At 37.8% G+C, this 144,179-nt stretch overlaps 2 protein-coding genes and 2 long non-coding RNA genes across 9 annotated transcripts; 2 read left to right on the forward strand and 2 right to left on the reverse strand.

Annotated features, from left to right (window-relative positions):
• Positions 1-6,989: 6,989 nt before the first annotated feature.
• UPP1 (uridine phosphorylase 1) lies at positions 6,990-18,629 on the reverse strand. The gene is made up of 8 exons (XM_014058817.2): positions 18,389-18,629; positions 17,706-17,771; positions 17,054-17,171; positions 12,522-12,680; positions 11,204-11,318; positions 10,889-11,098; positions 9,590-9,736; positions 6,990-8,874 (listed from the first exon to the last, which is right to left on the reverse strand). Exons 2-8 carry the CDS (start codon positions 17,753-17,755, stop codon positions 8,735-8,737), a joined length of 939 nt encoding a protein of 312 aa, XP_013914292.1. The 5' UTR covers positions 17,756-17,771; positions 18,389-18,629; the 3' UTR covers positions 6,990-8,734.
• A 4,419-nt stretch (positions 18,630-23,048) lies between these two features.
• On the reverse strand, positions 23,049-73,847 carry CUNH7orf57 (chromosome unknown C7orf57 homolog). Of its 6 annotated transcripts, none has more exons than XM_087713163.1 (9): positions 73,622-73,847; positions 72,666-72,722; positions 60,196-60,393; positions 55,955-56,060; positions 55,638-55,794; positions 34,306-34,406; positions 28,547-28,662; positions 26,698-26,715; positions 23,049-23,665 (listed from the first exon to the last, which is right to left on the reverse strand). In XM_087713163.1, exons 1-9 carry the CDS (start codon positions 73,659-73,661, stop codon positions 23,619-23,621), a joined length of 840 nt encoding a protein of 279 aa, XP_087569289.1. In that variant the 5' UTR covers positions 73,662-73,847; the 3' UTR covers positions 23,049-23,618. The 6 variants fall into 6 exon arrangements, with proteins under 6 accessions (XP_087569289.1, XP_087569288.1, XP_087569287.1 ...); XM_087713162.1 differs by lacking the exon at positions 73,622-73,847 and adding an exon at positions 73,357-73,555 and having other exon boundaries at positions 23,050-23,665; positions 26,565-26,715; XM_087713161.1 differs by lacking the exon at positions 73,622-73,847 and adding an exon at positions 73,068-73,110 and having other exon boundaries at positions 23,050-23,665; positions 26,565-26,715.
• A 1,857-nt stretch (positions 73,848-75,704) lies between these two features.
• On the forward strand, positions 75,705-77,257 carry LOC148045933 (uncharacterized). Its single transcript, XR_015696255.1, has 3 exons — positions 75,705-75,785; positions 75,889-76,085; positions 76,644-77,257. It is a non-coding gene; the product is annotated as an uncharacterized LOC148045933 (long non-coding RNA).
• A 20,097-nt stretch (positions 77,258-97,354) lies between these two features.
• LOC148045934 (uncharacterized) lies at positions 97,355-101,904 on the forward strand. Its single transcript, XR_015696256.1, has 3 exons — positions 97,355-97,449; positions 98,674-98,750; positions 101,407-101,904. It is a non-coding gene; the product is annotated as an uncharacterized LOC148045934 (long non-coding RNA).
• The last annotated feature ends 42,275 nt before the right edge of the window (positions 101,905-144,179 follow it).

A 144,179-nucleotide genomic window follows, 5' to 3' on the forward strand; every position in this document is an offset into this window, starting at 1 on the left:
AGCTGGGATACTTTGGCTGCCCCCGCTTGATCTCTGCCCACAGATTCCCTTAAAGTGGTAAAAAGAAAGAGAAGGGCCCACGGCTCTTTCGTTTCCCATAGACTCCCATTCTCTTTTCAGCTGGCCAGATCTGTTTCAGGTGGCAGCTGAAAAGAGAATGCGAGTGCATGGTGGGAGGAGGCTTGACAGGTGTCAGAGTGGCAGCGAGTGCTTGGCAGCTCCTGAGGGGGCTGAGCCCTTCCCGCTCGGAATGCCCAGAGTGTATCGCTGGCAGCTGCTTCCCGCAGCTCAGGAGGTCTGTGCTCTCCTCATTGCTGTTGCTGCTTGGCCACCTCAAAGCACGTAGGCAGGAGGCAGCAGAGGCCATGACATGGGTTTCCTTTGCTGCCTCCACACTCCGGGTGGCCAACAGCCAAGTTAATTAAGCCAAGTCAATTAACCGGCTGCCTCTGATCTGCCTGCCCTATGTCTGTGCCCAGCTCCTGCGCCCTTGCCCGACTGTGCTTCTCACTTTTCTCCCTGCCTCCCCAGACCGACGGTGCTGGCCAGGAGAAAACAAAAGGAGACTCTGTAGAGAGGAGGAGGCTGCGTGGCTCTGCAATGTGCACCAGGGAACTGGGAAGGAAAGCATATTCAGGTGGCAGCATGTGCTGGAACTGCCTGTCACCTGAAACACAATGCACTTTTTTGGCCTCTGCATGCACCCTTTTTGGAATCAGGGAGGGGATCGTGGCACTACAACTCAAGAATGCTTTCATTGAAAAGGCTTTGAACGCAATTCCCCAGGTTGCTTTGGGAATCAGGCTCCATGTGAAAGTGAGGATCCCCAACGCATGGAACCACTTGACAATGTGACCCATGGAGCGGGTGGGTGGAGCTACATTTGGAGTATAAGATGCCCCCAGATTTTCATCCTCTTTTTGGGGGGGAAAAGGTGCATCTTATACTCTGAAAAATATGGTAACTGTTCCATTGGTTGATTATTCTCACTGTCCAAAAATTTCTCCTTATTTCTAGGTTGAATCTCTCCTTAATCAGTTTCCATGGATTATTCTTTGTCTGGCCTTCAGATGCTTTGGGAAATAGGTTACCCCGTCCTCAATGACAACCCCTCAGATACTGGAACACTGCTATCATGTCTCTCCTGCTCCTTCCATTCACTAGACTAGCTATGTCCAGTTCCTGTAACGTTCTTCACATGATTTAGCCTCCGGTTCCCTAATCATCTTGATCTTCTCTGCACTCTTTCTAGAGTTTCAACATCTTTTTTATATTGTGGTGACCAACACTGGATGGATTATTCTTGGTGTGGTCTTACTAAGGCTTTAGAGAGTGGTATTAGTACCTCAAATGATCTTGATTGAATCCTTCTGTTTATGTAATTTAGGATTACATTGGCTTTTTTGTCTGCCGCTGCATACTATTGGCTCATGTTTAATTGGTTGTCCACTAAGACTCCAAGATCCTTCTCACATTTACTGCTATTAAACCTGGTTTCACCCAGTCTATATATGTACTTTTGGTTTTTCTTGCCTGTGAAAGTCTTTACTTTTCCCTATATTAAATTTCATTTTGTTAATTAGGGCCCTGTGTTCAAATCTGTTGAGATCGATCTGGATCTTGAGCCTACCATTTAGGGTGTTTGCTATTCCTGCCAGCTTGATATCATCTGCAAATTTGATAAGTTCCCTTTCTATTCCCTCATCTAAGTCATTTATGAAGATATTGAAGAGTATTGGACCTAAGATGGAACTTTGTGGTACCCACTGTTTACTTCCCTCCATGCAGATGTAGTAACGTTGAGGACTATTCATTGAGTATGCTTTGTCAGCCAGTTACAAATCCATCTGATGGTGATGCTATCTATCCCACTTTTTTCTAGCTGACCAAGTAGTATTGGTTGGATTTTATTCTATTGCTTCTGTTTGTATTATATTGAATTCTAATATGACGTGACTGTTGGCCAAAGTTTTGGCAATTTCAACTCTACCATTTATCTATTAGTAAGAATCAGGTCCAGTATAGCTTTTTCTCTAGTTCCCTCCTAAAGGTATTGGTATTGGATGACAAGATTCTCAGTGAGGTTAGTTAGGAATCTGTTTAATCTCTCACTTGCTGCAGAGTTTGTCTCCCAGTTGATATGAGGGTAAGTTAAAGTCGGTCAGGTTCAGCCATGTTTGACTTTGGCGAGTTTATAGGCAAGTGCTCTCCATGCTACTGTGTCAAGCACAGCTTTTTTTCAATTATTGGATGTTGGATTTTTGTTATCGGCTTTGATGTTATCTAGTTTTTTGCTTGACCCTTCTTCTTGATCCAGTAACCATTCCCAGCATCATTGACACCTCCAATGAATTTGCATGCCTGACGTGGCCAAAGTAAATCAGGCAGTCTTGTAATTTTAGCTTCTAGTGATGGTTCTAGTTTTATACAATTCAGCACCTCTCTGTTGGTTGCTCTGACTGTCCATAGTATAAGCAATAATTTAAAACATTGATTTTTCTTCAACCAGCCATTCTTAGTGTCAAGACCTCATATCCATACATCATTATAGTGAAGAGTATCTTAAATGATCAAAAATGTCAATAAGGTATACATATATACTAGATTGATAATATGAGATTTTATATAAATTGTAAGTGAGGACTATGGAGAGGATGCACAAAAGTTTTGTAACCAACTGACATGCTAGATGTAACTGGAAGATGTTTTTATGTTTTATGTTCTGTTTGTGTATGTTTGTTTTTAAAAATAAAAACTTTTTATATATATAAAAAAAGAATTTCACTCTTAACTAGCTTACTTTTGTGTTTATATCAATGTCTTTACTTTTCCAGATCTTATTCATGTTAATCATTGCAGTGTGGCCTAAGGTTATCCTGCTTGATTTCAGGTGTAGAATGGCCATTGTGAACAATTTTGATCCAAGAAAGATAAATTCTTGAACTAATTCAATTTCTTCATTGTTGATTTTAAACATCTCATGTCCATCTGCAACTGTGTTTTCCTGAAAATTTGACACAATCCTAATTTTTCATTTTCCTCCTTGATTTTTCAGATCAATTTTTCCAGGTCTTCCTTATTTTCAACTATAAAAATATAAGTATAAATAATATAATTTTCTATATCTTACTCCTAATCTTGACATTAAACATGTATGCTTTCATAAATGGAAAAAATATTTTGTCAGTTTTTCTTTTCCCACAGAATATCTTACTTCTAAATCAGAAACAGACCTGGGGTATCTAAAATAGTGTTTAACAACTTTCATGTAGTTTCAACAACTTTGGTTTAGTCTTCATGTTGTGACTTGCCATGACACCAGATGCAATCAACATCCCCTCCCCAACAATACTTTGAGATAGATGAGACCAAAAGAGAGGCTTTCCAAAATAATGCAGTAAATGTCATTAGTAATGGATGTTATTCATCCCAGGCCGTGATGGGAAAGCAAATTAGTCAGTCTGCAAAGGTCAGTGTCCTCCTTCCTCTGATGCAAATCCTTGACCTTTCATATCTGAAGCGTCTACCTTGCCCACTCTTCCAATAGAGAAAGTGAAGTCCTAGACAGTTGAGGGAGAGGATCACAATCCATGCCAAATAAAGTCAGACTTAGGTTCCCATTCAATCACAGGAAGCTTTTTATCCTGGGAATTAATTCTGTAAAAGCTTTTCCATTGTAAATGATACAACCAGCTACAGTGAAGACAGTGCTTTTTCCTAGATACTGGGGCTCAACACTTGCATGAGATGATTGGTGGATGACTGTGGGTTTTACAGGGGCCCTAACAATGGTCTTTATACACAAAGTTCTTTCTGGTTCAAAGGCAGCTGTCATTTGAAGGAAATGCACTTGATCTTGGCTTGGGCACAATCTATTATTCTCCAGTTAGAATTGGAGGGCATCCTCTGGCTCATACAGTTGAATTAGCTGGTCTGGAAAGTTTCAGAAATAACTCATAAATCTCACTGATTGGACTCATACTGTCAGCAACCCAGCTGAATCATTGTAATCCTAAATTCATAGAGGTAGCATGCTGGAAGATGCTTTTATAGGAATAATAAATATCTTCAGTTCAAAGTTAAAGATTATGACAAAGTGGAGCAGGTGTTAGCAAGTAGCAAGCATTGGAGGAAAATCCAGTAATTGGATTATTGTGTCAACAGCCCAGCTGAATCATTGCGATATTGCAGTCACACCTTGCATCTTTTTCTGCTTAAAAGGAGTAATGAACATTGTACTCAGAGTTACACTTAGAGCAACAAGCCAACTACATTTTTTTTTCTTTTTTGACCACTTATAAACTTATAGCTGGTTCCACTGAATATCTTTTAAAGCAGGGTATCAGCAGCTTGGATGAGGAAAGTCTTGGTTGATTGCAGTGAGTATAAAGTGATAATACACTTTATATAAGGGCTAGTTTGCAAAAAGCTAGCAAAGAAGAGAGTGTTCTAGTCCCATCTTTTTCAAAAATAATATAATAGATGATAACAAAATATTGTGTCCTTTTCTAAGGACATAAATGCAAACACTTCCCAAATATGTGTTCCCAATATGTTTCAACTGATATGTCCTATATTGTGAAGAAGGGATACTATTTGAAACCAGGCTGGGATTATTATTATTTTTTTGATGGACTATATCAGGTTGCCAGGTAATTAACATAGAACAGCACTTCTACATTAACTGATGCTGACTTTTTGCTTTCTGAATAGTCTGACTGGATCATCCTCCCACTGCTGCAGGGAGTGTTCCATTATTTTTCCTTTCAGTTGAGAGTCAACGTGCCTGCCAGCATGTACAACTCTGCCTAAAAAACTGCATCTGCAGTTATTTCCTTCAGCTACTCACAGGCGTGGCTTATCCACCCATGTAATGCTGGGAATAAGAAAGTTCTGCACCTACTGCTGGAAATAATTCACAAGAATAAGATAAGGATAGCGGATAGAGGTTAGCAATCTCAATAAATGGCTGGAAGATTATCTGTGAGGAGATCATGTTTTAGATAAGTAAATGCTGGGAGTGGAGAGTGAGGTGTATTGCCACTCTGAAGCCCCTTCCACAAGTCATGAACAAGGAAGCAAAAATTACAGATAAGGAATGTTTTATCTTGTATTAAGGAGGATGTTTTACCTAGAGTATAATAATATAGAAATTGTTTTTCTTAGAGTTTAAAACTGAAAGTTTTAGTAGAACAGATAGATGGGAACCTCAAACTCTAACAGGGCATTTAATTAATTTGTAGAATTTATTTTCCCAGTATATTGCGCTAAATATTCTAAACTGTTGGGAAGCTCCCATTAACATTTGTGTTTGATTAATAAAGGGAGAATATAAGCCTAAACTTAAAGTTTTTACCTGGATGTTAAACCTGTCCAGAAAAAAAATCATGTTTGAGTTAGAAAATAAATATGGAATGGTCAATACATTCAGCTTTCTAAAATATCTATTTATTTAAAACAGTTATTTGTTACTTTCAACCACAGTTCTTAGACCTGCCTAAATCATAACATAAAAATAAAGTTCAAGCAATAGAACAGCAGGAAACTAAATACCATTGTAAAAAGATTGTTACAATAAAAGTCATAAAGAAATATATTAAGTTTTCACTGGTATTTAAATCTAAAATCAAGTTATATTAGACCAATCTCTTGAAAACTTTTATAGTTGGATTTTTGCAAGAAAATAAATTGGCCGATTTATATACAAACCATATAGCAAGGATGAACATTTTTATTAGTTAAAATCATGTACTTTAGTTTCCAATAAAGAAAAATATTTGTAGCTCAGGGTTGAAATGAGGAGTCCTTAGTATGCTCTGAGCTTGGTTATTTTCTTTCAGACATTTCATTATCCTAACTAGGTAATATCATCAATACAAGTAAGGACAGGGTTTTGTTATCAGTTTATATTCTAGTCTAGTGGCTTGCCTTGTCAATGTTGCAAGGCGGCGGGGCCTCACCAGTCTCATGAGGAAAAGGAAAGAATTTTTAAAATAATTAAAAAGGCCAAGGTAGTTGTTGCCAGACTCCAAGTCACAGTGACTCTGAGTCTGCTTAGTGCTAACTGTAGGGGGAGGCAAGAGAACTATGGGCCTCCTTTCCATAAGGAATTTTTCGCCTTTTAAGAGTTAAGCAGGGGTTAAAAAGTGAAAAATTCCTTAAGCAAATGAGGCACGTGATTCTCTCGCATCCTCCTGCAGAGGGCACTTTGTTTAGAGGGTTTTTTAAAACATTTAAGCAGAGTCACCCACGTGGTGACTCTAGCAGCAACTATCCTAGCCTGCCTGGCCCTGGCTAGACAAAATCTTGCATTTTTGACGCAGCTGGAAGGTATGTGGGTCAGAGGGAGGGGGCAGGGGGGAGGAATTCAAAATTATTTGTAATGTAAGTAATTGTAATTTGTTTTTTATTATGTGTGTATGTGTGTGTGTGTGTTTTTACCTGCCTCTGCTGGCGCGCGGGCTGGCACATTTTTTTTATTTTTTATTTTTAATTTTTTTAAAGCCATGCCGCCTCGACCCGCCATAGAGCGAAACATGTCCTGGTTTGTGGCCAGGCGGCACGCTGGCACTTTAAAGTGCATGCCTACCGACCACAAACCAGGACATGGTTCGCTTTATGGCGGGCTGAGGCGGCATGCACTTTAAAGTGCCAGGCCTGAAAGGCATGTGTGCGCTGGAACCCGGAAGAGCAACGAGCAATGGCTGGTGTGCCCGGAGAGGTGGTTCTGTGTGCACTTGGTGCTGAAAAGGTTTGCCAATACTGTCTTAGACCAACAATCAAGTAAATAATATCCCAATCAAGAAATTGCCAGAGAAGCCAAGAGTAAACAGCCCAACCAAAGAACCTCAAAGACCACCAACACTAACAGGGCAAGCTGCTAGAATATAAACTGAGTGCAAACTCTTACTAGCACTGATGATGTTATCTAATTTGGGAAATGAAACATCTGTAAGAAAACAAGCAAGCTCTGAACACCAAGGATCAAACTGAAGAGAAGCAGTAACCTCAAATGCAAATGGAACTTTTTAATTTTGTAACATATTTATTTTAAAAAATAAAATATATATTTTTAAAGTAAGTAATTGTACATTGATTTATAAATGGAATGTTTGAATCAGATTCATACCAGTTAATGCTTGTTAGGAGCATTTTGAGTTACAATGTATATTTTCTTATTCATCACTTTTCTCTATGACTAGCAAAAACATAAGGAATAGAGATTCATTATTCAAATTTATAAAAGATCCAACTTTGCAGACTTTTCCTTTTTGTCATAAATTTTATACATTGAAGATTTTTTATATGTTTTATATAGAGAGTATGCATAAGTATATTCTTCATAATTATCCAGTCAGAATACTGTTTCTGCAGAGTTATTGTGATGCATATCTTCAGTGTAACATTTATGCTCAAAGTTTTCTTTGATAATTGATTGCAAAGTATACAGCATTTCCCTTCCTTTTAGACTAAAAACAATGGGGTAAAACTAATTTGGTGGAAAGAAGATGACACTTAGTCTTAAATCAGTCAAACAGGTCGAAGGTAAAAGCACAGCATTTCAAAACTGCAATATATAGTCTATCCTAGAATGAGTTAAAGTTGAGCATCCATTTGAATGCAATCACTTGTCCTCTCTTAACTCCATAACAAAATCTGAAATCAATTTCTTATTTTTAGGACTTGAAAAATAAAAAAGGAAGGGCCTAAAAAGCATAATCTTATGCAATCCCATGCACAAATAAGTATGAAAATGTTTACAGTCTTAAGACTGTAAGTCATTAAAAAATTAATGGACTAATGACTGCCATGGATTTAATAAATCTTGTCAGCTTCCAAGCTTAATTTACCCAATATTTTGGGCATACATTTTAAGTAGTATTAGAACTTTGCTTTAATGGCAATAGCACTTAGACTTATATACCACTTCACAGTGCTTTACAGTGCTCTCTAAACAGTTTACAGAGTCAGCATATTGCCCTCAACAATATGGATCCTCATTTTACTGACCTTGGAAAGATGGAAGGCTGAGTCAACCTTGAACCGGTGAGATTTGAACTGCCAGTAGTTAGCAGAAGTATAATGCAGTACTGCATTCTAACCATTGTGCCACCATGGCTCTTAATAATAGATTTTATCATGGAAAAAAATAAGAGTCAATTAAAACATTTTCTAATATACTTAATATACTTAACAGCAATGTATATATGAGTGGGTGAACACACACACACACACATACACAGACGTATCCAGGGGTAGGTTCCAGGTGGCACTAATGCCGGTTTGTTCATGTGCGTGCTTTATGTGCGTGTGATAAGCACACATGAGCAATGCAATTGTTCTGAGCATGCGCAGAACTGAAAAACAAGATTGTTGCACCAACTGAGGAACTGGTTCGGGGTGTGTGGCAGGCCTGAGTCGCTGCCTATTCCAGCGACACAGGCCACCAAATCACTAGGAACCCATCACTGTATGTAACTGTATGTATATACATACACATATACATGTGTATGTATGTGTGTGTATACACACATGCAAATTAATAAACTGCTGTTAATTAGGGTATGTACATGTATATGTACATGCAAGCATGAGTACATACATATAATTCAAAAATAGTTCAATTCTTTTTAAAGGAGAAGCGTACATAGGATTGTAGGTTATGATACCAATGAAACATTTTAACAAGAATTCAAGTAAAAGGAAAGTTCCTAGAAATATATAGTACAGAAAGTCACTTTTTCCCAAGATGTTTTTTAATCAGCTGTCCCACCAGCTTCTGTGGTCTTGTCTGATACTCCTTCAAAACATCATGAGGTGTAGAGATCTGATCGCCTTCAAGTCTGTTCAGCAATGTTACACATACTACAGCACCTTAACATTTACAAAACAATATCAATGTTATTTCCTCCCCAAATTGTTGAAAAATAATTTAATAATATATAAAATAATAATCATCATTCACATTTACTGTGGAAAAATATTTATTTTCTTTCTTATTTTTAAGTTTTTATTAAAATTTTATTTTATTACTTCCTATTGGGGAAAAACCATTTAAGGGAGATACAATTCAGTTGACAATAATACGGATCAGAATAAGTCATGGTATGAACTTGTAACAGAACATGGGAAGGTGGAAAGCAATACTAAGTCAGATTGCTTTCCCTGACACTGGTCATCCTCTATCTGTGCAAAACATATGTGCTAGTCCTTCCCAACTCTAGGGGGAGGTGCCAGTGCTGTCCGAAGATGTCTCCGTGGTCTCCGACATGACTAAACGCCGAAGGCGATGAAACAGTGTTACTTTCCCACCAAAGGTAGTCCCTATTTTTTCTACTTGCATTTTTACATGCTTTTGAACTGCTAGGTTAGCGGAAGTTGGGACAAGTAATGGAGCTCACTCCATTATGTGATGCTAGGGATTCAAACCGCCGAACTGCCAATCTTTCTGATCGACAAGCTCAGCATCCTAGCCACTGAGCCACCACCTGACTGTATTATTTTATTACTCTTACATTAAAAAACTCTTCAGTATGTTAAAATTAAAGCTAGTGGATTAAATAACATTATATACGGTACATGCAGTTACCTTTGAGGCCACTAAGATTGCACATAGCTGCAAAAACAGAAGATTCCATCTCAATATTTCTTACTCCAGTTTTGTGAGCTTCCTTCAAATATTGCAGTTTCTCTTCTTCAGTATATGTGCAGATGGCACCATCAAGGCGAGCTTGACCTACAAATGCACGACACATGTCATTAAAGATGTAAAATATACATCTCTGCAATAAGGTCCTGAACAGGTAACTAAAGGTCCACTTAAGATTCACCTTGAGAAGAGGGAAATAATTGCAAGGGGAAACAGGTCAAATCAAAATAATAAATGTATCTGGAATTATTTAGCTAGGAAGATTGAAATTGGAGAGTTGATTTATATATGTGTAAATAGATATGAACAGATATCTATATATTCTAGTAACTTTTAAGCTACAGTAAATCCTAAACAAAGCATATTTGGTAGTTCTGGGAATCTATTTTTTTTTGTACACACATTCACATTAGTCCCAATTTCTGCCCTTTTCCTGAATGATTTTTATATTTAGTTTTCTCTGGATTTGTTTTTTAACCCAGGATTTATTCTTTCTATGCTACTTTTAAGACCAATTAACAGAATACAGAGCTCCTTGCTGACCTCTGCATTCACAAAACCTCTTCCCTCCCACCCTCCCTCATGCATTTTCTATTTTTTCTGCCTCAATCAGATGCTGTCACAATAATTAATAGTGCTTAATCTGCAATGGAAGAATAAAAGGTGACAAAATTTCTCTAATGTGTTATACTGTTCGATTTGAGCGGTTTGGATTCTACAACTAAACTATGTAATTCATATCATGACCTCACGATCTTACGATATCTTAATAATTATTAGTTCGGTGCAGGTCACAATGTGGTACCTGGTGCATGCCTATAGTTCAAATGTTGAATTTGTGGCATCCGTGCAATTAAGAAGAGAAGTCATTTTAAATTCAACCAATCTTACCTATCATCAAAGTAGAAAATTAAAAATAACAAATCAGTTTAGATAGATTAAAAAAGGATCACCTGATCAGAACCAAGAAAATATTACTATGAGGTAAACCAACTTTTGAGGTTTAGAATACACTTGGATGAAATTCCACCCCACCACAAAGTAGATAGGTTCCTTTCAAGTCTTTTCCCATTTTTTGTGCATTTTTGTTCCATTACATCTTGAGTTTACATATGCATTTTTCTTCATGCTTGTTTATTTCTTATTTAATGTTAAGAAAAGTATGTTTTACTTCTTCATGTGCTTATTCATATTGAAATTTTGTTTGCTACGTACAAGATATTATTCAACTAGCGTTACCTTCATAGAAATCCAGAGTGCACAATGTGTTTCCAATAACTGTGTTGAACTGATCAAGTTCCTTGGCACACTCCATAAGGTCTTCATTTAATTTTTCATCTAAGTATGTACTACGAATGACAGACTTCCCCAAAATAATCTGTTCAAACTGTGGCTTGAAGGTAGCATCTACAGCTTGCTTTGTGATCACCACGGAGCCTGGTGTCAAACCTACATTATAAATATAATTTGTATTTGATGATAATATAAATCAATAATAATAAAATATAATAAACTCAATCATGTTTACTTTAAAAGAAATAACAATAGAAATACCTATTCCACCAGATGTGCCAATACGGATAATGGTTACATTGCAGCATTTGGCATGATGCAGCAGCTTGATGAGTTCATGCAACATAATGGCAATTGAAGGGATTCCCATTCCATGCTGAAATTTAAAAAGGGGAAGGGAAAGAATACTATGAATATTTATTTATCATTTCGTATGTTCTGTTTGTGTATGAATGAGTATGCACATTTACAGAGGAGTAAAACAGTATGACAGATTATTCTCCATTACTTATAGAAACTGAACATTTTTGCTGAATAAAGAATAATATATTTATCGTGAACCTCTTAACAACGCACTCTTAAGTAGCCAATGTTCTACAGCAGGGTCTTCTCATCTGGCATTGGCTGAACGGTTTGCAAACTGAATGGCTTTGGGCTTACCTGAAATGTGTGCTAGATACAAACCTTTTGACATGATTTGATGGACATAGCCACTCTCTGGCTTGGAACGCCTTGTGTTTCCTGTTCTCATGATATAGGGCAGTGGCCCCCAACCTTTTGGGCACCAGGGACCAGTTCCATGGAGAAAGGGTTTTCTGTGAACTGGAAGAAGTATGGTTTTGTGTGCTGTTTGCATACTGCGGATGAGGCTTCACGTGTTTGCGCAGCCCAGTTTCTGGTATGCTGTGGGCTGGTGTCAGTCCACGGACCAGGGGTTAGGGATCCCTGATATAGGATATCCTGCTTGATCAGGAAGTTGAACCAAAAGGCCTCCTAGGTCCCTTCCAACTCTATTATTCTATGTTCTTCTGAAACCAACATTGGATAAACATTATTTGCCTCTCCCAGACATCAATCAGCTCTTTTATCTCTGTACCTTCTTTTATCTATTTCTTGGAGCATATATATATATGTGTGTGTTTTTATTTGTGCTGATAAATAAATAAAGGAAGACTAGTATAGATCTATTTCAAGCTATTTAGCTCTCATCAGCTAGCCATATCCTTACTGGGATTCGAACCTTATTTATCAGCACAAATAAAAACACAAATATAACAAAGGCAACAGTAAAAATATTGGGTTTCTGTCTGGATGGACTCTTGTGACGAGCCTAATGACAGAGAGTGGAAGTGTGACCTTCCTCCCACACTTGGGCATACCAGGGGTTGTGACTTTAAGTATAGATAGATAGATAGATAGATAGATAGATAGATAGATAGATAGATAGATAGATAGATAGATAGATAGATAGATAGATAGATAGATAGATAGATAGATAGATATATATATATATATATATATATATATATATATATATATATATATATATATATATATATATATATTATACCATACTTACACTGACTGACAGTACAGGTCCTGCTTTGTACATTGCATACCGATCTGTTCCAGCACATATATTGGGATAGTCATAACCAGGGTTACCAATATCCAGCAGTTCAGCAATGTAGGTAATAAAGGTTTTCATCCGTGAAGGACTTCCTCCAACACATACAAACTAAGCAGAATTAAATAAATAAAACACATTCTTAGAAAAATTTATCCTTTCAATGTACATTCATATTAAAAATGATGGTTTCAAAAACTACTTGAACTAAAATTATTTCTAGATGTTGCCATACTATGCAGCATTAATGTCTTCAAGTGTTTATTATAGGAAAATTTTGTATGTAAGATTAGAATACATACCAGTGGTGGGTTTCAATTTTTTTTAGAACCTATTCTATAGGTGTGGCCTATTTTGTGGGAGTGGCTTTGTGGTCATGTGACTGAGTGGGAGTGACTTGGTGGTCATGTGACTGGGTGGGAGTAGCTTGACAGTCATGTGATTGGGTGGGAGTGGCCAAGTCAATGTCACTGAATTATTTGCCCCAAAGAATGACCTACAAAAAGAAGATATAAAAAAAGGAAATTTATTATTTTGTGCACTTACTACTTAAATAAGAATAAAATAAGTACACAAAACAATAAAACAGCTACTTACAGAGGAAATATGGCTGTCCTTGCTGGTCTTCAACATTACTGACCACCTTACACATACACACACACTTCCAGCCTCTCAGCCTCTTCCCGGATTCACTCGAAGTTAGCCTATGCACAGCATACACTCTTCCAGCCCCTCTCCCATTTCCCTTATTCAGGGATTCACTCAAGACATTTTTAAAACTCACAGCCTGTGCACAGCACACACTTCCAGCCCCTCTGCCTCTTCCTTCTTCCTGAATTCACTCAGATGTTTTTAAAGAAGTGAAAGAGTGTGTGCATGAGCACAGGCTGTGAGTTTTAAAAATGTCTGAGTGAATGCAGGAAGAGGGAAGAGACAGAGGGGCTGGAAGTGTATGCTGTGCACAGGCTGTGAGTTTTAAAAATGTCTGAGTGAATCCAGGAAGAGGGAAGAGGCAGGGGGGCTGGAAGCATGTGTTCCTATAGCATCTTTTTAAAACCCACAGCCTGTGCACACGCACACACTCTTCTCACACATTCTTCTAGTAGCCCTCTGCCTCTTCCCTAACATCCTCCCCACCCCCACCCCAGCCACTCACCAGCTTTTTCTTCTTCTGTTTCTTCTTCTGAGAACCTTTCGGCAGCATGGTGAGGATGGACGGGGCAAGTGAAAAATGAACAAGGGGAGGGAAGAGAGTGTTCCGATACGGGGCCTGTTGACCAACAGGTACGGGAAGGCACACTAAATTTCACCATCCAGTACGGCTGTACCGGTCCATACCGGTTGAAACTCACCCATGATACATACCATATTTTTTTGTGTATGACACTACTTTTTCTTTAAAATATTTACTTGAAAATTGAGGTGTTTCTTATACACAGGAGGCCAGGAAGAAGGCTACACATGCCGGAGGAGCCTCTATCTTATATGCAGCTCTATCATTCCTCTTTATTGTAATTGTTTCCTTTATCACATTACCACTCTAGGCTTCATCTCTATTGTTCCTGTGATGCATTTTCTGTTCTTGTTTTATTATCCACTCTAACAAGATGACTTCTGAATAGTGATGACTTATAGTATTCTTACTACAAGAAACTACATGAAATAAGGAGGCGTCTTATACATGGGGGTGTCTTATACAGAGAAAAATATAGTACTTGGTCAATAGGTTTTCCAAAGTGTGGTTTTCAATCCACATAGAACAGGGAAGTTAGGTAGCAACCTGTGTGTGTCTTTCCCAGATTTTGTAGATAACACCACCTACTATATTTCATCTTTGGCCATGCTGCTCACAGTTGACTACACCATCAGGAGAAATTAGATTTTAAAATTTCTAATCTAGAGGAACTTAAATTTAGATTGAGCCTGATTGCACCAAAGCTCTATACTGCCACATTAATTTATTTAAATGATATTTGGAATATATTGTTGAGAAGGTTGCTCACTGGAAGGATTGGTATTGAAACTGAAACCTAATTATTCTGAATATTTAAGACAAGAATAATTGAGAAGATTCCAACACTTGGAAAAATTAAAGTCAATCAAAAAAGATATGACAATGAATTTACAAAAAACAGTTACTGATAGATAATGCTAGTAAAATTATATCTATTGCATGACAAAAGCAACTGAAAAACTGACTGATTTGATTGATTATGTATTACCAAGTTGTTGCTTTTTATTTCTGGCAACTATATAGGTTTTTCTTCATGACTAAACAATTGAACCAAAATCTAGATTGCTTAGGTCTCTACTCTACTACAGATACCTGATTCTATTTTATGCATTTATTTTTATATGATCAAAAATCAAAGAACAAAGTCAAAATATAAAGCACATTTTATAAAAAAACCATTCATAATAGAAAGTAAATGTATCAGTGAGTTGTTTAATTCAGCAATTTCTAATTCCATAGCATACATTTAAAAAATAAATAAATCCTGCCTTTATTAATTGTATAACTCAAGGTGGCAAGCATTCCTAATATTACTTAATTCCCCTAATTTCCCCACAACAGCTTGTGAAGTGAGTTGGGCTAAGCTTGTGAAGTGAGTTGGGCTGAGCTTGTGAAGTGAGTTGGGCTAAGAGTGTGTGATAGGTCCCAAAACATCCTGCAAATTTTTATACCTAAGCTAAATTCTTGATCTTTCCATTAGGAGATGCCTTCCAATGTTTCAAGCTTTTAAAGTGCCATTTAGTCACTTTTAGATTCTAGAAGCTTAAAATACTGATCTTTTAAATAGGAAACACAGAAATGCTTGAAGAAGTTAATCCCAGTGGTTTATTATTGGATGTGATTTAATTCATTTTCTAAGAACACTACATAGCAAAACAATATATATGTAGCTAATTCTATTTTTCCATTGAGCATATTCATAATGAATTTTGATAGAGATTATTACTATATTTCCCCATCGATACATTGAAAGCAGGCTATCCGGGTATTTCAATGTAAGCATTCTTCAGTAGAAAGGAATAAGAATGTGACAGAAGTATTTGGAAGTAGCAACTGGCAGATGCAGAAGCTTACTGTATAGGTGGTTCTTGACTTAGAACATAAAGGAGCCTGCCCATTACAGTTGCAAGTCATAATGGTCATTAAGAGAAGCACCTATGTGATTATCTCACTTAGTAGTCTCCATCCCTGCTTTCCCCACTACAGTCATTAAGAAAGCACACAGATCATTAAGCAGAGTACAAGGTGCCTCTGGGTGAGGGAAGCCTTAGGAGGTCTAGAAACAGGCAAAGGCTCATACAGCAGCAGCACTCCAGTTGACATATAGCTTGCCCTAGGTCTCCCAAGGCCTCCTGAACCCACTGAGGCATTCCTTGCTGTGCTTCTGACCTCTTAAGGTGGCTGCAGTCCTTGGGTGACTGATCAGTCACTTTTCTTCCACAAGCAGCCATTATGCCGCATGGCCTTCCTACATAATGGAAGCCACGTGGGTCTAAGCAGGCACCAAATTTGGGAGCTGTAATTTATTGAATTCATATTCACTGTGTATGTTGGCTATGCAGTGCAGCAACTGCTCCCAGAAGATCTATAATAAAAGATAAGTCTCTGATTGATAATGGACAACAGGAAGGAGGGAGAGTGACACAATAGAGTGGGAATCAGCCCAAGGGCTGTGAGGTGCTAATGGGAATATGATGTGGGGAAGATAGGTACAGTATCTCTGAGGTCAGTCATAAGGGTGGATGAATTGCATGTGATCCCAGGAATGCTGCAGCAACTGGAATTTCAAATCCATCATAACTTCAAACTGTCTCCAAGTGACCAGTTGTAATTTGAGTACTCTGTGTAAGGAGGGATCCATTTTATTTGCACATCATTTAAAACATCTTTCAATGCGGCTAGTGGCCTCCAGGAAGAAAGTGAAAGACCCCATTAAAAATTAAGTAATGTCTATTATTCCAAGATCATTTTGGCTAACTTAGCATAAGCATTGATGAGGGAAAGAGGAGTTCCAGTTTACCTGTAATTGATGATCACATGTTGTCTTCACCTTGCTAATCTGGTGGCATGCTTATTAGTTGGGGAGGAAGAACACAGAAATAGGGCTGAGACAAAGGGCCAGTCTCTGATTAAGTCTTTAAAGTATTGAATATGGAAACATGGTATCTGTAAATCTCTACATTCTTGGAGAAAGTCCCCGCTCTCCCGGTATCTCTTGGTGAGACTGCTGCTTTGATAGAATGATTGGTGGGACATAAAATATGAATAGTTGAGAACGACTAGCCTCCTCCCCTTGCCACTATTTTTCTGGCTCCAGGTTATTCGGTTTTTGATTCTCTAAACTTTATCCCAAACCATTTCTGATATAATAGCACAAGAAAAAAGAAAGACACTCATAGTAGTTGAATGCGGAATGGAAAGGGAAAACAATTGCTTTTATTTAACAGTCTAGAACCATTTTCTTTCTTACCTTTACATCTCCAAATAAGGCAGGAAAATCATGAGTACTAGTCCCAAGGGCAAAATGATATAAGATGTCATCTTTCATTTTCTTAAGGTGTGGATTAGGGACACAAACTCTGGCATCTCTATCAATAAACAGTTAAATAGATTTGTGATCTCAAAATAGCTATATTCAGCCAAGGCTAGTATAATGTCTAAATTATCTCTTCTTGAAAAAAATATTTCACTGATATCATCATGAATACAATACATCCTTGTATGATCAATTTCCTTATTTACTGTGCCGTGACACTAAACAGATTAAGTTTTAAAAACTCAGTCACATTTTGATGTAATTCTTTTGCAGAAAATTTATTTATGGAAATTGCCCAACCACCTATTGAACTATGGTCCAGCAGTAATTTTATTACATATTAGAGGAAAATTGAATATTTTAGAGTTCTCAAAAATTTGCATTCAAATCAATAAATAAGAATATTGTTATAATAAACACAGTGGTAATTGTCATATATTGCACCCCTATTTTTAAAATAATACCTATTTCTATGATGGATGGTAGATTTAGAGAGAGAAAGAGAGAGAGGGAGGGAGGGAGAGAGATTGTTTCCTCCCATTCCTCATTTTTTAGGTATAATGTCTAAACTCCGTTTAATTCTTACTTTGTACATTCCTTGTCTTCTGTCTTTTTCTTCAGATCGTTAGTAGCCATTCTATTTCCTCAGACTCTGAATGGGGAAATAATGGAAACCAAAAGTTGCACCAAACATTACATAAACTATGCAAATAAGGAACAGGTTTCTGGAAATACACGGTCTCTGTATATGTTTCTTTACGATGCACATTTACTCACAAGAACACATTTTCCCAGAAACCACATAAGATTAGTCACAGTTAATGCAACAGAATTGAGTAACCCAGCGCTATCTGCACGTCAACACCTCCCGTTGCTTTCTCAGCCTGGTTTTTATCCCACGCACACCAGTTTTTCCTCAGCGGATCGGCTTCTTTTGGGTGGGGTGCGGATCGAACAGGGCGGGAGAAAAACAGTCCTACAAGTCGGACATATCCGGGCTTCATAATAGCAGGCCGGCTACCCCTGGTATCAATGGGGCGGGCCGACCAGCCGACCGTGCGACATCATAATGGACATCCGTGGTGGGCGCTGGATCTCGCTCTGTTCTCTCCCGCCGCCGAAATGGCAAGCAAAAGGTTTGGGAGGAAGTGCAGCAGCTAGAAAAGATAATCTTTTACTTTCCTACAAAATGCCCCAGGGGCCCTTGAATAAACAGCCCGCCCGGTCATCCCACCCTTCTTTTGTTGGCCCTCTTCTCAGCATCCTTACCTGAGAAAGCCGGCAAAGAAGTGAAAGGAAAGAAGGAGGCCGCCGGCCAGTAGAGAGCAGCGGGGCAGGTGCGCGTGCGCACGCGTTTCTAAGCCTGTGGAAAAGCGAGAAAAGTTACAGGCGGCTGAAGATTACAGAGCGACTGTGATTGAGCCCTCTGGAAAGTGTCTTCTTTATTCAATGTTGTCGCTAATGCAACGAATCTCACAAAATTTCATCTTAGTCATCCTTACTTCTGACGGACTAGATAGGTCAATTGAGGACACCGGCAACTAGTGTTAAGTCCTTGTGGCTTGCTTTCTTGTCCTCATGTTTTAACAGGGCAAGAGAAAGAAAGCTGTGTTAATTTGGACCTGCTTCACCTTTTTGATCACCATGTTGTCAATTATTTTGGTGATGTCTTTCTGTGGCTGGCCTGCCACATCATACTCTCATTATTTCTTTCTATCATAGTTGTGGAAAAGCCACATTGAGTGGAATCATATCAGCAGTACAAAAATATCAGTTAAACTGCATCAAGCTCCAGATAGCAAAATCTCTTTCCTTCTACTATCATACCTACCTACATATTTTTAAATGGCATAACATAAATTAACAGATCAGAGAATCAGCCACAATACCCAAACAAAATACAAGAGACCCATGTACTACACTGGCCCAATTCAAAAAATATTTGAGTCAAATCAGCAACCAGCCACTACAAATTTCTTACTGATGGCCAACAAAATACAGACAGAAGTGATATTTGATTCCCTGCTCCACCTCCTGTTCAAGCAGGAGATCCTGCACCATTTCAGACAAGTGGCAGTCCAAAACCCCAACTTCTGAAGACAAGCCATTCCACTGGTTGATTGTTCTTACATCAGGAAATTTCTCCATAGTGCTAGATTGCTTCTCTCCTTGATTAATTTCCACCTGTTGCTCTTGTCTTGCCATCTGCTGCTTTGGAAAATAGATTGATGCTCTTTTCTTTGTGGCAGTCCTTCATATATTGGAACACTACTATCATGTCACACCTAGTCCTTTTTTCACTAGATTAGGCATATCGAATTCCTGCAACTGTTCTTCAAATGTTTTGCTCTCTAATATCCAACCCATCATGCACCAGTTCCATGAGAAAGAGAATTAAGCACCACACAATCTTTTAAAGCGTATGTACCAGTTGTTTAAAAAGATAGGGAAAATGTTACAAGATAGATATTCTACAAAAGAATATCTTTTGCATGTACATTAGAGATCTCTGGACTATGGTGAATTGCAAGTGTACTTATAAAAGTATTTATTAATTTAATTTGTTTGCCCCACCCATCTCATCACAAGCTTATGTACTTATAAAATATTTGTAATATCAAATATGTAATATGGTTTAAAGGTATATTTGCAGAACACAATTTATTCTGGTTTTGCAACTTAAACTTATACCAAAATGAAATACTGTTAATGTGGATAAAACAAAAAACATGATATGTAAAGTTGTATACTTCTGTGAACTTTACTTAAGAAATTCAGATAGTCACTTCAGTTATTCCTGAACATTCATTTAAAAAGTGGTAATATCAGAAAATCTGAAATTACACATACCACACAAAATACATTAATGATCAATAATCAAGAAAACATTTTTCAATACTGAATCTCCTATAATTCAAAGAAAATATCTATTACATAAATAGTATGCAACTTAAAATCAAATGAAAATCAATAGAATTATTAGAATCATTATGCAACTGCCTTTATGCAACTTACATAGTGTAAGATTGACTTAGACAAAGGATGTGTGTCGTAATGATTTCAGCATTTAATGTTCTGGCTATGGCAGTACTAGTAAGCTAAGGAAGTTATTATTGTTACATATCACATATATGCATTGCATATATGACAAACTGTATAATGCATGTTAGAGCAAGGTATGAGTATAGTGGGCCTATAGTAAAACTATATCTAGCCTTTTATTGAACCCATTGGAAAACTCATGTTTCTGGAATGTGTGTATCATTGATAACACAAGATCTTGGATGTGTGTATGACTAAATTATTGCTGATGATACCAAGTGGAACATTAGTGGCACAAGGGATGCGGTGGATTGCATTTTTTCATTGAATCATGGAACAGGGAGTAAGAATATGAAGTTTCTGATGTGACTGGGGTATGATGTACCATACACATGAATTCATGAAGCTGGATATAAAGAGAAGACTGTAATGAACCCAGACCGAGACGCAGAAGTGCAAGACAACTCTTGTGAAGCAATATATTGCTTTTTGTCTGAATAATATAAGAATAAAAGAACTATTGGAAAACTCTATCTTGAATGGCAGAACTGTACCAAACATTACAAGAAGTATTAAGTAATGTAATATTTGAACTATTTAATGAATTATTAAGGGAGGCAAAGATGCCAGAAATATGGACGGAGGCATATCTAACTCTTATACCAAAAGAAGAGTCAGATCTGCAACAAATAAAGAACTATACACCCATTTCACTATTAAATGCAGATAAAAATTTTGCATCAATAATGGGAGAAAGAATGAAAAGACTTTTAAATGAATGGACGCATAGACCAAAACAGATTTCTCCCTAAGAGACAGATCAGAGACAATATGTGAATTGTATTGAATACGCTAGAGTACTATGAAGCCCACCCAGAGAAGCAAATGGCATTGTTATTTCTGGACACGCAAAAGGCCTTTGACAATGTGACAATATTTATGATAATGCAATACAAATGATGGGATTTGGTGAGGGATTTATAAATATGATCAAAATGATATATAATAATCCATTGGCAAAGGTAATGGTAAATGGTGATATGACAGGAAAGGTAGCGATTATGAAGAGAACTAGACAAGGATGTCCACTATCACCATTATTGTTTATATTGACACTAGAGATTTTTAATAGAGAAATACGACAAAACAAAGAGGTAAAAGGTATGAGGGTAAAGGAAGAAGAATATAAATTACAAGCATTCGTGAATGATTTGGTGTTTATTATGGAGGATCTAATAGAAATAGGGCCAAAACTAATTGAAATAATAGAAGAATATAAAGAAGTAGTGGGTTTGAAGATTAATAAAGACAAAACAAAAATTTTGGTGAAAAATATGACAGAAAAACAGAGAAGAGAGTTGATGGGGAAACTGGACATACAGGTGGTGAAAAAAGTAAAATATTTGGGTATCTAATTGATATCAAGGTGTGTAACGTTAAAGGAGGATAACTATTATAAGGTGAGAAAATGAATAGAAATAAATCTAGAAAAATGGAAAAACCTACAATTATCATTAATGGGAAGAATAGCCGTAGTAAAAATGAATATATTATCAAGACTGCTATACCTATTCCAAACAATACCAATAAAATTAGAGAAAAAATACTTTGAAAGTATGAATAAAATAGTGGGGAAATACATATGGTAAGGGGGGAAAAAAGCAAGAGTTAATATAAAAATGTTGCAAGACGCAAGAACTCGAGGTGGATTTGGATTACCAAACTGGGAATTGTATTATCAAACAGCGGGACTAACCTGGATGAAAGAATGGATCTTATTGAGAAATACAAGATTTTTAACAATTGAGGGCCATGGTTTGTAACTAGGTTGGCATGCTTTTTTGTGGTATGGTAAAAGTAAGGCACATGGCTATTTTCAAAGACATTGTGTAAGGAATGGATTATTAACAATGTGGGAAAGAGTAAAAGGGAAATATTATTTAGAAATACCAATGTGACTTTCAACAATGGAAGCATTGACACATCCAAGTATTAGTAGTATGAAAAATATTATTAGATTTAAAAATATCTTAACAGAAAGGGGGGAACTAAAACAAAAACAGGAATTAGAAGAACATAATCAAGAAACTATATAGCCATCTATTAAGAACGAGACAAGAAGTGGTTAAAGATACAATGTTAACTTGGGCAAAGAACTTTGGCTACACGATTGAGCTAGAAAAGTGGCAACTACTATGGGAAAGGAACTATAAATTAACCATGTCAATAGCTTACAAAGAAAACTTATACAAAATATTTTATAGATGGCACATGTCACCGGAAAAATTAGCAAAGATGTTTAAAAGACAAGTTAGCAAAATGTTGGAAATGTCAACAAGCAACAGGTTCTTATTATATGTTGTGGACATGTGCAGAAGCAATGAAATATTGGACTAAAATAAGAGTATGGCTAGCGAAAATGTTAGAAGAAGAAATAGAACTTAGATATATATTTTATTAGGTATTATCCCAGAGAAACTTAAGAAAGAGGATACTTATTTTATTATACAGAAGTGAGAATTGTATTTGCCCAGAATTGGAAATTAAATAAGTTAGATATAATAAAAAAAATAATAGATTGTGCAGAGATGAACAAGTTGACACTGAAAATAAAGGATAAAGAGGAATCAGTGTACTTCAAGACATGGGGAAGATTTTATGATTTGCTAGAGAAAGGAAGCTAGAAAATAAAGTAAGGAGAAGATACAGAACCCAGTTGATGCACTATTAAAGGGAAAGGGGGGGGGGAACAGAAAAGAAAAAATTAAAAATACAAAAATTTGCATGCATCTTGTTTAAAATTAAATGGAAACTGTCATTAAATCTTGTATTCTGAACATTTTTGGTTTGGAGGCCCAAATAACTGCTCAATAACATCACATTATTACTTAGAATAGCCATAAATAAAGGACAATTGTTTCAAATTTCTAATGATGTTTATTCAAATAGAATTCAAGCATTCATATAAGTTTATATATAAAGTATAAAGCAGACAAAATATAAATGGTATTTAAAACTACCAGTATAATCCAATATTCTGAAAAATAATTTTCACTTATATTCAATTTATTACATAGAAAATGAAAATAACTAGCTTTTACTTCGAAAAAGATACAAAAATACGGTCAGCACTATAAAACTCAAGTTGGTCTCATTTTTATGTTTTCCTATACTCTTTTCAGTAGTTCAATGTCAAAGCATAGCTTATATTAACAGTGTCCTATGACTGTAGGGCTACTCATCAGCTCTCAAGCAACAGGTATGGCTTTAGAAGAGACTAGGCAAGTCTTAGTAATAGTTTATCAGAAAACTATTGAAGCCTTTTGAAGCCTGACACCTATTATACTTGATTAGCAATTACTATTGGAGCCTGCTTCCTAAGATGTGTAAGTTTCCTGCACATAGTGCTGAATGGAAATAGCACAGAATTGTGAAAATTCTGTGAAGTACCAGCTTTTTAGTCAATGTCTTTTTGTGTCGATTCTGGCTGGAATGTCTCTGAATCTGTAAAACAGAAAGGAGAAGAAAATTAGTAGTCTCATCAAAACAGAGTGTTTCTGCTTTATAAAAGAAAAGAAGTATATAGGGGAGGGAGGGGAAACAGAAGGGCTTCACTATTTTAAAATTACTTTAAAGTGAACAGCATAGAAACAGGGCTATCACTTCTTTAAGCAGGACTATGAGTGCCCAATTTGTCTTCATTTTGATTTTACTTGGCAATATTTAAAACAGGGTAAATATTAAATTTGACTTGCCATGAATTCTTGAAATATTATATAAAAATTATATTGCACATGAAAAGTTTTAGAATAACTATGAATTCAATACAAATTAAACATGTTAGTTTCATTCCCAAAATATTCAAAGTGCTTTTATAAAATATGTAGGATTTCAAAAGTTTAAACTTGGAATTTCATGGCTATATGAAATGTAAAACCACTTACTCCAATTCGCTTAACTAATACTGGCAAAAATATAAACTAATATCAATTGTGAATGACTGAGCTTTGAAAAAAATAATGCAGATTTATTTTTTCTGCTATTAAGTCTATCAATAACTATCTGACATAACTGACCCTTCAGGCATTTGCTGCTGTTAGTAAAGTCGACAGCACCTAGCTTTAACATATTCTCAGATCCATTCATTAATAAAAGATGGACTATGGATATATTTGGAAGTTCATCTTATGTGAGAGACAAAAATATTTTTTATTCTTGCAACCAAGACCAAGTAATCCCAGTTTTGAAACATTGCCCTGCATGACACATGGGAAAACTGTTATTTAAAGCTATTACAGAACATGGGGGTCTTCTAAAGTTTTGATTTTAGATATTTATTTCAAATTAAACTTTAAGCAATTGCCCTGTAATCTCAGAGATTATCTTTTTCTTTTTTTAGTGCATCAATATTAACCAAAAGTGTTCTACAGCTCATGCCACAACTTCACCAAATTCTAGGAGGGCCACTAATAGGTATAATACTTCTCTAAACTGGTTTACAAACTCTGAAATGCTTTTCTTTGACAGAATAATCAACATTGCTTTTAAATATTTTATGCTTGTAAAATATTCAGGCCTGCACTACTTTAAATACCTTCGAAATTGGAAATTATTTTGGAAATGTTCAACTATATTTTTTAGCAAGGAGATATTGTTAGGTTATTTTCTTTTTGATATATACTATTGCGTTCTGTCAAGACACCTAACAACAGAATACAAATTAATTATTTACATAAATAAATGTCTTAATGAAACATCTAGGTGAATTTTATAATGAACTTTGTAATATTATGAACATACAACATTCCTTGGACTTAAGATTCCTTAAAATAATGTAACTACGGCCTTCACATACTTAGTATTGTATTAAAAACCTATTTAGCCAGCAATTATTTCATGTTTTTGTCCATGCAACTTTGCTAAGAAATCATACTAAATTCAATGGGACTTGGTTTTACTGAAGTGTGCAGCCTTGCAATTTGAGGACGTAAATATGATGAAAAAAGAGTTGTTTTTAGGCACTTCATTTCATTCTTCATAGAAGAGACTGGAACATACATATAGTTCTTGACTTACGACCACAATTGAGCCAAAATTTCTGTTGTTAAGCAAGGCAGTTCAATGAGTTTTGTCCCATTTTACAACCCTTCTTGTCACAGTTGTTAAGTAAATCACTACAATATTAAATTAGTAACACATTTGTAAGGTGAATATGGTTTCACCATTGAATTTGCTTGTCAAGAAAAGTCAAGAAAGGTGGTCGCATGACTCTGGGACACTGCAACCTTCATAAATATGAACATATGTCAAGCATCCAAATTTTGACCATGGGAATGCTGCAACAATTGTAAGGGTAAAAAACGGTCAGGTCACTTTTTTCAGTCCCGCTGTAACTTTGAATAATCACTAAATGGTTGTAAGCCAAAGACTACCCATAGTTAAAAAAACAAGAATTCTTCTGACATAAAAGTTCTCTGTTTAATATTTAAGTCCAATTTCCTTTCAAAAACATTCGATTTTGTTTCCAGTATATCATTAATCCATTGGATGCAGGGTTTTTAAATAATCATTTTAGTTTGTAATTTTGTTCTTTTCTTTTATAGCAGAGTACCAATATAGCTCATGCAGTTATTGTAGAGGCCTATGTTTGTATCATTCTTCAAAATATCTCATAAATAAAAATAATGAACTTCCCTATCATAAGAATTATATTCTATTCTGAATTTGATGAATGTTGCCTGAATTCAGATAGTTGGTTTAGAACCAACTCTATATTTTTTTACTGTTACATAAAAGTACTGTTATTGTTATTTCCTAATAAAGGGTATAGATGAAATGTGCAAAAGTGCGACATTAGTATGAGTTGTAGAAATTTCATTTTGCACGTTGCATAACTAACAGCTATTTAAAATTAATAACTAAACAGTTATTTAAAATCATGCATTTTAAAAATTAGTCTGCAAAAGGTTCAGGAAAACTAAACAAGAGCCTTCATATATATTAACCTCCCATTTATTCTGTTCCGAACTGAAGCTATTATGTATAAAGTAGAAATAATTTCTACTTTATTATTTATTTATGCTACTACACAAAATTACTATTTATTTATTTATTTGTTTGTTTGTTTATTTAACTCTGCCTTTAATTTTTGTCAACTCAAGGCCTAATTATTTTCCATTATAAGGAGAAACTTTACTGAATATTCTGGTACTTTCAGAAGGGGAAGAATGTATCATTTAATAGTTGATTAACATTAAAAATATTTTTATTAACCATATGCCTTAATTTCCTAATTATTAAATTTTCTTTTAATAGCAAAGAAAAAAATAACAGCAAAATAGAATTCTTATATCTGGCTATGTCAGAAATGGGCTGTTGGGATAGGATAGATTGGGTGGCATACATTCTGAGCTTGAAGAGTGACTTCTTAGGCTGGGCACCCATTTCAAGTCCAGATTGAGATTTAGATTTTCTTTTGTATGACAATGTATGTTTCCTAGCTTTCTGCCTCTTTTCTATTTTCTTCTGATACTCACTTGGAGGAAGAAGAGAATCTGCAAGAAATAATGGAAAAGGAATTCTTTACTTAAAATGCATTCTGGATATAAGGAGAAGGGAAATCTATGATCCTTCCAAAAGATGTTGAACTGCATCTTATCCCATGGATAATAGAAATTAATCTGGAGGCCTATGGTTTCTCTGTTTCTAAGATAGAATTTAGCCCAATATGTTTTAACAATTGTCCAAAGTACTTGCTTAAAGCAAAGTGATTACAAAAGATGTTCAGATCTATAGTAAACATTTAAATGTAATATAAATTTAGTTCTTTAAAAACAATTAAGATTATGCAAAGCATTCAAAACTGCACTCTGCAAAACCTACAGGACTACTTAAGTCTCTGTGCCTGAATTTATAAAACAATTATGTGTGCAGTAAATGTGTGTGCACATAAATAGATTTTATCCATGGTTACTCATTCCTCGTCACTTTGATTATGCTATTATGATGTGTTCTACATGGGGCTGAATTTGAAGTGCATTTGGAAAGTACATCTGATCCAAAATGCAATAGCTCAAGTAGCCATGGACACTCCTTGTTGCTCCCTTGCCATACATTATTTTTGGAGATGTACTAGATGTACATTGAATGTAATTCTAGAATGGTGGTTACCATCATCTGTCAAAGCCTTTCATGGCTTGGATATTTACAGGATTGTCTTCTTGCAAAAACACCTGTTCACCCGATATTGTCAAATAGAACAAACTCTTTCCATGACCTTTGCTCAGAGAATGCCATCTATAGGTGCTAGCCTATTATGCCTTCTCTAGTCCATTTCTTTGGAACAGCAGTCTCTCAAACCTCAAATGGCCCATTCCCTGTTGGTGTTTAAAAAGGACTTGCCTCACTAACCCTGGGAAGCTGAGCATGATTATGTGTCCTTAAAAAATGGATATTGTTTCAGTGGTGAGAGTATATACAAATGTATCATCTACAATTAGCCTTAGGGCCTTATACAGTGATTTCATGGCCCTAATTTGTTAACTATCATGTTTTGTTTTAATCTGAGATATGGAAGGGGAACTGAATACTACTACTTCTGTGTAACTGGAGTGGACTATAGACTGCATAAAATAAACAAACAAACAATTATGTTCAAACAGCTGCAAAAGCTTTCCATAAAGTGTGACTGTTTTATTGCTTGTAAGAAAGATATTGGGCATGAACCAACATGCCTTGCAAAGTATCTTCTTTAATGCTTTGCAAAATCTTAAAAGCTCTTACTTCTCTGAACATGTCTTCAGATATACTTAAGTATTATTCATAATATAAAATGAATGCTCCACTAGAATATAATCTACAGAGGTATTAGGCCATAATTTTAAATAGTTTCAAGTAGAACATCTTTAATAATGGCAGTTGCTACAAAATAATGTTTATGATTTTTTCTTTATAATGAAGATGTTCTGTTGTTCTAATTATCAGGATAGAACTGAATGCTTTACTCTTTGAAAGCATATTTCACTGAAAAGAATTGGACTTCCTTGAAAAAGTTAATGGAATCACATATCATACTAAGTTTTGTTTTAACTATGGATTGCTGAATAAGCCGTAATTGACAGGATTCACACAAGGTAAGCTGTAAAATAATTTATACAAATAATGGCTGAGGATGTAAAATATTATTTTTTTAAAAAGAAAATACAACTATCATATTGTGATATTTGAATTCAAGTTTGATGAGTTGCAGAATGTGAATACAAATACTTCATTTACTAATGAACCACAATATTTAAAACAGGCTTATAAATTAGAGCAGGGATTATTGAGCAACTTTTTATAGCATATTAAATATGATGTAATATTAAAAAGGTTTTAACACATTACCATTAGACAGAGTATTTTTTTTCTTCCATTGATCACGTTGTTGAAGCCACTCATCACCATAACCACTACTAATCAGTTTGCTGAAGTTTACAGGCTCATTTTTTTTATGAACAGGCCTTCACAGAAAATAAGAAATAATTAAAATTTAAACTTAAATCAAGTCTAATAGATTTTTCATAGTAACAATTATAAGCAAAGAACACTAACTGTATATAATTTCAAAAACAAAGCAAAAAGAAAAATTGAATACCTATTTCCCTATTATGGATAACAATAACAGTAAATTATTTGAGAACACATTCCATTATAAAAAATCCAATACTTAGTGGAACTGAAAAATAAAACGTCAAACTATTTCACAGAAGTCTTTCCAAGTAGGTAAATTGAGCAACAGATGTAAACATCTATTTTGTGGTTTGTATCTACATTCTCTTTGTAATATGCTGATTATTACAACTCTTGTTTTGCTTCTTTCCTTTAGTTGTTTAATTATCAATAATCCTGTGGAGTTTATTTTATTCTAAATAAATAAATTCTGTAAAACTGTATCAAAAAATTTTCTAATACAAAGACACAAGCAATTATCAGCACAGATCTTTGGACAAACGACAAATCCTGTTATTGTATCACTGTTGTTGATTATCCTCCCCCCCTTTTTCAATAGTCAAGGGGAAAACTCTTAAAAAGTTCAGAGAACCCAGATACAATTAATGTAAGTACAGATAGTCCTTGACTTACCATCATAATGGAGCCTGCCTATTACGATCATAAGTTGTGACAGTTACAAAAGAGTCATCATGCAATTGACCCAATTTTACAGACTTTTTTTTGTGGCAGTCATTATCTTCAACAACCATGGTTGTTAAGGGTTGTTAAACAAACCCATTGTTTGTTATGGGATGTTTTTGCTGAAAACCAAAATGCTGGTTTTCACCAAAAAGCCAAAAATTGTGGTCATGTAACTGCAGGACACTGCAAACAGCTGCAAATTCACACTGGTTGCCAAGTGCCTGCAATGTGAAAATGTGATCATATCTCTCCTGCCCATCATACATTTGGAACCGGACTGTAAGTGCCTTTTGGGGGGGTCCACTGTAACATCAGATGCTAAGCAAACAGTTGTAATCACCTCTACAGTCAAACTCATCAAAATAACAAGTCATATTTTTATGTATATTGATTTTGTCATGTTAAATATAATTAAACATAAACATATAATTGATACATAATCTACGTATCAAAAATAAACTAATGTACTCATGAAATATGACAATGGATTTTTAAAATATTGTTGTAAAATATGCAATGGTGAAAAATTAGGGAAGTAAATTAAGGCATAGCAAGCATCAACATTCCACATCTGATCAACCATATATGCCCAGGGAGTTCTCAGTTAATGTCCACTCATTCAGTGGCAAATTAGCAGCAGGGGAGTCATACAATTATAAATCTGAATCAGGAAGGCTCAAGGGAATATTTAGTTGCATCAACTCTGTGAAATTACTCACTGTGAGGCGAACTAGCCTTCTGACCAGAAAACATCCAGTTTGAAAGCAGCAATAGTTCATCTTTGATATTACCAATATTACCAAGTATATTCTACCTTTGATAAGTGCTTGTGTTATTGCAGTTTTATTTTAGAATGTTCAGTGCAACTCTTGTTTTGCAACTGTCTTTCGTTTTACTCTTTTCAAATCTGAATACTTTCCTATCTGTAATCAAATTACTAGTTTAGACGGACAGATTGCCTATCTAGAGTCTGAAATTAGAGGTCCAACCTGTGTGTTATTTTGAGTTGCCTCACTATCAGCACTCTGTACTACAAAGACCCTCCAGTTGAAGGGAAATATGGACAATTGTTGGATCTGGCTGAGTGAGTAAGACCTGTGGACACAAAGCTTTTGGTGTATCCTGTCTTATAGATACAGTGTTCTTACTGAACTTAATTAGGATACTAAGGTGACAGGTTCAGCTGCTTGTAATGAAGATGATGACTCAACTGAACGGGCATTGTAGTCCGTGAGGAAGACGTTTTGGACAAGGGAGGGTATGAATTAGGTATTACAAATCAGTCATGGGAGGTGAGCAAGAAATCTAGAAAGAGAAGCCACTTTCTGGTTGGTGACTCAAAAGTAAGAAATGTCAATTTAGGAAAGGATATGGAGTTTTCGAACAAGGTGAGGTGTCTGCCTGGTTCTACTGACAGCAGAGAAAAGAGACACATTATCAAGATAGTCAAGAATGCTTGTAAGGACTATGATGTTGATGTATATCTTGGCACTAATGACTTATCCAAAGGATTTCCAGAACCTGCAGCAGGAACTTAGCAGAATAGGCTATACCCTTCCTTTTTTAGAGTTATTACCTGTATATGAGGAGCAAAATGGAAACAGCGTTCAATGTGTGTTAAAAGAAAGGTGTAAAACAGAAGATTTGTCAAAAACAGAGGATTCCAGACAAATCTTATTGTATTTTTGGCAATAGTGGATCAGAGAAAGGTTGTGATATGGGTTAGCTGGGCTTCAGTAAAGCTTTTGATAAAGTAAACCACACCCTACTACTTGATAAGACAGAAAAATGGGTTAGACACCATCACCGCCAGATGGATTCATAACTGATTGACAAACCACATTCACTGTGTAGTCCCATGATGAACCATCTATGGCACGGAGCCATATTTGGTGGCATGCCAGCTGTTCAGCTCCAGTGCATACATGCATGCCGGCCAGCTGATTTTTTGCCCTTCTGGAGGGCCAGAGGAGGTCATTTTCTCTCTCTCCAGGATTCAGGAAAGCCTCCGGAGTGTGGAGAGGGCAAAAAATAGCCCCAGTGGGCCAACCAGAAGTTCGGAAGCGATCCATTTCTGGATTCCGGAGTGCCTCTGGTAGAAGCAGTTTTCGCCCTCCCCAGGCTTCAGGAAAGCCTCTGAATCCTGGGGAGAGGTCGTGCACCCACACACAGGGAGGGGCGCATGTGCAGAAGGGGGGTCACGCACACATGCGAAGATGGGCGGGGAGGATTGAGTGGGCACACAGGTGCGCATAATAACACAGGCACGCGCAATGACAATTTTGGCACACCGTAAGAAAAAGGTTTGCCATCACCGGTGTAGTCCTTAATAGAATTGTATCTACATGGAAGGAAGCATGCAATGGGTTACCCCAAGACTCTGGCTTAGGCCCAGTACTCTTCAATATCTTCATCAATGATTTAAAAGAGGGGATAGAAGGGCAACAGGAAAAACTTCAGAAAACAGGCTCAAGTTACAGAAGGATCTCAATAGATTGGAACACTGAGCCCTATTTAATAAAATGAAATATATTGGAGAGAAAAGTAAGCTCTAATTTAGACAAGAAAAACCAAAAGTAATAGCTAGTACATGGCTCAGTAGCAATAGCTGCAAGAGAAATCTTGGACTCCAGTGGACAATCACTTAAATATGAAGCAGAAGTGTGCTGCATGTTCCAAAAGAGGCAAAAACAGTCCTAGGCTGCATTAACAGAGGGACAGACTACCAAACCCCTGCAGTATTAGCACCACTTTGTAATGCCTTGGTAAGACCACAGTTGGGATATTTCATCCAGTTTTGGTCACCATAATACAAAAAAAAGTTGAGGGTCTAGAAAGAGTGCAGAAAAGAGCAGCAAAGATGATTATGGGACTGGAGATTAAAAAACATGAAGAATGGTTACAGTAATTGGGTATGTCTAGTTAATGAAATGAAGGAGTAGGGGTGACATGATAGCAGTATTCCAATACCTAAGGACTGCCACAAAGAAGAGGGGATCAATCTCTAAGAGGCAGGCATGCAGAGATGGGTCTTTCCTGCATAATCTATTTAAAAGCTTAAACTCCCTCCCCCAAACATACACAGAATTGCATGCATAGGGAAAAAAGTGAATAGAAGAAAATATTGGACTTAGAGATAAGAGAAAATCTGGGAATCAAACTTTTATATGGATACAAAAATTATTCTGATGAGTTCTGCTGAGTAGTGCCTTTGTTACACTGAAGTGAGAGGAGACAAGAACAGCACAGCATCTCAGCATGGAGATAATTTTCTCGAAATAGATTGTACTGTTTTCCTTCAATATTGACTGCATAGTTCTTTTTACAGAGATATAATTGCAAAATGAATTAGGTGCAGATAGATCTCTTTGCAAGAGTATTTTTTTTTCTTTCTCTGCATCTTTGTAAGTATTTATAAGAATTACAGTCTTTATTAACTAAAAAAATCATGAATGAACTGAACATGATTTATATATGTATATTGAATGATCCTGAGAAAACTGAGTGATCATTTATACAAAACTGTTTACAATTATCACCTGAAAGATTTTAAACTTTCACTGCCTGGATGGTAAACTTTTATTCCCTTGAGCTTAGTTCCAGTACTCTTCAATATCTTCATAAATGACTTACATAAGGAAATACAAGGGAAACACATCAAATTTGCAGACAACACTAAGCTGACAGGAATAGCCAACTAAGAAGAGAAATTGAAGATCCAAAGAGATCTTGACAGACTTGAACACTGGGCCCTGTCTAACAAAATGAAGTTCAACAGAGATAAAAGTAACATTTTACACTTAAGCAAGAAAAAAACAACAGTACAGGTAGAGACTAGGCGAAACATGGCTTAATGCCAGTAATTGTGAGGGTGCCTAGTGGACAATCACTTAAATGAGCCAACAGAATGTAGTCACAGCCAAAAAAGCCAATTCAATCCTAGGCTGCATTAATACAGGGATAGAATCAACATCATGTGATCACATAATCATGAAGATCACCATTTTACAAAGCCTTAGTAAGATTACATTCAGACTATGCATTCAGCTCTGGTCACCATAATATAAAAAAGATTTAGAGACTCTGGAAAGAGTGCAGAGAAAAGTAACAAAATAATTAGGGGGCTGGAGGCTAAAACATATGACGAATGATTACAGGAATGGGATATGCCTAGTCTAATGAAAAGAAGAGATGATATGATAGCACTGTTCTAATATTAGAGGGGCTCCTAGGAAACCAAGGGGATCAAATTATTTTCTAAAGGACCAAAAGATAAGAAGCAATGGTTGGAAAGTACCCAAGAAGAAAAGCAACCTAAGCTTAAGGAAAATTTCTTAAAGGTGAGAACAATCAACTAATAGTTTGCCCTCAATAGTTTGCCCTCAGAATTTGTGGGTGCTCCATCACTGGAGGCTTTCAAAAAGAGATTGGACAACCATTGTCTGAAATGATATAGGGCAGTATCAAACTCCCAGTCTGCCGGCCAGATGTGTCATGCGCTGGCCACCTCCACCGCCATTTTAGCAAAGAGGAAAAAGTCGCAATACATTATATGACAACAACATGACACCACATGTTTGACACCCCTGGTATAAGGTCTCCTGCTTGAGCAGGGGGTTGGGCTAGAAGACTAGAAGTCCCTTCCAACGCTATTCTATGTTGTATGTTCCATTTTCCAAAGTATATGAAGGCAGGATAAGAAGCAATGGATGGAAACTAATCAAGGAGAGAACCAACTTAGAGCTGAAGATAAATTTCCTGACAGCTAGAACAATTAATCAGTGGAACACCTTATCTCAAAAAGTTGTAGGTGCCCCAACACTGGATGTTTTTAATAAGAGATTGGATAACCAGTTCACTGGAATGCTACAGTATTTCTTACTTCAGCAAGGGGTTGGACCTCCAAAGTCCCTTCCAACTCTATTATTCTAATATTCTTTTAATAGGAATTGCCACTGCAAATTACTTACATTGGAGGAAAATAAAGTCGGTTTCCTCCATGGAATTCTTTAGATGTGATAGCTTGTTGAGTTCTATGTGGGTATCTTGGTATAATAGCAGGAAGTTTTATCTGTGTGGGGAAAAAAATTATTTCGCATAGTATGATTAAATCCAATTTAAGAAATAGCTAAGAGAAAAAAAGTAGTCATAAGAGTTCAGCAGTAGATTTCATCATAGAAAATAAGGAGCTTCTTTGGGAGCAAAATTCCTCGAGGATATTTCTACCAGGACTGCTTGGAAATTACTAAGTGAGGCTAACATTTATAACTGACAATTTTACTAATCCTGCCATTTCAGTTTGCTTTCTTTGTGGGTCTTCCTACGGAGTCCTACCAATGAACTGGACAGGTATCTTCCTTCATAAAAGCTAACAGTATTCTTTTAGATCTTTCTTCAACATCTTAAATAATCCAAATATCCCTGCTATAGTTCAACTGAGAAAGGAAAATGGCAGACTCATAATTCCTAAATCAAAAATACAACCACACACTTGAGTAACCACAGCATTTTTGGCCAGTCTCTTGGAAAAGGAATGGAATAAGGAACTATTTTTTAATGCCCATCTGTTTAAATCAGTTGTAAAGTAACATGTAGTTTTAGTACTTAATGTTAGAGTCATTAAAATTTTACTTTGTAATCCTTGCTGTGCTTCTGGTGGCGTCTGAGGCAAGGTGTCAGGGTTGCAATAGCATCCAAAATTAAATCAGAGTCCAAGGCAAAGTATTGCTCCAAGTTCCAATTTATTAAGAGAGCCATGTTGGCACATCTGGGAAAACCCAAATCTGAAAGCTTTCCAGTTTTCCCCACCCAGTTGAAAATTCACGATCTTGCCCCCACACCCACAAGTCCATCACATGGTCCAATCTTCCACTGCCATGCTGGCAGTTCCACCCATCCAATTCGGTCAGGTGCAGAGGTACAGAGACAAAGGATGACCTTGGCTTTCTAGAAAGGAATTTTATTTTGGCTACATAGAATTTAATTCCATACAACCCCCCCTCCCATTTTCCCACAAAAGAAAAGGCATAGTAGAATAATAGAAAGTGTGGCAGACCAAAGATCCAAAAGGAATATGGCTGCAGGCCCGACAGGCAGCCTCTCCTCAGAAGAAAAGCGTTTTCTGAAAAGAGAATAATATGGGGGGGTTAACATAAGCAGAACTAACCACCTCTCCCCTGCTGGGGAGGGTCTTTTGGCTTATTGGGGAACTTATCATGAAATTGTTTTACTAACTTATCAGTTTTTACATTTCAACTTTTCGCCCAAGTAGTTTCAGACAAAGGGTACACCTTCCAATGCAGTAAATATTGCAAATGGCCTCTGTACAACCTAGAGTCTAAATTTTTTTTCACTTCATAGTGTGTTTCTCCTTCTATCACTACTGGAGGAGGGGGAGGCTGGGTGGACGGTCTTGGGCTGGACCCAATCACTGGCTTCATTAAGCTGCAATGAAAGACTGGGTGAATTTTCTTTAGAATTCTGGGCACACTGAACTGAATCATAACTGGGTTAATTATTTTCACTATTCGGAATGGACCTAGAAATTTTGGGCCTAATTTCTTGCTAGGCATTCTTAACTTTATGTATTTGGTAGACAAGAAAACTATCCCCCACACAGAAGGGAGGTTGGAGCGAGTGGTGTTTATCAGCTTGTTTCTTGTACTCTTCTGCAGCTTCTGTTAGAGCTTTTTTCGTATATTCCCAGCCCTTTTAAAGAATGTCCATCCATTCAGTCAAAGACATAGATGAGTGGGGTTCTCTGGGCAGTTCAGGCATGGGAACAAATTTCATGCCTCTGGTAACTTGAAAAGGAGTTAATCCAGTGCTGCTGTAGACAGCGTTGTTGTATGCGACTTCAGCGAAAGGTAGCAAATCCGACCAGTTGTCTTCCTGGTAATCCACATAACAATGGATGTATTGCTCCACCTTAGCATTGGCTTTTTCTTCTGCCCCATTCATACTCGGATGAAAAACTGAGTTAAGTCCTTGTGTGGACCCAATAGACCTCAGGAACTCTCTCCAGATCTTCACGGTGAACTGAATTTCACGGTCTGAGATGATCCTCCTGGGTACTTCGTGAAGGCGGTAAATGTATTTGACAAACATTTTCACTAGCTTCTTTGCAGATGGTAGTCCTGAGCAAGCAATGAAATGGGCTTGCTTGGAAAATAAGTCAATGACTGTCCAAATTACTTTATTACCGCTGCTGTGTGGGAGCTCGATGATGAAGTCCATTGCGATCTCTTCCCATGGTCGGCTAGGGTTGGCCACCTGTTGCAGTAATTCAGGAGGCTTGCCTGGCTGTATTTTCATGGTTGTGAAAATGACACAGCTTTTTACGTAATCTTCCACTTCAGCTTTCATTTTTGGCCACCAAAATTGATGCCTGGCGAGGTGGAGCATTTTTAGGAATCCAAAGTGGCTTCCTAAATTCACGTTTGTGGCTTCACTGTAGTACTTCCAGCCTTAGGTTTTCAGGAACATACAGTTTGGATCTTTTCCAGGTTACGCCATCTCTCATCATCAGTATGTCCTTGTTGTTGTTGAGTCAGGGGTCTGCTGGCAGTGCCAATTTCATTGCTGTGGTCAGCTTGTCCTGGCTGAGGGTAGGGGGCCAGTTAGTCTCGCCTCTGATAGTGACTTGGGCCGCGTTTTGGTAGGAAGGGGGAAGGATGAGGTGAACCACTTCTTCCTTCTTCCTGTCGTACTGCGGTTTTCTTGACAACACATCCACATACAAGTTCTTTCCTGCAGAGATGTGCTTAAGTTCAAATTTGAACCTTCGGAAGTATTGTGCCCAGTGAACTTGATTTGGAGCGTGACCCGTCAAAACCGCGGATGACAAAAGCGCGCTCGACGAAAGCGCGTACCTGACGTCATCAGCAGCGCGACAAAAAAAAATAAAAAATAAATTAAATTAAAATTAAAATAAAATTAAAGCAAGCCGATTCACATAAAGGTAAGGGTTAGGTTTAGGTTTAGGTTAAGGGTTAGGGTTAGGTTTAGGGTTACGTTAAGCGTTAGGATTAGGTTTAGCGTTAGGTTAAGGGTTAGCGTTAGGTTTAGGATTAGGTTAAGGGTTAGGTTTAGGGTTAGGTTAAGGGTTAGGTTTAGGGTTAGGTTTAGGGTTAGGTTTAGGGTTAGGTTTAGGGTTAGGTTTGGGGGGGTTAGGGTAAGGTTTTCGCTTTAATTTTAAATTTTACGATCACAGCGCGATGTTTTCGTCGCGCTGTGATGACGTCACGTACGCGCTTTCGTCGAGCGCGATTTTGTCATCCGCAGTTTTGTGGTGGAACCGATTTGGAGACAGTTTTCGGGGGCTTTTGAGGGCTTTGATGTTTTTATGGTCAGTCCAGACCTCGAATGGGACATCCCCTCCTTCCAGGAAATGTCTCTAAGTGAGTAGGGCTCACCTGACCGCATATGCTTCTTTCTCCCAAATGGCTCACCTCCTTTTTTGGAGACATAAGCACAAGACAAGAGGTGCCCTTATTTGCTCTTTTGCAAAAGCACTGCCGCTACAGCCACATCACTTGCATCTATTTGGATTATGAATTGCTGTTCTGGGTTAGGGTGTTGCAGTATGGGCTCTTGGGCAAAGAGCTGTTTTAATTTCTCAAATGCTTTTTGACAGTCCATTGTCCATCTAATAGGTTGGTTTGCCTTTGGCTTTGTCGGGGAAGGCCCTGTTTTTAACAGTTAGGTCAATGGCAGGGGCAACTTCGGGATGCCCTGCTGATGTCCCGGCAAAAACTGGGATGAATTGCCTATAGAAGTTGGCAAATCCAAGAAAGCTTTATAGCTGTTTGCAGGTGCTTGGGGGTTTCCAGTCTAACACAGTTTTCCCTTTCCCTTGATCCATCTCTACCCCCTCGCTGGAAATGTGATAGCAAAGGTAATCTAGTGAGATTTTGTGGAATTCACAATTTGATAATTTTGCATATAGCTTGGCAGCTAGAAGTTTTTCCAGGACTTGTTGTACACCCTTCATGTGCTCTTCTAGGGTCTCAGAAAAATGAGGATGTCATCAAGGTAAACAAGCACCTCTTGGTATAGGTGCTGATGTAGCACCTCATTTATTTTATTTATTTATTTTTTTAAAAAATATATTTTATTCATTTTTCACATTCAATTTGCAATCACTTATATACAGGGTATTTGCTATAAGAAAAGAAAAAAAAAGGAAATAAAACGAACAAATAAAAAGGAAACACAACTCATCATTCACAACCCCACCTAACCCTTCCATCCTCCATACACCCCATCTACCCCCTCCAACTTTCCTTTCTCCCTCTAACACTCCCCTCCTACTTCCCTTTCCCCTCAAGCCTTCCTTCTCCCCTTACTCCCCACACACCCTCCTTACATTCCCCTTACTCCTTCCTTACTCCTCCCTCTTCTTTCCCTCTACCTCCCTCCTTGGTGTATGCCTTTATTCGAGTGTTGTTTAATCTGATAAAAGTAAAATGAACCAAGGAAAAAAAAATAAAAGAAAAAAAAGAACCACCGTATATAAATACATTCTTGTTCTTATTAAGACTATGTTAACACCCCCCACCCCCCACCACAAATCCCCATCCCTAATCCTCCCGACTTCCCAGGGCCCACACCTGGCACTACCTTCTGTCTAAAATATCTTGTATACATATGGATTAAAAAATAAAAGTAATATGTCAAAAGAAAGAAAAACAGAAAAAAAGAAGAAAGAAAAGAAAAGAGAAAAGAAAAAAGAAGAAAAAAAAGAAACCACTCTTTGTGTTGATCTCAGCCCCCCATCTTTATCTATGCTTAAATAGTATAAATCATTCTATCTATATTTTATTCTCGTCTCTTACTTCTTTGCTATTTACCCCAACCTTCTGTAGACTCTCCCGTTCCTCTTCCTAAACCTTATGATCCCTTCCGATAAAATTTAAGCAACGTGGTTCATGCCACATATTCAAATATTACTTTACAGAAGAGTAATCAAACTTTCCCTTCTAATTAAATTTAAACAGCGTAAATGATCTTTCTTAACCTCCTTTTCAAACAATAATTCAAAATAATCTAACCAAGCTTCCCCTTCTTAGTAAAGTTTAAGCAGTGTAGATCAAGTATTACTTTACACAGAAATCAATTTCTATCTTAAGATAATTCCAACCGACTTTCTCTTCTAATAGGATTTAAATAACGTAGTTCATTCCACATGCATTTTACCCTCATCCCTTACTTGTCTGATATTTACCACTATCAAATTGATGCTGGCATTTGTTTAAAATCTAACTCAAAGTAATTTCAACCAACTTTCCCTTCTAATAAGAGTTAAATAGCATGGATCATTCCACATATTCAAATAATACTTTCAGCAAGAGTCAGTTAACCTTCTGTTTTAAAGTAGTCCCTTCTAACAAAGTTTAAACAACATAAATCATTCCGCATTCTTTTTACACCTATCTTAAGATAATCCCAACCGGCTTTCTCTTCTAATAACCTTTAAACAACGTAAATCATTCCACATATATTTTACCCTCATCCCTTGCTTGTCTGATGTTTACCACTATCAAATTTATGCTGACATTAATTTAAGATCTAGCTCAAAGTAGTTTCACCCAACTTTCCCTTCTAATAAGAATTAGTCCGCTTTTTCTACCGGAGAGAGGTCTCAAACCCCCATTCAGTCCTCAACTTTGGCGAATATTTTGAAATGTCTAAATTCTCGATCTCCGTTTTTCTGCTTCTCCGAGGGAGGAAAGGCTACCCCCTCCATCTTGCAGCCACATGGCCTGCCGCTTGCCTTCTCCTTCCGCTTGTCTCTCCTCTCTTCCAAGTGAGTCAGGAAGTCCCGCCTTCAAAGTCCTACAATAGAAATCTCGAGCCTCCGAAACAGAGTTAAGACGAAATCTTTGATTCTCAAATGTGACCGTGATGCCGGCAGGGGCCTCCCATCTGTATCGAATCTGTTGACTCCTAAGCTAGTTAAAAAGGTGTAGTCCCTTCTTGCTTTCAACATCTGGAAAGGTATATCTTTGAAGACAATCAGGTCCTGGTCATCAACTCGGAGACTGTTATTATGAAACTTTTGCACAATCGCGTTTCTAGATTCTTTTGTAGAGAAATGTATAATTATGTCCCTCGGGAGCTGTCGCTGTTCCGCTATCAATGAGTTCTGGCGATAGATTTTCCGAATCTGCCAATCAAAGTTAAGTCCCGGGCTTCCCACCGCATGGCTAAAGGCTTCAGCAAAGGTCTGTTGCAGATTCTCTTGCTCCTTTTCACGGAATCCTCTGACTCTTATTGCAAATGCCTTCCTATTAAAATTTATCATCATAAGCTGTTCTTCAGTGTCTCTAATTTTTTGTTGTAAAATTTGAATATTGGTAGTCAAATTAAAATTAGCCTTCTCCAAGCTTTCCAATTTGTTCTCTATTTCAGCAGAATAATCTGACAGGGCAGACACGGCTGCGAACGTATTCGCCTTCATTTGATTAACTTTAGACTTTAAATCATCATATAGTTCCAATACAAATTCCTTAATTTCTTGTTTAAAATCATTAAACATTTTAAAGAGATATTCCTGTGTTAAAAATTCTCCAGTAGAAGGCATAGGAGACAAAGGCTGTGGTTCCAGTAAAAATTCTTTAAATTCTTTAGACACATTTGTAGCAAGGCGCTTCTTTGACCTGGGTGCCATAATAAATAAACAAATAAGCAGCGCTTTGCTCCCCTCTATTTCCAAAGAAGAAGGGTTTATTTTGTTAAGGAGCAGTCTGCAGGAAGGTAAAACCGGCTAAGTACATCCACTATCAATCATCCACGGAGAGAAATCGCCATTTTGAAGTCCGTTTAGACAAAGAAGTCTCTAAGACAAATGGTGCTGGTATTTAAGATAGTAATAAAAGCATAAATCTCACAGGAGTGGGACCCGCCCGTATCAATTCTAGCTTGAAAAAACTTTGTTTTGTCCTGGGGGGGGGGCTAGCCTGTCTGGGGCTGCCAAAAAAAAAAAGGCAGCTGAGAAGAACTGGCTGGAGATAAAAGCTCCGCTCCGGCTGGATCTAATCTCTATCCACAGCCAAAAAAAGAAAAAGGCTGTGGCTTACGAATAGACCCTAGCCTACAGAGCTACTCCCTGCCCCTTTCTTAGCCAAAAAGGGGTGCTATCTATGATCTTATTTAGATATACAGACCAGATCTCTGAGGAGCTCGGTGGAGCCCTCCTCGGCAACAGGCCACGCCCCCAGCGTAGCACCTCATTTATGTAATGCAGGGGCCCCTTGTAGTCCAAATGGCATAAATTTGAATTGGAAACTGCCAAGGAGGCAGTTAAAGGCAGTCTTCCATTCATCTCCCTCCCTGATACCTATGCGATAATACGCCTCTCTCAAGTCCAGTTTGGTGAACACCTTGTCTTTTAGTTAAGTGGTTCAACATATCCTTCATGAGGGGAAGAGGATGGGTGTTCTTTTTTTTTTTTTTTATTAAATGTTTTTTTAGTTTTAGTTTAAAGCTGATACAACATCTTTCTTAATATGTCAATCAATTACAGATAATACAAAAAAAAAAACAAAGACAACAATCAGAGAAACAAAACAAGACACAGGTATCTATTATGAAAAAATAGGAAGTATATCAACTGGTTACAACATGTTCTGGTGCTTCTCTTCGATTGACTCCCATTAATTCAAGTATCTTAACTCGAATATTTGCCATATCAACATCATTATACCTCCGGTTTTAATTATTGTAATTATTTAAACATCCTTCATCCTTAGTTATGCTAAGGAATTAGTCCATAACACATGCTGGCAGTTCATTTACTTATTTGTAAAATCCTCTATTATCATCAAATCCTCATATTCTATTTTAACTAGACATCCATAATATTCAATTATATCATATATCCTAACATTTTCCCAATATTGATTAACATTTAATTATATGGATTTTATTTAATTTTTTAATAGTGCTAATTATTATAATTAATACTCTTTATGTATACCCTAAAGGTATTTTCTCATATCCAATTGTTAGTTATCATATCGACTCCACATTATATACATTACTATTAATATCAATTATTATTCAGCAATATCTGTTACACAAAAAAACAATTAGATTTAGCTAATTTTCAATTATATTCATCAATCTATCAACCAATTCCAAATTATATATATTGCTATCTATATCAATCATTATTCAGCTATATCTATTACAAATTGAAGTGATCCAATCTAGATTCTATTTTAGCTAAACATCCATAATATTCAATTATATCATATATCATAACATTTTCCCAGTATTAATTAACATTAGATTGTATGGATTCTATTTAGTTTTTTAATAGTGCTAATTATTATAGTTAATACTCTTTATGTGTAATCTAAAAGTATTTTCTCATATCCCATTGTTAATTATCATGTCAACTCCACATTATATACATTGCTATCAATATCAATTATTATTCAACAATATTTGTTACACAGAAAAGCAATTAGGTTTAACTAGTTTTCAATTGTATTCAACAATCTATCAGCCAGTTCCAGATTATATATATTGCTATCCATATCAGTCATTATTCAGCTATATCTATTACAAATTAAGTAATTCGATCTAGCTAATTTTAGTTTTTATTGTCCATCTGTCAGCCTGTGTCCCTCCAGCCACAAGGTTTTCTCCGTCCAGTAGCCATTCGTTGAATGAATTTACCAAATGTTTCCATAAGCAAGTCCAAACAAAAGTATTTCGGCACCTTTGGATTCTGAATATCAGTGATGAAGTAATAAAGTTGTTCTTGGTTTATAAAGCTTCCCAATTTAACTTTAATTCTCAAGGGTGGATTCTCCATTCCTTCTGCACACTGTCCCTTTAAATGAGCCGTCTTTATGGCTTCCCCCTTCTTCTCTTCCTCTGAGATGGACCAGACACCATTTCTCACATTTTCCATTTGTGTTTCAGGAACATTTAAGCATTCAACGTTCTCAGTTTTAGCTTCATATTTTAGAATAAATTGATCCATTTTTCTTTCCAATCTTTGGTAAGAATGAAAAAGTTCTCTACACGCAGAGAAAAGAGTCTGAAATGAAGTCTTTGAAATATCTTGGGACGCCATGATGTGTCGTAGTTAAAATAAAGGCTCTCTCTTTTTTTTTTTTTTTCCCCCGGAGGCTTCAAAGCACTTTTTAACTTTTTTTTTTTTTTAATTCTCTTACCAGCTGTCAATCTTATCTAATTGTAAACAGAGCTGGATAGTAAAGTAATAAAAATGTCGAATCGTAGCGGGCTAGTTAGTAGAAAATAAGTTTTACGATCCACTTAGGAAGATTCAGAGGGGGGAGAATATCGCGGAGTTTCTTGAAGCATTTAAGAGGTAGAGTAACCACCAGTCATAAAACCATTAGAAAAGCTAATTCGCCGCTGATCTTCTGTTGTTTGGTTTTCAGTTAGCTTAATTTTTAACAGGAACAATCTCTCTTGGATAATAAAATCAGCTTACCAGATGATATCACTTCTTCCATTCTTAGGGACGACCTGCAGCTTCAGTTAGCACATAGCTAATCCAAAAAGGAATTGGCACGGGGAGTTAATACCCTCCCCCAGAGATTTGCGATTATCTCTGGGGTCCTGGGTCCCTCCCCACCTCCACTGTCGTCTCCGGGACAGCTGGGGTTCAAAGAACCCGTCCAAAAAATCCTTTGGTATAGAGGAATTTCAGGAGTAGCCTAAAACTCCATCTTCTCACTGCTAAGCCCCGCCTTCTTCCCGGGGATGGGTGTTCTTTACGCATACTCAGTTTATCCCTCGCAGGTCAATACATAGCCTCACCCCGGTGTCTTTCTTCTCTTTGAAGAGCATGGGGGCTGCTATTTCTGACTTAGCTGGTTCAATAAAGCCCCGCTTCAAATTGATGTCAATGTACTTTCTTAATTCTACCATCTCTTTAGGAGTCATGGAGTACATTTTCGGCTTTGGTAGGGTGGCTCCAGGCAAGACCTCTATCGATGGGCTGATGGGGGGTAGAAAGTTACAATCTTCCTCACTGAAAACCCCTGCCAGGTCTCAGTACTCTTTTGGCACTTGCTGGATGTCTGGGGGTTTTGTGTCTGCTGCAGGAACTGCAGATCTGGGCTGTGTGCTTACTTGGACTTAATCTTCGTAAATGTCAACGTCCATAAGGCAGTGACCGTTGCATTGTGAAGGCCAGGGGCAGGACGTCACGGATTACAGCACGCCATTGATTCCGATTTAGGGCGGCTTGTTGGGCATCGGTTATTGAAAAATGGAGTGGTTGAAGATTGTGAGCCACTTGGGATATCCACGTTTTCTTTGGGGCATTTCGTGCGATTTTCCACCCATCCGGTCGCAGCGAGTTAATCGATCGGTAAGGTAATCGGCTATTGTCCATACGGCAAACGTGTCCAAACCACCTAAGTCGTTGTCTTCTTAGGTAAAGTTCTATTGTAGTTTGGTTTTTACACAGCTGCAATACCATTTCGTTTTTCCACCGGTCCCGTAGAGTTATGTGCAGAATGTTGCGCAGGCATCTTAGCTGGAATCGCTCTAATAGGTTCAGGTCGCTTTTAAGTAAAGTCCACGATTCCGAGCCGTACAGTAAGATTGTGCGGATGGAAGCATTAAATATCCTCATCTTAGTCGCAATCGTCATGTCATTTTGGCTCCACAGGCACTTCCTTAAAGAGGCGAATGCGGCTGTAGCATTGCCAATGCGGCTTTTGATGTCATTTGTAGCCACTACACGTTGGCTGTCGATGATTGACCCCAAATATTTAAACGTGTCTACTCTTTCGATAGGGTTGCCTTCGAGGTGCAGTTGAGCTGGTTGAGTGCCCGTGAAAATGAATTTGGTTTTTTCACCATTTATCACCAGGCCGAGCTTGTTAGCATTTGCTTGCAATGCATCCAGGGTATTTTGGGTGGTTTGGGCTGTTTCAGCAAAGAAGACGATGTCATCAGCATACACCAAGTCTGTGAGAGACAGCTGAGCCCCGATTTGAACGCCTGGTGTGTCTTTAAAAGTTTGTCTGAGGATCCAATCCATGGTTATATTGAAGAGCATTGGTGAAATAATACAGCCTGGTTTGATGCCGGTAGTTATTGAGAATGGTGGGGACACATTTCCCAGGTATTTTGTCCGGCTGATTCCACCTTCGTAAAAAGCTTTAAGCACGTTGAGTGTAGTATAGGGGATTGATTCAGCTTTAAGGGCGCACCACAACGATGAATGATCTATGCTATTGAAGGCGCATGAAAAATCCACAAATACTAGAAAAGTGTCCTTTTTGTAACGCAGGCGTGATTCGGCTAGTTGTCTCAGGGTAAATATTTGGTGTGTGCAACCTCTTCCTGGTCTGAAACCGGCTTGCTCTTCCCTGCAATTAGATTCTCTGACTTTCAGTAGTCTGGATCGGATTATAGAGGTTAAGAGCTTGCCGGATGTTGATAGCAAACTTATTCCTCTATAGTTTTTGCAATTGGCTGGGTCTCCCTTTTTGTGGATTGGTACAACAATCGAGTCTTTGAAGTCTTGAGGCACGGCTCTTTGGTCCCAGATGGCAGAGTATATGCATTTCAGTTGTTTTATTATCGGTTCTCCTCCCGCTTTCAAAGCTTCAGCAGGGATATTGTCTACCCCAGGTGCCTTCCGGTTCTTAAGTCTTTTAATTGCAGCACGGATTTCCTCCTCTGTCGGAGGGTGGTCGTTAATTGCGCTTGGTAATTGTAAGTCCGCATTCTCCATCAGACGTTGGTCTAGGCTAGTGGGGTGGGGGCGATTCAGTAATTGGTGAAAGTGTTCTTTCCACCTATCCAGTTTACCCATTAGTGATTTTATGGGGTTTCCGAGATGATCTTTGAGGTTTGAGCTCGTTGCTTTAAATTTTCCATTGCAGCTTCGCAGGATGCTGTAGAGTAAGCGTGAGTCGTGGTTTTTGCTGGCCAGTTCCATTTCTTGGGCTTTTGCATTCCACCAGGCCTCCTTATCCGCCTTAAGCTGCATTTTAATTTGCCTGTTAAGGTAAAGGTATAGTTTGTGGTCAATGTTCTTTATTTTTGCGCGTTGTTCAACAAGATTTAGGGTATTAGTCGAAATCCAAGGTTTTATTTTCCGTCGTTTTTTTGGGCAGATTTCATTAAGTGAATCAAGGATGGAGTTTTTTGTTGAGTTCCAGTTTTCGTCAATGTTGTCCGCTAACAGAGGAAAAGCTTCACGCGTGGTAGCGGCCCCAAGCTAATGATCAATTTTCGAACGCCATCTTCCCACTTTATGGTAGGTGTCCACTTATCCAGCCACACAAGTCCTAAGATAATCGATTCATGCATTTTTGGAGCTACGATGAATCTAAGGAATTCATCTGAGGAGCCCTATCTGCAACTTTACCAAATCAGTAATTACTTTGGCAGGGCCATCTCCAATTAGCGTCCCATCCACTTGCTCAACCCAAATGGGATTGGCTAGGGCAGTGTTTTTCAACCTTTTTTGTGCAAAGGCACACCTTTTTCATGAAAAAAATCACGAGGCACACCACCATTAGAAAATGTTAAAAAATTTTAACTCTGTGCCTATATTGACTATATATAAAGTGTTTTTCCCACGGCACACCTTACACTATGTCACGGCACACTAGTGTGCTGCGGCACAGTGGTTGAAAAACACTGGGCTAGGGGTCTTGTGCGTATGCCTAGCTGCTCCACCATAGACATACTGATTAAGCATTGGGTGCAGCCTGTGTCCACGATTGCCTCAACTTCCCCTTCTACCCCCGTCTCAGGCACTATGAGTTTGGCTTTGATGGCAAAAGGGCGGATGGGTGCCCTTACCACTGGGTTGTCATCTCCACTGCTTCCTTCATCATGGCTTGGCAAGGGCCTGTCAGCTGGGCCTCCAGTGATTCCTGGGGAAAGGGTTTGCATGTCTGAGGCTTTGCTGGCAAATTTAGCAGCCTGCCTTTTCCCAGGCAGCTTCATTTGCCTCTCTGCTAGTTGAGGTCCCTGGGGGAGCTGTCCCTTCAGCAATTTTCCCTATCTTGCTACTGGCAGGGAATCATCTTTGGAAGGGGAAGCTTTTCCCTCTCCAAGCTTCCCAAGCTTTCCCCCACTCCACTGCTTTGTGAAAGGGGGCAGAGATGCTGTGCCTGATGCTGGTTTTGTGCCAGCGTGAATGGGGGTGGGGAAAGGGGTGGCTCAGCTGTTGTTCCCAGGTCTTCTGGTTCTCCTTGTTGGGGCATTGCACTGGGGCTGGAACAGGTTGGAGGTTCAGTCCCTGGGATTGCCCTGGGCCAGTTATCTGAAATGGTGCCATTTGCTGAGGAGGGGAAGATGTCCATGGGTATTGTGCGCATGCCTGGGAAGAAAATCTACTCCGGTGGGGCTTGATTCCCAGGCTGCAGCCCAAACGTTGGTGGCTGGCTAGGAGAAGAATCCCCCAGCCCCTCTGCTGCTGGCTGGATTGGCTTTTCCATTCTGGTTGAGGGGCCATCTGCACCTAAGGGAGGAGGGGCGCTGTCGTTGGTCTTGCTTCAGCAGCAAGGTATTGGGCTGACCTGCTTGTCACTGTATGGAAGAAGCATAAATCCCCCTCCAGTGTGTTGCGGAGTCTCTAGGAAGGCGAATCTGGGCTGGGCCATAGTTCACCTGGGAAGTTCAGAGATAAGGCAAGGGTTGATTCCACTCATTTTCAGTGGTCTGAACTGGTTTGGGAGGCCGGACAGAGACTGACTGTGTGAGGGTGGCTGGGATCCCCAATCATCGGAGCGGCCAGTTGGCGTTTGCTTTGGTCCCCTCCAGTTGTGGGTTGAGGCTGCCCTTGCACCCCCTTTGGACTCCAAAAGCAACTCCTTACAGGCGATAAATCCCGAGGCTTCATCTTGCAGATTTAGTTCCGATTGCAAGGGAGGCCTATGGGACAGCTCTTTACGCCTGGCTCCCAGCTGGCGTTTCCTCTCCATGGCCTTTGCAGCTTCCACCACAGCTTTGGAAGGCACATAGATGGTCTCGACATAAGATAGGTGATCCGTCATCTGCTGCTTTCCTGTGGCTTTCTCCTCCTCCTCCATCTTCACTGAGTTTCTGCACTGCCCAAGCTTGGGTCGGTTCCAATTAGTTCCAATTTATTTATTCCAATTTATTAAGAGAGCCATGTTGGCACATCTGGGAAAACCCAAATCTGAAAACTTTCCAGTTTTCCCCACCCAGTTGAAAATTCATGATCTTGCCCCCACACCCACAAGTCCATCACATGGACATGCTGGCAGTTCCACCCATCAAGTTTGGTCAGGTGCAGAGGTACAGAGACAAAGGATGACCTTGGCTTTCTAGAAATGAATGTTATTTTGGCTACATAGCATTTAACTCCGTACAATCCCCCCCTCCCATTTTCCCACAAAAGAAAAGGCATAGTAGAATAATAGAAAGTGTGGCAGGCCAAAGATCCAAAAGGAATATGGCTGCAGGCCTGACACAAGGACTGTGAGTTCTGCGGCCTCGCTCCAAGCTCTCCATGTCGGAGGGCTCCAAAAGGAGCCATAGCCACCCTGTAGGGATGGTGAAGTAAAGGGGTCGACTTATAGGTCAAGGAGAGCCCTGAATTGGAGAATCCCGCTCTTTGAAGAGCAGTGGTAGTCAACATGGCTGCCATGAAGCTGGGGACAGCCAGAACACGTAAGAAAGTGCAGGAGCAAAGAAAACAGTGAAAAGATATTGTTTCTAGGTGAAATGATTCTTCTACTTAAAAATTAACCCTAAGGAAAACAAAAAAATCTGATAAGAGACTCTAAAAAGAGAATTGTTTTAAGCTGTGAAAATAAGCACTTCCAAGGTCTATGTTGAAAAGTAAGTCAAGAGCAGAATCTATGTATGAATGGAAGAATGACTCCTAGACTCCTGGAAATTTACAGAGGAAAAAAGGAACATCTGATATGTGATAGCTGTAACTTTTAACTTATGACTTTTATGCTTATCAGAGGTGGAAATAAGAACGATGTTTTATAAAAATGTCTGGGAAGCTAGAATAAAAGACTAAAACCACAGAGAAGACTTAAAGAACTTGGAAAATACCTTGGATTATCAAAGTACTGAGTAAAGGCTGGAACTAGCTTATTTAAATAACTGACTTTGTTTTGAACGAAATTGATTTTGAGTGAAATAAATACCTGCTGGAAAAAAGGCTGCATGGAAATTTGAGAGGAGAGCCCCATTTATTAATAATTGGAAATTTGGACTCTTTCTGAACTAGTTTGCGGTTTTATTGTTTATTTCACCTTTATTGCTATTATGACTGGAGTTGAAGGAACAGCTGTGGAAATGAGTGGACTTTTTAATGAGATGACTTTGTTGTTCCAAAATATTATGGATTCAATTGATAGTAAAGGTGAGAAAATGGAAAACATTTTGCAAAGAACAATGAACAAAGATCAAACTGCCCATGAACTGGTGGAAGCAACAGAAAGTCTAGATGAAATGGATTGCTCAAGCCATAAAATTGAATACAAACAGGAATAAAATATGGATTGGAAAAACCAGCAAATGAAGTATCAGCTTGATGAAGAGGAAAACCAGATAAATGGCAAGTAAAAGGAGTGGAGAGAGCAGATGAATTGGCTACATTAACAAATAAATTAAGGACTGGAGCAAAAAAATAGGACTGAGAAACCAGGTAAGAGATAAAGGGAGAAAGTCAGAAGAAAATGAAACAGACAAATCAACAACTTGAGAGACAGGAAGATACCTTTGATAAGGAGATTGGGACACGAGCAGACATCTGGGAGAATTGGCAGTATAAGATTGTACTGGGAGAAAGGTTTAGATTGAACAATAAAGATATAAAGGAAGCTAGAGAAAGATGAGGAGTGTGGGAAGCAAATAAAAAAAAATGGATAAGAATTGAAGCACTAAAGAGAAGAGATGATGGTTGGAAAGAATTTCCCTTTAAATATTAAAGTAGCCTGAATTTAAGGTGAAAGAGGAATAAAATTAGATAGGGGAAATATTAGAATATAAATTTTTATAGAATGAATAAAAATAGATTAGAAGTTTACACATATTAGACATTTTTAATGTATGTTTAAATAATATGAGGATTACTTAAATTTGATAAATGTGCTAGAGATTGCTAACACTGTTAGCATGAATTGGATTAATATGAATGATACCCAGAAAGAACTTTGTCTATATATATTAGAAAAAAGTTTAGATTGAACAAAAAAGATATAGATGAAGATAGAGATAAAGATGAGTTAGGCATTTTTGTTTATTTACGTTTAAACAATATAATGAGGATTACTTAAATTTGATAAATGTGGTAGATTACTAATTATTACTGTGAATTGGATTAATATGAATAATACCCAGAACCAACTCTGTCCACACACAAAATGGATGTATATTAAAAAAATAAGTTAAAAGAAGATTTTACTTTGTACTTAACATAGATTTTCCCTAAATTAAAATTAAAGGGAGTAGATTTCCTTCTCCTCCTTCTTAGAAGAAATGTGTCATCTAATATGCTTGCATTTGAAGAAGACTTCAAGTGATGCCAACTGAGAAAAATAATCGGGTTATACATCATGCTACATTATTTTCTGCAACATACTTTATTCAAAAACATATAATTCATTAGACTCATATATTTTAAGATGTCAGTTACAAATGATAAACCAATAGATTTTCTAATTTGGGTACTAAGCCAAAACCAGATAATTATATTATACAGTAATACTGAAGTAATCAAGTAAGAAATACATTTGTAACAATTTAAATTTATTTATTTTACCCAGAGTTATTCTGTATTACAATTTGAAACTACTGAGTTAGGTTTTGTTTAACCCTTAACCACAAACCTGAGGTCATGACCGCAACAGTTTTCCGAAATGTTTGGAACACTCCTATTTTTAGAAATGCACCATTCCAGTTGTGAATAGAATTTATAAAATTTGTTAATTTGTAACTATACAAAGTAAATTTAACAACATATCTCACCTATTATTTTCATAGATTAAGAAAATTGTATGAGTGGTCATTATGACCGCATGCCTCTAATAGAGTAGCCAAAATAGTACGTCTGTGGTTAAGGGTTACATAAATTACGATTATGCATGAATTCGTGCTGGAAACAACAAAGATTTTGTTAACATTTAAGAAATTTAAGAAAATTGTATTTTTGGAAGAATTTGTTCTCATTTTATTAGTCTTCTTTCAACACCTGTTAAATGATTTTTTAAAATACTTCATTTGATTCTTTTTCTTTTAGCAAGAACGGATCTAAGGAGCAAGATGATCAGATCAAGGATATGACAATTAGCCAATTTCAGGACTTGGATGATTTGGGATAGACCCTTGTCTGTCACGGTGGTCATGAACTCCTGAGCCACCTTAGACCCCCACTCACAGAGGGTTCACCGACAAATGCACGCTTGACAAAAGCGCACCAACAAAAGCATGGCGAGAAAATAGCGAAGTCTAAATCGCGCCCACAGAAGCGCGCCGATAAATGCGCGCAGACGAAAGCGCGTTATCAACAAACCACGTGAAAACAAGGTAATAACCCTAACCCTAAGGTGATTTAGACCCTAAGGTGATTTAGTTGGTGAGTTAGACTCTTTTCTCGCCGCGGTTTTGTCGCTGCGGTTTTGTTGGGTGTGCATTTGATGGGTCACACTCACAGAGAAGGCAGATTAAAGTCTCCCAGGACCATAAGCCTGGAGAATTTCACTGCCAACCCTGAGAATGAGTTGAGCAACTAAGGCAAGGAGGTTGCTTCATACCAGGGACCCTAGTATAGAAACAAGAATCCTGGAACTGATATAAGGAATAGAGTCTCAAATTCAGCAACTTGTGGAACAATGCCTCTGAAAGCAGTAAGATACTCCTAAAAGTTATCCCTCCATATCCCTATCTCTTTGGTACACTCAGAACCTGGCTTGCCACATTTCAAAAAGGAACACATACACCACCACCCACGACTGAACCAAGTCTCAATAATTCACATCAAGTTGGCTTTGTTATCTGTAATTAAATCACAAGCAAAAAAGGCCTTATAACAGACAGCTTGCATAAGAAAAGAATCCAGGGGAATCTGCAGGAAACAAGACAAAAAAGGCCTTATTAAAGACTGCTTGCATAAGAAGATAATCCATGGCAATCTTCAGGAAATAATACTCCAAAATAAACACAATTTTGGTAAAGGTACATTCACAATTCAGATATACATTCCAGAAACTGAAAACTACTGTATTTTTCGGACTATAAAACACTCCAGACTATAACACACACCCAGTTTTGGGTAGGGAAACAAGAAAAATAAATCTGCAACTGCCTCCCAGCAATTTGCCTCCTTGCAGCAAACAGCCTGGTCAACTTCAGCACAGCCTGATTTAGCACAAGCAGCTGATTAGTGGTTGGATCACCGTCCCAGAATACCTCCAATCAGCTATTCCAGGCTGCAGGGATCGCCGCTGCCCATTGCCGCCACTGTGCACTCCATTCTTGGCCTCTACTCATCCCATTTTTGCCCCGTTCCAAGTGGCGGGGATTGCCATTGCCGCCTATTGCCACCACCTGGAATGGGCCAAAAATATGTGGAGGCAGAAAATGGGGGATGTAGAGGTGGTGATAGGTGGCGGCACTGATGGCTGGAGCCGATTAGCAGCGGCAATCCCCACAGGTTGGAACGGCTGATTAGAGGTATTCAGGGAGGTAGATCCAACCACCAATCAGATACTTGTGCTAAATCAGGCTGTGCTGAAGCTGACCAGGCTATTTGCTGCAAGGAGGCAAATTGCTGGGAGGCAGAGACCGAAGGCGGATGGTTGGGGCTTCAGCAACATTCACTCTATAAGATGCACAGACATTTCCACACAGTTGGGGGAGGGGAGTGCATCGTATAGTCCGAAAAATACCATAATCCATAATGTATTAAATAACCTAATCTAGATTCCCCTAGGTATTACATGCTTTTAACTAATCTGATTGGAACCTATTGGGATTATAGTGTTTTTACATTATGAAACTTCCTTTTGGGTCATTTCTATAGCTGCACCAAATTCATTTCTCACAACAAACTAAGCAACAACACAATTTTAACTACTGTTTTTTTTAAAAAAAAATACTGATAATATAAGCCCCAACTAGGTAGCTATATTCAAAGTACTTTAAATGGATAAAATGAAAAATAATTTTAAAATCCATACTAAAGTGAAATTTAATCTTTTGAATTTTACAGTAATTAATTATCAAGTTTAGCCATACAAGTTGGAAAAGCCAGCAATAATGTGCATGAGTAGAAGAACAACAGGTATTCTATCCACATAATGTTAATTTAATTAAGTTGAGATACAGAAATTGTAAGCATAAATTATAGCATTTAGAGTTCTAAATACTACGGCTAGATTACAGTAGATTATTTCAACAATATATAAATGGAACCTGTTAATGACTTCGTTCACATGATGTACTAAACCAAGTTGTGATTTGGTTCATAGTTCTCGACTTACAATTGTAATTGAGTCCAAAATTATAGTCATAAATTGCTGGACTTGTTAAGCAGATCACTATGTGATATACACAATTTTATGACCTGCTTTGTGGCAGTTATTAAGCAACTGCTGGGGTCTTTAAGCAAATCCCTTTTAGCCAATGAATATTTTTTTTCAGAATCCAGAATCAAACCCTGGAAATTTAAAAAAAGTGCTGAGAATCATGGTCATGTGACAGTGGGAATTACAAAAAGCTATAAATGTGAGCCTAATATCATATATATGTGTGCAGCTGTCAGAACTTCAAAATTGGATTATAGGCTATGGGAGTCTGTCATAAATTTGATTATTAATCGTCTGGTCATTAAGCGAGAACTATTTGTATAGGATATCCAAATTACAATGTAACACTTCTTTTTATCTGCAATTAGTAACTATGTTTTTTGTTAATTTACTTTAATCTAGTCTTTAAACAGCTATTATTCCTGCAGGAAAATAGGCTTGCTTAAAGTAGCATTCATTCACAAGCAGACTAATTCTTACATTGCTCAGACGATTCCATTGTTTTTTCAAACACTGAGGTTGATTTTTCAAAGCAAGAAGTGAGGAAAAGAATGTGCCTTCCTCAAACTCAAAGAGGTTGTTATTAGCCAAAATAGAAAAGAAGAGCTTCCAATTAACCAGGATTACAAAAGTATTAGGAAAAGAGACTTATGCTTGGCTTATGTTTTCTATGGAAACTGGCAAGAGACCAGTACGTTTCTTAAACATGTTTAAAACTAAAGGGTTAATATGAAATAGAATACTATTCTATATATAAGGCCTGATTTAGTATTATATACATAAGATTGGATCAATCTTTAATCTAAGTATTCTAGATCTTTAATTTATACACATTTTAGTAAGCAAAATAGCAAATTAGTAGAACCTGCCATCACAAACAATTTTGTTGTATTAAAGGTAGGCAAAATGTTTTCAATATGGAAAAGCACATTTTGAATTCAAAATATCTATATTTAATGTATGGGATATATTGGAATGTTTCAAGCATTCTGGAAAACTTCCATATCAACAATTTCATATTCAAAACAATTGTTCTGAATTCAAGATATCTTCCACACTAGACATAGACCTTTGAGCTCAAATAATTGGTTGAGGGATGCATAAAGCCTTAAGTTTTTCTGTTTGGTTTTGGCTAAGCATAATGTATAAATCCATTCCCTACAGTTTGTAAATTCTGATTTATTAATAAGCGCTATATAAGAACCCTGTGATTGAGATTTATTTGAATAAGCATACATAATATGCTTACATAAGTATGCACAGGAAAGCCCTTAGAGCTCTTTAAAGACTAATCCCTAATCACTAGCACTGATGATGTTATCTAGTTTGGGTATGGTCTGCAAGAAAACAACCAAGCTCAGAGCACCAAAGACCCTTCAAGGACCCTGAACTACAGATATTCTCCTTTATTAAATACTAACCCATAATACGTAGTATAGTTAGTTAAAACGATGTATTGCTACCTATTATTTTCTAATAGATTTTTTACAATATTTATGTTTTATGTTTCATACATACAATTTTCAGACTAAAATTCTTAAACTACTAGTAAAAAACACTAGTTCCAGTGGAATATGCCTCCAAGTATACATATTTAAGACTGTATTGCAAGCATATTGCAACAAAAAGTTCTCCACATGCATAACTAATCTTGTTTTGAATAGCCTAAAAACAGTAAATCTATTTTCATATTTAATTTTTTAAAAATCTAACTGAAATACTAGCATCATTTTAAAAAATAAGCAATAGAACAGCTAGGAATAGCACAATCCTACCTCTCTTTTCTCTTTGTTCTCTTTGTCTTCAGCATCCCTTTGCCAAACACTTTTCATATCAAAATCAAAAGGACCCTTTTTAGGTTCATAGCTGGCTGGTTGATCCGATTTAAATTCTTCATGAATCATGTAGTCTGGAATTGCTGGGGAATGAGATCTGGAGGCACAAATGTTACCATTATTCAATATAGTTTTTCCCATCAAAGTGCAAGACATAAACAAGCGATGGAACATTTTTTAAAAATTTCAACATTCAACAAAACCATTCCCTCATTGTAAAATTAAATTAACACTTCTCATGAAGACAGAATACTTACTTAGAGTCATTGGCTGCTTTTTTGCTATGATGTGAGTACCATTCAGGTGCACCATAAGGCCCCAGGGATACTTTTTGTGGAGTAGGGGGTAAATGTCTCAGTAAATCTTAAAGATATTTAAAAATATAAAATATATTTAAACAACTGCAGATTTTTAAAAAAGATAATCAAATAAATTATGTTTCCTGCATACTGTTAGAGCAAGTAAAAATATTAAAATACTTTTATATGAATCCACTAAAGGAGAACAATATCTAAATATAAAAGAGATTTTGATGCAATCTCCTCTTTTTTTACATTTTGCTTTTAAAATCTATTGATGGCTGTATTTGAAGTAGGAATAACATGATGTGGAAGACAGTGTTTAACTGTTTCATATTATGCTACTGTAGATCCTTTAAAAAAATTACTTTACAATGATATTTGAAAAACAAATTATTCACCTTTCAGGAAAATAAGAGAAATATTTAATATTTAAAAGAAATCAAAATGTCATATAAAAGCCATATCTCCAGAATAATTTATTTTGCTTTCCCTTCATTTCGTTTCTTCTCTGCTATATGTACTCTAAGACATTGAACATTCAAGAGAATCACAATCTTAATTCTTTTTTTTAAATTAAAAAATATTATGCTCCTGCAAACCTCAGGATTCTTCCACGCTTGCTGATCACTCCCACTTGTACATGCCCCTTGCCAATTTGATTATATTAGCTACCAGAGATTTCCCTGAATATTGAAAATAACATATATGACAATAATTTATAAACTGAAGAGTATTCGGAAATTGATTGATTTTAAAATGTAGAAGTTATTTTACAGTTTTGGATAAATTTAATATTTCAATTTGATATTTCAGGGACTCTGCTCCAAGATAGCCAGATGTGAGGTATTGTAATTGAGATTCAGTATAAGGGAACAGTTGGGATTGTTGGTGTTATCACCCACCTTGCTACCTGATTCTGTTGCTGGATTGACAATAGAGTCCTAAAGGCTGTTGATCTTTGGGGGTTCAATTTGCTATTGGGTAACTGAATCTGGGGAGGCTCAGAAGAGTGTGGCTTCTGAGATCTGTCCCAAATAACTGACAGTGAGGCGCATGTCAATGTTCACATGCTGGGTCTAGTTTTTATCCTGAAGTGGTGGTGGACATTAGGATCAATTGTAGACATATTATTCCTTGGTTGTCTTTTGATTCTCTTTTGATTCTCCCATTCCTTTAGAGAGACAGAGCTTATTCAATTGGCTTTCTCCAGGCAATTGATGGATCAAATGGGGTTCTAAAGAGAGCCTGGGGTTTTCCCTAAAGATTTAGTGAGCAATTTGGATTGGACCCTAACTGCTGCCTGGAGTGGATGGGTGACTGTCACCTTAGATTATATTATTCCTATATGGCCTCTCATGATGCATTCACCCTAGGTGCATATTGGTTTGCTGAGGAGCTCCAGAAGATGACATACCCAATTCCTTCAACTGTTCTTCATATGTTTTAGCCTTCAGTCCCCTAATCATCTTTGTTGCTCTTCTTTGGACTCTTTCTAGACTCTCAACATCTCTTTTATATAGTGGCAACCATAGTGGGATGCAATATTCCAAGCGTGGTCTTACTAAGACATTATAAAATGGTATTAACACTTCACATATCTTGATTTTATCCCTTTACTAGCTGGATACCCGTGCTTCTCTACGAAACCATGTGATCAGGCCAGCCCGCAGGCTGGATGAGTCATGTGGTGGCCAAGCCCATATAAGGCAACTGACAGTTGGAACAGAGTTCCTTTCACTTAGGGAGTAGTAGTAGAATGTTTAACTTCTTAAGCATTGACACAGGTCAATATAATACTGTATAAGAAATATTGATGATCTGATGGTCATTTCCACAAAACCTTTCTTAGGGAGCACCTAGAAGCCAAGAAGAATATACGTGCTGAAGTTCACGTTTGTAGGCTTTACAGTTCTGGAGATTTCGTGATGAGTGAATGTCTGTCTGTCTGTCTGTCTCTCTCCCCCCTCTCCCCCTCCCTCTCTCTCTTAAAAAGATGAGAGAGGCCTATAATTGACATCATAGGTAGACCTCAACTATGAGAGACAAATGAGAAAACAAATCCAGACAATCACATTGTCTGATATTGAAAGAATTTTTTGGCAAATTATGGTGGAAAATAAATATTTGGTTAATATCAAAAGTTCATCACAATACTTTGTTATATATCCTTTGTTGGCAATGACAGAGGTCAAACATTTTCTGTAAGTCTTCACAAGATTGGCACACATTGTTGCTGGTATGTTGGCCCATTCCTCCATGCAGATATCCTCTACAGCAGTGATGTTTTGGGGCTGTCGCTGGGCAACACGGACTTTCAACTCCCTCTAAATATTTTCTATGGGGTTGAGATCTGGAGACTGGCTAGGCCACTCCAGGACCTTGAAATGCTTCTTACGAAGCCACTCCTTCGTTGCCTGGGTGGTGTTTTTGGGATCACTGTCATGCTGAAAGACCCAGCCAAGTTTCATCTTCAATGCCCTTGCTGATGAAGGAGGTTTGCACTCAAAATCTCACGATACGTGGCCCCATTCATTCTTTCCTGTACACGGATCAGTCGTCCTGGTCCCTTTGCAGAGAAACAGCCCCAAAGCATGATGTTGCCACCCCCGTGCTTCACAGTAGGTATGGTGTTCTTTGGATGCAACTCAGCATTCTCTCTCCTCGAAACACGATGAGTTGTGTTTCTACCAGTTCTACTTTGGTTTCATCTGACCATATGACATTCTCCCAATCCTCTTCTGGATCATCCAAATGCTTTCTAGCAAACTTCAGACGGGCCTGGACATGTACTGGTTAAGCAGGGGGACGCATCTGGCACTGCAGGATCTGAGTCCTTGGCGGCGTATTGTGTTACTGATGGTAGCCTTTGTTACGTTGGTCCCAGCTCTCTGCAGGTCATTCACTAGGTCCCTCCGTGTGGTTCTGGGATTTTTGCTCACCATTCTTGTGATCATTTTGACCCCACGGGGTGATATCTTGCGTGGAGCCCCAGATCGAGGGAGATTATCAGTGGTCTTGTATGTCTTCCATTTTCTAATTATTGCTTCCACAGTTGATTTCTTCACACCAAGCTGCTTGCCTATTGCAGATTCAGTCTTCCCAGCCTGGTGCATGTCTATAATTTTGTTTCTGGTGTCCTTCGATAGCTCTTTGGTCTTCACCATACTGGAGTTTGGAGTGTGACTGTTTGAGGTTGTGGACAGGTCTCTTTTATACTGCTAACAAGTTCAAACAGGTGCCATTAATACAGGTAATGAGTGGAGGGCAGATGAGCCTCTTAAAGAAGAAGCTACAAGTCTGTGAGAGCCAGAAATCTTGCTTGTTTGTAGGTGACCAAATACTTATTTTCCACCATAATTTGCAAAAAAATTCTTTCAAAATCAGACATGATTGTCTGGATTTGTTTTCTCATTTTGTCTCTCATAGTTGAGGTCTACCTATGATGTCAATTACAGGCCTGTCTCATCTTTTTAAGTGGGAGAACTTGAACAATTAGTGGCTGACTAATACTTTTTTGCCCCACTGTAGATTAATGCAGCCTAAGGCTGTGTTGGCTTTTATGGCAACTGAAGCACACTACTGGTTCATATATAAGTGACTGCACACTAGGGCTGCAAGATCTCATTCACAATTACTCCTGTTGAGCCAGGTACTATCTATTCTATAGCTGTGCATTTGTTTTTTTCTTGTCTAAATATAAATCTTACTTTTCTCTACACTGAATTTCATTTTGTTAGATAGGGCCCAATGTTTAACCCTGTCAAAATCCTTCTGTATCTTGAGCTATCATCTGGAGTATTGTCTATTTTTGCCAGCTTGGTGTCATCTGCAAATTTGATTAGTTCCCCTTCTATCCCCTTGTCTAAGTCATTGATATTGAAGAGTACTGAGACTAAGACAGCCTTGCAGTACCCCACTTGAATTGAAGCAAAAAACCAAAAATAACATGGTCTCATAAGTAGCAAGAGAGATCTAAGATGTTTTCTTATTGTTCAGAGTCTTAAAATGGGTAAGAGAAGCCCTTGAAAAACTAAGAACGACACTGTCAGATGGAAAAATAAAATGTTCATGCTTCCTTTTGTTATATTCTATCTTCAGTTTCCAACATTTCTAACAGTAATTTCTTTCTTTGTCTTCACATAAAAATACTCATATAAACCTTTTGAATAGCTTTGATATTTGTTTAATTAAATCACCTGGTCGACCACCTTGCTTTGCCAATTTTACATATTCTGAATCAGTATCCTTGATCCACTTTCTTCGACCCCCAAAGGTAATGTCATTGTGAGTATCCCCAAAATCACCAAGACCTGGAATCTGAGATGTTGGCTGTTGTGCAACTTCTGAACTAACTTGTTCCTCTGATCGTTTCAGGGGGATGTGATAATACCAATCTGTAATGATAATAAATAATGAATGATACATGTGTTAAAGGCTATATGATAAAATGGGCAACATTTATTATTTGGTTACCAAATAATGCTTCATTTATGGGAGAATATATAGACAAGGTTGGAAAAAAAAGGGACTTTTTTAATACAGACAATAGCAACAAGGATTCTGCATGGAACAGATGGAAGGCCTCACATATACTCATAATGTAAAAATAGATGGTAAAATTAAGGAGTTGAGAAATTAATTGCTTTGAATAAAGAGATAACTTTATCTAGCTTTGTTTCTTCTTGGAACCTACTCTTAGATTTTTGTTTGAAATGGAAAGAAATGAAATGTTAACCTTACATTTTGATTTGATTTACTTATGATGATACAAGTGCTTGTTATGATTTATTCAAAGAATTACTGATTTTTAGGTTTTTATCTGTATCGAAATAAGTTGAAAGTTATCTTTTTTCAATAGTTTTCCCCTTTTTATTTGCACTCTCCAATTTTGTTTTACCTATTCCTTTCCCTTTTAAAAATGATTTTTCTTTGCTTTTTATGCTTATTTGTAATTTAATAAAGTTTTGAAAAATAATAAAATTTGGAATATATAATGACTAGAGGCCCAGTTAGTTTTTGAGTAGTGTGCTAGGAAAATAAAGGGCAGTGCTAGGACAAAATCAAAATTGGATACAAATTCCTTCAGTACTGTCAGGCCTAAAACAAAAAATAACGTAGTGATTTTTCCAAGCTATGTTTATTTTTTATTTTTTCACTTCTACAGACAAACTCTTTCCTGACTGATAACTCTACTATTTGTATCTATAATATACTCTATCAACTATTAGGGAAGGGCTATCTTCATCCTCTCTCAGAGATATGGATTAAGCTGTTTCCTATTTCTTTGGCGCGCACCTTCTCCCTAGTCTTGAAGTCTATAAAATTGGCAGTTTCTCAAGTCATTCATAGCTTGAGTATTTCTGGCATGCAAGGAAGAGCAAAATAACGTTATCAGATGTTTAAACAGAACACTATGCTACACTTGGTTTGGGCAAAATCTGTTTCCAAATTTGTGTTTGGTTTCTTAAGAGAGCTTGTGGCAGCCAAGTGTCCTCCACTGTCTGACTTTTCTGCTTCAGTTAAATGTGGGCATGCACCCTAACCTATATGGGTTCTTCTGTTAAAATCCTTTCATGTTTCACTATTCACAAGGGGCAGCAACTTGGTAATAGGCTTGCATCCTCAATTTCTACTCTCTTTTTTTGCTGTAACTTCATATTAGTTCTTGCAGAGTATCTGATATTTGGTTCTCACCAACTCATCTAGAATTTCATCAGCCAACCTTCCTGGAGTTGATCAATCAAGACTGCTTCATTCCACGTTAGATCCTAACTAATCAATTTGAAGTTACTTGTATATTTGGACACAGAAAGTGTGTTCCTAAAAGTAGCATTAGTTGTTCGTGCTTTCACTGGAACAGAATACATAGTTTATCGATGCTGGCTAAATTTAACATATTATCCAATAAAGGTCTTTGCTGTTCTAACAATGGTATAGCCATTTAGCAGTTGCTCTCTTCAGTAAACTTATGACAAACCCAACTTTAACTCCATCTGATGGAAAGTCTTTAGTCATATAAATGGCACTGAGCCCAGAAGGTAGGAAACTGAGATAACCGAAGAAGCTTCTTGGATGAGAAACAAAATGTCTTCAAAGAAAAACAAACTCCAATTACCTTTTGGAAAAGCATCTTTGTGACAATTGTGACCTAATTGACTGAGAATCTCCAGAGAATTGACATGAAATTCCACCAAACCTTTCAACAAACAATAGGATATTTTTGATAGGGGCAAGTTGCCACTCCTGCTGCTGCCTAAGTCTGCATTGCTTCAAATGAGTAGAACAACTTGCTGAGTTAATTGATCATTTTTGGTCACCAGTCGTTCTACACTGAGTTATTGCAATGCTTTTTTTTCAAGATAAAACAAAGTTTTATTCTTAGTCAGTTAAGAGTTAAGGTGAATTAGAAACAAACTGTTCTGTTTTTCAAGGTTGATGACACACACACAGTACTTTAGAAGCAGGAATAGTTACTGCAATTCAGGCAGATAATAGTAGGCATGAATGTAATTCAAATACCCAGTAAAGAGCACTTACCTGTGGTCTGAATACATTTCATTAGGATGCTGGTCCTCTATAATCAAGATTGTTTCAGATTTTTTTCCCACTTAAACTACATAATATTCTTGAGGGTTTTCTTTTATACCTTTTATTAAACTGCTCACAGAATATATTGAATCTTGATTATTACTTACAACTTTATCTGACTTCCCTATTCAAATTTGTCTATACTATCTTCAGTAGGGCTGGTTTTTCTCTATTTACATTTTTACAATCCAGCTACATAAATATAAAAACCATATATAGTTTTATATATTTTGTTGGACATTTCCATTTTTAGTTTATCTGTTTAATATAATTATCCTAGTTAATCAGAGAAAGTTTTTTTAAAATCCTAGAAATGCTCATTTTTTCCACAAATTTATTTTCTGGCAGCCTGCATTCAGTTGTCCATGACCTCGATACTTATTTTTTGTTTTTCTGAGAAAGAATCCCATTTATCTGTCTTATAATATAACTTCTGCTTAAAAGATTTTGATCAAGAATTTTAACTATTTCTATGGTTCCACAAAAGAGTCCATCAGACTATTTAATTGTATACACCTATTTTCTTCATACTTTCTATCTTGTAAAGAATTATAAGCTAATATGAATGTTGATCCAGCTTTATTCTCCCTGTCTCACATATTTCTTTTGTTTGTTTCTTCATTATCTCCATTTTGGAAGTATTTTCCTCCAATATTATTACATTTATATAGATTATATCATAACTCCTCAATTAATTCTTTGTTTGTTATATTGTATTTATTAAATATTTCATTGAAATAACCATCAAAAGTCTTCTAATATTGTTTTTAAAGGGGAGGGATTTCATTTTTTCAAACCTGAATTGTAGATTTATAATTGTTGTTATAAATGTAGAAAATAATTGTTAAAAGTCTAGCAGTTAGTTGCTCTTCTCTCCATTATAGTATATACTTTCTTTTCTAAGAGTAGACATTAAAATTTAGGGGTAATCTTGGATATTTCTTCTTTACTAATACTGATCCCTCTATGACCCATTTTAGGGATGTCTAACAATATCCTCTTCTCCTCTTTCAGATGGTGCTATCAGTACAAATAGTCCCCAACTTATTACCACAATTGAATTATGATTGTAAGTCATAGTGGTTAAATGAAGTCCCCATGTAATGGCCTCACATAATATCCACAATTTCTGCTTTCCTTATTGCAGTCAATGTGCCCACACTGATCATTAAGTGGAGCACAGGGTGCCTCAAAGGATGGGGCAAAGTCCTGGGAGATGGAGGCATAGACCACACTGCAGCACCTCTCCAGATCACACATGGCCTGGACCTTCTCCAACCCTAGGCACCCTTGCAATGCACACTTTCCCATCCAGATGGATTCTACACCTTTGGACCTCCTCTCCTAGTCATACCTTACTCCACTTATCTTTTTCAAAGATCATCTTTGCAAAGAAACCAGACAATCCACCTTGCAGCCTTTCTGTACAGAAGCTGGAAGCAGGTAATATCTTGTGAGCAGAAGCAATTCTTGGGTCACAGCTGCAGTGTCCCTGTGGTTGGTTATAAGAATGGACAGACTGCAAAATGCCTGAATAGTATTTATGTGATTATTGGGGTGATATATGGCTGTAAGTTTAGATACAAGTTCTAAGATTCCTTCTTTCAGTGCCATCATAATTTTTGAATGGTTGCTGAATGAATTGTTTTGAGTCAAAGACAACCTGTATTTTCTAACTATCTGTGTTTCAATACAAAAGTCTAATATGGTTATTATGATTCAACTCTTCTTTTTCTCTTCTCTAACATGTCTCTTTTATCTTAATGTGAAAAGTTGTTAATTCCTCTGTGCTCAGTTCTTGATAAAATATAAAAAATAGTTTTTTGTTAATCTCCCGCCAATATAGACTGCTTAATACTCAACATTTGTTATTAATTGTCAGGTTCAATTTGCATTTTACTTGAATCTGATTTTGTATTTGAAAATAAAGGGACATTTTCTTTCTTCTAAATTTGTAGGGTTTCTTTATTACTTTAAATCTCTTGTTCATTTCCAATATTAACCACTTTTTTACACCAGGGATTGTCCGTTATCACCTCCCACCCCAATTCTTGATTGCTTATTACAAGGCTTTATATTGTAAACTAGAGAAGATATTTATCAATGTCTTTTTTACCCATATTCCTAGGCAAAGCAGAACAAAGATCCCTTCCCTAAAACTCAACTTCCCTTCAGTTTAACATAGTCCTATCAATTTAACCCCAAAATAATTTCAAAGTAGCTCAGATTTAACAAGCTAAACATTAAATATAAAACCTGTAAATTGTATTTATTATTTATCAATATAATAAAAAGAACATTTATAGCATCCACCAGGCGCAGCAGTGCAGAGGTTAGAGTGCAGTACTGCAGGCTACTTCTGCTGATTGCTGGCTGCCTGCAATTTGGCAATTCAAATCTCACCAGGCTCAAGATGGATTCAGACTTTCATTCTTCCGAGGTGGCTAAAATGAGAACCCAAATTGTTTGGGGGCAATATGCTGACTCTCATAACTGCTTAGAGTGGGCTGTAAAGCACTGTAAAGGGATATGTAAGTCTAAGTGCTACTGCTATCAAACTGTAGTTTATCCCTTCATCTGACTACAATCTCCCTCCATGTAAGCTTTATTGAGAGATGGAGGTACCAATCCTCTTAATTAATTTATAATTGTTGGTCTCCTATTTTGCTTTCTAAATCAAGAAGCTAATGCAAATCTTTATTCTTCAATCCCACTACTGCATTAAATTTTCTTAAACTTTTTTATTTATTTAAATAAATCATTAAATTACCCCTACTATGTCTTCCAGTTCAAGGGAGTTTTATGTTCTCTCAGTTATGACACCTCCTATTTAAAAATCTTGCAAAAAACTTTCTCCTTTCACTCCTACTTGTGCAACATTATTACTCTTCACTGCCTACTTAGAAATTACATATGTGCACATATACACGTAAACATTCTTTTGGGGAAAATGTCATCATTTTTTTGGAAGCAGGGTTTCTTTCCTTTTAACTTGTTCTCATGTCCTTATGGACATTTCCTTTTTATATTTCTTACAAATAGCATTTGGCCAATACCAAAGAATTTATATTTTGTTTTTCCCCTAATTTTTATCATTTTCATCTGTTTATAAGTAGGCTTATGAACAAAGTGTAAAAATCGATGATTTAAAAAAAATAAAAAATAGATTTTTAAAATTTAAATCGTTTTTATCAAATTTATTTTAATAAAATGCTTTTGAAGTAAAACTCTATCTAAAGATAGTTTTCTATTTAAGATACATTAATAATTTAGTTGATTTAGTATAAAATGGAGCTTAGTTATGTAGCATGAGGCTATATATTCTGCAATATTTACATTTTTGGTAAATTCATTCAATGAATGCAAGCTCTGCGAGCTAAATAGAAAACTTTCATTTTGCTTGCAAATAATAATATTAAAGATTCTAACTACCAGCAAGAATGAGTCCTTACATTTAAAGAGCACTTCTCATTTCAAATCTATCATGGCTGTGCCTGCTGGCAGGCATCCACTCACCTGTTGCCCACCACATTCCTCACATTATTGTGTCACTGCTGTATCACCAGCTGTCCCATTAAAGTGAATGGGACTGTTGGTCAGTCAACAGCGGGTCAGAGGAGGAGCTGCTGCAGGACAGAAATAGCATTTGCTCTTTAAAAATTATGATTTAAATCGAGTTGATTTAAATCAAGCCTTTTTACTAGTGATTTAAATCGTGATTTAAATCAAATCCAACCTGCTTATGAATGTGGGGCAGAGTTACTAAATAGGAGTTGTGTATGCATAATGGTAATGTAGACTGTCATTTTTTCATACCAATCAGTCATTTCATTATCTTTTCTTTCCAACTTGAATAATAGTAAAACAACATCCATGTTACTCTAAAAATAAAGGGTTTCCATCTAAAGTTGAAAAAAAAGGGGAAGGGATGGGGAGTGTACTAAAGACAAATGAATTGAAGAACAACCATGAATTCTATGATGTCAACATACAGGAACATTTCTTTAATATCAAGTTTAAAAAATTAAAATAATTTAAAACAGAGGGCATAATGCTGTAAACACAGATAATTCAGCTGGGATTTTATGTAACAATGCAGTGCCTATTAGCATGCATTCAATTGGGAGCTTTCTTGTTATGATTTGATACCTACCAACAGAGGCTGCTTGAGACTTGGAGAGTTTAGAAAAAAATAATTGCTTCAGGATGAACTATATCCATAACTGATATATAAGAGATTTTACTGTCTGTAAAAATTGGGTAAAGGAGGAAATAGTAAAATTTATTTTTGCAGGAAAGATTGGTGATATCCTGCTTTATTTAAAATATTTGATAGATAAAATAGGCAAAAAGCCAGTAATTCTGCTCAGTAAGAATATTCTAGAACAGGAGTGTCAAACTCATGGCCTGTGGGCTGGATGCGGCTCATGCTGGCCATGCCCATCCACGCTTAGCGAAAGGGAAAAAGGTTGTGATACATCACACGATGACATGTCGTCGGGACTTTGACACCCCTGCTTTAGAATTCAAGAAATAACATTTAGATATTTTAATAGCTGAAATAAAAGTTTTTCTCATTTACACTATTCAGAAATATTTCCTTCTCTACACCGAAAGAAAAGTGGATGAACAATTTGGATGGACAACCGCTGAAATCTCAATACAAGGATCCATTAGAAATGGTTTCAAAAAATCATAAATACTATAACTCAAATTCTAGAGAGTGGTCTGTGAAGAAAATAACGCACTATGGTACAAAATCTCCAACTATAGATGTAAGTTGGACCATTAATGTAGGAAGGTCTAGCTATAGGAAATGAAGAGAAAATGCAGAAAGTTGCAGAAAATATAGTATAAAATACGAAAGCACATAACCTTCCATATAAGACAAGACTTGCCGCACAGATATTCCAACCAAGAAGCTACGAAAAAGAGAAAGGTCACTGGGAACCAAAGCAAGAACCTAAGGACAGATAATTGGAAATTATCAAAAACAGTGCATAGGAAGAGTGGAAGAAGGGAGACCAGGCTAAATGGACATTTGCAGTGGATAGGAATGGCAACAAGACAATGTTATAAAAGAGAAGAGAAGAGGAAAGATCATGAGAAAGGTAGGCATATAGACCATGGAGAGGAGGAGGAAAAATGATCCAAATGTGATCTAATCACCCTGGAAAAATCATATGAATTTGTCTTGTGTGACTCTTAAACAGGTAAGATGCATCAGATTTCTGTGCAACTGGATTGCAACCCCTTCTAAACTTCCAGCTCAGTGTATTTGACTAGTGCAACATGTTTTGGTCTCTTTCTCTCCCTCCCTCTCCCTCCCCCCCCTTTCCCTCTCCCCTCTCTCACACACTTTAAACAATATTTATTTATGGTCTAACATTTGTCTTTTCTAAAACAAAAAAGCCACATTAGATTTTACAATATACATGTTTAAGAACAAAAAGTAATACAAGGCAAAAAGGAATGAGAAAGAAAAAAAATACTCAGAATATATATAGTAAGGGTATACACAAAATAAAAAAAGTATTTTATTGTGAATCCAAAACAAACCATCATATTCTGGAGGTTCTGCCAAACTCACTTAACTCTTTTGATTTAGCAAAAACAAAGATTAGTAATGAGGTGAGTAGAGCAAGACTGGTATCTAAGTCTTTCTCCCAATAGATGCTCCCAGCAGGGTAAATGCTATTGATTGTCTAAGTCCCCCAAACCTCCCACCATCTCTCTTCCCTTTTCTACATTGCTTCAGTCAGCAATGATATAATGGCCCTGCTCATTTGTTTTTTATTGCAACATAATTTCAGCATAAGGAATAGAGTTCCAATCTGGGATCTACTCATACTCTTACAATCCATACTCCAAACCTTCTCAGTATAACTCAGTTCTTCTTCCTCCCACTACTTTCTCTCAGATGCCACTGCTGTGGATATCTCATGCAATGCAAGATAGCTTAACAACATGTGTGCCCTCCAATCTTCCATGTGCCTGTCTCTCTGCCTTCTGTTGCCAATGTCCTGGCCTATGCCAATAAATCATGCCAATAGCCTAATCTTAAAGTTAGATTAATATTAAGTCAAAAGCCATATACACTTTCTTTCTCATAATATAATTGTAAATAACCAACATTTAGCACTTATTAATATAAATATTTATTTCATACCACTTCTCAAATTCAGGAAATCCTTACTGTTAGCTTGATTTAAAAATTTCCTCACATCAATTCTCAGAGGAAAATATAGGAAAACCGCATGAAACCCAGTACCACCACTATGATACAGGTGCCATAGAAACCACAGCCCATTTTCTTCTGTATTGTCATTTCTATAGGGATATCTATCACCAGTTGATTATTCCTCTTCTATTAAAATTTACAGGGCACATTGATAATTATTATTCGCACTATCTATTAAATAACCAAGATAAATCTATTTCTCCAAAATAGCAAAATATTGCTATATTATGTATATAGCACAAATGGTTTGTGATAGTTATTGTTGTTAAGGGATAATTTTGCTTTATTCAACTTAGATTTTTATCCCTTTTATTTTTATAAATAATTTATATCTATATATTTTAATGGTCAATGACCAAAATAAAATTTCTATCAGTCTGTCTATCTTGACTTTATCTTCTGAGTTTACAGAGAAGATAATTGAGTTTACAGTTACCTCCTGCTCCTTACAGTAATGAGTCAGAAACCTCAATGCTCTTTTAAGGTCAATGTCTGATTCAATGATCTCAGTATCATTCATAGAACATAAAATAGTAACCACTGTCTACTAATACTGTGCAATTATGGGTCTTGCAAAAAGTTTATGGAGAGATAGATGGATGGATGGATGGAAGAAAGGAAGGAAAGAAGGGGTTTCTACACAACTATCAATTTAGAATATTAATTTGGAAATGAGATAAAATCAACATGTTCTTAAACTTCCTTTTACTAGCCAAGATGATAGGAAGATCAGTTAACTGGTCCGAAGTTAGATTAATGGTATCACCTTCATCTGGAAAGGTTAATTCCCAAGATTAAACCTTTCTGATTAGTAAGATTCATTCAGAAAATTGTTAAATTAAGAAAATAAGAATTTTGTTAGCCTCTACGTTCTACTTTTCTTTGTGTGCTTCTTAGCAGAATGGCCAGAATGAAGTAGGAGGGAACTCTCTCAATGTACTTTTTCCTGCTTCACTTTGTACCATATTTCTTTGCCTCATTGGCTTCTCAGATGGTTTATTTTTGGATAGAGGTTTATCAACTTTCAAGAAAACAAGTAGATCCTTATTTAGAAATAGCCTGAATGACAGATTACCTATGTAGAGCATTTTTACACTGGTGACTTATCACTAAGGTCATTTAAATCCTTTGCACCAGGCACCCAAATTCAGTGCCCAAGCCAGGCCCATCTCAGTCTAAAGAGCGTAAGTGGTGATAGTCTTTCCTCTGCTTATGTTGGGAGAGAATGAAATAAAACCAGAGGAATCTTATAATTTTTGCCCTTAAATTGTCCAGCCATAAAGCTATAAAGTCAGGACCATTCATAAATCTTGTTACGGAAGCAGATTATAGTTTGGCCATCAGGGCAGCAAAACGTATGCCAGCATGTTGTTTTTCTGATTCATGTACATTAACTCAGCTATAAGTCCTCAGTACTTTGATCTTCCTGGCAACACTATTATGAAAAGTACATGTAAAATATGTGAGCAAAGAAAACTCCACAATTACTTTAACCTACCAACTTTTCCTATCACATAGTTATCAAAAAATGTCCTATTATCAATGAATTTAGGTGAAGTTAAATGTTAGTCATGTTGTTTTGTGCTCCCTTTTTCTAATAAGAACTCCTGGGCTTAATTAAGCCAGTTCAGGAAATTAGCAGATAAGTAACTATAACTAATAAAAATAAGTAAAGGAATCAACTGTTTTTTTTCCAAATTTATCTTGATTGAAGTAAATATTGTTGAATGTTTTGGCATACATATTTACATGTGCATGACGCTGAGCTTGTTGATCAGAAAGATTGGCAGAATTCCTAGCGCCTTGTAACGGAGTGAGCTCCTGTTATTTGTCCCAGCTTCTGCCAACCTAGGAGTTCGAAAGCATGTAAAAATGCAAGTAGGAAAAACAGGAACCACCTTTGGTGGGAAGGTAACAGCATTCCGTGTGCCTTTGGCATTTAATCATGCCGGCCACATGACCACGTCTTTAGGCAGTGCTGGCTCTTCGGCTTTGAAACAGAGATGAACACCATCCTCTAGAGTCAGGAACAAATAGCACATATGTGCAAGGGGAACCTTTACATGTATTTATGTAATTTATTACTGTTGCTAAAATTATTGTAATAAACTTGATATAAATCTAGGTATGTAGATGATATAATATTAGGTAAATAAAGTTGATTTATTTCATCTTAAAAATATAGCTGGGCAGCTTTCAAATTGACATAAGCCAGCAGGAATTTAAGGAATCAATGTAAGGGAAGGAATCAAGAAGAAGCAAGGTATTTTGATCAACCAAATGAGAAGAGATGAAATGAGCAAGATATTTGAAAATGAGCATAATGCAAGCAAAGCTCAAGAACTGGTGAAAATGACCAAAATATCCTATAGAGGGAATAGATGTCCTAACCTAACCATAAGGTCTCTTAAAGGTGCTAGATTTTTTAAAACAGATTCTATAACAGCATGGTTTGGTCTACATCAACTTCACTGGATCCTATTCCATAGGGCAGGCATACAGAGAGTGCATCCGCTGCAGCTGGAATATGTGATGTAATGTTTTTAAGGGAAATGCAGAACATTTATGTTACCTCAAAATCTACTCCACCTGGGATGTATGATGCTCTGAAAAGAACCATTATCATTAAGTGCCCATGAAGTTAATGCCATAAGAGGGAAGGTCCCGTTTTTCTTAAATATTTCTTGCAATCTTACCAATTGTTGTTCATGTTACTTATAAGTTGCCTTGATAGCATAGCTATTTAAAAAGATGGCATAGAAGCATCAGTAATTCTGACGAAAAAAAATAATATGTACTAGAGTTAGATAGTCATACTAGGCTATGGTAAATTAAAGTTTAGAGAAAAGGAACAAAAAGAAAAAAAACCCTCCAAAACCTTATATTTGAGTACATAATAGCAATAGCACTTAAACTTATATACTGCTTCATACCTTTCTAAGTGGTTTACAGAGTCAGTTTAGTGCCCTCAACAATCTGTAACAGGAAAAATCAGTAACAGGAAAAATACTTGGGCCTGATAAGCATTGCACATATTTAATCTGTCTGTCCTCTAACTTTTCATGCCAAGTCCCGTAGGAAAAGTAAAAATAAATAAATAAATAAATAAATAAAGGTTTCCAATTTTGTAAAAAATTTAGATTTCTTTATCCCTTTCCACATGGAACCTCCATGGGAATCTGTGGCTATGACTGCCAACCCACTCATGCTGGCAGAGGAAGCATGTTGCGGGCCCTGTCACCCCGATTATTCCAGGTGGCGGGGTCCAGGAGAAAAGCCTTCTATACTGTTGCTCCTGCACTCTGGAACATTTTGCCCCACCCCCACCCCCCCAAATGTAAGGTTGGGCCCAACACTTCTAGCCTTTCATAAAGGCCTAAAGATGTAGCTCTGCCAGTTGGCTTGGGTCCCAATGGGGGAACTGCACAGTGGAGATGGTTGATTGAGTAATAATAGATTTCCCCCTCAACCCACTCTTTCCTGGTTCTCCCCATGTGTCCTTAGATTTTAATTTTGGTTTTAATTTATGTTTTAATGTATATGTACTGATATATTTTTATGATTCTAAGCTGTCCAGAATTACTCTATGGTAAGATGATTAGTCAATAAATTTTATGAATAAATAAATTATCTGTACATTTCTATTCCTTTTAGATAAAAATATGTATAAATTAGGATCTGAAATGTTCAGTTTATTGACTGTATTTAACTTCATGTTGCATATCTTATGATAATAACATTCACATTATTTTAAATATAAGCTATCCAAGGATAATGGGTTACAATTCAGTTTTTCCATTTTTTAAAAAAGCACATGAGAATAAATAGTGTACTTGCCACATGGTGCATATCGATCTGTAGGTCCATGCGACTCTTTATTTGTATTCCTCATACCTGTGCAGTGCAAAAAGTTCAAATTAAACATTTCACATTTTATCAGACATCCTATGTTCTCTGCCCTGTGGGGATAAATGCAGGTCCCTCCCCTATAAATACTTTTCCTGTATATAAACCTGCAATTTACTCCAATCTTCTTTTCAATACTAAAGACTTATTGGTGACTATATGTAGTTTATATTTTCAAAAAGCCAGTGATTTATTTCAAATATTTAAAACAAAAAGCGTAAGCTTGGGCTTCTTTAAAAGTGGGTAATAATCAGTTGGAATCCAGTATCTGGAAGGAACTTTAGTGGCCAAAGGGTTCACTAAACAATGGGCAACACATCACAATTCTCATACCTTTACCCTTGCTATCTTCACTTGCACACCACAACACACTCTCCCTGCTATTACTGATACAGATGGAAGGCAGGAAACAGAAATGAAGTTTTGCTTGTAGTAGATCATAAAGCAGATATTTAACAGATATAGCACTGCTCACCCCCGATTTAATACATCAATAAAATCTGCACAGCTCTAAATTTTTCCCAGATAAAAAACAAAAAAAGCAGGGGTGTGGAGAGAAAAAAGACACAGACACAAAATCACAATATCCAAAGTTCTCCGATTTTTAATCCCATCAACTCACCAGTATTATTTCAGGAAAAGAAAATCCTCTCCTGAAAGATCTGGTCTCAAAACCAAGGGCACACCGTGAAGATCAATGTTTTTGATCATTCTCGGGAGGCCAGGCTTCCTACCTCGCAAGCATGTTGTGAGGAAAAAACGAACTATTTCCCTGACTCTGACAAGGCGGACTCCCACGAGTGACAAAAATAACGAGGAAACGAGAGGGGGTGCTTCTCGCTCTACCGTATTTGTAAGCTTTATTGTGAATTAGGTTCCCCTCTGACCGGCAAAAAGTGTACCGAGGATCCTTGGAGGCAAACGCATTCGCTCACACGCCCAGCACCGACATTCACCGAAGCTGCCGCTGCCCGCCTAGCTGGTAGCGCTTGGGGTCGGGGAAGAGGGGGCCGAACCTCTCGCACTCAGCGCCTTCCCGCCGCCCGCGAAGTTCGAAGCGAAACGACGAGTCACGCAAGCGAAGCGAAGGGGGCGGCGGTCCTTAAGGAGCTGCAACAACAATCCCTGCTGCTATAGCAACACAAAACATTCAGCCACCCGCTGGCTGTTGGTCTGGCGGTCCCGGGAGCGCGCGAAGAGAAAAATGAGGAGATTAGAGAGAGGCGGCCCCAATTGCCTCCCTTCAGCCAATCAGAAGGCGGGCCGACGCCGGTGATTGCTGGCGGCTTTGGCAAAGAAGCGGCGGTGGGAGCTTTTCATCCCTGCGAGGTGAGGCACGGTTGCCCTTCCTGCCCTCAGACCGCTCAGGGCCGTTGAGTCGCCCTTCCCTTGGCTCCTAGGCGTAACCCTCATTTTCCAGCCTTTTGCTGTCCGCTGAAAGATGTTTAGCCTTGGGAGGCAAGGGAGGCATGGCTCTCAGGATCGCTGCGAAACTACACGGGACGGCCCTCATCCTTGCCTTTGCGGCAAGAGAGACTGGCGGGATGCGGATCTGTGTTTGCGTGTGTAAAATAATAATAATAATGTGTTAATGTACACGTTACCGTCTCCTTTCCAGATATTATTTGCAGTTGGAAGGTGTATCCATTCCCAAGCTTTCCAAGTATTGTTTTAAGTTCAATTGCAATGTTTAAAAGAAGACAATTAAAAGTGAAAATAATTAATGCAGAAATATAATAATGTAATATCAGAAAATGACAAAGCAATAACTAAAATGGAACAATTCATGTTTAGTATATGGAGGATGAGAAACAAAGTAAATTGAATCATTTTAATCAAATAAGGATTTGAATCTTGGAACTGTGACTAATCTTACAATGATAGAAGTACAAATAATGGATTTAAATAAATTATTTCCAAAGTTATCTGAGATAACTAATGCCTCTTTAATAGGTGGAATATACTGATCTTTGGACCAGCAAGAGTACTATACCATTCATTTTCCATCTTTTGGTTATGGAGAGTGGTTAAGTCTTTCATCTTTATTCTTCTACCCATTGTGGAATATTTTACTTAAATTTGATTAAAAATACCACTAAAGCGATGAAAATGAATTACTTTGCTGTAGAGGTGGAACTAATGCTAACATCCTTTTGAACAAATTACCTCTTAATTCATGTGTCATTCTAACTGAGATTTTTAAAAGCCAGCTTGACTGGAGGAAAATTCTGATGATTGTCATGTAGGCTATGGTATTAATGGGAGCAAGAAGTGGGAACTCACTGAGTAACTGTTTTTAATAACAAGGAGTGCTTTTGATTAATGTGTCTAGATGTCAAACTCAATTTCATTGATGGTCACATTATGATTGTGTTTGACCTGGGAGGGGAAGGGTAGCGTGGCTGGGGGAGGGGGGAATGGCCAGCTCCATGTCCATGTTGGGCTGGTCAGGCTGGTCAGATCCATTGTCTCCAGTAGAGGGAGGCAAGACCAGGGAGAGTGCCAAACGATGGCCTTCTGCAGTCCTCTGCCAGTGAAAACAGAGTTTGGGCGGGGCTACCCCCAGGCCTTGAGTTCGATATCCCTGGTCTAGTTTTTTTTTTACAAAATATTAAATTCTGATAAGAACTGGTTGGAAGATATGCAAAATTTTGATAAGAACGAGTTGAAAGCAGCCAGAGAGAGAAATTACCCAGAAATTTACTAAAAACTTTAATAATCTGAAAACTTATTATAATGCTGGAAACACAACCTTGAATATTCAATTAGTCCAGGGGTGAAATCCTACTGGTTCGGCTTAGTTCGTCCGAACTGGTAATGAAGATAGGCCATGGTTTTCCAAACCAGGGATAAAAATCCCTGGTGGCCCCACCCTCGCCCACTTGCCTGCTCACTCGCCGCTTCCGGCTGCTTGGTGCTTCACTTTTCCCCCATATAAGGTCCCTTTGCTACTTGATTTGTCTGCTTGACCCCTGCTCGATCAGAAGCCTCGATCAGAAGCCTCTCCTAGAACTTCTAAGAAGCCTCACTGACAGCTGCCCACTCAAACAGGTAAGCATTGCCAGTTGTGACAATGTTTCCTCCGCCCCGGCTCCCCGGGCTCCCCTGCGTGGTCTGGCTAAGCCGCCTGGCTAACTACCAACTTTCCCCCTAGCTTCCAGCTTGCTTATCTTGGCTCTTCGGACCAAATCCTGAACTGCCTTGCTGTTTGAAGAACGCCTGCCTTGCTGTTCGCCTGCTCAGCTCCTTTTGAAATCCCCGGCTTTCTGTCTGCAACTAACTCTGTCTGCAGTTTATCTCTTCAGCTAGCAACTGAATCTGCCTGCCTGCCTGCCTTGTGCCTTCAATTGGGTAAGTACAGAAAGTGGGGTTTTTTTAACTTAAAAAAAAAGGTTACTTGGGGTTTCTTAAGATTTTTTTTAAGGAAATAATAGCCATTTAACATTTATAAAGTTTTAGCTGCTTTTATATTTTTAGATTTGTGCAGCTTTCTGAGATTTTGTGTGTTTATGTAGTGTTTCATGCTCATTACACAAACACACAAAATCACACCAAGCTGTATGTGACATTTTGTGCTTGTGATACTTGTTTTGTGAGTTCTCCGTGACTGTGACTGTGAGTTTCCTGCTTGTTGTTACAGGGGACATTTTGTGTGCTTTTACATTGTGTGAGAGTTGCACAATGGCATTGTGTTTTTTGTAGATGTGCAAGGTGCTTTTTGAGCTCTTTGTGGTTCTGTGAGTTTTCTGCTTGTGGCAGGGGCTCTTTTGTGTGAGGTGCAGCTACTTCTGCATTGTGTGTGCTGTGTTGCTTTTGTGTTGTTTTTGTATTAAAACTAGTTTCTTGTGTTTTTGTGTCTTGTGTGCTTTTGTGTTGCTTCCATCACTGCTCTTTTTCTTCCTTTTGCAGTAACAGCCTTTACCAGCAAGGATGAAAAGGCAACAAACCTTGGTTTCTTGGCCAAGAAACCAAAACTGTCACAACAACCACCAGAATTGACTTTGGATGATCCAAAGCACCACCACTTCCACCACTTGAACTTGGACTCAGAGAAAGCAGCAAGCCAAGTATTGAGTCACTCGAGCCCGAAATTGAAATCATTCTCCCTGACTGTTGGACATGGGCAGCAATATGGCAACTTCCAAGAAAAGTGTCTGGGATTGGATGTTTCAAACAAGAAACTAGGTTGCAAGTGCAAAACATGACTTCGCAATAGAGAGTGGTATTCATGTGTCCAAAGAATGGAAGCATTTCAAGATTGAGGTTTACATAAGGTTGGGTTTACCCAGAACTACTACAAAGAAATTTAAAAGCAATTTGCTCTGATGGTGCCAGTATTATGCTTGGGAGAAAATCTGGAGTGAGCACTAGGATAGCAAAAGAGTTTCCAAACATCATCATCTGGCACTGCTTGAACCATCACCTCCAACTCATTTATAGATAGATAGATAGATAGATAGATAGATAGATAGATAGATAGATAGATAGATAGATAGATAGATAGATAGATAGATGATAGATAGATAAAATATGCTCTATTTTTCAGCAATCCAATAGGAATTGAATTGAACTTGACAAAATATCCAAAGAATTTGACATTAGCATCGTAAAGATTAGTAGACTTTTGGGCCAAGATGGGCTGCTTGTAGTTTAAGGGCAACCATAGCTATGTGGTGTGCTTATCCAGTACTACATCAGTATTTTCATGTGAATGCAAAATACTCAGGTATGGCTGCCTCTCTGGATAATAAATATTTTTTAAATGATTTGGCATTGATAATTGAAATTCTGGAAGAAATCTCACTTCTTTCAACTGCACTTCAAGCAAACGGTACAGACATTATAAAGGCTGAGAATCTGGTGAGAAGATAAATGAAAGCATTTGAACTGCTTGCAAAGGGAAAGAGCCCATACGAAATAAAAGTTGATGGACTAATTATTTCAGAAACCTTCAAAAACATAAGTTTTGGAAAATCATAAATTTGTTGGACTTCATCGGGAAAGACATCATAACAAATTTGCAGAAAAGACTAGTGGACTGTGAACATTTAAAAACAGGTAGCCAATTGCAAGACCTCATGAATAAATTACAATTTCTATACTTTTTGGTGCCAGAGTACTGGGATTTTTCAGAAGTAGTAGTTTTATTGACAGAGCTGAAGAACAACTACACACATTTGGTGACATTTTCAATTACAACATTAACATCAACAACTACAGAGATTTTTTGGAGAATGTGTTAAAAGATTCGAGTACTATGCAATTCCTGACAGTGTTAAAAAAGCAAAATATATTGTCTGAACAATTGCTGTCAGTTCTGCAGAAGTGGAAATGGGTTTCTTGAAAATGAATTTCATATGTTCAGAGAGCAGAAGTCGCCTTACCATTTCTAATTTAATCAACCTCATGACAATCAATATTACTGGCCTACCTCTTCCAAAATTGGACCCTATTCCTGCAGTGAGAAAGTGGCTATGAGAACACCATCGCTCAGCCAATGTTCCCAGACTCAAGATCAAGAAAAGTGGAAGTAAGGAGAGCACCAATGAAAAATCGATGTGGAAACATCTTAAAGTGAAAGACCATTAACACTTTTATGTAAATATTTGTGTACCTCTTTTATTGTTTTGTGTACTTCTATTATTTTTATTTACATATTAAATGGGTCAATTTGTGTATCATGTATATCTTCTTTTTGTAAGTCATTATTATCATTGGTGAGTTGAAGACAATACTTTTATTGCTCTTATGTAAGTATTCTTACACATAAGTATTCTTCATTATTCTTGTTTAAATATTAAATGCATGAAATAATTGGTATATTTTCTTTTTGAAGGTCATAAGGGCAAAAAAGTGACAGAGACTTGGCCCAGCCACATGACCGCCAAGCCACGCCAACAGAACTAGTAGGGAAATTTTTTAGATTTCACCATTGAATTAATCATTAATAAGATCATGCTAAAATATTAAAGAATGTTATATGTTGTTACATAGAAATGTACAATTGCTTTCTAGATGCTTTATGGCTCAAATTATGCTAACCAATGAGAGAACACATTCCAAACCCAATATGTTTAAGCTTTATATAAAGTAACCTCCCCCCCGCTCATTTATCACATACTTGTAGGAGATCTATCTTATTATAAAACTTATAGCAACTTAGAGCAGAGGACAAAACAGCCATCAAAAACCAAAAGAAAGACCAAATGATTACTATCTTAGTGAACCACTATTATCATGGACAGCTCACAATATATACAAAATGCAAAAGAATTACGAGAAGACAAAAGAAATTTTCATCCCAGTGAACACCAATCCAATTTAAAAAAAGCAGTGGTTGTAATGCAGTGCCTGGAATCCATAGGATTCCTATACATAACAACCCAGAGTATGGATCCTCTTTATAGATGACATTTTTCTCATAATAAAAAATACCAAATGAAGAACACACCCAAAACCATCAATAACATCTTCAAAAGAATAAAATTCACCAGGGAAGAAGGAAACCACAAGACACTATCTTTCCTAGATATTTTCATCAGCAGAGGCAATGACAGCAAGTTTGGAACACGGGTCTACTGTAAAACCACCCCTCCACTATCAAAGTAACCAGCCAGTGTCCAACAAGAGAAGTTGTGCAAATGCACAGTTTAGAATAACACAAACACACTGTCCTAGAACTAAGAAGAAATTTCCTGACACTGAGAACAATGAACCAGTGCAACAGCTTTCCTTCAGAAGTAGTGGGTGCTTCATCACTGGAGACTTTGAAAAAGAGACCAGAAAGCTGTTTATCTGTAATGATATAGGGCAGTGATGGTGAATCTTTTCGGCACTGAGTGCCCAAACTGGAACGTGTGTGTGTGCATTAGAGTACCGGAAACCCGAAGACCAGCTGGCTGGCGCACACATGCCAATTTTTTGGTCAGTTTTGGGACAACCCCAAAATACCCTGAAAATGCCCTAAAAACATCCTGGAAAACAGCCTGCAAATATCCAGAAAAATGCCCTGAAAAACAGGCTGAAAATGCCCCCAAAATGCCCTGAAAATGGTCCAAAAACAACCTGAAAATGCCCCCCAAAGGGTTTGAAAATGGCCTGTTTTTTGCTGGTTTTGGGGCTGTTTGCCAGCACCTGTGAAGACCAGCTCATGACAGCGCACATGTCCACAGAGAGGGCTGTACATGCCATCATGGGTATAGGGTCTCCTGCTTGAACAGAGAGAACTAGGAGACTTCCAAGATCCCTTCCAACTCTGTTATTCTGTTCTGTTCCTAACTTCTAGTCTTTGTATAATGATATGAAAACTTAATTTCACAACACATGGACAGATTTAACCATAGTTTTAACTGGGAAACTGTGACAAAGCCAAGTCCAAAAATGCTAGAAAATTCCTGGAAGCCTACATGGCAAGCCAGTAGAATGTACTATCACTATCACTAATGATATTACCTCGTTTGGTACAAAACTTCTGCAAGAAAACAACCAGATTCAGAGTATACTGAATTTGTATTTTTGCTTATTTAAATACCATAAATACCTATTCTGTGGAAGATTTTTAATGAAGGTGCTTGTTAAAATTGAGATCTCAATGGAATATATTTGCTTTTGAGAAAAGCATTTCTGCCATACAACCTGTGTGACTCCTACCACATATATAATTGTATGTTTGTCAGTAAACATCAAACTCCCTTAACAAATTCTCTTAAGGCTGCATTATTTTTACTTTGCAAGGCAACAAACTTTGTCAAAGGTTGTTCCCTGGGATTTCCTGCAATGTGAGAGAGAGAAAATAGAATTACAATTATAACAATCTTCTTGCATTTGTTGACTCAACAATTCATTTATAAGAGCTTGTTTAAAAATAGTGAAAATCAGATGATTAAGATATTATTGTATAAGTTAGGGATGGCTGTATAAGATTGTCTGTTCATTTTTTTAAAAAATTAATTTTATTGAAAAAAGTAAAAATACAAAATGCCAAATTTCGTACAAAGAAAGATAAAGGAAAAAAGAGGATGAACAAGACATTAAAAAGAAAAAAGTGGATTAAAAATGTTAAGTTTGGGGATTCCTGATGTAGATACTCAATATTGGAAAGATAGTCTGCAGGCCTATGCCTACTTGAGAGGCTGGCTAAGAATCAAAACCTATTCTGCAATATTTCAGATAATCCAAAAAATGTACTAGTGCTGATGTTACTGAAAGTTACTATCCAGTGATTCTACATGATATCTACTTATTGTAGAGAAACATTAGCAATAATATCCTCAAACAATTTGTGATGGATTTATAGTTAACCTAGTTTAAGCACAGGAATCTAAACAATCTAATGGGGAAAAAACCATTGTTTAGCTTTAATTAATATATGTCAAAGAACTAATTTGCAATGCAGTTAAAGCCATATAGGTTTATTTGTTTGTGTGTTTATCAAACTTGTATGTCACCCATCTAGCTCAAAGTGTCTCTGAGTGACTTGCTGGCATTGAATAAATGCATAATAAAACAATAAATAAATAAAGATCTTTAATTTAAAGATTCAGTTAAATTAAAATTAAGAAGGATGGAGATAGAGGGAGCAAAGTGCACACAAGAAGTGTGGTGTTCTCTACTCCATTAGCCATCTCAAAAGTGCCACACACCCATTACAACTATTGTGTATTTCTTGTAAGCTTTCCAGAGCTGTTTAAGATGGGCAGCCAAAAAATTTTCTAAACAAATAAGTAAAATTATTTTTCCTTCAAAACTTGTGCAAGTAGTCATTAATAGAATAAAAGATATGGAATTCCATTCAGAAATAAATATGATGCCTCTCCATAGTAGGAACAGAATTAAACAGGATGTGTGGGAATCATCAAGATATTTAAAGGACAGCATAGCATTCTTCAGAGCCAGATTTAATATCTTCCCAATCAGCACTCCTCCAGGGCAGATATAATAAGACTTCAATAGAGGAATGTGTATGTATATGTGGTAAAGGAGAAGTTGAAGATATCACACATTTCTTATTGCACTGTGAGTTATACAGTGCTTTTAGGTCAATCAATGAATATTCTCTCCCCTTGCTAGAGAGATTACCAGGGAGGCCAGACAATTTTTATGTAGACTATCTCCTCCTGGATACAAACCCGACTACTATGCTTCCAGTAGCAAACTTCTGTGCTGCTGTAATTACCACAAGGAAAAATTTGGTTACAGGACTAAAGGTGTTTTCTTGTACCAATTTTTTGTAGATATCTTGAACATTTTTTTGAAAATCTATATTTATAGTCATACTTATCCACCAAGTACACATGGGTACGATCTAAACTGTATGATACAATGTATGTTATTGTTATGGCTGTTATTGTTTACTATTGTTATTGGTATTATATTTTAATATTATTGTAAAGAGATTCTTGTCATTTGCTGGTCTATGACCGTAATAAACATTATATTCTATTCTATCCAATTCCTGCAATCATTCTTCATATGTTTTAGCCTTCACCTCCCTAATCATCTTTGTTGCTCTTGCTTGTACTCTTTCCAGAACATCAACATTTAAAAAAATATTGTGATGACCAACACTGGATGCAGTGTTCAAAGTGTGGTCTTATTAAGGTTTTATAAAGTCTTTATAAAGTGGTATTCTTATTTCAAATGATTTGATTCTATCCTCTATTAATACAGCCTAGGGTTGCATTGACTTGTTTTGCTGTTTCCACACACTGTTGGTCCATATTTAAGTGACTGTTCACTTGGACTCCAAAATCGTTCTCAGTTACTCCAAAATCCTTCCCCAGTTATTGAGCCAAATTTCACTTAGTCTGGATCTCTACAGTTGGTTTCTTTGCATGTTATTTCACTTATGTGACTTTACCTGTTTATTATATTATATTATATTTATTAGGTGTTATTTCACCTACATTTTATATCAGAAAGCGCTATAAGACTTAGACTAATTACTGAATTAAGGTAGTTTAGAGTAGTTAGTTAAACACACCTAAGAAGATTTCATTTTAACTTGTTCATCTATCCCATTATTAACACTGTGAAAGGCTTAAGAACCTATTTCTTTCATAGTTAGATGGCAAGAGCAGTGGAGTTAAGTCATTAGTATGTTTATTTATTTATTAGACTTATATACCGCTTCATAGGGCTTTCAGCCCTCTCTAAGCGGTTTACAAATTTTTTAGCAAATTGAGTCAGCAACTTGCCCCCACAATCCGGGTCCTCATTTCACCCACCTCGGAAGGATGGAAGGCTGAGTCGACCTTGAGCCGGTGAGATTTGAACTGCTGAACTGCAGATCACAGTCAGCTAAAGTGGCCTGTAGTACTGCACCCTAACCACTGCGCCACCTCGGCTCTCTTTACCTGCCCTCTATGCCAAAGCTATAGATTATTTCCTTTGTTTCTTTTCAAATTTTTATTTTATTAAACAAAATTAAAATACAAAATATAGAAGGAATTAAGCAAAGACAAAACAATGCTAGACAATATTAAAATGTGAATTAAGAGGACAAAAAACAAAAACACATATTTATCTATGCCAATTGAACACTGACAAATAGTGACTTGAAGGAACATGGGCACACAGAGACACATACACAGGCATACCCACTCAGGCACACACCCACTTCATTTTAGTTTGCCAATCTACCTACTTCTCCTTGCAAGCAGGAACGTGCAGTCGGGAGGGAGAGCCTCACCACTGTCATCATGAAAAGAAAAGAAAAAAAATGTAAAAGGAAAAAGGCTGAGCTAGTTGCTGCCAGAATCACCATGGATGATTCTGATTAGTGCTTAACTGTTTAAAAAAGTCTCTAAAAAGTGCCCTCTACAGGAGGCGGCAGGAGAACAAGGTGCCTCATCTACTCTGACTTTATGATCACTCGAGCAGAGCTAAGCAAGGGTTAAAAGCCTAAAAATTCCTGATGTGGATGAGGCACGTCTTTCTCCTGCCTCCTGTAGAGGGCGTTTTTTTTAGAGGCTTTTTTAAACAGTTAAGCAGAGTCATCCACATGGTGACTCTGGCAGCAACTAGCTCATCCTGACCTCAGAGCTCATGCCTTTTTCCTTTTACATTTTTTTTCATGATGGCAGGCAAGAGCAGAGTTGAAATCCTCTCTGAAACGGCTGGAAAAGGTACATGTGTGGGTCGGAGGGAGGGGGAGGAATTCAAAAAGGTTGATTGCATGCAGAGCCAGTTGCCTTTTCAAACACACACACACACACACACACACACAGATAGACAGCTGGATAAAAGTATATAAGTCCAGCTTCACTGATTACAAGTTTGAAAAGGCAACGTGGCTCCACCTGCAATCAAAGGCTCGGATCGGAAGGCAGCAGGGGAAAGGAAGGGTGTATGGCAGAGGAGCTGCTTTCAAGCCATTGGAAAATATATCCAGTCCAACTTCCGTGTTTGTGTTTGTGTTTGTTTGAGAGTGAGTGAGTGAGAGAGGGATCCAACTTCTCTGTGTGCATGTGTCTGTTTGAGAGAGGAGGGAGAGAGGGAGGGAGGAAGGAGGGAGGGAGGAAGGAGGGGGAGGGAGAAGAAAAAGAAAAAACTTTTTCACAAAGGAGAAAAACAAATGCTGTTGCTTTAAATCGGAACTGAGCATGTCTGGCTGTGGAATTCTGAGAGTTGAAGTCCACAAATCTAAAAAAATTTGAAACCCCTATGTCAGTGCCTCACCAGCCATAAACCTCACCTCCCATCACTGCTTGCAAGGATCTCTAACTTTTCACTATAGTATACGAAGGCATGATACTTTATTCAGACAGTTACTGGATTGATTGCTGTTTTAATTATATTGCTCACATAATTGTATTAAGAGGAAGAGCAAAAAGTGATCCAAATTATCCTTACTCCTCACAAAGGAGGTAAGACCAAAAAAAGCCAATTGCCTGAATCATGAAATTTTGCCCAGGGGATGTATTATATCTCATCAATTTAATTTAATATATTACAACCTCAGTAAGGGACAATGGACAATAGACACTGCAGTCTATTACATTAAAAAAAAACAATTCTCAACAGCAAGGGCACAGAAAGAAACTGAATAAATGGTCTGAAAAATAAATTATATAAATGTCCACAGCTATTTATGCCACTTAGTATTATAAATTTACTGGATGATAGTATTAGAAAAATACAGGTCAAGTTTATTTATATGTAGTATCTAAAGAGGAGCAGGTTTTCTTATTTGAAAAATATCACAAATAGAGTTTGGATCCTATACAGGGATTCTTACAGTCAACACATAATTACAGAGAAGAACTGTGGACACTCTAATGCAGTTATTTCTCAATCAAGGCATCTTTAATATATTCAATTCCCAGAATGCTCTAACCAGGGAAGTTGAAGTCCATTCATTTTAAAGTTTGAGAAACATTGTTCTAATGCATTATGCAAGCCTATCAGAGGTGGGTTCCTACTGCTTCGGACGAAGAGCTAGTAAAAATCAGGACTAGTGGCAGCCCTGAACCGGTTCGGCCCCGTGGCCTGACCTACCTCGCTCCTCCCTTGTGCATGGTCACAGCTCACTTGCTTTCTTGCCCTGCCTGTCCGCATGGTTGCTCCACCTGCCTACCCGCCTGCCGCTCACTGACTCACTGGATCGCTGATCGCCCCACCACTGAGAGCCCTATATATACTGCAGTCACCATGTTACCACAGGCCCACTACCATTACTGGCCTCGCTTTTGTGTCATTGCTGACTTCCTGATTGAGACACCTGAGTCCTCGCTGACTTCATGACAAGCCTTCGCTGCTGCATTACTGCCGCCTCCTCCTGCGGCTGCCTAAAAGGTAAGTAAGCCTATGGCTGCATGTTCGCAGGGCACAGATGGTAGGGGGGAGTCAAGAAGCTATTGAGAGCACAGCTGGCTTCACAGTCTACATGAGCCCAGGCATTGGGTGAGGCCTTCCTTGCCTCCACTCCCTGGGCTCACGTAGACGCGAAGCCCACTGGTGCTCAGAGGGCGACTTCATAGAGCACAGCAGGAGCAGTAGAAGCTACCATGAAGACTGGCTTAGTTGTGTATGCGAGCCCAGGGACTGGCTTTATGCAGGCCATTCATTGGAGCAAGTTGGTCAGCTGGTGGTATTGAAGACCAGCAGGACAGTCATCTCTCCACTGTATGTAGCTGTTTTATTTTTTTGGTGGCTTGTTTCATCCTAACGTAGTGCATGTAATTAAAGTCTTCCTTTTTGTGTCTCTTCTTTGTGCAGGTCATTCATTGGAACAGGGTGGTCAGTTGGTGGTGTTGAAGACCGGCAGCACAGTCATCTTTGCCCTGTAAGTAGCTGTTTTATTGCTTTCTGTGCTTGTTTCATCCAAATGTAGTACATGCAATTAAAGTTTTCCTTTCTGTGTCTCTTCTTTGTGCAGGCCATTCATTGGAGCAGTGTGGTCAGTTGTGATGTTGAAGACCAGGAGGACAGTCATCTCCCCTCTGTAAATAGCTGTTTTATTGTTTATAGCTGTTTACTTATTGTAAGTAACTGTTTCATTGTTTCATGTGCTTGTTCGTTCCTAATGTAGTACATGCAATTAAAGTCTCCCTTTCTGTGTCTTTCTTTGTGCAGGCCATTCATTGGAGCAAGATGGTCAGTTGTGATGTTGAAGACCAGCAGGACAGTCATCTTTGTTCTGTAAGTAGCTGTTTTATTGTTTATAGCTGTTTATTTATTGTAAGTAGCTGTTTTATTGCTTGTGAGCTTGTTTCATCCTAATGTAGTGCATGCAATTCAAGAGTTTCCTGCTGTGTCTCTTATATGTGCAGGCTATTCATTGGATCCAGATGATCAGCTGGTGGTGTTGAAAACCAGCAGGACAATCATCTTTGACCAGTAGGATAATCATCTTTGCTCGGTAAGTAGCTGTTTTATTGCTTTGTGTGGTTGTTTCATCCTAATGTAGTGCATGCAATTCAAGAGTTTCTTTCTCTATCTCTCATATGTGCAGGCCATTCATTGGATCAAGGTGGTCAACTAGTGGTGTTGAAGACTGGCAGAACAATCATCTTTGTTCTGTAAGTAGCTGTTTTATTCCTTTGTGTGCTTGTTTCATCCTCATGTAGTACATTCAATTAAAGTCTTCCTTTCTGTGTCTCTTCTTTGTGCAAGCCATTAATTGGAGCAAGGTGGTCAGCTGGTGGTGTTGAAGACCGGCAGCACAGTCATCTCTCCACTGTATGTAGCTGTTTTATTGTTTGTGTGCTTGTTTCCGCCTAATGTAGTACATGTAATTAAAGTCTTCCTTTCTGTGTCTCTTCTTTGTGCAGCGCCATTCATTGCAGCAAGGTGGTCAGTTGTGATGTTGAAGACCAGCAGGACAGTCATCTGTCATCTGTAAATAGCTGTTTTATTGTTTATAGCTGTTTATTTATTGTAAGTAGCTGTTTTATTGCTTGTGAGCTTGTTTCATCCTAATGTAATGCATGCAATTCAAGAGTTTCCTGCTGTGTCTCTTATATGTGTAGGCTATTCATTGGATCAAGATCAGTGGGTGATGTTGAATACCAGCCGGACAATAATTTTTGCTCTGTATGTAGCTGTTTTATTGCTTGGTGTGCTTGTTTCATCCTAATGTAGTGCATGCAATTCAAGAGTTTCTTTCTCTGTCTCTCATATGTGCAGGCCATGCATTGGCTCAAGGTGGTCAGCTAGTGGTATTGAAGACTGGCAGAACAATCATCTTTGCCCTGTAATTAGCTGTTTTATTGCTTTCTGTGCTTGTTTCATCCTAATGTATTCCATGCAATTCAAGAGTTTCTTTCTGTGTGAATTATGTGCAGGCCATTCATTGGATCAAGGTGGTCAGTTGGTGGTGTTGAAGACCAGTAGGATAATCATCTTTGCTCTGTAAGTAGCTGTTATATTGTTTTGTGTGCTTGTTTCATCCTAATGTAGTATATGCAATTAAAGTCTTCCTTTCTGTGTTTCTTCTTTGTGAAGGCCATTCATTGGCACAAGGTGGTCAGTTGGTGGTGTTGAAGACCAGCAGAACAGTCATCTCTACTCTGTAAGTAGCTGTTTTATTGTTTATAGATATTTATTTATTGTAAGTAGCTGTTTTATTGCTTTGTGTGCTTGTTTCATCCTAATGTAGTGCATGCCAAGAGCCAAGGTGGCGCAGTGGTTAAATGCAGCACTGCATGCTACTGCTAGATCAGCAGGTCAGCGGTTCAAATCTCACCGGCTCAGGGTTGACTCAGCCTTCCATCCTTCCGAGGTGGGTAAAATGAGGACCCAGATTGTTGGGGGCAATATGCTGACTCTCTGTAAACCGCTTAGAGAGGCCTGAAAGGCCTATGAAGCGGTATATAAGTTACTGCTATTGCTATTGCTATGCAATTCAAGAGTTTCTTTCTCTGTCTCTCATATGTGCAGGCCATGCATTGGCTCAAGGTGGTCAGCTAGTGGTGTTGAAGACCGGCAGAACAATCATCTTTCCCCTGTAATTAGCTGTTTTATTGCTTTCTCTGCTTGTTTCATTGTAATGTAGTACATTCAATTAAAGTTTTCCTTTCTGTGTCTCTTCTTTGTGCAGGCCATTCATTGTAGCAAAGTGGGCAGCTACTGGTGTTGAAGACCGGCAGCACAGTCATCTCTCCACTGTATGTAGCTGTTTTATTGTTTTGGTTGCTTGTTTCATCCTAATGTTGTACATGCAATTAAAGTCTTCCTTTTTGTGTCTCTTATATGTGCAAGCCATTCATTGGATCAAGGTGGTCAGTTGGTGGTGTTGAAGATCAGCAGAACAATAATCTTTGCTCTGTTAGTAGATGTTTTATTGTTTCATGTGCTTATTTCATCCTAACGTAGTACATGCAATTAAAGGGTTCCCTTCTGTGTCTTTTCTTTGTGCAGGCCATTCATTGGAACAAGGTGGTCAGTTGGTGTGTTGAAGCCCAGCAGGACAGTCATCCCTACTCTGTAAGTAATGTTTATAGCTCTTTATTTATTGTAAGTAGCTGTTTTATTGCTTTGTGTGCTTGTTTCATCCTAATGTAGTGCATGTAATTAAAGTCTTCCTTTTTGTGTCTCTTTTTTGTGCAGGCCATTCATTGGAGCAAGGTGGTCTGCTGGTGGTGTTGAAGACCGGTAGGACAGTCACCTTCCTCTGTAAGTAGCTGTTTTATTGTTTCGTGTGCCTGTTTCCTCTTAATGTAGTACATGCAATTAAAGTCTTCCTTTCTGTGTCTCTTCTTTGTGCACGCCCTTCATTGGAGCAATGTGGTCAGTTGTGATGTTGAAAACAAGGAGGACAGTCATCTCCCCTCTGAAAATAGCTGTTTTATTGTTTATAGCTGTTTATTTATTGTAAGTGTTTTATTGCTTTGTGTGCTTGTTTTATCCTAATGTAGTGCATGCAATTCAAGAGTTTCCTTCTCTGTCTCTTATATGTGCAGGCTATTCATTGGATCAAGTGGTCAATTAGTGGTGTTGAAGACCATCAGGGCAATAATCTTTGCTCTGTAAGTATCTATTTTATTGCTTTGTGTGCTTGTTTCATCCTAATGTAGTCCATGCAATTAAAGAGTTTCTTTCTGTGTATCTTCTTTGTGCAGGCCATTCATTGGAGCAAGATGGTCAGTTGGTGGTGTTGTAGACCAGCAGGTCAGTCATCTCTACTCTGTAAGTAGCTGATTTATTGTTTATAGCTATTTATTTATTTTAAGTAGCTGTTTTATTGCTTTGTGTTCTTCTTTCATCCTAATGTGTTACATGTAATTAAACTCTTCCTTTCTGTCTCTTCTTTGTGCAGGCCATTCATTGGAGTAAGGTAATCAGTTGGTGGTGTTGAAGACCGGCAGGACAATCACCTCTCCTGTGTAAGTGGCTGTTTTATTGTTTATAGCTATTTATTTATTGTAAGTAACTGTTTTATTGCTTTGTGTGCTTGTTTCTTCCTTATGTAGTGCATGCAATTAAAGTCTTCCTATCTATATCTGTTTTAGCAAGGTCGTCAGTCCATGATGTTGAAGACAGGGAAGGACAGTTATCTTTGCTCTGTAGCTGTTTTGTTTTGTGTACTTATTTTATTCTTATTTAAGTAGTAAGTGTGCAAAATAAGTTTACTTTTTTATATCTTCTTCTTGTAGGTTATTCATTGAGGCAAAGAATTCATTGATATTGACTTGGCCACCCCCCACATGGTCACATGATCGCCATGCAATTCCCACCCTGTCATGTGACTGCGAAGCCACGCCCACAGAACCGATAGTAATATTTTTTGAAACCCAACCCTGAAGCTAATTCCATAGCTCACTAAATTCCAGTACATTTATATCAGGTTTGCAGATGGCAGATGCAGCGAACTTACTGTATCTTTTTAGTCTTTTAAAAAATACCACACCAAGGCTATTTGATTGTTTAAATTGTCTCCCTAATCTGAAGTTTACTCCTTAAATGAATTATATGAAAAGTATTGTATTTTTAACACCAAGAAGTTGTTTTTCATGCATATCTGTTGAAAAGAAGCAATATTAGATATGTATTCTTAAGTTTCTTATTAAAATTGTCAAAAATATGATCAGATTTATGTAGCTTGAGAATCCTGAATATGACATCCAGCTGTATATATATATACACATACATACATACATACATACACACACACACACACATATATAATCGTAGTGATATATGTATATATACACATATACACATATACATATACACATACACATACATACATATACATATACACACACACACACACACACACACACACACACACACACACACACACACACACACACATATATATATATATATATATATATATATATATATATATATATATATATATAAGCAGCACTCACACAAAAAATGAGATACAAAGTCCAAATTTCAGAATTAATTTAGAGCAGATTAAACCAAATTGTGTTGGTTTGGATAACATGACTGTCCTTCAGAGCGGACTGAGTCGAACGCTGGGTGGAGCTAGCTACAAGGGTGCATTTTAAAGATTAATACTCAGACTCATTCTAATCAGAGAGCAGGCAGTGTCAACCCATGCATTGATACTATCTTCACCTCTATTGAGAACTCACTTAACAAATTTCTCACTTAGCAACATAAATTGCGATGGTAAGTTGAGGATTATCTGTATCTGAGGACTGGAAAACAGCTGATGTAGTCCCACCACCACCACCAAAGCCAGATCCTAGGAAACTATAGGCCTATCAGCCTAATATCAATACCTGAGAGGATCTTGGAAAAGATAATAAAGCAACAGATCTGCAAACACTTAAAAGCAAGCAAAGTAATAACCAGAACTCAACACAGGATTTTCAAAAACAGATCATGCCAAACAAATCTTATTTCATTCTTTGACAAATTGACTAGAATAGTGGAGCAGTGAAATGTAATGGACATAGTATACTCTGATTCAATAAGGTATTTGAAAAACCTACTTTTTGTTAAGCTAAAAAATGTGGGATAGACAGCATCACCATGGATTTGTTGATTGACAAATTGCATTTAACATGTTCTCAGTGAAACTGCATCTACATGGAAGGAAGGAAGCAGTATCCTAAGATATTATAATTTATTGTCTTCAAAGCACTGTATAAATGCTCCCCTCCAAATTTGAACTAATTTCTGATGGGCTCATTTAATATAATGAATGAGAAAGGATTATCTGAAGAGAAAATGGGAATACATTTCCCACCCATCATAAATGGGGTAGACAGCATAATCACCAGAAGTTGTTGGTGCTTCATCACTGAAGGCTTTCAAGAAGAGACTAGACAGCCACTTGTCAGAAATGGTATAGAGTCTTCTGCTTGAACAGAGAATTGGACTAGATGATCTACAAGATTGCTTCCAATTCTTTTATTCTCTACCACTGGATGGATTCACAACTGGCTGACAAACCACACTCAAAGTGTAGTCCATAATGGAACTACATCTACATGGAGGGAAGTAAGCAGTAGAGTACCACAAGGTTCTCTTTTAGACCTAATATTCTTCAATATCTTCATAAACAATTTAGATGATGGAATAGAAGATCATCAAATTTGCAGATGACATCAAGCTGGCATAAAGAGTCAACACTCCAGAAGATAGGCTCAAGATCCAAAAGGATTTGGATAGACTTGAACAGTGGGCCCTATCTAACAAAATGAAATTCAGTGGACAGAAAAGTAAGGTTTTACACTTAGACAAGAAAAATCAAATGTAGAGGTACAGATCAAGTAAAATTTGGTTCAATAACAGTAACTGTGAGAGGGATCTTAACAGTCATTCAAATATGAGCCATCAGTGTGAGGCAGCAATCAAAAAGTCAGTGCAATTTGCTGCATCAACAGGGAGAGAATCAAGATCACATGAAATGTTAGTATACTTTATAATGCCTTGGTAAGGCCATACTTGGAACACTGCATCCAGGTTTTGGTCACCACAATATAAAAAAGATGTTGAGACTGGGAAGAGTGCAGAATTAGAGGCTGGAGGTTAAAACATACAAAGAATGGTTGCAGGAATTGGGTCTGTCTAGTCTAGCAAGAAGAATTAGGGTGACATGTTAGCAATGTTCTAATATTTGAGGAGCTGCCACAAAGAAGAGAGGGTTATCTTATTTACAAAGCACTAGAAGGCTGGGTAAGAAGCAATGGATGGAAACTAATCAAGGAGAGAAACAACCTAGAACTAAGGAGAAATTTCCTGACAGTGAGAAAAATTAACCCATGAAACCACTTGCCTTCAGAGGGTGTGAGTGTTTCATCACTGGAGGCTTTCATGAACAGAATGTCAGCCATTTGTCTGAAATGATATAGGGTCATCTACTTGAGCAGACGGGGGACTAGAAAATCTCTAAGGTCCTGTCCAACTTGGTTATTCTCTTATTCAGTTATTCTGAGCATGTCTCTCTGCCAACATCTTAGGCAGAATATTCCAAGATCATTGTTGCCATTTGTGTGAAAAATCACTTCAATTCCAAGAAATACCTATTTAGGCAATTTTAATCTTGTCAGGATTCAGGTCAATTTTCAGATCCCTATAAAATCTTACAATTAATACCAGCACTGGTGAGCCAGTTTGGTAAGGACAGCAGACTAGAAACAGGGTCACTGTGAGTCCTAGTCCTGTCTTAGGTATGAAAGCTAGTTGGGTGATTTTTGACCATTCGCTTTCTCTCAACTGTTCTCACCTCACGGGTTTATTATTGTGCAGAAAAATAGGAAGAGGAAGAATGTGAAGCATGTTTGCTATCCTGACTTATTATAAAAGTAATAAAGGTGGGTTTAAAAGATATTTTAAAAAGTGAAACTCTGTTCAACTTCATTTAACTCAAACAATGAAAAAAAAATCAAACTTGCCTATGCTTCTTTTGACGTTAATATGATTCTATGTTTGAAATTTGCGCTAACATTTGATACAACAGAACTTCAAGAATTTGAATAAAGTAATTGGCTTTTTTGCTTCAGTTATGCAAAACAACCAATTTATAGTTAGTGGCAGATAAACTAGTGGTAAGTGAGGAAATAAGTAGGAAAAGGCTGATTGACATAGAAGGGAAACCAGGAAATTCAACACAACAATGGAGGTAGATAAGTTATGGTATATAGTTGAATGTTATTAGAAAGGGGTAAAATTAAGTGAGCTCTCCAAATCAAACTTGCCCCCAAGCCCATACCAGAAAAAGAACATTTTATTTTTCCTTGCTCTTATTGTGTGATTTCAAATTTGCTGCACGGCTGACTGACTTTTTGACGGGGAGACACTGCAGGTGCAGCCAAGTATATCAGCATTCAGGCAATTCTTCCAGACCAGAATGCCATAAATGGGCAATATTGATTCCAAAAATTGTTCAGCAGATAATATTGGAAAGCTGGGTTTAATGAGAAGAAAGATGTATTTTAAGAAACAGTGAAATATACTTGATTTGTTTAGTGATATTTCTGTACCATAGAAGCAAGTAAGATGCCTGATTGGCTGGCTATTGTTCTTTGTTTCTTTTAAATAGTATGGGTGATGGGGACAGGGGAAGAGATTTTTAAAATAATAGCAGCAGTTCAAAAGAAAACATATAAGGAATTAGTCGCCTACTGAACTTTTGTAGAATAAAATACAAGGGGCAAGAATATTGGATGTAGTAATGTGTGCCAGTGTTTATCTGTGCATCCTTATTTATCTTTCATGGTATATGCAGACATTTAGCAGCACTTATAGCAGCTACTATATTTGCCACCTAACATTTCTCCTCAAATGGAGTAATTCCAGGTTTTACCATCACTTTTCCTGAAATAAGCAAGAGAACTGAAAATATTATATAGTTCTGCTAATGATAAATGTAAGGAATACAATTGGTAAGGCTGTATCAGCAATTCCCAGGCAGGAGAAAATTATTAGCCAACATAAATCAGGTGATCAAGGCCTTCAAGAGAATGACTAAGTATCTGTTAACACAGAAAAGCTAGGAAAAAATATTTATTTACTATATATCCCATCTTTATTATCTTACAAATAATTCAAGCTAATGAACATATCCAACATACCCTTCTCCTTTTTTACACCCAACAATCTTATGAGGTGAGATGGACTGAGAGAGAGTCACACAACTGGATTTCATGACTAAGATAAGACTTGAACTTATAATCATACAGGTTCTGTCACTTCTATACTACAGTATACAGTACAAATCTTTAGGGGGTATATCACTTTTTGCTTGCCTGCAGTTAAGAAACTAATCTAACCATGTTTAAGAATTTTCTACTGAGTAAATCAAATCCTGAATTAAGAATTCTGCCTGTAGAGCCAAGACTTACAGCTGAGCCTTTGAATCTGACAGCAAGCTCTAAAGTAGTTTCTCAATCCATGAAATCATCCTCTAAAATGAACTGACTTTAAATTATGTATTTGGAATGGAATAGAATAATAAATGGCAAAACCCTAACTTTAAAAAAAAAGCTTGCATTACAGATAACGGTAATACCACTCTGATTGTAATTTGAAAAAAAAGGGGCGGGGGTCTTCATGCAGCCACACAGACACAAAACCACAGGCAAAGAGGAACGGAGAAGGAAGAAAGACAGATGATGTAAGGGTGTCAAAGGCCATGTCGAGGGCTGACTATTGGACTGAACATCGTTTCATCATCTCCAAATTAAGCTTTCACATCAAGCCAAATGTCTCCCCTCTTCCCACAGGGGAAAAAACTGTGATAAAACGGATCAATGTCAATAAACTGAGGAACCCCAACACAGCAGCTTCACTAGCAGAAGATCTTGACAACCAACTCTCAGAGCTGCAATTAGAAGGAAATGCTGAGAAGGAGTGATAACTCTTTCAGGATATTGTGCACTCTTCTGCACTAAAGGTTCTTGGACCCCCATGCAGGAAACAACAGGACTGGTTTGATGAAAATGATGAGGAGATCAAGGCTCCACTTGTTGAAAAGTGAGTGTTGCATCAGAACAACACTCGCAGGATCCTACAGAGCAAGCTTTGCAAGATGCAGGACTCCTGCTTAAATACCAAAGCAGGTGAAATTCAGACGTTTGCGGATAGAAATGATGCTAAACGATTGTATGAAGCCCTCAGATCCTTATATGGACCTCAGATCTCAAGGAGCTCCCCTCTACTGGACTCAGATAGTACAACTCTTATCACTGACCACCTGGAACAGGGTTTATTACCCGAGACACAGTGTGGTTTCCACAAAGAGTGTGACGCTATGGACCTGATCTTTGCAGCCCAACTCTTCAAGAGAAATGTCAAGAGCAGAATGGTGAATTGTACATCACCTTTGTGGATCTCTAAAGCTTTTGACACTGTCAGTCATCAAGGTCTGTGGTGCATCATGTCAAAATTTGGGTGCCCTGAACGATTCATCCTGATAGCATGTCAGTTCCATGATGACATGACAGCTCATGTTCTGGATGATGGAGAACTTCAGAGGCCTTTCCTGTTACAAACTGCATCAAGCAAGCGTGCATATTAGCACCAACCTTATTCAGCATAATGTTTTCAGCCATGCTGTCAGATGCCTGCCAGAACAGTTCCTTGGGAGTTAGCCTGAAATACAGGACCGATGGGAAATTATTCAACGTGTGAAGACTCCAAACTGTCATCAAGATAAATGAGACTGTGCTACGTGACTTCCTCTTTGCTGACAACTGTGTCCTGAATGCTGGATCAGAGCAGGAAATGCAAGCCAGTGTGGACAAATTTGCAGCAGCATACAACAACTTCAGCTCCTTATCAACATAAAAAAGACCAAAGTGATGCATCAGTCAGCTCCAAAAGCCCAACATCAAGAGCCCAACATCACAGTGAAGCTATAAAAGCTGCAAGCAGTGGACCAATTTACATACCTTGACAGCACCCTCTTCTGTGCAATGACAATTGACATTGAGGTCCACTGCAGAATCACCAAGGCAAGCTCTACATTTGGCCTGCCATGGAATAAGCCTTGCTACAAAGTTTAAAGTCCACTGAGTAGTGCTAACTATCCTGATGTATGCCAGTGAGACTTGGTCTGTATACAGGAGGCACGCTAGGCAGTTGAACCACTTCCACATGACCTGCCTCTGTAGAATACTGAGGATTTGGTGGCAGGACAAGGTGCCAGACACAGAAGTCCTCTCCAGAGAAGGCCTGTCATCAGTTTACAGACACGCTGGGCAGGCCATGTTGCAAGGATGCCAAAACATCACATCCCCAAACAGCTCCTCTATGGTGAGCTGTCTCAAGAAAAGTGAGAGAAAGGAAAGACACATTCAAGTCCCTGGAAATTGACACCTTCTCCTGGGAAAACTTGGCACAAGATCGATCAAGCATACTGTTCCACCAAGGCTGCCAGACATCTGAGGACAGAAGAACAACTGTGGTACAAGAGAAGTGAGCACTTCGCAAAGCCAGAGATGCAAATGCTGCAACAATGGTCCCCACATGTCTGCCTGACATGTGGTAGAATATTTCATGCCCTTATAGGCCTTGCCAGCCACCTGCGGACACATCATGGACAGCCCACAACTTGTTAGATGTCAAGGTCTTCTTCAAACACGATGGACGAACATCATAATCACAGTAAGCAAAATTAAGCAAGCATATATTTTGCAGCTAGTCTTAAGGCTTAACAAGGTGGAGTATTATAGGGAAACTTTCATATGTCTTTGAGGATCATGGCTCTCCAAACGGGGGGTAAAAATCCTGGTTGGCCCTGCCCTTGCCCAGTCGCCCACTTGCCTGCTTGCCCATTCACTCGCTGCTTCCGGGTGCTTGGCACTTCGCTTCCAGCCCATCTGGCCCACCCATCCACTATATAAGGTCCCTTTGTCATGCAGACTAGCTACTTGGTTCGCCGACCCCTGCACGATCAGACACTTGTCGTAGAATTTCTATGAACCTTGCCGACAGCTGCCCACTCAAACAGGTAAGCATTGCCAGTTCCGACCTAGCATGGTACACCTCCCCTACCACCAGGTCCCTGGGCTCCCCTGCCTGGCCTGGCTAAGCCGCCTGGCTAACTACCAACTTTCCCCCTAGCTTCCAGATTGCTTATCTTGGCTCTTCTGACCGAATTGTGAGCTGCCTTGCTGTTTGAAGAACGGATGCCTTGCTGTTTGCCTGCTCAGCTCCTTTTGAAATTCCTTGGCTTGCAGTCTGCAATCCATTTCATTGGCTAGCAACTAACTCTGCCTGCAATTAATCTCTTCTGCTAGCAACTGAATCTGCCTGCCTGCCTTGTGCCTTCAATTGGATAAGTACAGTAAGTGTATTTTTTTACTTAAAAAAATGTTACTTGGGTTTTTTAAAGGATTTTTTAGAGGAAATAATAGCCATTTAAAATATATACAGTTTTAGCAACTTTTATATTTTAAAATTTGTGAAGCTTTCTGAGATTTTGTGTGTTTCTGTAGTGTTTCATGCTCATTACACAAGCACACAAAATCACACCAAGCTGAATGTGACATTTTGTGCTTTTGATACTTGGTTTTGTGAGTTTTCTGTGATTGAGTTTCCTGCTTGTTGTTACAGGGGACATTTTGTGTGCTTTTACATTGTGTGAGAGTTGCACAATGGCCTTGTGTTTTTGTTAGGTGTTAAAGTTGCTTTTTGAGCTCTTTGTAGCTCTGTGAATTTGCTGCTTGTGACAGGGACCATTTTGTGTGCTTTTGCAATTCTGCTTGGGCAGAGAGTTGGACTAGATGACCTCCAAGGTCCCTTCCAACTCTGTTAAGTCTCTTAAGTCTGTTGCAGGGGTCAGTTTCTGTGAGTACAGCTGTTTTGGCATTGTGTGAGTTGCACAACGTTGTATTGTGAGTGTGTTGTACAATGTTGTGAGTCAGTTGTGTTGTTTTTGTATAAAGTTTGTATAAAGTTGTTTTCTGAGCTCTTTGTGGCTCTGTGAGTTTCCTGCTTGTGGCAGGGGCTCTTTTGTGTGAGGTGTAGCTGCTTCTGCATTGTGTTGCTTTTGTATTGTTTTGGGGTTAAAACCAGTTTCTTTGTTTTTGTTTTTTGTTTGCTTTTGTATTGCTCCCATCACTGATCCTCAGCTAACAAAGTGTAAACCAATTATATTTTTCCAAAATATTTTTTCATGTGCCTGCTGAAACATCCAGGAAGTCTTTGACAAACCAGAGACAGGTGGCTGTGTGCTTCCTAGAAACCCATCGCTCAGCCTATGATCCCAGAATCAAGATCAAGAAAAATGGAAGTGAGGAAAGTGCCAATGAGAAATCGATATGGAAACATCTTAAAGTGAAAGATGACTAACACTTTTATATAAGTATTTGTGTACCTCTATTATTGTTTTGTATACTTCTTTTATTCTTATTTAAGTATAAATTTGTATATCGTGGTATATCTTCTTTTTGTAGGTCATTATTATCATTGGTGCATCGAAGAGAACACTTTTATTGCTCCTATGTAGGTATGGTTACATAAATATTCTTCATTATTCTTATTTAAGTATTAAATTTTCTTTTTGTAGGTGAAAGGGAAAAGAAGGATGTCGACTTGGCCATGCCTACCCGGTCACATGCCCACCAAGCCATGCCCACAGAACCGGTAGGGAAATTTTTTAGATTTTACTACTGCGGAAATCTTTAGCTGTTGCCGAAATGATGCTGATGTGAATATCAGATGAGATTTTCTGGGGATAAATTTTATAAATGAATGCAACATTGCAAAAACAAAAACAAAAAACAACCCTCTCCTGGGAGAGAAAAATATAAGACACAAAGTTGAATTTCAATGTTTTTAGATAATGTTCAACTGTGTCCAATACAATCAAATACTTCTCTATTTATTGCCTGATTATCAGTCATGTGCAATTTAAGACATGAACAATGTGCTGCAACTATTTAGCAAGGGAAACAGGATATTTAGTCCTTCATTATGTACTTAATCCTGACTGCTTGTTAATTATTGTTCATTTGTTTCTTCAGCCAGAATTACTATGAAATAAAGTACACCACTCCACAATATTAATCATAGAACATAGAATAAAAGGGTTGGAAGGGACCTTGAAGGTCTTTTAGTTCAACCCCTTGATTGAGAAAGAGACCCTATGCTGGTAATGGTTAACCTTTTCAGCACTGAGTGGCCGTGCGTGCATGATTACTGGAGCGCCAGAGCACTGGATCCCGGAAGAGAGCAGCTGGCTGGTGTGCATGTGCACAGTGACATGCTGCTCTTCTGGGTTCCGTTGCATGCCTGTGCACTGGACAGCTGATCCAGCATGCATGCGCACCAGACAGCTGCTCTCTTCTGGGTTCCGGCCCATGCATGCGCACCAGTCAGTTTGTCTTTGTGAGAACACCAGCCATTCGGAGCTCATGTGTGCGATAGAACCCGGAAGAGCAATTGGCGATGGCTTGTGTGCCATAGGTTTGCCATCATGGCCCTATACCATTCCAGACAAATGGCTCTTGAGTCTCATACTTTGAACATTACTGTATACCACCTGAGTCTTTTGACTGATGTTTCATTTGTCTTTTATGTTTCCTCTTTTATATCTCAGTTCCCTTTCCTTCACACTAATCCTTATGTATCGTTTCATTGCTTGTCTTGAGGTTCATGCTTGGGATTAACTCCTAAAGACTAGTCTTCCTCCTCTTCCAGTTTTAGTTTAAAGTCCTTTGGATAAGACTAGCTAGTTACTTTCCAACCATGTTCTTGACAGTTCTTATGATATGTTGCCCATCCCTTGCTAGAAACTCTTCATATAGATCTAGGAATTCAAAGGACTCTTGAGTTCAATATCCCTTAAGTCAGTGATTTACTTCTAAAATCCCTGTTCCCTCATTGGATGTTGATTCCAACAGAAGAACAATATCCAATTCTTGGCTCCTATCTCTTTAGCTTGCATGCCAAGATGCTCATAGCCTCCTGATACTGCTTTTAGGCTTTTTGTCATATTATCCCTCCTCATATAACACAGGGGAAAATGATAACAATCTGTCAATTTAATAATTTTAGTAAGCCTGATAATCAAAATAAGTCATATCTTTGATGTTTGTGCCTGGGTAGGAGCATAGCTCTCTTGACAGATTGTCCAGTTTACAATCTGATGGTTGCAGTTCTCTAAGTAATAAGTATCCTTTTATCAACACACCCTTTTTTTCTAGGGGAAGTCTGGTCTACTTTTCTTCCTATCACTGGTATACTTAATGTTGTCCCTTCTCCAGGTGTCAGCACGCTTTCTTTCAGGAGGAAGATATGAAATTGATAGCTCAGCTACAGCAGGGCAAGACTGGATTGGACTGGCTTGGACTGCAGGAACATATTTCTTGTTTTTTTTTAAATAAATGACATGTTACCATTGGTCTATCTCTAACAGCCATTTTTTTCTGGTATTGTTCCTTATTGTGTTCAGTTTGTTGCAGTCTTTTAGTTGAAGTATTTCATTTTGTTCTGTGAGACTCAGAGTGGCTAGACTTGTCTCTAGATCCTTTACTTTCTCTTTGAGTAATTCATTTAGTTTGATAGATATAATTTGGGTCTTCTGTGGGCAGGAATACATGCAGTACCTGGCATATATTTTGCAAATCACAACAATGTTAATCTTTTTTTCTGACTGTGTGTTTTTTCCATGAGTATATTATTCTTCTTGAAATGCTCTGAGTAGTTTCAATGGGATCCCTTATTTGATTTTGATGTTGGGTTTTATTTTTTAAATAATCTTTTCAATACTGTATCCTTTGATTTTTAACATACTAGTTCCATTACTAGGGTTGTGAAATAATGCATAAATGTTAGTCTTTTGCTCCCTCTGGTGGCTAATAAGTTTACCTTTAAAATATAGTTTAAAATTCCGACAGGGAAAAAGCAAATAGAATAAAGAAAATAAAAATAAATAAAAGGAAAAAGTCTTTCAGCTCACTGTCATTGTAAAAGGGTATATAAAAATAGTAACTTCTCAACTGCTCCCAATATTTCAAAGACAGGGACTTGTTTTACAGCAATATTTCTACTTTTATAAAATTTAGTAGTCCCTGGGTCCTTTCTTTTAAAATTTGTAAAAACCTTAGATTTGGGGGGAAAAAACCCAATGAAGGGCATCTCAGAATTGTATTTAAAATGGTACTGTTCTCCTGACACAATTTTATCTATGGTCACAATCACTAACGTGGCTAATGATGTAGTTAATGGTTGGGATTTCCCCAAATTCTCCAGGTGTTGGCCACTTACAGCCCTAATGACCATATTTTGTCCTGTGCAGGTGTTGGACACTTCCTTCCTTGGCCGTATTGCTTAGACTGCAGATAAGACATCTGGCTGTTTAATATTCAACCAGCTCTATGGAAAAGACCATCAAACAGATACAGGTGACTCTTAATTTATGAACTGACCTACATGGCATAACTTTACAATCATATCCTGATTTTCCAAGGCATAGTCATTAAGTAGATGAAGGGAAAGAACTGCCTGCTGAAGGGACGCAAGCAATTTCCCTGCATGGGCAGAAGGAAATTGCAGGGCTGGGCTAGAGAAAAGAAACTCAGATCCAAAGTTCTTTTCATAAATGCAGGCTTGTAGTTCCCCTCCTTCCTGCTGTAGAGCTGGGACAAGGATTTCAGAAGGACTTCTTTAGTCAGCTTCCACAAAAGCAAAAGTGCTGCCTGTTTTGAATGTTTTGTTGTGGGTGGCTGAAACTTTTGGATTTTTATGAATCCGTTTCAAAGCCGAAGAGCCAGCAAGATGTCTTGGTGGTCATGTGGCAGGCATGACTAAATGCTGAAGGTGCATGGAACACTGTTACCTTCCCACCAAAGGTGGTCCCCATTTTTCTATTTGCATTTTTAAATGCTTTTGAACTGCTAGGTTGGCAGAATCTGGGACAAGTAACGGGAGTCCACTCAGTTACATGGCTCTAGGGATTTGAATTTCCAAACTACTGACTTTTCTGATCGACAAGCTCAGCATCTTAACCACTGAGCCCTTTGACATTGGGGTGGATTTTTATTGATCGGATATTTGGAATTGAAAGAAAGTGTTAATGTAAAGTGGGTTTGAAAATGCGTTTTTTCCTCTATATATAATGCTTAAGTAATTCTTAAAACTTGTAATATATTACTGAAAGTATATTTGAAAATATCTATGTTAAGAGAAAGTTAAAGAAAAGATGTATTAGCTTAAATAAAAGTTTAGAATTTCAAAAAGGATGCATACAATAAGAAAAAAAGTTATGAGAATAACTTGGAGGGAGTGATTTAAATTAATGAGTTAATTGGTGTTAGTTGGAATTTTATTGGTCTGACTGAAAGTCAATTTTAAAGTATGTATGTTAAGAGGAAGTTTTAAAAAAATGTATTAGAACTTTTTGATTTTAGAAATGTTTTTAAAGAAAAGTTTGGTGTTTTAAAATGGATGAAAAAATATTTTTCCATTAAGGTTAAAGAATCTGAAAGAATACAGTGAATTTTGTTAACATAAATGACAATAGTTTACAAAAATTATTAAATTTGTTAAGAGACTTCACCCACCCACTTCACAGTCTGTCTCTGTTGCTCCTGTCTGGGAGGAGGTTTTGAAGTATCTATAGCAGGCCTACTAGATTCTGTAGCAATTTTGTTCCTTATGTAAGGTGACCAGATTTTCAGATTGGTAAAGAGGGACACCTTTAACCGGGGTGGGTGGGGGGGTGGGGTTGATTAAAAATTTTATACGGAGCAACAAAAATTTTCATACAACGCAAAAATAGTATTGTAATGGTTTTTTTTATTTCAACATAACTACAATTTACAAATATAAATTGTAACTGTTGCCAAACATCCGAATTTTGATCACATGACCATGAGGATGCTGCAACGGTCGCTAAGTGTGAAAATGGTCGCTAAGTGTGGAAAATGGTCATCAGTCACTTTTTTCAATGCCATTGTAACTTTGGTCACTATATCACCTTTCTTGCCACAGTTCTTAAGTGAATAAATGCAGCTGATAAATTAGTAACATAAGTGAATCTGGTTTCCCCATTTGACTTTGTCAAAAGGTGATTATATGACCTCAGGACACTGAAACCATCATAAATACGAATCTGTTGCCAAACATCAAAATTTTGATCGCGTGACCATGAGGATGCTGCAACGGTCGCTAAGTGTGAAAATGGTCGCTAAGTGTGAAAAATGGTCATCAGTCACTTTTTTCAATGCCATTGTAACTTTGGTCACTATATCACCTTTCTTGCCACAGTTCTTAAGTGAATAAATGCAGCTGATAAATTAGTAACATAAGTGAATAAGGTTTTCCCATTTGACTTTGTCAAAAGGTGATTATATGACCTCAGGACACTGAAACCATCATAAATACGAATCTGTTGCCAAACATCAAAATTTTGATCGCGTGACCATGAGGATGCTGCAACGGTCGCTAAGTGTGAAAATGGTCGCTAAGTGTGAAAAATGGTCATCAGTCACTTTTTTCAATGCCATTGTAACTTTGGTCACTTTACCACCTTTCTTGCCACAGTTCTTAAGTGAATCTTAAGTGAAGATGTTATATCTTAAGTGAATCTTAAGTCTTAAGTGAAGATGTTATACAGTAGAACCTCTGGTCACGAACGCTTCTGACCAAAATATTCACATTCTCCCCGCTGCTGATTTCCCCTTCTGCACCATTTTTTTTTTGTAAGCACCAAATTTCCAAAATTAGGTTTGATTCATGACCAAATCAGTTTGCGACCAAAGTTATGGAACGAATTATGGTTGTGACCAGAGGTTCTACTGTATTCATGCCTTTACATACTCTATATCACCTCAAAATGTTGCACAGCCTTCATAAGTTTCTAATACAGATAAAATTAAATACAACATCAAAACCATAAAAAAGTAAAATTAACCTGGCTGGAAAATCCTATGCCTGTCTTGCTATTATTACTGACACACTTGCTGCAATATTTGATGACTAAAAGAAAAAAAAATATTGTTAAAGTGTGTATTATGTTCACTCCCATGTCTTGTCTGCTGCGTTGATTTTGAATTCATTAAAAGAGCTTATTTTACATCAAATCCCTCTCATATTATTCTCCTATGTTCAATAAACCCTAAGAGACAGCATACTATACATGAAATTCCTGTAACTGTATATTTAGTAAATTGTGGAGCTGGGTTTATCCAATTAACTCAGTTTTTGGACTTGAGTAATCACATACAATAAAGGAAATAAAACTATTTAGAATGAAGTGTAGTTGGCTATTTCTGATTAAGGGTGTCATGCAGAAACAATTATAGTTTTGGTCAGGAAAATACCCTAAAAAAACCTTTTGTTCTTTCAGGTTTTTTTTTAATGATTTTTCCATGGCACATCACATATTGTTTTGAATAAAAAAACAGTAGCTGCACATTTTTAAAAACCTACATTATTTTAAAATGCATTAAAAAATAAAAGAAAAAAACCCAGCACACTTACCAGAAAGTTTCTTTACCCACCATTTTGAGCAGTCCTCCAACCTCCGTGCCCCTCCCCTCTGGAAAATCCAGGAAGTAACACTGGCGACCCCTCTAGCCATTTCCTGCAGCTCTATGGTACTAGGATCATTTTTTTTCTTATAAAATGAGGTAGACGCGATCGGCGTGGGGGGAGGGGAGAGGTCTGTTTTGTTGCTTTAACGTTTTAATATCTTCAGTGAAAGTACTGAGACAGAGAGAGAGGTTAGACGGTGTCTTTTGTCTTGCCCCGGTTAGGATTTCTTAAGCAAATCCATTGGGCTTTCAACATGAAGCCAGAAAAAAAATCGGGACTTTTTTAAAAGGCGGAGGGACGCGGGAAAAATTGTTAAAAATCGGGACTGTCCCGCTGAAATTGGGTCATCTGGTCACCCTATCCTTATGCCATCTGTTTTGTAAATTCACAGGATTCTTTATTTTCACCATGTACATTGTATACATCCGAATTAGACTGTGATGTTTCTATGTGTCATATATGTGTATGTATGTACGACTATTCATAATAGTTATCTTTTGAGAGCTAAATGCAATGAAATTTCATTTTAAAGTATGCTGCTTAGCATACATTTAAAGTGACAAAAACTTTATATTCTATTCTATTAGAAATACAGATTTTCTCCACAAGGAAGATAAAGCAGAAATGGTTAACAAGTGTTTTATTCAAAAAGAAGACTATATTTAATTATGTTTTTCATTTGGGTATCACTTCTGGATTTTGTGCTGATAAAAAAATGAAACTTTGACTTGGTTTTGCTAATTAGATATACATGTTGTTATAGAAATGACTAATATATATTAATGTATAAAAAGGTGAAGCTGTAATGTTATTTTCTACTCTAAAAAAAGTTGTGAATAAATGCTTTTTTTCTTTTTTCCCTTGTATCCCATATTTTATTTCTCCCTCTCTTTTTCCTCCCTCTAATTTCCTATTTCTATTTTCCTTTATATTTTATACTGGGATAAAGCAATAAAAGTCATAAATACGAAGAAACAGTTATTTTGGAATTTATTTTTCAAACACAATAAGTTGTGCCTTTCATTTTTTTAATCACTTTATACAACTATTGTGTCTTTTACCCAAAAGATATTTTTTAAAGGCAAAATTGTTATTTATTTTTGAAGATTTCTTTATTGCTAAATGTCAAGGCGGCGTTAAAATAAGAAAGCATGGAATATCTTTGAAGGTGAAATATAAGGACAGAAAGTTGTGGCTCTGTTTTATTACTTTTAAGCAATCTACAGCTTTGGATTGTTTTGTTGTGAATGGCTGAAACTTTCTGATTTTTATGAATTTTCATTGGCCAGAAAGCATTCATTGATTTATAAAAAAAATTCTAGCCTTTGGCCACAAGAAGGAGCTAAGAAGATGAAGATTGAGGATTGCACTGTTTTGCAAAACAAACTGCTTGAGAAATATCTAAATAAAACTGTTTACTTCATAAATTGATTGTGTTCTAAAGATGTTATGAAATTCTCTTAGTTGGAAGAAAAGTAATTCAAAGATGCAATTACATGTAGAACGTTATGACCATTGAGGCAATTTCACAAGTATCTGACAATGCAAAGGAATTAACAGCAACTTTGGAAAAATCTGATACCAGTTCAACTGAAAGAAGAGTTCCAAGTAAAATTGTAACTCTGTTTAGGACAAATTTGGGACTTCTTTTTCATGGATGTTAACAAGGTGGAGAATTCTGTGAGAAAAAGAGAACTCTATATTTATCTGACAGATATTCCAGAGAAGAAAATGATTTTATTCTATGAGGATAAATTGGAGGAGATGACTTAAATTTAATGAGCTAATTGCAGTCAGTTGGATTTTTATTGTTCTGATCTATGTAATCAAAACAAAGTGTTAATGTACCATATTTTCTGGCTAAAATGACTTTTTAACCCCAAAAAATTATTTCAAAAATCGGGGGTTGTCTTATACGCCAGGTATACCAAAAAACCAAAACAAACACCGCCAAGTAAAAAGCCGCGCTGCCACCAGTGCAGACGCCAGCATTTCAATCTTAACCTCTGTGTTCCTCGCCTGGGCACATGGATGGATGAGCGCTGGGATGGCTTAGATCTGGCTGGAAGTCTGGAGGAGGAAGGCTCTGAGCTCAAACTACGAAAGCCTGGCAGCACGGAGGCCTTCAGCTGGCTTGCGGGCACCTGAAAATAGGGGGTCGTTTTATACGCTCAGTCGCCTTATATGGCGGAATATATGGTAGTTTTATGTTTCTAAAGTGGGTTTGAAAATGCCTTATGTATATTGCTTTAGTAATTTTTTAATGTTGGTAAAATATTACTGAAAATGAATTTTAAAGTATGTATGTTTAGAGGAAGTCTAAAAAGAGATATACTAAAATTATTGATTTTAGAAGTGTTTTTAAAGAAAGTGTTAAAATGGATGTTAAAAATGCTTTTCCTGTTAAGGTTAAGGAATCTGAAAGAATGGAGTGAATTTTGTTCGCATAAATGATTGTAGTCTCCAAAAATTAATAAGTGTACACAGATATATCTATATCTGTATCTGTATCTGTATCTGTATCTGTATCTGTATATGTATATGTATATGTATATGTATATATATAATTTCCCACAGCAAGAAAAAAAGTAGAGATGGTTAAACTGATCGCCTTATCCAAAGAAGAGAAAATATCTAATATTGTTTCTATTTGGAAATATCCTTTTGTGCTTGTGATAGAAAAAATGAAACTTTGATTTAAATATGAGTTAGCAGTGTGCAGCAAAACCAAAAAAGTTAATACAATCATTGGTTATATAAACAGAGGCATAGAATTAAAATCACATGAAGTATTAGTACTACTTTATAAAACCTTAGTTAAGACCACATCTGGAATACTGCATCCAGTTTTGGTCACCACATTACAAAAAAGTTGTTGAGACTTTGGGAAAAGTGCAAAGGAGAGCAACTAAGACGTTTAAAGACCTGGAGACATATCAAGAACGATTGAAGGATTTGGGTTTGGCTAGCCTAGAGAAAAGAAGGAATAGGGGTGACATGATAGGGACTGCCACAAACAGGTGCGGGTATATTTTCCGAAGCATGTGAGGGCAGGATAAGAACAATAGATGGAAACTAATCAAGGAGAGAAGCAACCTGAAATTAAGGAAAAACTTCCTATCAGTGAGAACAATTAACCAGTGGAACAGCTTGCCCTCAGAGGTTTTTGTTGCTTCATCACTGGAGGTTTTTAAGAAGAGACTGGAGAGTCAGTTGTCTAGAATGGTATAGGATCTCCCATCTCCTACTGTATTTTGATTCTGATCTTTTTTCCTTCTTCTAATTTTCCACTACTATTATTTTCCTTTGTATTTTATATTTGGATAAAGTAATAAAATTTGTATAAAGAAGTGCCAGAACTATTAGCTGAACTTGAAGAGTGTTCAGGAAGATAGGATTGCACTGAATGATTTAAAAGATTTCTGTCAAGTTATTAATAGTATGCATGTCACTTTGAACTCCCAGAGGAAAGGTTAGATGTAAACATCATGTAATTGTAGCAATAGTAACAATAATGTACAGCGCATCTAATTTTAAATTTTTATTTTTCTAATCTTAGTTATTCCCTCTTGACACTTTTAAGGTCTTATAGAAAAATACTATATACTCATAGTACATAGAACATTTATTTGATGTTAAAAAAATAAACTTCACAAATGAATCAATGATTCTTGCTGAAGCTGTGACATGCATTTGCTTTATCAGAAGCAAAATGTTAATTCTACTTATTAGTCATATAAAATTAATTTTTTTAATTATGGATTTCTATTTTACAATTTATGAATTGTAAAAGGTTACAAAACAGCTCAATTTTCAAAAATAAATTAAAATCTTAGAATATGGTGACCTGCAATACTTGTTTACTAGTAAATATAGACGTAAAGTAAGAGCTATTTGTCTAAACGTTGTCATCCAAAAGCATATAATCATAAAGAAGAATCTCTGATCATTAGAAGGTAGGTAAAGATACTCTTAAGAAAAAAGCTGATAGCTGTAAATAATGAGGATACCTGTGAAGCTTACTTCATGAATTCTGCAAGCTGATTCAGATGGCTAAGTGTTTCAGAAGTTTGCAACACATTCCCTGTTGTTAATAGTAGAGAGAGGTAATATCCTCACAATGCTGCGCGTTAGCTGTGTAAATTATTTCCAGATAGATAGTTATGTAGATTTGTTATAGCAAAAATAGAAAATAGTTTTATAACATTTCAATTAAATAATATATATTTATGCAAAAGATTTGGGGAGGAGAAAGGATCAATAGAAGATAAAAGTAGGAAGATCATATAGTGACCACTTCATTATGGGGACAAAAAACAAAAGTAGTGTGGCACAGACTTTCTTGAATTGTTGATCTGAGGGTTGCATACAGCATGATAACAACTCTTCTACCTTGAAGATAGACAAATGTCTACTTTCCAAATATTTTGAATTACAGTTTTTATAATTCCGTATCATGCTCCACTTATCATTTATGTTTCAGCTGGATTGGCAGGTTAGTCCTAGTCAGACGTCAATGTGAAGTATTTTCAAAAAAGCTGGTGGAAGTTTCAGTTTTTCTAGTGATTCCACAGCCAATCCAGAGCCCTATGACAGTTGCAGCCATCCAGACAAATTGAAACTTGATGTAGTAAAACCGAGGCAAACAGATGGAATAATGGAATTGTGTTATTGCATAACATGAGAAGTTGCTGTTGTTTTCAGAAGGTGTGGGCTCTCTCCTCATCACAAGTAATTATGAGACAATATGGAAACACCAAATCTGTAAAACCTATGATGCTATGATTTTCATGATTTTATAACGATGGGCTGTGATTGCACTTAAGCAAGAGGACTAAGATCTGGAAGCCCAACTAGATTAATGTACTTAGGTACGGATGTTCTTTCATGGATTCAGGGAAATTTTTATGTTATTTAACTCTAAACTCTGGAGAGTGCTAAATTTGTGCACTTTAATGTTCTCTCTATTGCAGTTCTTAAGGGCAGATACAAAAATATCCTTTATGAGCTGAGGTTGCATCTTTGTAGAAAAGGCTTTATTAAATCCATGGCCTGTTATATTGCATTTTGTTAAGATTGCAAGAATCTACCTTGTTCACTCCTTATTTAACAAGTTAAACTGTATATCTATTATTACCAGATATGCCTGGTATGTCTCAGTTTCTATGAATGTAGCCAGAATTTGCTAAATGTAAATATTTTCATTGCCTCAATAGCCTATTCCATAAATGATGGTGTTTTATTCTGCTGTTAATTTGTTGGATTCTGGTCAGGGACCATGAGAAAGTACTGAACTGAACTTGTACTTAACAGTCATATTTAGAATAGTGACAGTGTAGCCTCAATGTGAGAACAAATAATTCTGTTTCTTGAACACATTGCTGCTCAGTGAAGACAGAAAATAAAGACTTTGCAACACTACACGGATATTACAAAATATGGTATAGAAGTGGAGAGACAATTAACCTTATAAAGATCAGTTTATTAATGGCTATTTTGATAATCTGCAGAGTATCTTATGAATAAGAAGCTGGACTAAAGCTATCAAGCAATATGACTTAGCATTATGAGTAACAAGGGTAGAAGGCAAGGAGAGCAATGGACTTGCATGAGATATATTGCATGTACATAAATGTACCATTTGTCTGATAATATGTATGTCATAAAGTGTATCACTGCAAAATAATTTCTTGTTTGGTAAGAAATTTGAATTTGGCAGTTTTTTTGGGGTGGTGGTGGAGCTTCTTGGAAAATTCTGCATACAGCCATCCAAAATCTAATTCATATGGAATATAATTTCCTACTGCCTAAATGTCGCATTCTTCTCATGATAAATTATTCACCAATTAATTTATTATGTGAAGATGCTAATATAACAATTTTCAGGTTTGCGAATGTTTTAATAAGTGGTGGTTTCTGGTGACCATGTCTGAGCTTGGATATTATTAAGTAGGCTTATGTCTGGTTAGTTACTTATATATAAGTATATTTTCTTTGGAAAACCCAGAATTGTAGAATAGAATGAGAAGATGAAAAAGTATCTCAAGAGAAATTAATTGAGGCTAAATTGAAGGAGATTTTTTCCTATTTTTGCCAATTTACTTTGTTTTCTGCCTAACTAGAAAGTTACATACTATATGTCTTGAAAGCCAGAAAAAAACCTGAGCTAGCTTCCTTAATCCCCTAGCTTTTGGAAGACAGCCTTTATTAAAAATCATGAACATTTGTGGTCCAGATTAACATTAAGGGACATATCTATTTTACAATGACATAGTCCATAGAAGGTATTTATTGCTATAGTGCAGCAATTCTACTTCAGATTAAATTCCATTCATTTCAATGAAACTTTTGAGTAGATTAGTGGAAACACTTTGGCATTCTTATTGGTGAACTACTTTTGCAACAAATTATACATGCCTATTAGATATGCTATACTGTGGATTAAAATCTATTTAAAAAGATTAAGCAAAACTGCCCCCGCAAGGTAGGTGTCAGGCTGTGGGAAATACTATTCAGTCATATGCAAAAAACATACATTGGAATTGTTTTGCAACAAACAAATCTAAGTGCACAATAATATATTAAAATATAGATATATAATGTCAGATACTTATTAAGTCATCATCTCTTTCATCAAAACTAGTCTCAATTGGTAGTATGTATGTTTCCCCAAAAATAAGACCGGGGAAGACGGGCTTATTTTGAGGCCCAAAAGAAAACAAGACTGGATCTTATTCCCTTTTGGGCCTCAAAATAAGTGCTACAATTTATTTTAGATGGGGTCTTTTTCCCCCCCTCATGAACAGGAGGCATACTTCTGCTTGCGGCTGGGCAGGAGGCTGCACGGTGTGCCAGTGTGCTGCCATAAGGCAGGGGGTGGTGGAGTTGCCCCACATGCCCTGCACCGGTTTACCTCAGAGCCCCCATAGGCAGGTCATCCATACCCCAATACATGCCTCTCGGCTGTGGCACCAGCACTCTGCTCGGCCTCCTGTTCTGGTGGACTGGTGGACTGGTGGCCATGTGGGCTTTTGCTGCACATGGTTGCTGGCGTTGCCCCCACAAGGTAAGTATCAGGCTGTGGATGGTCTGGCTGCAGGGATGTGAGGTAAGCTGGTGTGGGGGGGGCAGCTCTATTCCCCTGTGTAGGGCTTATTTTGGGAGTAGGGCTTATTTTCGGGGAAACAGGGCTGTAAAAGGAGAAAAACTATTTATAAATATCAGGAAATGCAGGAAAGACATGTTAGTTACTATTACCTAAGGTATCGTTGATTATTGGATGCTGGTGATAGATAAGAGCAACAGTCATTGTCTTTCTGCAAGTGTCATTAATGGATTCTGCATCTGATTTTCAGTCCAATCATATCTATAGGCCAAGGCAGCTTTCAAACAAAAAGTTATTGACATTGCTGCACAAAATGATACTGCAACACATAAACATGTTAAGTCTTTGAAGTGGTTAGTGTAATACAAATCACCCAGTTAGAAAAATATTTATATGTCTCAACATTTCTGGAGCTCAGTTTGAACAACTAGATTCCATATAAAATATAGGAGCTTTCATGGAGGTCCAATTGAAGAAATAGTCTGTGGAGCACTAGCCATTGAAGACACTGGACACCTTCTTTTTGGATTCTGCAAAAAGAGATGTTTACTTTGATTCTTATTAAAAACTAAAATATATTCAGGTATCCTGGAGAAAATCTCTTACTTTTTGAATGGAACGAATCTGCATATCACTAGTAACATCACACTCTTTATTCAAAGGCAAAGGGGACAAAATATTTAGATCAGATTGGGGTTAACTGTAAGTGTGATGACTTATTGTGGACATGTCCTACTGTTTTCTTTGTACCAATGTATTTGATAGGGTCAAATAATTAAATCAATAGAATTTCTCTAACATGAACAACATAGAAGCATCTGGTCTCCGTTTATGCCAGCAAATTGTCAACTGTATCTGAGCTCACAAATAGCTCAGATACAGTCCGGGGGATGGGGAGCCCACATCCTTGAATAAGGAAGTGGTAAAGTCCTTTACCTTTACATTGGGGTCAAGAAAGTTACATGAGCGTGTTTGAGAAGTCACTAGAAATCAAGTCAATTTGAAGAATGCTATTCCTTCAAAGATCTGACTTACCATTGCTTGTAGTAGAATGCCATACTTATGCAGATACAATATTCTAGTCAGCTGTGGAAGGCAGTGGAGGCACATAATATAAATTTTAAAATGGAAATTTTGATAATGAGCTATCAGAACAAATCACATACCATTGAAACAAGTGTCTTGTTCAGTTTGAAAACAGACTTATTACATAAGTATCCAGTGTAAAAAAATCCCATCTTCAAATTCTGCCATATTTTTGTTCCTCTGAAAAAGAGCACGTTGGAGTAGATGCATTTCATTTCAGAGCGCACTGGAGTAGATACAGTGAATAAAGGAGTGGAAAATTAAACCATATCATATGCATGCCATACATTTGACTCATAGACAAGTCATTTATTTGTGAATTTAAGCTTTCTGGAAATGCATGTGATTTGATTTGTTTCCCTTTTTCCTTTGTGGATTTCTTCCAAAACAAACATACATATTTTCTTATTTCAACAAAGATAAATTCCATAGATCCACAAATGAGGGAGGGAGAATATTTCTATTTCAGAAGATGTGAGCTGACATATTCTAGGCAGGTTTAACAACCTATGGCTGACAAATGGGTTCTAATGGAGTATAATTTCCCCTCTAGCATCCCGCATACACATGTAGCACTGTTGATAATACCCTAGTAGTCTACCTATAACTGATAAGAGTTACTACCTATTTCAGCTGCTATCATATTGAGCCCTCTGTGGAAGACATTGGGGATTGTACTCGCTTAGTTGTTGCTCAATAATAGCCTCCAAGCCCTATAATCAGCTGGCCACATGCATGTCTTCAAAGGGAAATGCTCCAATTTTCACTGCCAAAACTGTTTCTTTGATTGGTTTGCTCAGCATCTGGTTGACTACTGTAAAATTCCATCAAATCCTAATCTTAACAGTACCATTGTAAAAAATAAGAATCTGAAGGCTACAAATATTAGCTTTCATTGTAAAAGGTAAGAATTTGAAAGCTAATAAAATATTAACTTCATTAAAACATTACTATATATTGATGTCAAATATATATTTGTAGGTTATGTATGAAGGGTATTTTGGTATTAACTATTCATAATATTAAGAGTTTAAATATATTTAGGAAATAATAAGTACATTTTTGCCTACAGATTTTTGAACAAAATTGAATTCTTTTTTTTCAGTTAAATGATGATGTTAACGTGGATGTTATATGTGGTCATCATGGTCTGAAATCTTGTTTCTGATACGCAAAATCATCTTGAGGAGATTAAAAAACTTTGTATTGTATTCATAAATATTTAAGCTAGACCATTTTCCTCATTTCTAACTCAAATAAATTAAAAAGTAACTGGAAAGAGTAAAGTGCAATGACAGACTTGCTGAAATCTTAAAGATAACTCTGCTATATTTATCTGAAAAGTTAAACTATATTTAGCTGGAAAGCTAAATATGCTGAAGGGCAGGGAAGGAAGGGAAATGTAAATTATATATTTTAAATCAAGCAGAGGTTTCTGTTTTTCATCTAGTTAGGCAATACTGTTTACTAAATTGAGTTCTACCTTGAAAAATATATGTTGTGCTGGCACAGGAATGAATATGACTTTTAAAAAAATTGGACAGATGTGACTTATTACATCTAACTTATCTGCTTTTAGGTCACAGCTTTTCACCCAGGTAGCTTCGAACAAAATGTACCCCTTCCATGTGCCATACTGTAAGCAACCTCTATATAGCCTGGAGTTTAAGATTTTTTTCACCTCATAATGTGTCTCCCCTTTTATTACTATAGGAGGAGGAGGACCTTGGTGGACGGTCTTATGCTGGACCCAATTACTGGTTTCAACAAACTACAATGAAATACTGTGTAAATCTTTCCTCGAATTCTGGGTAGACTGAGTTGAACTGTAACTGGGTTAATTATTTTCACTATTGTGAATGGATCTAGAAATTTTGGGCCCAATTTCTTGCTAGGCATTCTTAATTTTATGTATTTGGTAGATACAAAAATTTTGTCCCCCACACAAAAGGGAGGCTGGAGCAAGCAATGTTTATCAGCTTCCTTCTTGTAGGCTTCTGCCGCATCTGCTAGAGATTTTTTTTTTGTATTTTCCCATCCTTTCTTTAGAGTGTCCATCCATTCGTTCAGAGACATGGAGGAGGGAGATTCTCTAGGCAGCTCAGGCATGGGAACATATTCCATACCACTGGTAATCTGGAAAGGAGATAATCCATTGCTATTGTGGACCGCATTGTTGTACGCCACTTCAGCGAAGGGTAACAAGTCCGACCAGTTGTCTTGCTGATAGTCCACATAACACCAGATGTATTGTTCCACCATTGCATTGGCGCTTTCCGCTGTGCTGTTCGTGCTTGGATGAAACACTGAGCTGAGTCCTTGTGTGGACCCAATGGACCTCTCCAAAACTTGGCAGTGAACTGAACTCCACAGTCTGAAATCATCCTCTTGGGCACCCTATGCAGGCGATAAATGTGTTTCACAAACATTTTCGCTAATTTCTTTGTGGACGGCAACCCTGAACAAGCGATGAAATGCACCTGCTTGGAAAACAAATCAATAACTGTCCAGATTACTCTGTTCCCTCTGCTATCTGGGACCTCAATGATGAAGTCCATTGTGATCTCCTCCCATGGTCAGCTGGGACTGGCCATTCATTGTAGTAGTCCAGGGGGTTTCCTCGGCCATGTCTTCATTGTTGTGCAAGTAGCACAGCTTTTTACATAATCTTTCACTTCTGATTTCATCTTTGGCTACCAAAATTGATGCCTGGCGAGGTGGAGCATTTTTAGGATTCCAAAGTGACCTCCTAGTTTCACATCATGGCTTTCCTGTAGAACTTCCAGCCTCAATCCCACAGGTACGTACAGTTTGGACCCCTTCCAGGCTAAGCCACAGTTCATCATTAGAATGTCCTTGTTATTGTTGAGCCACGGGTCTGCCAGGAGTGCCAATTTCAGCTCTGTTGTCAGCTTGGCGTGGCTTCAGGTGGTAATCTGGGCTGCCTTTTGGAGGGAGGAAGAAATGATGGGGTGAACAACTTCTTCCTTCTTACTGTCGTACTGCGGTTTCCTCGACAAAGCATCCACCAACAAGTTCTTTCCTGTGGGGATGTGTTTAATTTTGAATTTGAACCTTTGGAAGTATTGTGCCCAGCGGACTTGTTTGGGGGATAATTTTCGATGGGCTTTGAGAGCTTCGAGGTTTTTATGATCAGTCCAGACCTCAAATGGTATATCCCCCCCCCTTCCAGGAGATGTCTCCACATGAGCATGCTCCATCTGATCACGAACACCTCTTTCTCCCAAATGGTCCACTCCTTTCAGCAGTGATGAGCTTTTTGGAGATGTAAGCACATGGCAAGAGGTGGCCTTCTTTATTCTTTTGCAATAGTACTGCAGCTATCCCTACATCACTGGCATCCATCTGGATTATGAATATTCGCTCTGGATTGGAATGTTGCAGTATGGGCTCTTGGGCAAATAGCTGTTTTAATTTCTCAAAGGCTTTTTGACAGTCCATTGACCACTTTAGGGGTCTGGTTGTTTTTGGCTTTGTTGGAGAAGGTCCTGTTTTTAATAGCTCAGTCAATGGGAGGGCAATTTCCGCAAAAGTTGGAATGAATTGCCTATAGAAATTGGTGAATCCAAGGAAGCTTTGTAGTTATCTGCAATTACTTGAAGGTTTCAAGTCTAACACAGCTTTCACTTTTCCTGGATCCATTTCTATCTCCTCATTGAAGATGCAATAACCCAAATAATCTAGTGAGATCTTGTGGAACTCACACTTCAACAACTTTGTCTATAGTTTGGCGGCCAGAAGTTTTTTCAGGATTTGCCTTACCAGCTTCATGTGTTCTTCCAGGGTCTCAAAGAAGATCAAGATGTCATAGAGATAAACAAGTACTCTGCGGTACAGGTGCTCATGTAGGTGCTCATCCCATTTATGTACTGCATGAAGGTTGTGGGCGCTCCTTTTAGCCCACAAGGCATGACTTTATATTGAAAGCTGCCAATGGGGGTGTTAAAAGCAGTCTTCCACTCATCTCCCTCTCTCATTTGTATGCGGTAATACACCTTTCTCAAGTCCAGCTTGGTGAAGATCTTGCCTTTAGCCAAGTGATTCAACATATCTTTCATGAGGGAAAGTGTCTCATACCACTTTCAAGGCTTGCAGATCAACACAGAGACCAACATCGCCATCTTTCTTTTCTCTGAAGAGCATTGGGGCTGCTACTTTCAACTTTGCTGGTTCAATAAAGCATTCATGACCTGGGAAGAAAGCCCATTGTGGGGCTGCTTGATTCACAGGGTGCAGCCCAAACATCAATAGCTGCCTAAGGGAAGATATGGCCCAAGCCCCTTTCTGCTGACTGGGTTGATTTTCCCATGTTGGTGGCCAAGCAGGCAGCCACAGACATCTCTCCCACCTATGACCTGGGAAGAAAGCTCAATTTGGTGGTGCTTGATTCACAGGCTGCAGCTCAAACATCGGTGGCTGACTAGTGAGAGATGCTGGCCAAATCCTTTCCTGCTGGCTCAGCTCATTTAGCACTGTATGGAAGGAGTAATTGTCTCCACTTCAGTCCTCAAGTCCATTGTAGCTTTTGCTAGTGAAGGAGGGAAAATATCCACTCACATTTGGCTGCACAAGTTGGTCTGGGAGGCTCCAATCATCTTGCTGGCTACTAGGTGATTGCTTTGGTCCCTCAAGCCACGTGTTGAAATAGCTTTTCCAACCCCCTCTGGCTATGACCACATCTTCCCAGATGCTATAAATATCTTGCCTTTCTCCTCCACAGATTCCTTTGTAAAAGTGGAAGGTTTGCAGATAAGCGACTCGTCCTCTGCTTCCATTCTCAAAGGCTCGATTTTCATCTTTGCTGATATTTTACACTGACCAGGTCAGGTCAGGTCAGTGTTGGGAGTCAGCACTCCTCGCCAGCACCCCGTGCCGAGGCTGCTGGGAATTTAATTTTAAAGGAGATTCAGGTTAATGTCAGTGTTCTAAATATCATCCAAAATTAAACCAGAGTCCAAGGCAAAGTATTGCTCTAAGTTCCAATTTATTAAGAGGGACATGTTGGCACATCTGTGGAAAACCTGAATCTGAAAGCTTCCTGGGTTTTCCACCCAGTTGAAAATTCATGATCTTGCCCCCATACCCACAAGTCCATCTTCCACTGCCATGCTATCATTTCCACCCATCTAGTTCTGGTCAGTTGCAGAGGTGTGGAGACAAAGAATGACCTTGGGCTTCTAGAAAGAATGTTTTATTTTGACAACAACACATTCTACTCCTTACTATTCCCCCTCCCAATTCCCCATTAATGAAACAGCATAGTAAAATAATAGAGAGTGTGGCAGGCCAAAGATCCTAAAAGGAATATTACTGCAGACCTGACATTCTGGAGCACTGGAGGATTACTACATGTCTGGAAAAGAAGTGATGTGATCCTCATTTTCAAAAAAGGGGAAAAAATAACCCAGGAAATTACAGGCCAGTCAGCCTAACAATAATATTTTGAAGATCCTAGAAAATATAATCAAATAACAGATCTGCAAACACTTAGAAGCAAGCAAAGTTATAAACAGAACTCAACACAGGGTGCTCAAAAGCAGATCATGCCGAACAAATATTATTTCATTATTTGATGAAGTGTCTAAACTAGTGAATCCGCAAAATGCTATGGACAGAGTATACCTAGATTTCAATAAGGCACTTGATAAAGTAGACCACAATTTACTTCTTGGTAAGTTAGAAAAATGTGGGATAGACAGCAACACCATTGGATGGATTTGTAACTAGCTAACAAACCACACTCAACATGTAGTTCTTAATTGAACCACGATCTACGTGGAGGGAATTAAGCAGTGGGGTATCCAATGTTCTGTTTTGGGCTCAATACTCTTCAATATAAACAATATAGATAAGGGAATAAAAGGGGAACTCATAAAATGTGCAGATAACACCAAAGTTATCTGCCAACAACACAGAAGATACAGATGGATCTCAACAGACTTGAAAACTATGTCCTATCTAACAAAATGAAATTCAATGATGAAAAAGTAATGTTTTACACTTAGGCAAGAAAAACTAAATGTATAGGTGCATATTAGATGAGACTCTGTTCCATAGCAAGAACTATGAGAGTGATTTTGGAGTCCTAGTGGACACTTGTTTTATTTTATGAGAAAGTGGTGTTACTAAAATTATTAATACTTTTGAGGGGAAAATCACTTATATATTTGTTTTCCTTTACTGAATTCTTATTGTTTTGTTTCTTTTTCTTTTTTCACCTTTTTTCTTTTTATTGTTTTATTTTTTTAGTGTGTATTGTTGTTGTAGTTTTTGTAATATATATAAAGAGTGGTGACAGCCAACTTTGTTTTCAATGGGACGATGTCCAAGAGAATAAGAGCTGTAGTAGAAAAGGTCCATCTTTTGAGCCCTACCACTATATTAGCTGCCAGAACCCAGAACCTGTCCTCCTGCCAGAATGGATAGGACAGGACCACTGGGGATATACCCAAGCAATGAAAAGCTTTAGCAATGATGATCAGCACCCTGAATTCTATCCAGAAGCACAATGACAACCAACATAACTCATGAAGCCTTCTTCAAGTTGGAGTTGCGGGTCCAGGAAGACTCATAAATATTACCCCGGGTCTATTTGAGTGCCACCTTATTCAGAATAAAGTATTGAAGGTGCATCAAATCAGAAGGTCTGAAAACTCCAAGCCATCCAATCTTGCTTGGGTAGAGACAATCATACAATCTCACCTAGTAGTTTTCAAGTATATGTAGGAGGGGAAAGAGAACCACAGCCCATGAAGTGGTGGCTGTGGACTGGATCAACCCATTCCCCCGCCATATACTTGGAGCTATGTTTTAAATTTTCAATATTGCTTAAATACTTTATTTCAGGCAATTTTATTTTAAGTGGGCTCTTTGAGATAACCTTTAGTTACCTGAATTATTTATGATTTGCTGATACACCATTTTTCTTGATGGATTAAAATATAAAGGCTACTTTAATTAAAAATAAAGTAGAAGGACTTAAAACCTTTTGGAAAAACATTTCACAGTCTTATTTTTTGAGCAAGGTTCTGTGTTTTCTATATTGTTTTAACATATTAACATATCATAAGAAATCTGTTCTTATGTTCTTTCTTATACCTAGAAGAATTAGAAATCCTTCTAATTTTTGTTTTTGGCAATTCCCTTTCAAACAATCAGACAAAGAAAGAAGAAAACCCAATATGTGATGTTAATGTCAGTTTCTAAAAAATAGTGTCAAGATTGACTTGCAAGCCTCTTCTTGACAAAGAAGCTAAGGGGGGGGGATGGGTATGATTGGAATGTATGGAGAGCTGGGAGGGAGAAAAGAAATTTACATGAGCCATTGGTAGCCTGAGAAAATCTTGCAATCCCAAGGTCAGACACTGAAGATTTTTGGAAAATACAAACTGTTTTCCCAAAATAAAATGCTTAACCTGGATTGGTAGACAATGGACACTGGGCAGCCCGGGGAAGGATAATGGGTTTTTTATACTAACCTTAGAACTGTCTTTGCTTCTTCTGTATCTATATGAATCTGTCAGTAAAATTATTCTCTTGGTAAAATGAAAAATGTCCCCCCCCAAAAATGTTTCTTTTGCTGGACATGCCAATGGGACAGTTGACATACAGTGATAACAATTCAACTACCTAAAATATCTTACTCCTTTCTTTCTACAGATCTCAACTCTACTAGATCCAAACGGAGATGGAAAGAGAGCAGTCATGTATCTTAATTATGTAACACTATTGTGTAAAACAATTTATTTTGGAATTACCGTTGTGTTGTAAAATTTTATCTTTTAAAAATTATATTAATTTGCCACCCTTTTCCCAAAACATTTTGGATCTTAAAGCATGAGTTGTAAGAACTTTGTCCCCAGTTTTTTAAGGAGAATTAAGGAGAAACTTTCTAACAGTGAGGACAATTAATTGGTGAGGCATCCTGCCTTCAGAAGTTGTGGGTCATCACTGGAGGTTTTTAAGAAAAGACTGGACAGCCACCTGTCTGAAATGGTATAAGGCAGTGATGGCGAACCTATGGCATGCGTACCACAGGTGGCCAGCGCACATGCACACCTAGCCAGCTGAGTTCACCCTTTTTAAAGCCATTTTTGCCCTCCCCAGGCTCCAGAGGCTTTATAGGAGCCTGGGGAGGGCAAAAAGAGCCCCCCCCCAGGCCCTCCGGAAGCTTCATGAGTTTCTGTGAAGCCTCCAGAGCACAAAAACCCGGCCCTACGGGCAAACCAGACATTTGGGAACGGACTTCCAGTTTGTTCGGAGAGTGATTTTGACTGCTCCAGAGGCTTCAGGGAAACCTCCTGAAGGTCCCTGAAGCCTCCAGAGGGTGTCCGGGGGGCGGGGGACGCTGTTTTCACCCTCCCCAGGCTCCTATAAAGCCTCTGGAGCCTGGGGAGGGCAAAAAAGCATGCAAAAAATGGGAGGGGGTCGCACCTGTAGTACGTGCATGCGCATTGGTGGGGGTGTCGCACATTGCATTATGGGTGCAGCACACCCACACACAATCCCCTGCGTTCCCCCCACTTATGGCAGGTGAGCCAAAAAAGGTTCACCATCGCTGGTATAAGATCTCCTCTTGAGCATCAGGTTGAACTAGAAGATGTCCTAGGTCCCATCCAGCTCTATTAATTCTAAATTTATCTGCCTTTTGATTAATTTAAACTAGCTTCTACTAACTCTCTTGAGGACATTGGAAATGTGAAATCAGTGCAGCTGTCATTTAAGTCAATATCCTCTGGTCATATTATGTATATCAATTTGAACTTCAATAAAAATAATCACCAGATTTTGATAAGTCAGAACAATATTTTGAACCTTTGTGTTTGTGTAGCTGAAATATAAATGCAATGTTATTTTAAGGCAAGCATGATTTAATGAGAGACCAAACAGTATTTTAGGCACTCATAGGTGTTCTCACAAGAGCAGCTGATTAAGATGATCTAGTTCTTACTATTACTTAGCATTTTTGGTTACTTTATGAAATCATTTGGAAGGCATTACACGAAGTCCTCAAGGTAATACTCTAAGGGAAACTGCCCATAAGGGTTGTAAGCAAAAAGTGTCTTCAAATGACTCATTTTTACATTTTAAAAATTATATTAGTTAACAAATCAACTGGGATGTTAAGTGAATAAAGATTAGACTTGTTGTTTGCTTTGGTTTTGTTAAATGACCTCTGTGATTGTTATGTGAATGGAGAAACTTGAGAATTTGCTGGACTCTGGAGCAGGCAAGGTTCTAGTGCCTCCTGGCAGATGTCAGTCTTCAAGGCAATAGCAATAAAAGAAGCAACTTGGCAGCAATGACTAGTTCATTCATCTAATCCTTCATCCCATAGCAATGAGGAGGGGGGAGGAAAGAGAGTGATGTTGTAAAATCCTTGAATCTTGATTGGTCATATGACCAAGTGGGAAAAATGTGATCATATGGGCCTCAGAAATTGTGTGTCATAGCTGTGGGTGGCAAAGGGCAGTCACAGGACTAAAAAATGGCCACTGCTTCAGGAGTGACTGAATCCAGGTCACATGACTGTAGTGGCTTCTTGTTGATCTTGTTGGTTTTGTAACTTTAAGTAATCTTTAAATGGCCATTTGTACCTCAAGAGCTACATATATCCTTGTAAAAATTATAATTTTAAAATCACAAATTCCATATTTATAAGAAATTAAACTGAGAAATTAAAAACCGCATCACTTTTAGACATCTTGGTAATATCCATGCATTTCTGGAGAAACGTTGCCACTTGAACAAGACAAGAAGCAAACATAGCCTTCTTTTCATAGCTTCCTTTTGAATGGATATTTTGAGAGAGCAACCTAGTTTTCAGAAACAGACTTAGCACCATCCTGAGGGATATGCTAATGAGAATAGTGGGAATCAATGCCAAAAAATGAAACTGTTGTCAGCCTTTTTTCCCCCTTAAGGTGCTTTCAGAAGAAAAGTAAATATCTTTTTATATTGTTGTATTGCTGAATTCAGGTCTTATATTTTTCATCCTTGAATCTGCTTCCCTTAGATACATGCATTTCTAATCAGAATTAACCAGCTTCTAGAGTTATTTGGTAAATTTAACAGTACTTCTGTTCTAAAAATACAGCAGCTAATGGAAATGACATCTCTGATGTAAAACTTTGATGGAGAAAGGCAATTTAATACAGGAAATGCTAGCCTATAAAAAGTTGTAATTGGACTAGAAAACTGGACTCTTCTTAAGATGTAAGGTGTACTCGGTGTACTAATCCATGTTCATACAATTTTAAAAAGCAAAGTAATTAACAAAAGTAAGGGTTTGATTATATGACTGGTTAATCATGTGACTGGGTGGGTATAGCTGGTTGGTCATATGACTCGGTGGGCATAGCTGGTTGGTCATGTGACTGAGTAGGCGTGGCCAACTTGACATCACTCACATCAAGGGGTGCCTTGCCTGGCCTCCCCTTACCTCAAAGGCCTCAACCAGATACAATTTCTCCATTTCTTTACTAGTTTTGAACATCCAAAATATACTATTTAATCCTATGTATATATGCCATATGTGTATATACATATTACATAGTATAGAGTGTACAGAGTATAGAGTGTATAGGCACACAAAAAGATACCGTACCATTTATGTGTCTGTGTGTTTGTGCATGTACACATACACACACATACACAGACACACACACATTCAACCTAACTTATTGCATTTAGAAAAACACACCGAGTCCACTTTGTCACACATTTAACTATAACTTCTGTACATTAGAACATTACACATGCCTTCAGATGTTCTTCCCTAGCTTGCAAATGACATTTAGAACCAGGAGATCTCATGGATTGAGTAAAATGTGGTGAAGCTCACTTAACAGCACTCTTGCTTAGCAACCAAACTTTTGGGCTCAATTCTAGTCATAAATCAAGGACTATCTCTGCCTTCCTCTGCATGGCAGCCTTGTCCTAGTAAACTCCTTCTCCTTCTCCTTTCTGGCAATTTTCCTCTCTATTAGAGGAATAGAACCAAAATAATCTAGACAATGTAAGGTTTCCTTCTGCAGCAGGGGTTTGGACTAGATGACCTTCGAGACACCTTCCAGCCCTAAATTGCTGTGCTGTTTCAAAGTGTTTTCTGAAGCCGTGTCTAGTGCCAGGGATTGTGGTGCTTCCTTCCTCTTCTTCCTCCCTCCCTCCCTCCCTCCCTCCCTCCCTCTCTCTCTCGCCCTTCTTCCTCTTTTTTATCTTTCTTTTTATCTTTCTTTGTCTTTCTTTCTTTCTTTCTTTCTTTCTTGTCTCTCCCTTCCTTCCTTCCTTCCTTCCTTTCTCTTTCTTTTTTTTGTTCTCCATCTTTCTCTTTCTTTATTTCTCTCTCTCTCTTTCTCTCTTTCTCTTTCCACATGACTGTGAAGTTTGTCAGGCCACCCCTCCCTACCAGGTTAGATAGAGGTGGCGGCCTGGCATGGTGCTCCCAAGTAAACTGCAGATTAGAGGCAGTCAGTGTGGGTGCTACACCTGAAGGGCAGGAAGCCTTTGGTGGATGCAGGAGATGGCAGTGGATTCATGTGATGAAGGCAAGGCAGGGCGAGCGTCCGAGTGGGCGGACAGGTTCTGAGGCGTGGCCAGCCAGCCGTCACTACCAGTTCTACGACCCAAGCTGGCATACCACTACTGGTTCAGCTGAACTGGTTCGAACAGGTCCGAACTAGTAGGAACCACCTCTGCTGGACCTCCTTCAAGCTGATAACATCAAGCATCCTGAAAATTTAAAAATATCAAATAGTTGGGGGAGAGGGGAAGAAGACATTAGAAGAATGTTTGAAGGACAGTGAAAAACATGAACTGAAGCTACTATATGAGGAGGGCATAATGAATATTGGAGAGACCAAACTGGCCTACAAGAAAGACTAAATGAAGACCAGAAAATAGACATGGGAAGACAAATCATTAAATGTCTGGTACATTAAAAAAAGTAGCACTGAAAACAAATATCATGACCTGGTCATCTAAACTACACAGTTATGGATGAAACATGTAACAGTGATACCCATTGTCATAGGGGAACTTGGTACCATGTCCAAAAATTTTACAAAGTACATCAAGAAATTGCAGCTTCCTGGAGAGAAAGGAGCTGAGGTTGCGACGGTACAACGTGTGATCTTGGAGCTCCGAGATCACAGTCGACATTTTTGCTGCTGGACAGTCCATTCGGACCTAAACTGTCCCGAAGAGATGGTGACAAGGAAGAGTACCGAGTGCTGATCTCACGGACACTGCAATGTCTCTGATTGATCCAAGAGAATCTCTTCTTGCCAGCAACAATAAACACAGCCTCAAGCTGCTGATGTCGGGACAGCTCTGCAGTGGGAGGAAAGCGGAAAGAGAAAGTGTGTCAATCTGGTGAGGAAATCTTATTTTTATAGAAGATTGCCCAAAAAAGATTGAAGTTAAATTAAACTGGTAAAGAAAAGGAAATAAGCGGTGAAATTAAGCATTATTGGACAATGTGTTATCTTTTTTTATTTTTTATTTTTTCTATGGATGGAAGTTTTGTAAACATTTTTTACTTTTTAAAGTAAAAGTATGGGATTTTCTTCTTCTATTTCTTTTTTTAACCTATGGATTAAAACTTTTCCTTTATTTCTACAATACTGGTTGGAATGGATTTTTTCTTTTTCTTTTGTTTCATTTAAGAATTTTGTTTCTTCTAAGCCTGAAACATAAAGAAGATATAAAAGGAATATAAAGAGAGTAGTAACCTCAGAGGGAAAAGAAATTACACTGCCACCTGGAGGTTGGAGGTTGAGTCCTGGAAACATTGCTTTTTCTTTTTTCCCTTTGATCATTTTGACCTTGCACTTCAAAGGCTTCAGCTTGTTTATAGAGAAGAGCATGGGTTGTTTACACAGGTACTCTTTGGATGCTTGTTGGTAGCTGGAAAGAAGTGAAAACAAAGATTTGTTTTTAAACGGAGTCCTTTGGGATTGGGCAGCCTATAAATTTATTAAACAACATAAACAACAACAACAACAACAAACTAGAGTAGCAGTGTTTTCTAATTGGATGGCACAACATCAAAAAGAAATCATAACATTACAACAGATTATGTTTGGAATTCAAAAATTATTAAAAGCAACAGAGAATTGAGAAGAGATGAGAAAATATTGAAAATATAAATTGTAATGTGGTAAACCCTGATGGAAAAATGAAAGATATCCAGCAAATGGAAAAAGTGGAGGCTAGAATCCTAAAAACCCAAGGGAAAAATGAACAAAGAGGCAAGATAACCGTGGATATTAACAGTGAATGGAGTGTGGTTGGAGATGGAAAGAGTGGAACAAGGAAAGGTAAGATAGATGGAAAGGTGCTTTACTCCAGATTTCAAGGTTTAGAAGATGAAAAAAGAGAAGAATTGATGGACTTAAGGAGAGAAACTTTGACAAAAACACTACTGATAAACCAAAGATAATCTGATTAAAGAAGCTGATGGAGGGTTTCAAGATTTTACAAGATATGTAACAAGCAACAAGTTGCGAAGAGAAGTCCAAACAAATTTGATTAAGGAAATAACCAGAAGACTAATTCCACAAATGGCAAAAGAAATAGGACTACACTATTACTGGAAAGACACAGGTTGAGATATGAAAATTAATAATAAAACACTAGTTAAATTTAATTAAAATTAGAGCATTGTTAAAATATAGTGATAATGGATAAAGTTAGGTAAATAATTGATAATGATAACAATGTATGCATATGTATTGGTTTCATAAGAGGAAATTTGATATAAATTTTAAATGGTGAAAAAAGGGGAAAAATAAGTTAAACATCAAACTATTATTAAATAAATGACTGATAATGATAATAATGTAATAATTTCTATTGATGTGATAAAAGGGAAGTTGGATATAAATTATAAACAATGATTAAGAAAAGAGGTCTAAAATTTTTGTTATTTAACATAATTAATTTTTATTTTGAATGTGTTATTTTTTTTTAATACATTTTATTTATTTCATTTTCATTTTATACAATCACTTATATACTGTGCGTAACAAAAAACAAAGAGGAAAAAATCCACCATAAAAAAAAAACCCAACATGACACTTCAATCCCCCATACACCCTTTCTTCTCCCCCTCCAACTTTCATTTCTCCCCTCCAGCATTCCCCTCTTCTACTTCCCTTCCCCCTCAGACATCTCTTTCCCTCTTCTCCTCACTTTGGTGTATCCCTACAATTAATCTATTCAGTTTGTTTTTTAGAAAATAAAAGAGAAAAAGAAAAAAAAAGGAAAACGAGCCGCAGTATACAAGTGAATTCTTATTGTTCTAAGAATTGAAACTGTAATTCCACCCTCCACCCTCCCTCCTATAATCCCCCCTCCCTAACCCCCTTACGGCTTCGCAGGTCCCATACCCGGCATAGTTCTTTAACAAGCACTTGAGTATAATAAAGCCAGCTAACTTTAAAATTAAAAAAAATAAAAGAAAAGCCAAAAAAAAGGGAATAGTAAAAAATAGAAAAGAAAAAAACCACACACACACAAAAAGAAAAGAAAAACAAGAAAGGTCAATAAACCCACTACATTAACACAGCTTCCCATCATCTGTAAATCTTAAACAATGCAGCTCATTCCAAATTTCGGTTATTTTACTACTTGCAGGGTTTCAAACTGTATTAGAGCCAGGTAAGTTAATCAATTAGGATTCCCCAACTAAAAGTCTCATTGCTTTATCTATCTATTCAGACCTTTAATTTATCTCTTTTTTATCCGAATATCCAAACCTTTCTATAAAACCATTAAACTCAAGTACTTCTTTCATTTTTCATTTCCAACACCTCCCTTTCTATCCTTACCCACCTCCACATGTAAATTTTTTACCTTCCACCCTGCCTTTATCCATATCCACATATATATTTTATCCGCGTCCATTGCTCCTCACATATTTACTCCACCTTCCTGGAGACTCTCCGACCAATCTTTCTTGACCTTATATTGAAATAGCAACTCAAACAAACATCAGCTTGCATTCTAGCCCCAAGTAGTCTAATTAAGCTTTCGCTACCCTTCCCTCTCCCACGCGCCTCCCAACTCCGTTCGTCCCAGACCACAACTCAAAAAGATCGCAATCTCCGCTCTCCTTGCCTAGGAAAATAATTCATGCGCAGTTTGAGTTAGAGTTCAAACAAATCTTATATACAATATGTGTCCACAATCAGCAACGCTTCTTTCAGTCTCCATGTCTCATCATCGATATACAACTTTTCCATTTTATCCCAGGCAGAAATCATAAAGTTTTAAAAACATCGCTAAGTCTTTATTCTTTACTCTTCTGCCCTTCCGGAAGAGGAAAGCAACACCCTCCGCCTTGTAGCCACGTGTCTCGCTGCTTGTCTTCTCCTTCTCCTTGTCTCTCTCCAGGTCCGGATGAGTCAGGAAGTCCCGCCTTCAGGGTCTTGTAGTAAAATTCTCGGGCTTCACAGACAGAATTAATGCGGTGTTTTTGGTTGCCAAATGTAACTGTAATGCCAGCTGGGACTTCCCATTTGTATGGAATCTGAGAATTTCTGAGTTCTTCGGTTAAGAAAGTGTACTCTCTCCTTGTTCTTAATATTTGAGATGGTATCTCTTTAAAAACAATCAAGTCCTGTCCATCAATTCTCAACCTCTTGTTGTAAAGCCTCTGTATTATCACATTTCTGGATTCCCTTGTGGTAAAGTATATAATTATGTCCCTCGGAAGCTGTCGCTGTTTTGCTACCCACGAATTCTGGCGGTAAATTTTTTGAATCTGCCAATCAAAGTTAAGTCCCGGACTTCCCACCAAGCGGCTAAGAGCCTCAAAGAAGATCTGTTTCAAATTCTCCTGTTGGTTTTCACGCAGTCCTCTAACTCTTATTGCGAAGGCAGTCTTATTATAATTTATCATGACAAGTTGTTTTTGAGCATTTTCAATTTCCTGTTGTAACGTTTGAATTTTGGATATCAAATTAAGGTTAGTTTCTTCCAAAAGTTCCAATTTGTCCTCCGTTTCAGCAATATAATCTGTCATGACTGTCATTACTCCGATCATATCCTCCTTTGCCTGAGCAATTTTAGCATCAAATTGATCATATAAATCCGATATCAGTTGATTAATTTCCTGTCTGAAATCATTAAGCGTTTTGAGAAGAAATTCTTGTGTTAACAAATCTCCCGTGGAGGGTGTAGGAGGCAAGGGTAGCGGCTTCATAGCAGTTTTTTGAGATATGTTATTAAGGAAGCGCTTCTGCTTAGATTTGGGAGCCATTCCAGAATAAAAATAAAAGACAAGCAATCAAGCAAGCCAAGAATCAAAGTCTCTGCTCCCCTCAGTTAATCTTTTAACAATTAATACGGAGAAGCCTTCAGGAGGGTAGGGCTGACTAAGTACGTCACATCAAACACAAAAGCTATAAGATCGCCATCTTGTTACACAGCTAAAAAAAGGGAGCCTTTTGCGAAGTTGAAGCTGGTATTTTAGATAGTAATGGAAGAAATTCCTCAGGAATGGTCCCCGCCCGGATTAATTTTTAAATAGCTTAGCTTTGTCCTGGGGGGGGGGGGGGCAATCTGCCTAGGGCTGCAAAAAAGGCAGCTGCGGAAAACTGGCTGGAGTAAAAGCTCAGCTAATGTTGAACCTCTTCTCCATTCACAGCAAAAAAAAGCTATGAATTACAAAGAGATCCTAACGACTGACCTTCTCCCTGCCCCTTTCTGCCAGAAAGGGGAGATATCTATAGATCTTATAAGATATACAAACCAGAATCCTGACAGGAGCTTCGTTGAGCTCCCGACGGCGGCAGGCTCCTCCCCCCGAAGCCTCTTTTTGAATGTGTTATAAAGATATAATGTGGCTGGATGATATTGAAAATAGATAAGGGAATGCCATTATGTGGTTTGGTTTTAAATTTTGGAATGTTTGTTATAAAGGGACATTAAAACAACTATAGTCATATGAAGGATGAGGTATGATGATAGCAATATATATAAATATATTTGATGTAAAATATATAACATGATATGAATCATAGGTGATGACTGTGGAAGGGATGCACAAAAGTTCTTTGTAACCAATTGACACACTTTCTACAATTTGTAATGGAAGATGATTTTAAGGTTTTTGTTTGTGTTTATTCAAAAAATAAAAAAGAAATTGCAGCTTCTTGCAATAACACCAGCAGAACTGCAAAAAACTGCACTACTCAGAACATTGAATATTTTAAGAAGATATTTGGTTGATACCTAGGGCACTGCCAGCAACCCCTGTCAACCATCAATACCAGTCAATGGTATTTGTGACACATTTTTAAATGTTCAGTTGACTGAGTTTCATGTTTAATGAATAAAAGAGATAATAATAATAAAAATAATTCTGAAGGATTTAGGTTTATTCCATCATTAATACAAAGATATTAAAAATCTTTCACAAGCCATAAAGAGGAAATTTTCCTGTGCAGTTATTTTTCACTAGAAAGTCAAAGGTAGTGTTTTTAGATTATGCCCTTGGGGAAAGGTAAACTCATGTTCATGTCACAACATCTGGGCTATTATGCTTAAGTACTGAAGCAGATATAAAGTAAATAACCTTTCTGGTAGCTTTTGTTTCATGCTTCGGGTGTTTGATAGACATGTCTCTCTGGAGTATGAGTTTTTTTTAATATGCATACAGAAATCTTTCAAAATACTGAGAATAGATGTGTAATCACATATGAAGGTTGGTCTTCTTTTCAGCATCCTAATAAGGAAAGAAATCTCTCAAGTCCTTACGGTTCAGTTACAAAATTTCAGCATAGCTATATATTTAAGGGCACTAGTATTTCAGAATTGCACACGTGATTAGTAATAGCATTGTGTAGTGAACTGTTTGGATGAGGACTAATATTTTATTTCAAGTCTCCACAATATAATTAATTACTCTCTCTGCAATGTTCACCATTTCTGACCCAGTACAATGATGGAAGGAAAAGAAATTATACCACACCAAATGGAGAACACCACATTTTTCATAAGTGTTGCTGCCACTTTTAAAGTGAGAAAGAGGGGAAAAAAGGTTCTGTTAGATGATACAGGTGGTGTAAGGGCAGAAAAATCACGAGAGTGTGTAATCGAGCAAGCTGGATTCTTGTTTATTTTTTCTGGTTCTATTCAAATTGAAGCAAGGGGGAAAAGAATTTGGGAAGAAAGAAAATAAAGTTTAGTCTCAAAACATCTACAGGGTACAAACACATTGAAGATAATATAATCAATCCTTTTGGAATAGAGGGGAAGGGAATTGATTGTTTCAAGAACCTAGAGCTGACAGAAAGGAAGAAGAGTTTGAATATTAATCTATTAATAGGTGATTATGCTTATCTTCATGCCAATGACAGTCTTCTGGTTTTGGGAAATCAAATAATGGTAAGAGAATAAAATCAGTCCAGTAAGAGTGGAAATTGACAATCCCAGAAATTCTTCACCAGCATAAAAAGCTGAAAGCACAGCTATTGTTAAAGTAATAGGAAAAGGGTTCAGTAAAAATAATAATAATCCAGAAACAAAATAACTTTCACCTCTCCGAGCTTTTCCCCACTGCAGCTTGCAATAGCTTGTCTATTATGTGGAGGCTAGCTGTAACTGAAATTGATTTAAGAAATCCTATTCTGAATTTCCAATTCTTCCCTTTTCTTTAACCACAATGCTGGGCAGGGATTCTGTCTAAACTGTGGTAACATTGTTCTTAATTGGTGCTGCTGCTGCTTTTTCTTTTTCACCCATGTCAAGAAAGCATGCACCAATTGCTTTATCTTGGGTGGATGCGTGTAAGGAGACTGGGAAATAAAAATAATAGTTTTACCATTCTTCCAAACAATTGGGCTAAAAGACAAAACTTGGCACTGTGTTTGTCAATTTCATCCAGTTTAAAAACTGGGGACAGGAAACAGCCAGTATATCATTCTTCCCATGCAAACTTCTATTTTGTTTTTAAAAAGAAACTATTATTTTGTGGTTCTTCCTGTTACTTGGGCTTGAAGGGGCAGGGGAAACCTGGCAGGACTCTTATCAGCTTCAGCATGTAAAAGGAAAATAAAGAAGTGGCTAGCATTTCACACTTCAATTACTGAATCCGCTGAAAGAAAGGAAGAAATGACAGCATTCTTTATTCTACTATTGAACCTAAAAATTCAGGCTTTCATGGCAGGCAGCCTAGCAGTCCAGAACAAAATGACTATCCAAGACAGAGAGTGAGAATGGAATGGCATACCAGCCAATTAGTATGGAGGCATATTAGCTGGATCTGATTGCTCTGGTTGTGCCAGCAAAGAAGGAAAAACTCACTATTAGTTATCAGAAACCATTTAAAATTAGCCTAGCTAAAAAGTGATTATAGCAAACTCCGATGTTATGTACGGACATACGTTGTTAAATTTACATGTTTTCACATGCCCACCAGGGATTGGTTGCCCAAACCCTGGAAAGTTTAAACAACTGTCATTGGCCAGCTGGTCTGCCAGAGCTCCTTAAAAGGTGAGCTCCGGCAGCCCAGCCGACAGAGCGCAGTCACTTACTCTTGGAAAAAAAAAGTGCTGAAACTCACTCGCGCCTCTCGCCTGCTGTCTCTCATCGATCTAACACTGGCGACGAAGGACAAAAGACAAAGGGACCTGAGAACCCTAATTGGAGAAGCAGCCATTTTGCACAAGGACTAAGACTCTGCACCACAGCATAAGATGGCATCACAAGCATCCCCTTCGACCTGCAGATGGAGGACTGGCACATATACATGGGGCGATTCCAGATGTTGCTGGAAGCCAATGACTACTAGGATTGGCTGGACAATAGTTAGCGGGCATTATTCCTAACTTACTGTAAAACAAAAATCTATACGACGGCACAGGCTTTGATTGCCCCAGCAGACATAGAGACTGTCACATGGACAACCCTACAACACGCCCTGGAAGACCACTACGCGCCATCTATCACCCCCATGGTGAGCTGGAATGTGTTTTACCACCAGTGCCAATGGGAAGGAGAGGTGGTGAATGATTTTGTGGCCAGCCTCTGAGAAAACGCGGCCTGGTGCAAATTCATCAACCCAGAAGAAATGATGAAGGATCGGATCATCCTAGGGATGAGAGACCTCTCCTTGCAAAAGAAACTGCTAATCAGAAGGGGAGTCTCATTCAAGGATGTGGTTGAGGAAGCCTAGGCAGCTGAATCATCGAAAAACTCAGCAGCGCATATAAGGAAAACCAGTGGAGTACACCAAACGTTCAGGGAACCCGACTGGGCATTGAAGTTCTGGAGTACGGAACGGTGCCGAAGCCATCCACTGTGTGTACCCAGAGAGGAGACAAAGCACAAGGGACATAGAGGGCAGGCAGCCATGTCGCCCAGGCTGTATGGGATTCCATTCAAGAGTGGCATGCAGTTTCTGGGAAGCTATCTGCCACAGATGCCAATGAAAAGGCCACATTGCCGAGGCGTGCAGAACATCCCAGGCTCCTAGCCCACCCCGTCCCAGCCAAGACCCACAGCTTTGCAGGGGAGACCAAACAACCCATGACTTGGACAACAGTGGAATCGGCAGAGAGAGGAACAGTACCAAGCCCAGAGGGAGATCCATCACACCACTGTGGGCCACTCAGATGCCTACAAAGCAGAAAAGTTCCATGCCATGGTGACCATTGAAGGAGGACCATGCAAGATGGAGCTGGACACAGGATCATATTTTACGATTGTGTCCTGGCAGACCATTAAGAAATTGAACTCGACAGCCAGCAAGAAGCTCCTCAAACCACCAAACATCCAGCTCAACGACTACCAGGGGAACCAGATCCAAGTCGTAGGAAGAATGGATGTCGAGATAGTTCCGTCCGTCTCTGTGCAGATTACAAGTGTATGCAGAATAAGGCTTTACAGCAAAGCACGTACGCAGTGCCAGTTGTGCAACATCTGTTGCATTCCCTAGGAAGCGGGAAAATATTCGCCAAACTGGACCTGGACCAGGCATACCAACAATTGCCTGCGGATGAAGCCACCACAGAAGCACAGATGATTGTGACCCACAGGGGAGCTTTCAAATGCATCAAATTGCAATTTGGAGTCAGCTTAGCCCCAGGACTGTTTCAGTGTTTAATAGAGCAGCTACTGCAAGGAATTCTGGGGTGGTGCCATACTTCGTTGATGTATTCATCTCAGGGGACTCCATAGAGCAGCTGATGGAATGTGTGCAAGAGACTTTGAGGAGGTTCAAGGAGAAGGGACTTAAAGTGAACCCAAAGAAATGTAAAATTGGTGTGAGGCAGGTAGAGTTCATGGGATACCTCATAAATGGGTCTGGCATCCACCCCACTGACAGCAAAGTAAAGGCCATTAGAAACGCCCACACTCCAAGGAACAAAACAGCTCCAAGCCTTCTTAGGACTATTGAACTTTTATAGTATTTTTTTTACAACAGAAGTCCACCGTTGCTGCACAAGCTCCTAGCAAAGATGGCGCTGTGCACCTGGAGACAGAAGGAAGACCAGTGGTTTGCTGGTTCGGATCACCTGTGACGCATCCCCGTTCGGAGTTGGAGTGCTTCTCAGCCATTGCCTACCAGATGGATTGGAAGCTCCCATAGCTGATTACTCAAAGACCTTGTCCCTGGCTGAACACAACTACAGTCAGATTGACAAGGAAGCCTTGGCTGCAGTCGCAGGGATCAAGAGATTCCATGAGTACGTGTATGGCAGACATTTCAAACTTGTCATGGACCATAAGCCACTGCTGGGGCTCCTCACCGGAAACCAACAAACTGCCATACATGTCTCCAAGGATGACCAGATGGGCCATTTTCCTCACGGCATACGACTATGAGCTGATCCACCACCCAGGGAAGGACATCAGCCACACAGATGCACTCAGTCATTGCCCGTTACTGGAGCTGGTGGAAGACCTCACCTCCACTGCCACAGTACTGCTGATCGATGTCAACCCAGCCAGCCCGGTCACCACCAGGGACATCGCCAAGCACACACAAAAGGACAAAGAGTTGCAAAAGGTTCTGAACTGGGTGTTGAGGGGGTGGCCACAGGAGAAGCTGAGTGAAGAATTCCAAAGCTACCAGAGTAAGCAGGCAGAACTATCAACTATCAAGAGTTGTTTGTTGTGGGGGGAGAGAGAGTCATCATGCCCCAGAGACTGCGGAGGCAAGCCATGGAAGTCCTCCAGGAGGGTCACCCAGGGATAGTACAGATGAAGGCACTACATCTACCAGCTCTGACACTGCCTGGGGGACGCTGAACTGAGGAACCAGGACTATTGGACCACCCCTGCCAGCTGATAACAACTCCCAGAGAACCCCAGGTCTCTGGCCCGCAGAGCATGCTCAATCATCAGCTGGGAAGCAGATGGGTCAGAACCCGCCCCACCAAGCCAGGAGATCAAGGGATGACCATCCAACCCGAGTTGCGAACACGTAGCTGCGTCCGAAGCCATCCCGCGAAGAAATTTTATCTCAGGAGCTGAAGGAACCAGGCTGGAGCTCGACTCGTGGGCCGAGGAGCTTCAGAAGGTTCCTTCCCAGGCAGCCGGAGGAACAGCAAGCTGAGTGCCCAGGGACAAGTGATCTGTGCAGGTCAAGTAGGAGACTGGCATGCCCCGCCTACCTGAAAGACTACCTCACCTAGGCCGGGGATTGGACATTGTTCATTCTAGGAGGTGGTGTTATGTATACATTGTTAAATTTACATGTTTTCACATACTTACTGGGGATTGGTTGTCCAAACCCCAGGAAGTTTAAACCACTGTCATTGGCTGGCTGGTCTGCTGGAGCTCCTTAAAAGGCGAGCTCTGGCAGCCCAGTTGACAGAGCGCAGTCACTTACTCTTAAAATAAAAAGTGCTGAAACTCGCGCCTCTCGTCTGCTGTTTCTCGCTGATCTAACATCCAGTCATTAGAGACTGTGCATTTAGAAAGCATTATACTTTTGATGTCACTACTTTTAGTATAGGGTCTCCTGCGTGAACAGGGGGTTGGGCTAGAAGACCTCTAAGGTCTCTTTCAACTCTGTTATTTTGTTGTTCTGAATAGGAAATGACTAGAGTTTTCCTTTCTCACATTTATTAGCACAGCTTAAAATCCTCAACAAATAGAGAGTTTCATTATCTATTATTACACTAATATCTATTTGATAACAGAATAACAGAGCTGGAAAAGACTTGGAAGTATTCACGTCCAACCCCCCTGTTCAAGCCCGAGACCCTATACCAGTGATGACGAACCTTTTTGGCATAGAGTGCCCAAACCAGAAGGTGCATGCGCATGTGCCAGAGCACCCAAAACCTGACAACCAGCTGGCTGAGCTGGGATGGCGCACGTGCCAACAGAGAGGGCTCTGCATGCCACCTCTGGCACATGTGCCATAGGTTCACCATCACAGTCCTATACTATTTCAGACAAATTACTGTCCAATCTCTTCTTAAAAGAGAGAGAGAACCCATTACGTCTGAAGGTAAGCTGTTCCATAGGTCAATTATTCTCACTGTCAGGAAATTTCTCCTTAGTTCTAAGTTGCCTCTCTCCTTGATTAGTTTCCATACAGTCCTTCTTTTCACTAGACTAGACATACCCAATTCTTGCAACTGTTCTTCAGCCACCAATCATCTTTGTTGCTTTTCTCTGCATTCTTTCCTGATTCTCAATATCTTTTTTACATTGTGGTGACCAAAACAGGATACAGTATTCAAAGTGTGAAGGAATCATAAAGCAATATTGACATTTCACATGATCTTGATTCTATTCCTTTGTTAATGCAACCTCAGATTGCCTTGGCTTTTTTGGTGACTGCAGCACCCTGCCGGCTCATATTTAAGTGACTGTCCATTAGGACTACAAGATCCCTCTCACAGTTACTGCTACTAAGCTAGGTTATTCCTAATCTATACTTGTACCTATGGTTTTTCCTGTCTAACCTTACATTTCTCTCCATCGAATTTCCTTTTTTTTAGCTAGGCCCAGTATTCAAGTATATTAAGCCTATCTTTTGGGGTATTGGCTATTCCTGCCAGCTTGGTGTCTTCTGCAAATTTGATGAGTTCCCTTTCTATTCCCCCATTTAAATTGTTTATGAAATATTGAAGAGTACTGGACCTAAAACAGTACTCCACTGTTTACTTCTCTGCACGTAGATGTAATGTCAGATCTGCCACCAAACCTCAGCATTGTTTCACTTCACTCTGATGGCAGCCTGCCATAAAATGTGGGGAGGTGGAATGAGAAGACAGGAAGGGGGTTGACAGGAATCAGAGCTGGCCATCCACAGACAATGTTTGAAAGATCCAAGGACACAAGCTTGGGAATGGAATGAGAAATGCCCATCTAAAGAGGTGCCAAAATGTGGAACTGTTACTAAAAAACCTAATTTGAAACTTATTGGACATCACCAAGGTGATCAAGGGAGGGAGGGCCTGGGAGAAGGGGAAATAACTAGAGTTATATGGGAAATCCTCAGATCTGGCTTTGCTATGCTATAACCATGGTTTCCGTAAAAGCACATCTTTCATTACAAATAGAGTTGATGATATTTCTTTCCTAAATATGCAAGCTAGGACAAGTCTGGCAAATAGTTTCATTAAAGACTAAATGTTGTGATGTGTCAGCCAGTTACAAATCCATCTGGTGCTGATCTGGCTATAATGCATTTTTCTAGATTACCAAGAAGAAGGCTGAGATCTACATTGTCAAATGCCTTACTGAAATCCAAGTGCACTATGTCCAAAGCATTTTTCAGGCTATGAAATTGATTGCTCAGTTCCAGTGGTGCTGAACTGAATTGGGTTGAACTAGATAGACAACAGGAGCATTGTTCTTAGAACATAAAACATAGAAAAGTAAAGTTGGAAAAGATCTTGCAGGTCTTCTAATCCAACACCCTCCTTGAACCCTCCTGTACATTTCAGATAGATGTTTGTCTAGTCTCTTTTTGAAAGCCCCCAGTGATGGAACACCCACAATTTATGAAGTTTTTGAACTTCTGAAGATTGCTGTTTTCTTCTATGAGTGACATGTTTCCATCAGTTTTCCTCCAAAGGTTCATATACAGTCATTTCTGTTAGAAACTATTTGTTCTTTAGTATATTCAATTTGGATATAGTTTTCTTGCTTAGATTAGGCTTTCGTAGGCTGAGTTTCACAGTGGCTAGAGTTGTCTTTAGGCCCTTTATTTTTTTCTTCCAATAATTCATTTTAGTCTACATATGGTACATTTGTAATTTTGGTTCTCTATGGCATAAGCACATACATGGAAGATATTTTGCAAATCACAAGTGTCAATCTCTTTTTCCTTTATTTTTTTTTAATTTTTAGACAGACATAGACAAACAAGACATAAAACATAAAACCATTTTCCATTAGGTACAGTGTGTCAATTGGTGACAAGGTTTTTGTGCATCCTTTCCATAGTCATCACTTTCAATTTATATGAAATCACATATTATCAAATCAAATATGTTTATGTACATTATTATCATTATATTATCATTATCTTATTTATTTAACTATCACTATTTATTCCTTCATTTTCAATGATATATATTAAATATTGGGATCATTTATATTATAAAAATTCGTTACATCATCTTCAATTTGTTCAATAATAATATATCTTTATATTATTTTCAATATCATTCTATTATTCTTGTATTGATAACATTCTCTAGTATCTTTCATTTCCATGTTTTATAAAATCCCATGTCTTATAAAATTGTTTATCTTCTTGTTCTCTAATTTCAAATGTCAATTTACTCATTTCTGCACATTCCATTATTTTGTGAATAACTTCCTCCTAAATTGGTATTTTCTTATTTTTCCAATTTTTAGCAAATACAATTCTAGCTGCCATTAACACATTTACAATCAAATATTTCAATTCTCTATTGTATGTTTCCGGTATAATTCCCAATAAAAAGATTTATGATTTAAAGCAGTGATGGGCAACCTTTTTGGCGTGGTGTGTCAAAAATCGGCAAAAAATCGAGCATAACTCGCGTTGTGTGTCACTTCGACAAAAACATAATTTTGCGCAATTTATAGTTTAAACTACAAAAATGGCGCTCACAGTTCCCGTTGGCATTCCGCTGTTCCCTGCTGTGGTGCGGTCGTAACCGACAGTCCCAGGAGTAGACTCTCTGTGCCGGCCTGACTGGAGAGAGGCGCGCACTGTTCCCGCGCTCCTCTCCTGCGGGTCCTCCCTCGCCGCGCTGATGACGTGTGTGCGCACGGCACGCACGCCTTACCAGCAGCCCCTGCGCTCAGAAAGGGGCGGCGGCGATACAGTAAGTGAGTGTGGGCGGGGGAGATCACACGTCCCGCCCCCCCCCTGTTCCTCCAGCACAGATTCTTTCATCCTCGGCGGCCATGCAGGAGCCGAGGATGAATCGCATGAAATCCTGTGCGTGTCACCCCAAATGGCTACGCGTGTCAGCACTGACACGCGTGTCATAGGTTCGCCATCACTGATTTAAAGTCTATATGTTTTTGTATCATTTTTCCCAACCAGTGTGGATTTTAGTCCAAATTCTTTTAGCTTCTATGCAAGTCCATCACATATGGTAATATGAACCCAGTATATAATGACATTTCCAACACTTTTCCGATTTATTCTTGAACATTCTTGCTATTCTCATTGGGATAGGTGTCACCTGTAAAACATCTTATACAAATTTTCTTTATAGGCCGTTGACATTGTCATTTTATAATTTTGAGACCACAATTTCTGCCAATTCTCTAAGTCAATCCCATGTCCAAAGTTTTCCCCCCAAGCAATCATAGATTATTAAACTTGTTCTTCTTCTATCTTAACGTCTAATAAATATCCATATAGTTTTTTTAATTACCTTTTCATCAAACGTTTATCTACCTCAGTCATTTTATCATGGAAACCTTCCATTTTAAGATCTTTATCATATCTGGAATGTATTTGCGCATATGAAAACCAGTTTATCTTTATACCCTGCTGTTCCAGTTCTTGTTCACCCCTTGCATTCAATATTTCATCATATCTGTTTGTTCCTTTTTGTATGTTATTGGATATGAAAAAGCTTCAATAGTTGATAACCAGACTGGAATTTTTAAATAATGTTGCCTTTTAATCTTCTCCCAATTTAATAGCAAAGCCTCACATATGAAATGTCTTCTAAAATACCCCTGCATTTTAGTTCCCTTGTACCATAGGAAAGTGTGCCATCCCAACAACAAATCATGTCCTTCTACAGTCAATAATCTAGAATTTCTTAATGTTATCCATTCCTTAACTCAAATCAATCTTGTTGCCTGATAATATAACTCCTAGTTAGGTAGACCAAATCTTCCTCTTATTCTAACACCTTGTAACAATTTTAATTTTATTCTCGCTTTCTTTCACTGCCAAATATACTTCAACACTATTTTGTTTAAATTGTCAAAATAATCTTTCCCTAATCTAATTGGGATTGTCTGGAACAAATATAAAATACTGGGTAGTATGTTCATCTTGATTGTTGATATTCTCCTTATTATTGATAATTGTAAATTTCCCCATTTAGCCAAATCTGTCGCAATCTGTTGTTTGAGTTTATGGTAATTGTTCTCTTTATGTGTACTACATCTTGCTGTCAAATATATCCCCAAATACTTGACATTATTTGTGACTTGGATCTTCAAAGCTTCTGTCAATTCTTCCTTTTGTCTTAATAACATGTTCTTGGCCAAAATCTTCATTTTGTCTTTATTTATTTTCAAACCTGCTACTTTTTCATATTCCTCCAATTTTTCTATCAATTTAGGTGCAGTTTCTAGTGGGTCCTTTAAGATGAAGACCAGGTCATCTGCAAATGCCTGCAATTTATATTCTTCTTTTTTAATTTTCATTCCTTTTATTCTTTTTCTTCTCTGATGTTTATATTTAGGACTTCTAATGTTAAGACGAACAACAGAGGCAATAGTGGACAACCTTGTCTCATCCCTTTCTTTATTTCAATAGAGTCTGTAAATTCTCCATTTATCTTTGCTGTTTGTTTATGGCATATAATTTGTATGGCTTACCAAAACCCATCTGTTCCACCTGTAACAACATAAATTGCCAGTTCACATTGTCAAAGCTTTCTGTGCATCTAAAAATATCAAAGCCATTTGTTTTTCAGGATGTGCCTCATAGTATTCCAAAGTGTCCAGAATTATTCTCATATTATCTTTAATTTGTCTCCTTGGTAGAAACCCATTTTGATCAGGATGAATAAAATTGTTTAAGTATTTTTTGAGTCGTTCTGCCAATATTGAAGCAAATATCTTATAGCCTGAGTTTAGCAGAGAAATAGGTCTATAGTTCTTAATTTGAAGTGGTTCGACCTCCTCTTTTGGTACAAGTGTAATATATGCTTCTGACCACGATTTGGGTATCCTCATCTTTGACATAATCTCATTCATAACTTCTAGTAATGGAAGACACAATGATTCCTGCAATGTCTTATAAAATTCCACTGGCAGTCCATCCGGGCCGGAGCCTTTCCATTGTTTTGTTTTTTAAGTGCTTCAGTTAACTCCATCATCGTTATATTGCCTTCAAGCATCATTTCAGTTTCTTTAGGTAGCTGGGGTAAATTCACTTTCTGCAAATACAGTTTAACTTCTCCCTCTTCTGTATTCTTTTGTTCATACAATTTTCCATAATAATCTTGTATATTTTTTTTCTTCCTTCATTTCCATAACAAATTTGCCCTTGATCATCTATTAATTGCATTATTTTTCTTTATTCTCTTTTTTCAGTTTGTATGCTAACCATCTGCCTGGTTTGTTTGCATTTTCAAAATAATTCTGTTTAGCACCTCTAATTTTTTATGCTATTTCCTCCTTTTATGTTTAATTGTGTCCATTTTTATTTTAATGTCCTTTTTTGTGGAGTTTTCTGTAACTCTTTTTCAAGTCTCTTGTAATCATCGTCTAATATTTTAAAGGCTTGTCTTTTCTTTATATTTCTTTTCCTTGTAGCAATAGCAATAGCAATAGCAGTAGACTTATATACCGCTTCATAGGGCTTTCAGCCCTCTCTAAGCGGTTTACAAAGAGTCAGCATATTGCCCCCAACAATCTGGGTCTATTATCAAGCCTCTGGCGTAGGCCTTCATTGTATCCCAATTATTCTGCATTGATTGTCTTCTTTTCTGTTTTCTTTGAAGAAGAGTGCCAGTTCTTTCTCCATTTTCTGTACAAAGTCCTTTTTTAAATATAGTGTTGTTTAGCATCCATCTAGATCTTCTCCTTTGTCCTTTCCATTTAATTGTCATTGGGTTGTGGTCCGCCCAAGTACTTGTTTCTATGTCAATTTCCTATATGTTACAGATCAAATATATTGAAATCCATATCATATCTAATCTGGACCATGATAAATATCTATTTGAGTAAAAGGTATATTGTCTATTTGTGAGATTTCTTTCTCTCCATGCATCTTTTAAGTCTATTTCATCAGTCATTTAAAAAAAAAGATTTTGGAAGAGTCTTTCTATTTAGTTTTATTGTTTTTGTGTTTTATAGTCCATGTTCTGATCTACAACTCCATTAAAATATCCCATGATACAAATATTAGCATAGTCCAATTCAATTATTTTCATATGTAATTTCCTACAGAATTCATTTTGATTGTCATTAGGAACATAAATTACTATTAAAAGTATTTTCTTATTATTGTCCATAATTTCCACCATCAAGATTCTTCTGTCATCTGTATAAATTTGTTCCCCTGGAATTGTATTTTTGATATAAAAAAACACTCCTCTTTTCTTGCATCTTGGCAATGCAGTAAATATTTTTCCTAACTTGGGCTTCACCAATATTTGTTCATGTTGCTTTTTAATATGTACTTCTTGTAGGCAGATTATGTCTCATTTTAGTTTCTCTAATTTATGAAATGTTTTCCTTCTTTTAATAACTGAATTAAGTCCTTTTATATTTATTGTAATCATTTTTTCCTCTTCCATGTTTATACTTTATAAGTAGGATTTATTGCTCTAGTAGATCTTGGTTCTCATTGTTCTCTAGGGTCAATGCCGCCTACTGCACCTTCTTCTTTCTCAGTCGCAACTGTACACTCCTTTTGGAGTTCAATTAGTTATTCTTCCTTTTCTGTCTCCTCATCTTTCCCTCTCAAATGTTCTGCATAGAATAGTTCTGCTTTCACAGTTGAATCTATTCTGTATCTTTGTCCTTGCCAAACAAACATGAGACGTTCTGGTATCAGCCATCTATAATTAACACTTTTTAAAAGTAGGATTTTGGTCAAAATTGGTATTCTCTTCTCATCTCTCTCACTCTTCTTGGCATTTGTTTCAAAATTACAAACTTCTAGTCTTTATATTCCAGTTTTTTTGACTCTTGCCTTCTGTAATATTTGTGTCTTAATTGCTTTCTTAGTGAATCTTATATGAACTTCCTTTGGGAGATTGTTTCTCGCTGTATATCTTGTATATATTCGAAACACCTTGTCCATACCATCCATCATATCTCTTTGGTTATCTCCAAGGTGTCTGACAGAATTTCTATCATTATTTATGCCAGATTTTCTCCCTTTTCCTCTTCTATGTTTTGAAATCTGTGATAAAATTTGGATCTATCTATCTCCCATCCCAGTATTCCACTGTTATCTTTCTCCACCACATTTAATTGGCTGTCAATATCTCCAATTTTCTTACGTATCTCTTCGCTCACCTTTTTCTTCAATTTTTTGAAGTCTGTCCTCATATTTCATCATCATTTGGTGAATATTCTCAATTTTGTGCCTGTTTTCCCTGTTTTTTGTTCTCTGTTCTCTGTTCTATGTTTTCTATTATCTTCTCAATATTCTCTGTTCTCACTTGTATTTTTTGTATTCCTTGCCTAATCATCTGGAGTGTCACTTCCTTCTCCTTGTCCTTTTCCTGTTGCAACATCATTTGTATTAATCTTTGTCTTCCAGATGGTAAAGAAGAGGAAGTTGGGAGAGGGGGCTAGGCTGACATCATGATGACACGACATGCAATCTTGGAGCTCCAAGATTGATATCGATATCTCTGCTACTGGACCATCCTTTTGGACCTAAACTGTCATGTAGAGACGATAATATAGAAGGGCATGTCCTACTGATCTCAGGGACATCGCAAAGTCCCTGATTGATCCAGGAGAAGCTCTTTTTTCCAGCAACAGAGAAGCAGGCATTAAGCTACATAAGGTTGGGACAGCCCCTGAATGGAAGAAAAGCAGGAGAGTGTGTCGAAATGATGAGTTAAATTTTTACTATTAGAGAACACCCAAAAAGACTTAGAGTAAAATTAAAATTGAAGACAGAGGAGAACAAGTGG

The sequence above is a fragment of the Thamnophis sirtalis genome, unplaced genomic scaffold (genome assembly GCF_051295495.1).
Source record: "Thamnophis sirtalis isolate CommonGarterSnake01/CBP01778 unplaced genomic scaffold, rThaSir2_p1.2 scaffold_4, whole genome shotgun sequence".
NCBI lineage: Eukaryota > Metazoa > Chordata > Lepidosauria > Squamata > Natricidae > Thamnophis > Thamnophis sirtalis.

Coding starts and splice junctions, on each gene's coding strand:
- UPP1 (XM_014058817.2), bottom strand. CDS start 17,755: ATGGCTACTAACGATCTGAAGAAAAAGACAGAAGACAAGGAATGTACA. Junction 17,172..17,705: donor GAAGACAAGGAATGTACAAA/GTAAGAATTAAA, acceptor GTTTATTGATAG/AGATGCCAGAGTTTGTGTCC. Junction 11,319..12,521: donor GACCTGTACTGTCAGTCAGT/GTAAGTATGGTA, acceptor TTTAAATTTCAG/CATGGAATGGGAATCCCTTC.
- CUNH7orf57 (XM_087713158.1), bottom strand. CDS start 73,661: ATGCGTTTGCCTCCAAGGATCCTCGGTACACTTTTTGCCG. Junction 60,394..72,665: donor AGATCGATATGCACCATGTG/GCAAGTACACTA, acceptor TTATCATTACAG/ATTGGTATTATCACATCCCC. Junction 23,666..26,564: donor TCACTCTTCAAGCTCAGAAT/GTATGCCACCCA, acceptor TCTGTTTTACAG/ATTCAGAGACATTCCAGCCA.